The sequence below is a fragment of the Amphiura filiformis genome, chromosome 11, assembly GCF_039555335.1.
Source record: "Amphiura filiformis chromosome 11, Afil_fr2py, whole genome shotgun sequence".
Taxonomy (NCBI): Eukaryota; Metazoa; Echinodermata; class Ophiuroidea; order Amphilepidida; family Amphiuridae; genus Amphiura; species Amphiura filiformis.
Genome location: NC_092638.1, coordinates 41,332,286 through 41,455,253, shown reverse-complemented (window position 1 = coordinate 41,455,253; position 122,968 = coordinate 41,332,286). Strand labels below are relative to the sequence as shown.

At 37.7% G+C, this 122,968-nt stretch overlaps 1 protein-coding gene across 1 annotated transcript; it reads right to left on the bottom strand.

Annotated features, from left to right (window-relative positions):
- Positions 1-3,052: 3,052 nt before the first annotated feature.
- On the bottom strand, positions 3,053-122,041 carry LOC140164851 (regulator of G-protein signaling 7-like). Its single transcript, XM_072188227.1, has 14 exons — positions 121,834-122,041; positions 31,366-31,462; positions 30,532-30,750; positions 15,993-16,057; positions 14,748-14,824; positions 12,267-12,348; positions 11,651-11,743; positions 10,647-10,708; positions 9,811-9,924; positions 7,757-7,960; positions 6,692-6,910; positions 5,646-5,825; positions 4,139-4,231; positions 3,053-3,659 (listed from the first exon to the last, which is right to left on the bottom strand). The coding sequence occupies exons 1-14, from the start codon at positions 121,885-121,887 to the stop codon at positions 3,518-3,520; spliced, it is 1,701 nt and encodes a 566-aa protein (XP_072044328.1). The 5' UTR covers positions 121,888-122,041; the 3' UTR covers positions 3,053-3,517.
- Positions 122,042-122,968: the final 927 nt, after the last annotated feature.

Sequence of the window (122,968 nt, the reverse complement as noted above, 5' to 3'; positions counted from 1 at the left end):
AATGGCTCCTAGCTTTATAAATTTAGGCGCCCAAATTTTGCTCCCAAGTAAAAAAACTGAGGCGCCAACTCCAACTTTTCTCGAAGTCATTCTGCCACTTATGTTTATATAACGTTCAATTTTAAGGGGGTTTCCCTGTCACAGCCACATGTTGAATGAATCATAGCTGCTGTACTCAATCTACATACTCCATACACAGCATGTACAGTGTAGGCCTATAGATATGTTTTCCAGAAAGTCCCCATTGAGATGTCATGCTATTCATAGCCGTACATTTGTACTATTGAACACTACATTATTTACACGTTTTGCATTTGCTGGCGAATAAAAGCTTCAACAGTTGGTCGCCATTGGCGCCAAGGATTGAAGGCTTAGTCGCATCAGAAAAAATCTAGTCGCCAATGCGCCTAAATTGGTCGCACCGTACAGCACTGTATTATACCATCACTTTTTTCTTTTGTTCTTAACAATAATTTGTGTATCTAGAAGCCGGTAGCTAATGTTAGTTTTGCTTCAAGTCTAGCTTTCAGACGCAGACCAATAAAATATACTTGCAGATATGCATAATTATTATTATTTACAATGATAAGATACATTAAAAAAAACCAAAAATAAATACACACAACCAAACTGTGATCATGTTTGACAAAGTAAAAGTATTGCACATTTAAATGTGAAGAGTATATGAAGAGAAGGGCCTGTTTGTGTACGACAGACAGATATGTGAAATGCTCTTACAACATCACTCTACTTGGAACCCCCTGATTATGCCAATATAGCCATGGAAAGAGCAATTAGCATTGATCAAGATTAAATCATTTTTTTCCATCTGAACTGAAATGTGGCTCACTTCAAAACTTTTGTACTGTATGACAATTATTTTTTGTTTGTTATTTATTTTAGAACTCCTATTGTTATGTTGCAGACTTGAACGCATCAAACATCTCCATTGTGAAAAAATTTAATTTGATGAGGCAAATTACCAAAAACTTGAAGTGAATATACAAAGTGTACCATATAATGTATATACAATTAATTCATACAACTTCAATGTTTATATACGGGTGGGCTATTATAATCTTGATATTTCTGATTCTTAGTGCTCCAGCTCAATTAAAGCACAATGATCTCCTGAGCATTTTTTTTTATTGAAATTGACCAAAAACATTATTCTGGGCCTTATTCTATTGATATTGGTGTTGCTCAATATGGTATTGGTGTCAAAGTTGCATAAGATTTGGAGCAATCACATTCTTGGAATAAGCCATTTTAAGTCAAAATTTGGGGACAGAGGCACTTTGCTCTAGCACCTACACACTGCATAGTGTAGTATCTATGAAGATAATCATAGGTGGCACCTGCTCAAGATATTTAAACTTTTTACATGACACGGTTTGACTTTGACACCCATGTGAACATTTCATGGAACGCTGTCATTAAAATATTCAGGGGTCAATGTACTTTCATACCTTGAACACATTTCAATAAAAGGCTTCCTAAAATTACAAAAAGGTGCCACAGTCATATGAAAAAAGAGTTAGATGCAAAAATTTTGTTTCCAGCAGTGACTACCTTCATAGTTAAAATTTTCAATTGGAAATTCAAAGTCCCTCGTGCTCTAATTTTGATATAAAAAGGCCGTTTCCAAGAATGTGAATACTACAAATATTTCGCAACTTTTTCTTTGACACCAATGACGTAAAACAACAAAACATAACAATATCAATAGAATATTTTTAATGCAAAATGACAATTTTCAGACTCACCCGCAGATTCAAAGTTAATCCTGATCATGAAAGCTTGACAGTTGTATCCTATTCACGCAATGCATACCTTAAAACTTGAGTTTAAAGCCCATAAAACCTTGTGTTTATCATATCAAACAATGTACAATTCATATTATTAGTACAATTAAGAACACTATTTTGTTCATTGCATATTACAAAAATAAAATATTCTCTTCCATCTTGCTACCAGAAACACAAATAATACATCAGTCAATAAATTGCATTAGTAAACTAGGCAGACATGTGCCTTAAGCAGACAATTAACAAAATAAGATATTGGAGACTGTAGATCCATATCACTGTGTACTTGTAAGATGCAGATCTGCAATGTAGACTTGTGTAACATGTTCTACACAATGCAATTTTCAGTCATTACGACATTTGAAAACAGCAGAAGCGCATAAGTGCGTGTCACGCAGCACATAAGAAATACAATAAAAGACATGATGGAATAGTGTTGCTTGTATGCACTCATCACACCATGTAGTTCCGTAGTACATTACATTGTACGTAACAAAGGCCAAATTTGCATCTGTAAAGTACACATGCCAGTGTTATACCCATGCAGGGCACGTACCCCTGCTGTGCCTATTTGTTGTGCTTAGTCTCCTCTGCAGCTGGTTTGATTTGGCTCTCTCCACACAAACTATCTGCCAATTTTAACTCAATATGTGATTGGATAACACTCCATGTGACTAGGTCACAACCTGTTTCAAATTGTGCTTGGGGGTGCTTTCAGCCAACCAAAAAGACTCATGATGTAATCATTGTCAGATGGTTTGTGTGTAGAGTGGAATCAAAATGGCAGCAGAGAAGACTAGTATGTTGTGCTGAGTCATTATACCAAAATTTATGCTATTAGGTAAAGGCACCTACCTCTTGTAAGAGACATGGCCAATACCTCAATATCGGTGCTCTGCGTTAGGCAGGTATCGTGATCCGAGGGAACGGAGCAAGTTCTACCATGAAACACAAACTACACCAAAAACATTGTGGAATATTGCAATGTATATATCATCAGATCCTACATGCTACTGAATCAATAGTTAAATGTCTTACACTAGCTTCAAAATATGCACTTTACTTTGGTCCATCACTTACTGCTCAGTTATATTTCATTTAGAAAAATACATAAACTTTTAATAAAGATCTGTTTTGAAATCGAGCAGTATTTTTTGTTCATCTATGTTCAACTTTGTACGGTTTAGAGAATTAATTTTACCACACACACATTTGTACTTTGCCTTTAAAAAAAAAAAAAAAAATATTTGTAACATAATCAAGAAAATGAATCACATGCCATATTGAATTTCCATTTATCATTTAGCAATCTGCGCAGAAATTACAGCAAAACAATAAGACAAGTTGAAATCAAGGTGATTCATTTTACATGATTATGTTAACCCCCTGAGCACCACCTGCCGATCTAACATTGCCTCTGATTGGTCAATTACATGATATCTTCATTTTAATCACCAATCAGAATGGAGTTTTTCAAATAATTCACCCCAATTTTTTTGTGTGGTGAAATTATTCTAACAATATTGCTGATTGGTCCAATTGATAATGAAAACTCCTTTTTGACCAATAGGAAGGTAGTTCTCATGGGGTTAAACCTGCTGGTAAGTAAACACTAACTCTAAGTGCCATCATAACAGCTTCCCTAAAATTGCACATTAAAAACAAGACAGTAGTTGTCAATTTTGGATGTCAGTACACATGGATGGATGTCAACTACCAGCACCACTTGTCTCATTTTCCCATGGTGTGATGCAGCTTTTCTTGGCTTGCAGGTCTTTTGTGGTAATGAAGATGGTGTCATTGGGTGATGACCCATTAGAGATCAATGAGTCATTCGTTAATGACCGGAACCTGCAATAGAAACAGGCAAGTCATAATATGTCATTATTATGCATCAAAATAAAAAATAATGGCTATTCCTTGGTCCACCTCAAGGTCGGTAGTGATGTACGTACATATTTCGCTGGTCGCAGTATTGAATTGCATGCATAAAGTTAATTGTGCAGAGTATGCGCATTCAAGTGTGGTTTGTTGGCACACACAGCACATCTGCAAAAGAGCACTTTTACTTGACTTATTTTTGACCTATTGATCTAATCGAGGACTTCACAAACCGTGGACCCACTTGAAGTTTTACAATGCAACCAATGCCTGACCCTATATAAGGCAAACAAAACATGGTTATATATGCATGTTTAAGTTGCTTGCAAAAGCTTGGTAGACAAAAGGGACTGAGGATGTACACAGTCAATGTGTGTGTCCACAGTTATGAGAGTGTATATCCAGGTGTGTGTCCTCGTATGATGGCATTTACAAATGCTTCTACTCACCTTGAAGATTCTGGTTGTTTGCTGCCATTTGTTAGGTATATTGCATTGGGGTGATCAGCTTGGATCATGTCTCCATTTTCATCGGGTAAATACCTGAAATATGTGAACATTATTACTGAACTTTTGATTTAAGATTCACAATAGTGAAGTAAAAACAAAATTAACAATACAAGTAAAATGTTAATACAGACCCTTTACAGTATGGCAGTAGGCATTCAACAACTGCAACTAGGGGGGCTCTCAAGGATTTTCTGGGAACCTTTGCCAGACCAGGGGCTTCTGGAGGTAACCCCTATATATATATAAACATACAAGCAATGTGGTGCAGGTTTCATGAGGGTCAGAGTAACTTTTATTTATGACCCCTGTACAACTTGAAAATTGACCTTCGACCCTTTTTGGCGCATAACTTTGCAACCACTTTTCGTGCACACACAAAATATATACTTTTGTGATCATTGCAGCCAGACGGATGGTTTGATATGCTAGTGAGGGAGGTCGGAGCATGTTTAGTTTTTTACTCTTGTGTAGCCCTGTGGGGTCATTTTGTTCTATTTTTTATCAAAAATTCCTAAAAAATAAGATACTTTGGGCATGGAATTAGAAAATTTGATACCCCTTTGGAGACTACAAGAGGTGAATTTGATATCCCTGGAGAGACTAGAAGAAACTTTGGGAATATGATATCCCTAGCTAGAGAGTCACTTTTTGGATTTGATACCCCTAGTGGGAGTCTCAAGATTAGTGCTAGTCTCGCTTTTTGAGCATGGGTACTGCGACCAGAATCCAAGTACCTCCCCCAGATGTGTTAAGGTTACCAGAATCCAAGTACCCCCCCCCCTGATGTGTTAAGGTGTGATCCACCAAAAGCTCCACTTTTTGTGTGCAGGGTTATAAATGCTAAAATGTTCTCAAGATGATTCACATTTGTAAGACAATTTCCAATATTGTAGTGTCTGCAATAGATGCCCATGCCCCCTATAAACACCCCCATAATTTTTTTGAATGAAAAAGTGACCAAAATGCAGAAATTTCCATCATAGTAAGTAAGCTTAAAACTGGCAATTGCTCAACAAACTGTCTGAATTTAGGCTTATTCCACTGTGTTTTAATTTGAATCATTCAACTCAAATATTGCAAGTGTTCGAAATCAGGCAGACCCTTTGGCCAAAGTCCATGAAAAACACTGCAGGCCTGCTAACTAGAGCTTATGAAATTTTGTCACAAAGTTAGAGACTCGATGCTGATTTCAACATCAATCCAATGCATTACCTGTTGTTGATTTTCGAGTCTTACAAAATGTCACAATATATGGACTATAGTGTAACATAACAATCGTGCAATAATTGAGTTTGGGCCTGTAAAAATTGATGAAGGCCCCTAGATTTCAAACCTAGCAGTACTATCAGAACTATCAGATCAAAACACAAAATTTCATTTGAAAATCATTTGTGAATGCAATTACCCCCTTAAGCCCTCCTTGGATTACAGCAGCTAGAAAACTTACATTTTTTGTAGTTCTAATTCATGGAGATTACTAGCACTTAGTGAGTGTAGAAGCTTGCCCTCTTCTTTCTGGTCATCTGTCAGGTCAGTTGTACTACCATGCCTCTGTAGTGCTCTGGGTGAATGTGGCATCACCTTAGCACCTCGCATGAAATTCCTTCCAAAAGGAAAGAACCGTGGACTGGTAAAAAAAAAGAGTTAATGTTAACTTAAACTTCATTTTCATTGCTGTTCTGAGGTAAAAACATTGGTATCTAAATGTTTATATTCATATGTCAGTATTGATGAAATAAAAAGTCACTAAAAACACTCGTTTAGATTCTTTATTGTCTTTATCAATGCAGCCACTCTAAACTTAAGAAATAGATACACCTGTTTGGAAATTTACAATCCATAAGAATTAAATATACAAAATTATATTCTGAATAGAATAATTCTGCTCCAACAAACCCCCCCCCCATGATTGCCTAACAAGAGTAACCGAAATGGTAACCTGAGCTTTATTTCTTTTATTTGAAAGTCTGATCTTCTTGCATCCCATGCTGTACCATTTTACACCTGTCCTACTGCAATATATAGGCCTATGCCTTGCATTTCATAATCTTGCTTTGTTTACTTACTATGCTAATGTTACAATTGTTTTAAAGAAGTAAATGTTATCCAAACGATTACATTTCAAGCTATTTCAGCACATTATTTAGCCATTTTTATTTGGTACATTGTAACAAAAAGACACTCTTTCCAAAAAAATGGTTATGCTTTTTTCTTAATTTTGAGACTCCATTCCAGATTTTTTTTTTGATATTGATGTGTGACATAGTTAGGGTTACATTTGCAAAGGCCTTTGGGAATCAGCACCAAAATAGTATAATATCCCATGGCGGATTTTTAATTCAGTTGTACCTAATAATGTGGAGTCAATCTTCTATACAGTTTGCAGGGTAAATGTTTTGACATCAAGGTACTATAGAGATTAGAGAAGGAGAGTCCACACTCTGCATGTTTGTGCATCACTCATGGAAAGGAAAATAGCAATCAACCACTCACTTTCTTTTGTTAGCATACGTCATTGCTGTGTCTAGTAACATTTTGTAACTGTCAGAGATTAAGAAGCGTCTGTAGCTATCCTTTTTCATCAGTAAGAAGATATGAAGCTGTGCCGCCTCAAAGGCAAATCGGTTTGGTTTGCGTAAAGCTTGCTGTGTGATCTCAACTGTCTTACAATCAATGTTGATTTCACATGGCGCATCTGGTGCAAGAAACTCTCTGTGTGTAGGATTTGAAAGAAACTATTATAATCGCAGACTGAATTAAGATATGTGATGTCCCATATCAAAACCAGATACTTTTGGGCAGGATCGTAAATGGAGAAATAGCCAGTGATTTTTTTCACAAATTGGGTTTGTTGCAAATTTGTGATGTTATTAATGTTTGAAATATTGTTTCATAGTTTCAGATCTGAATATAACTGCATGGCATCTTGTATTTTTTGAGACATTTTTCAAGGAAATTCCTACTCTCAACATTGTCAATAATATTTGTTAAGGCCGATATCTCAATTTCCAATTTTATAATACCATATAACTTACGAACTCAATATCTTCGCTTAGGAATGTCCGATTTCATTGGAGAAAACGGCGTTGTGGAGCAAAGTATCTCTATATTTAAGATATGTAAAAACCTCAAAATTGATAACCTGCCCAAAGTGTCTGGTTTTCTTGAGAGAGATTTCTTGGTGGTAAATCTTTTGTGTTAAGCTTTGTGTTTGTTAATACGATACTTGTTCAGACTGGCGCTAACACTAAGTTACCTTAGTGTTGGCGTAACACAAACTCTTTTAACAGGTTTAAAAGCCTGTCTGAACAAGGCTTAAGCCTATATGGGGTAAATCAAGTACCTTTATACTCTCAGCATGCTCAAAGGCAAATCAGCTTTTGTTTGAGTGAAGCTTCCTGTGTTAATTATCTCAATGGTCTTGTAATCAAATTGTATCTTTTGGATAAAATTGGGTCATCTGAGTTCATTAGTAACAATCATTAAACTTCATTTAGTTTTTTACAAGTTTTACACTTTTTCTTATTTTTAGAGTGTATGAGTAACAAAATATCTTACCCATAAATTTCATGAACTTTTTCAGGCACTACGGATCTTGACACATACTTCAGTTGTTCACATGCCTTCCAAAATCGTATATTTTCCTGACTATATTCTTTCTTCAAGAATTGTTCAAACTGGTAAATTCCAGTTGGATCCGATAAAAGGTCACGAAAGCTAATTGCCCACTTTCGTATTCTTCTTTCTGACGGTGTGTCAAGTCTGAAGAGAAAAAAAGCAAAGAAACTGACATGTCTACTGTTGATAACATTAATTGCTATCTACTACTGATAGCATTTATTGCTATCTACTGCTGATAGCATTTATTGCTGTCTACTGCTGATAACATTAATTGCTATCTACTACTGATAGCATTTATTGCTGTCTACTGCTGATAGCATTTATTGCTGTCTACTGCTGATAACATTTAACATTTATTGCTATCTACTGCTGATAGCATTTATTGCTGTCCACTGCTGATAACATTAATTGCTATCTACTACTGATAGCATTTATTGCTGTCTACTGCTGATAGCATTTATTGCTGTCTACTGCTGATAACATTAATTGCTATCTACTACTGATAGCATTTATTGCTGTCTACTGCTGATAGCATTTATTGCTGTCTACTGCTGATAACATTTATTGCTATCTACTGCTGATAGCATTTATTGCTATCTACTGCTGATATTATTCATTACTGTCTACTGCTGATAGCATTTATTACTGTCTACTGCTGATAGCATTTATTGCTGTCTACTGCTGATAACATTTATTGCTATCTACTGCTGATATTATTCATTACTGTCTACTGCTGATAGCATTTATTGCTATCTACTGCTGATAACATTTATTGCTATCTACTGCTGATATCATTTATTGCTATCTACTGCTGATAGCATTTATTGCTATCTACTGCTGATAGCATTTATTGCTATCTACTGCTGATAGCATTCATTGGTGTCTACCCCTGATCGCATTGATTGTTGTCTACTGCTGCTAGCCTTTATTGCTATCTATTCTTGATATTATTCATTGCTTTCTACTGCTGATAGCATTTATTGCTTTCTACTGCTGATAGCATTTATTGCTTTCTACTGATGATAGCATTTATTGCTGTCTACTGCTGCTAGAAAACAGCAGTATTGACAAAGTTGAAACCCCATTTAAATACCGTATTCATTCTAACAAACACCCAGGATGCTTAACAAAGTCATTTTGGGTGGGCGCTTATTTTTTACCTGGTTTTCCTAATTTTTTCGTAAGGGATGTTTATTAGCGACAAATTTACGTATGTTAAAGGGCATTTCGTGATCCACAGCCTCATCCCCCACTTTTCCCAAAAAAGTTGAGATTTTTACACCACTGGATACCTCTGGCTACATAATGTTTATGTACCAAATATTTCTTGCAGATTAATTCGTTTAGCAAAAATATCGCCAAATTCGTTCTGGTGCACCAGGACGAAATTACAACACATTGTCTATGGAGCAGTGTAATACACATAATCATGCATAACTCGCTAACGCATAAAATCGGAATCAACTGAAATTTTGGAAATAAGCTTTTTCGTGGATATCTACTGAAAATGTCATAAAAAAGATGCTAGGATCACGAAATCCTCCTTTAAGATGTTCTAGTAGCTTTTCTGATGCAGAAAATGTATTGCAAGTTTACTCAGGACTTGTAGTCCTCCAGCTATTTCACTGTATCAACGTCTGTCACTTCAACATTAATGGTACCCTTTAGCAAATTGAAGATACCCTGGGTGGGTGCTTATTGGAGCATGGGTGCTTATGGGAATGAATATGGTACATGTAGCTAAAAAAACTGTCAGTATATAAATTACAGATTCATGTAAATGCCTTATTTTGTCTTAAATAAACAGCTTTCGGTTAATAGCAGGCTATGTTAGCACATATATGATAATGACAAAGGTACCAAAATCCGTATTTTGATGATTTTTTTATGCTCATCCGGATGAGCACATCAGTGAATGGGCCTTTAACTGGTTTAAATGAACAAAAATAAATGTCTCCTTGATCACATCATTAAAAATATTAATAACTTACAATATAGTATTTAGTGTCCACATGGTGGTATCATCTGAGATCCATGGATTACTAGGCTGTGGGGGGTTTAGGAATGGGTCATGTTCAGCATACTTCTCACACCGTTTGGTTAATCTGTAGTGGAAATGTACAAAATATTTAATTTACAAAAAATAAACAAATTTACTATTATAAAAGGACACATTTTTACATGATTATTTGTTTGCACTTTGCCAATTTCAAATTGTTTCACTTGTTTTAAATTCTAGATTATTATCGCAATAAACGGCTGTGTGGAATACTTGATTGCACTGGGATGTGTGGCTACGATTCTGAAAACATACCCCCAAAATATATGACGAGAATAAGACCTAACCCAAAAAATATATCAAATTTGATGAAAATAAGATCCAAAAATATACAAGTTTTTGATAATTTTGGTTCAAAATTACAGTAAATTTGCCAAAGTCTGGAAATGTTTTCTCAGATTATGCCCCAAACCAATCAAGAATATGCACTTTTTCCAGATTTTTGGAAAAAATACCCCATCTCTAAATTTTTGTCCAAAAATCACGTTTTTGTTTTTGACCAAAATCACATTTTTGACCTAAAATCATGTTTTTGACCAAAAATCATGTTTTCATGTTTTTGACCAAAAATGTTTTTGTCCAAAAATCATGTTTTTGACCAAAAATCATGTTTTTGTCCAAAAATCATGTTTTTGACCAAGAAAAGATTCTGAAAACATGAGTTTTAAAATATTGGACTTGACTACGTCTCGTCCAATATTTTAAAACTCATAGCTCGACCAATAAATTTGTGTATTGTGTTGAATCCACCTTTGCAATCTTACTTACCCTTCAATTACTTTGGAGGTTTTTATCATCCCAGATTGTAACCTGTTATTCAGTAAATCAATCTAAAGAGAATGTGACAACATAACAGATTATTAAATTACATCATGATCATAATGCTCATACTGCTGCTACTCATTTTGATGGTGATGATGATGATAGCAAATTGTGTGGAAAAATTGCAAAATGCATGGAATTCCACTGACAAAAATAGCCAATTGCTTGAGGAATTTTTGCAGGGAATCATTGCGCGGAAAATGGCTAATTTTGCCTGAGATTTGCACCGAGTTTTGACAACATCACAGATTTGAAGATGTTGTGCAAGGTTTACATCAAGGTTGTCAGACCATTTGTCATGAGTAAAATGGCAGACCAAAAGTAGAAACCCATATATTTTGCTATAATTTGGCATAACATTTGTGGATGGTGGGGAAAAGTCATTGTGTGGACCAAATCTTTTTGCGTGGAGGACAAATTGCAAGTAGCGTTGCGGACTTTAGTACCATGAAAATGAAATAAGAAACACCCAAAAATTCTAATCTGAACCAGTAACCCGTAATTTAATCACCAAAATATCCATCTGCTTACACTAGCTTGCATGCTTGCATGCTATCAATGAAAGAATTGAAAAATTAACATTTTTACAAATTGCTTAAAAGTGAAATCTAAACCAATGAAATTGTCATTAGGTATTTTTGCATGAAAAATGTGGTAAAAATTAAGATGGCAGTGTTGATACAAATGAAATGTAATCTCTCCCATCATTCACCCAAATGTGTTGACCTGTATTTATAGGTGATTTTTGGTCTTATCATTTAGCACACCCATTCTCTTCATAAAATGCAAAAATCTGATTTTTTTAATCATATTTTAGATTTTCTGATTTAGAAAATCACGGATAATGCCTTTTACCCTAATGCCAACTGTAGCATAACCCTACAGTTTTTTTTTTATAGATGTGTGTACACTTAATGAAGAATCTTGCTGAGTACTAGTATTAGACTCACCTCTTTTTTCAACTCTTCTGCTGTAGGTTTCTTGGGTGGGGAGCCTTTGTAGGTTCTTCTGATATCCATTTCTAATGAGTTTGGTGTTCCAGGCTGAATATTAAAATAAAATTAATCAAAAAACATCGAAGTAAGGCAACAAAATAATTCTGCCCCCCCCCCTTTTTTCATGTGATTTCATAACATAACACCATCTCATTAGGCTGCATTCATGTCTTCACACTCCACTCACATTACAACTGCCCTAGCGATGATTGTCTTTTTAAAGACTATTCTGGTTATTTATTTATTTATTTTTGTTGCTGTTGCAAATGACCCATAAAATCCTTTAAAATCACCCAATACACAAAATGTTTTGAGATTTGTCAGGAAATTTTGTGAATTTTGAGCCAAATTTCTCAAAAGATACAAAACAATACAAAATCTTTGGTGGCACATCGCTACCCAAAACAGACTAGTACCCTGCTGTAGGCCTGTGTGTAGTTACGCTCACATATATTGTACTTTTCCAGTATTGGTCTGCCTTTGACTGTCAAACAACAATTCTTTGGCTTTATGTCTGTTTGTTTTTTCTTCTGTTTTAGATCTTTAATTTAACATTTCCTTTTGAACTCACTGGAGGTCTGTGTGTTCTCCAGAAGGCCCGCTCCTGGCTGTCTAAAACTATTCTGTCGGCTTTCTTTCTGTGTTTTGCTAATCTGTAAAAAGAGAAATTTAGAGATTGTTATTGATACAAAAATGTTACCGACACATTTGGTCAAATATTTATTGTAAACAGATCTATTTAAAACTTGCCCTACAAGCAACATTACAGGATAGGGTGAACACAACTACAGGAATCCCCAGCAGGTTACGTTGCCCCGGGCAGCGATTCCGTGAGCATATAGCACTTAGGGTGATTGCGTCATCGCAGACCCTGGGATTCACGCATGCGCAGTGGTTTTCATCGTGGTATTTTGTGGTACTTATGGGTGTTAGGGTTAATATTCCCAAGACCTATATTTTTAGGGTAAGTTATGTTATAATGCTTTTGGTTTGCTTTGTGTTTAATTCCAAAATAGCTTTTCTCTCTCTTTTTCTCTTTACCCCTCTCCTTTTTTTTGGGGGGGGGGGGTGACTCCCTATGGGAAAGTACTCCACTTGGCATCCTTATTAATAATATGCATTTCAGTGTATTTACACTTCTTTCTGCTGTTGGCTTGTGTAAAGTTTTCCTCTGCTGGGACTGTCAGCATCAATGGATTCTGCAATTCATTGAATTAATTATCTACACTTTACATCAGTGTAAGTAAAAAAGAAAACACTTAAAATGAGGTCAAATTATCCAGTGCTGCAGTAATTTATTCAAGGTATAATTGAATTTGTTAATGACAGTCTCAGTATCCCAAGGAAGGTAAAATGAAGATTTCACATACAACATTTGATATATCCCCAAGGTGCACTAGCTAGTCGGTAAAAAGAAAATGTGCTACTCTCCCAAATTTTAGGATTGATAGTCAATCCAAAAATCTCTTGCCAATTGCAGTTAGGGACAAATTGGGATCAGAATATTCAGTCTAATTATTTGAATTTTCAATCAATCAAAAGGTGTGATTTTTAATCTTTTAGCAACTGAAGTTAGGAACAAACCATTTCCAATTTAATATTTAGTTGAAATGATGGATTTTCATTGCTTCTCAATCTTTTGCCAACTGAAGTTTGTGACAAAATCCTTGCCAATTGAAAAAAAGATTGAAAATATTCACTCTATAATAGTTCAAAATCTTGTTGCAACCGTATGCAATGCATGCCATTTGGCAATGCAGTTATGGAGTAAAATAAATAAATAAATGTAGATATTTATATAGCGCTTTATGCCGTAAACAGCCTCAAAGCGCTTTACATTTATTCGCCGTCATTAGAATATGTCGGAACCACGTTTGCAGCCTACAAGTGGCGAGGGTCCATCAGTACAACGACTGTGACTACCCCTGACAGCTTCCCATTGCACCTGGGTGGGGTGAGGCAAGCGAGGCAAAGCGCCTTGCCCAAGGGCGCAACACGGTGGTGGGATGGGGAATCGAACCCACGCACGTCGAGCAAGCTCTCAGATTATGAGTCCAAGGCCGTGACCACTGAGCCACCGTGCCCTCGAGTAACATGGTGAAAACAAAAAGAGTAATAAGAGTCAATACAAATTTTTTGTCACAAACCACCCAGCCATCAGACATAAATTCATCAAAGTATCCTGTGATCCTGCACTATCTTTGTGTCACTTGGTCCTGCTGAGCCTCAAACCCACAATTCTGTAGTGAAAAGGCAAGCGTACTAGTGCATAGACCAAAAGAGGATTTTCCTGTCTGCTCTATGACACTATCAACTTTATACTTTGCTGACAAAGCTCCCGCTCCTCGTAAAGCACATCCACGTGTCTTAAGTCTTCTTCTTCCTATACGTGCATACCTCAAATTGAGTATTGTCGCACGGGCTTAACGTGCACAGTTTCTTTTTTTTACCTGTGCACGATCCTTGAACCTAGGATTGATTGCAGATATCAAAACCGAGAATGATCCCCCTTCTCTTTCGATTAGCTCTGACACTTAACGTGCACAGGGTTTGACTCTTCCTGTACACGGGACCAACGGCTTTACGTGACTTCCGAATCACGGACGAAGCACATACACTACCTATATCTGCACGTGCTAAGCAGTGTATGACGCGAGAAGAAATTCTTCAATTAAATTCTGAAATTAAATAACTGAACCTAATTGAAGGATTCCTGACCATATAGGAACTTTTTTTTTTTTTTTTTAATTTTCACCTAAGGCAAGCTCAAGGCTCGAACCCTCGTCGATCGTATCTCCCGGCCGGCAGCGCAACGCCTTAACCACTCGGCCATCTCGTCTTGGTTGTCTTTGATACAAGGTATATCCGCGGTCAGAAATTTTTTTGTCTCGCCGAAGGTGTTCGCAAACTGTGACGTCACTTGAGTATCGCGAGCATAGATATTGTTGGGATATATCTTGGATCATCATATTAAGTATCAGCATGCCAGTATAGAGTTACACTGGATAAACAGTGCTTCATTCAGGTACATTGTAGGAGGTGTTATTCCTACCTTAATTGTTCTTGTGCTTGAAGTATTACAAAATCCCATTTATGAGTTAACATCCTTTGTAATTTGTTGAATGCACCCTGGAACAAAACAAAACAATTATCATAAATACCATTAGATGAAGTAGATGTTGGATTTTGCAGCTTTAGTTAATTGCAGTATGAAGAAGTCCGATACCTATTCTACCTAAGGCAACAAAATGAAACCCTGTTTTACGGGCCCGACTGGCCCAGATTTTGTGTTTTAGGCAGATGTATAGATATTAAAAATACTTCACAATAACCACCTGCAAATGCCTTTAAAAGGCCAGGTTTGAGGTGATTCTGACTTCAAAATCGTATTTATTTGCCGGCGGTCACTATAAACTGGCCATATATGGACACCATTTTTTGAAGATGCACTAACTATGAGTACAACTAAATACTATCAGACAGTGATTGATGACAATAACAATGTAAAAAATAAGCGCCCACCCAAAATGACTTTGTTAAGCGTCCTGGGCGCTTATTGGAATGAATACAGTATACGATTACCAGAAAGAAGGAAAGAAAGAAAGCAAGCAATAGCCCTACTACAGGGCCTTTTTTTACACACTATATACTCCCAAGACATCATCCTGAGAAATGAAAAACCCAGTGACAGCTCACAACCCAGTGACTGCTCACAACCCAGTGACAGCTCACAACCCAGTGACAGCTCACAACCCAGTGACAGCTCACAACCCAGTGACTGCTCACAACCTAGTGACAGCTCACAACCCAGTGACAGCTCACAACCCAGTGACAGCTCACAACCCAGTGACAGCTCACAACCCAGTGACAGCTCACAACCCAGTGACAGCTCACAACCCAGTGACAGCTCACAACCCAGTGACAGCTCACAACCCAGTGACAGCTCACAACCCAGTGACAGCTCACAACCCAGTGACTGCTCACAACCTAGTGACAGCTCACAACCCAGTGACTGCTCACCGCTTTTTCTCGGGTGAGCGGTCACTGGGTTTAGCAGTTCTCATGATTTTGCATGGTGTCTTGGAGTTTGTTATTTTAGTTTGTTTAAAAAAAGGGCCCTGTGGTAGGGCTAGCAAGCAAGCAAAAAAGAAAGAATGCAGTACATCAGTATGGAGAATGCCCAGCACCCGAAGATGGCCGTGCAAAAGTACGATTTTGTATGAATTTTTAGATTTAGTGAATCACAAATTAAGTGCCTTTATTTAGCCACAATAAATTTTGTATAGATGTGCCTTACCATTTCGTACTCCTCTAATCCTTGGTATTGCTTATTGCGTAGTGAACGTTTGGCTAGGTAAATGGCTGTGAACAGAAATTATGACAAAAATATATAATGTGAGAAACTAGTATTTTTTGGCTAGTGGTAATTAAATAACATAGATAGACTTAAAGGCCCATTCAGTGATTTGCTCATCCGGACGATCGTAAAAATCATCAAAATTCAGATTTTGGTACCTTTGTAATTGGCATAGATGTGCTAACATAGCCTGCTAGTGGTTCGGTCGAGAGCCGTGTATTTTAGACAAAATAAAGCATTTGCATGATTCTGGACTTTTGATACTGACAGTACAAAAAGTCCGACTCGAGATCGAAAGAAGCTCACTCTCCACGCCAACACGCTATGTATTGTTTCTACTACTTATTACATCAGTAGCTACTATTTTAAACAAAATACACAATTTTAACTGTTTTTCATATTTGAATTGACCGTTAGTTTGCCTCGGTGACCTTTAATTGCTTATTTTGTTTTCTACTACAAAAATTAAGCGTCTGTTTTAAATCAATTTAGACTCTACTTCCCCGTGTTAGAAACACTGGACTAGGAAGTTTTTCCAGTCGATTGGTGGCGACTGTACGAAAATCTCGATTTTCTCGAGTCGATCTGAGTTGAAGTAGAAAACCTTTCTAAAACTTCTGTTTTTTGACTAATTTGTCGATGTATTCAGGGGAAAAGTGGTTTAATGAAATTCTGTAGACTTATTCTTTATTTCTAAGCAACTCTGACAAATTTCCATTTTTTTTTTTTTTTCTGTGAAATCACTGAAAGGGCCTTTAAACAAGTGGTAGATTCAGCATTTGAGAGAGAGCAGCCAGGAAAGGAGGGGGGGGGGCTACTTAAGATTGAGCTAGCTTGACTGCTATTAACTATTTATAGTCTAACTGGACTACTAACTTAGACTAAATGGTTTTAGTAAAACTATTTAGTCTAATAATCATTTGGTCTAATAACCATTTGGTCTGATAACCATTTGGTCTAATACCCATTTGGTCCACAAACCATTTGGTCTCCTAACAGATTAGTCTACTAACCAATTTGTCTAATAGCACATGGCTGTATAGGCGCAATAACAATAGTATACACACATACTGTGAGCTCATAGTCCGGGTCACTGTGGTCTTAAAGGAAGACTCTTCTGAGTCTGGGTGTCATGTCTAAACCCCCAGATGTGCAAATGACAAAAACAGGAAAACCTATTTTGTTGAAATGGTAGATAAATCCTAGCCCCTATTATCACACCTGTGCCACCACCGGTGAAACATGATGATTCAACCTAAATGTTGGCTATACATTTAGGCCTATTAATAAGATAGAAAAGAAGGTCAAATAGCCCAGCAAAATATCACTTTCACTTTTATTATACCTGGTACTTCTTCTTCAATATTTGGATACATTATAAACAATAATTACACTGAGAATTTGTGGAAATAATGCATTAGATTTGATACAAAGTATGTTTATTTGTTTTATACATTATACATGCTTGTCTCATTACATGTTTTTAATCGCTTAAGAAAAGCTCAAGAAACCTCAAGTTTGGTAGTTATGGCATTGATTTTTAGAGGTTGCACTGTAAGCTTGCCCACAAACCGCCCTTGTACGTGTGGTTGTACGGTCTGCAGGATTAACATTATGTGCGCAATTTGAAACTGCGACCAGTGAAATACACATCTACGTTACTACCAAACTTGAGTTGAACCAATGTATAGCACTCTTCTAAATCTAATTGTTTTCATAATACTGTTGTATTTTCCTCTAATTGTGCATTCTTTGACATATTGTAAGAAACACTCTGTGATAATAATAGGAATCTAAACATCCTTGTTTAATTGAAAAACAATCTTGATTACCCACTGCATGTGTGCGTGCCAGAGCCAGGTATTTATTTATACAATAATTAAATGCCCTGAGTTAGAGTGCGTAATTATGTTTGGGTAATAAGTACTGTGACTCAATAGTTTATTATTATTCTATAGCGGAATTGGTAAGCTTCAATTATTTTTGTGAACATTTTGCTATCAACATGAATTAGTGTAAAAGAGCTGTAAATAAATGCGGCAGGCATTGAAACTCAATATCAGTATGGGTATTCTACGTTGCATGGGATTTAGTAAATTATTTTGTACCACATTTTGAAAGTATACGCAAAAAGATGGTACTTGAAATGCGTGGAAGTTAGAAAAATGCAAAGGGGCACTAATTAGGTTAAATACAATGATAGTAATATGACTTAATATTATGGCATGCGTCAAATTTTGTATTTGTAATTTAAATGTATGGTGTATATTCATACGTAACGGTAAGCGTAAATAGAAAGCAAAATTATACTTCTAGGCTACTCAAATTTGCTACACTCACCGGAGCGCTTTCACCGCTAGTAACAATATTAAACAACAAATCTTCAGAGCAATAACACTTGCTGAAGAGGTCGGTTGACCCGGTGAAAGCACTCCAAATTTGAGTAGCGTAGAAGTATAATTTTGCTTTTAATGTAATTTTCATTGCATGAACATTTTCTTTTTTGAGATCTAATTTTCTACCAAAACTTGCTTTGCCTAATTATCAGAAACTTCTAGATCTCAGTTGAACAGTTGAAATTATGATGAAACATGTAGGGGCTATACATTATTTAAAACATGTTATAAAATCACCCTTATTATTTATTCATGCAATGACATTTATAAAAGCACTAACATTTGATTTGCAGCATAATGTCAATGCTATCAAGATCAAGTATAGAACTGTATCAATGTATACAATGTATCATTTAATGTCATATGTCACAATATCATACAGTTCATACTTATGAAATGATTTTCACCTCAAATGGTCCTTTAAAAACTTTTAAGTATTAAAATCTATCATCTATTAAAATAGATGATATGTCATTATATATCACAGTGGGGTTAATTCTACTGGAATGCACCAATATTGTTTTATAACATATTACACATCTCAACGTCTTTGTCCAATTTTTTTTGATCATGTACTAAACCAATGACAACATCAAAATTTAGGCAAAAATGGTCTCCCCTCCACTGTATTATGGCACAGAAGTTACCCTGTCCCAACAGTAGCAGTGTTTGCCAAAAAAAGAAAGTCTGTCTCAGCCACCCACGCACATTGCTATGTGGACTCCAATTTATCGCATGGCGCTACACGTTGGCCATAAAAAAAAAAATTTCATTATTTCCCACCACTGTGGCTCGCTAACTCGCCCTACACTCACCCTTTTAATTAAGAGAATTTTTTTCATATCAAATACAGCTTGTCGCCGCCGTAATTGTAGTCTTCACACTGTCAATCGCAACAGGGTGACAAGCTTTTTTGAGAGCGAAGGCATGTTTTGAATTTTCAGTATCATATCATGATCCAAAGAAAGTGTCTTTCTTTTTTTGCAGTTTGGTTGTTCTTTTTTGTACACATTTGGCCATGATTGTAAGAGTTAGAATTCTTAAAAGGAGCAGTTTTACTCTGAATGCGGGGGAGGGGGTAATTTTATTATGCCATCTAGTTTTACTATGTTTCTGTTTTTGAATATTACAAAGTACATAAACAATGTGCCTTGACTGTAAAAAAAAATGCATATCGCATAGCTCACTTTAGAAAAAAGGCATAGCACTTAGCTTTTTTACCAAATGTGTCTGAGACATTTTTGGGGGGCCTAAACACAGCAGCATACTGTCAAAGCCATGCTAAATGTTCATACCCCACCCCTTAAGGGAAGGGGTATGAATGTTTGGACAGTATTTATTGTGGGACATTAGAGCACATCAGACATATCGAATTGCATTCTGAATACGAAGAATGGCCTTCTGATACCAAATAATTTTGATTTTTTGAAATTCGCAATGTTTTATGGCAAATCATTAAAAATTGATATTTTTGATATTTAACAGTACTCGAAGTAAACTTTATAAATCTGATGATTTCTACCTAAAGTGTATGTAGGTGGGATGAAAAGCCAAAACACAAAAAAATTAGGTCTTTTTGGGAAAAAATCCATATCTTCAATATGAAAGGTCAAAATTTTCAATTGATCGTCGGCTTTTCCTCCCAGCTACATACACTTTAAGACTATATCATTAAATTTATAAAATTTACTTGAGGACTGTTATATCTCCAAAATGTGAAAAATATCACATTTTAATAATTTGTCATAAAATTTGTATTATATCCTGAATTTCATAAAATGAAAATTATTTGATATCAGAAAGACATTCTTCGTATTCAGGTCCCACAAAAAATGCTGTTGAAACGCTCAAAACGCTCATTCCAGTTCCCTTAAAGGTTTATAATAAAAAAAATTGTCATATCAGTATAAAGAAAACAGGAGTTTTACAGTAATACACAAATAATAAAAAGAAATTAATATACATTAAGGGGTACTACACCCTGCCCAATTTTGTGCCTATTTTTGCATTTTCTCAAAAATTATAGTACCCCTTAAAGCATATCAAAATCATGAATGGCAATTTACCTAGTTAAAACATCCGCACATGCATTTTAACCACCTCTGCACCCCCACAGCCATGCATAAACCCACCATGCATCCCACAAGATCACCCCACTAACCTACTACACTGGCTCCCTGCCCATACCTCACACCCCACCACACACCCTCATACACCACTCACCCAATCTCCTTCCCTACCCATGCACCAGTGACCACATACTCAGTCTCCTTCTGGGAACACACATACATACTTTCTTAAATAAATTACATTAAGATCATATAAGACAACCATAATATATTGCACATTAAATGTTTATACAATTTGGGTAAATGTTAATAGCCTTATAAAATATTTAAAAAGCTAAAAACTATGAGTCTTTCGTATATGCCAGTAATGCCACACAATAATTTTCTTAGAGATAAATGTTCAGTTACATAGAATATACATATTACCCTGGCATGGATCACGGTGCTGTTTGAGTATGCAATAACTGAATGTGTTCTCTTGAAACACTAAACCCATATCAAGCATTTCTTAACAAATGATTCAATCACTAATTTATGGGAACTTAGAATGCACAGATCATGCTATAGCGATGTTGATTAAATTGCTTTAAAATTATAATTAATAATTAAAAACACTTCATGCTGTATGCTTATCATTTGCTCGAGGTCTTCTTTAATGTATCTGCATCTAAAAGAATCAAGTAGGTATGTTGGTAACATTAATTGCTATCAATAATAATTAAACTAAAATATATTACTATACTGCTGCTATTATTCATTGCTATATATTGCTGCTGAAAGTTATTCTTATCTGTACCTGACAGCAATCATTTCTAGACTACCGATATCATTCATTGCTATATATAGACTGGTTCTATTTTGGGAAAATCGTGTCCCAACCGGCAAGTTTGCGTAAAAGTTGGCAACCAGCTTATTTTTGTTAATTTGGATATGCTGAACTCTAATCTGTTGTCTGCCAAGTAGTATTTTGAGACCGAGACCCTCAAAAAGACCCTCAAATGACCCCATAGGATCGTATAGGGGCAAAAATGTATTTGATTCCAATAACACTTAAAAAAAACGTCAAATTATACGTCTGACCCATACCTGCCAACTACTCCGATTTTCGCGGAGTTACTCCGATTTCGAGTTTTAAACCCCGAATATCGGAGTACTCGATTTTCTGAAAAAAATTTAAAAAAATAAATAAAATTTTTTTTTTTTTTTTTTTTTTTAAATTTTTTTTAAATTTCTTTTCCAAAGTTTTCAGCGACTTTGGAGAACCACTGGACCTATTCTGAAGTGCTAGGATCATTCACAGTTAATTTGAAAACAATTGGAAAAAATTACAAAAAAATTACAGTTTGTTATCCTTAATATGCAAACCACTAACTAATGTTTACCTCTTCATCTAGCACATATTATAAAATGCATGGAAAACCAATGCATGTATAATATTGTGATAGATGAAGAGGTAAACATTAGTTAGTGGTTTCCATATTAAAGATAACAAACTGTAATTTTTTTGTAATGTTTTCCAATTTTTTTTTTCAAATCATCTGTGAATGATCCTAGCACTTCAGAATACGTCTAGTGTTTCTCCAAAGACAACAAAAACTTTGACATGTTAAATGTGGTTTTTTTTCTGAATTTTTAACTTTGTATTGTGCATCATATCAGTGTCCTATCAGTCACGTAGGCCCTGTTATAAAGCCAAAAAATCGCTTCAACGAATGATCGTTATGTACAAAAGTATAGGAAACTGCATTTTTAAAAGCACATTTTCTATGTGAAGGAAGCATATTTTTCAAACTTGTAAAAACAAGTCCCAGAATGTTTTTTCACATTTTTTCAAAGGTTGCAGTCATCAAATATGTGTTGAAATTGTTGCCAGATATGGAGTATAAATCCCTCCTCAAATGCAACCTTCAGAATAGGTCTAGAGGTTCTCAAGTTGCCAAAACCTTTGAAAAAATTAAGAAAAAATTGATTTTTTTTTTAATTTTCACCTTTGTATTGTGCATCATATCAATGTCCTATCAGTCATGTAGGCCTTGTTATAAAGCCAAAAAATCGCTTCAACAAATGATCGTTATGTACAAAAGTATAGGAAACTGCATTTTAAAAGCACATTTTCTGTGTGAAGGAAGCATATTTTTCAAACTTATAAAAACAGGTCCCAGAATGTTTTTTTCACATTTTTTCAATGGTTGTAGTCATCAAATATGTGTTGAAATTGTTGCTAGATATGGAGTATAAATCCCTCCTCAAAGTGTATAAAAGCCTAGGGCTTCATTTTCACCTTGTTGTTTTTCTATAAAATGTGTCTAATGTGAAGGGGCTTATAAGGGTTTTTACAGTGTAGAAACCCTCTAGCTTTAGGGGCTTCACTTCCCCCCACCGGCCTTTGCCCCTGGATCCCACCAAGGGCCCTTAAGCGGGCCCCTGGACCCCCCGCCGTCAGAGGCGATACTACTGGCGCTTCGCGCCCTACGTTCGCCATGTACTCTGTTTTCTAGGTTTTCAATGTTGGCAGGTATGCTGACCCCACAGATCCCACAAATGTAATATTTGTGCATGTACGACCTTTAGTTAAAGCCATATTATAACATTTCCATAAGAAATAGAATTGTATTTTTTTGGTATAAAATGTTAATTTCATGTCCTCTTTTAATTTGGGCCCAAACAGACGAGGCAATACAGAAAATCACTATTTAATACCAGCGCATATGTCGCCAATGCGAGCCACTCATTCAAACGCGAGTTGTGTCGGCTCTTTTGATATGTCACGACTGCCTGCCCACACGCCATGTACGTACTGTGTTGTGCACATAGTGTACGCGTTCGACTAATATTTCCATCGTAATAATAAAACGACGGTTCCTGCGGTTTATTCAACAAAACTACAGCACCTAAAGTCTTGATTTTTACAGGGAATGTTAGTTTACTAACATACATAAAAATCGTGCAAAAAACAGAATATTGAAAAATATTGAGTACTTATCAGCAAATGTTATAATATGGCTTTAAGAAGTTATGGGACACAAAAGATCTATTGTCGATTTGCTTGTTGTATAACGGTCAAAAGTCAAAATTGGTCCAATTTTTGTTGCTATCTACTGCGGATACATGTAGCATTTATTGCTATCTACTGCTGATAGCATTTATTGCTATCTGCTGCTGATAGCATTTATTGCTATCTACTGCTGATAGCATTTATTGCTATCTACTGCTGATAGCATTTATTGCTATCTACTGCTGATAGCATTTATTGCTATCTATTCCTGATATTATTCATTGCTGTCTACTGCTGATAACATTTATTGATATCTATTGCTGATAGCATATATTGTTAGCTACTGCTGAATGCATTTTTGCTATCTATTGCTGATAGCATTCATTGCTATCTACTGCTGATAGCATTCATTGCTATCTATTCCTGATATTATCCATTGTTGTCTACTGCTGATAGCATTTATTGATATCTTTCTACTGCTGATAGCATTTATTGCTATATACTGCTTATAGCATATATCAGCAGTAGTATTATCTACTGCTGATACAAAAAAATGCTATTTACTGCTGATAGCATATATTGCTGCCTACTGGTGCTAGCATTTTTGCTATCTACTACTGATAGTAAATATTGTTACCTATTCCTGATATTATTCATTGCTTTCTACTGCTGATAGCATTTATTGCTATATTTCTACTGCTGGTAGCATTTTTTGCTATCTACTGCTGATAGTATTTTTTGCTATCTACTGCTGATAGCATTTTTTTGCTATCTACTGCTGATAGCACTTTTTGCTATCTATTGCTGATAGCATTTATTGCTGTCTACTGCTGATAGCATTCATTCCTATCCACTGCCGATAGTATATATTGTTACCTGATATTATTCATTGATTTCTACTGCTGATAGCAATTATTGCTATCTCTGTACTGCTGATATCATTTTTTGCTATCTACTGGTAGTAGCATTTATTGCGGTCTATTCCTGATATCATTTATTGCTGTCTACTGCTGATAGCATTTATTGCTGTCTACTGCTGATAACTTTAATTGCTATCTACTACTGATAGCATTTATTGCTGTCTACTGCTGATAGCATTTATTGCTATCTATTGCTGATAGCATTCTTTCGCTACCTATTCCTGATATTATTCATTACTGTTTACTGCTGATAGCATTTATTGCTGTCTACTGCTGATAACATTTATTGCTATCTACTACTGATAGCATTTATTGCTGTCTACTGCTGATAGCATTTATTGCTATCTATTGCTGATAGCATTCTTTCGCTACCTATTCCTGATACTATTCATTACTGTTTACTGCTGATAGCATTTATTGCTGTCTACTGCTGATAGCATTTATTGTTGTCTACTGCTGATAGCATTTATTGCTGTCTACTGCTGATAGCATTTATTGCTGTCTACTGCTGATAGCATTCATTGCTGTCTACTGCTGATAGCATTCATTGCTGTCTACTGCTGATAGCATTTATTGTTGTCATGCATCACTCTCTTGTAGAATAGGCTTAAGCCCATCTGTCATAATATTGGCTATCGAAGTCATTCAGCAAAAGCACAGTGCTTTGGCAGATAATAATATGTCTATAAATTATCGGGTTAACCATATGAAAAACAGACATTTTCTGTAAAAATCACACATACCTTACTCACTGGATTGCCCCCTATCACAAACAATGCTGGATCCATGCTGTGTTCTAACTACATGAGCTTGGAGATTGAGGGCAGGATATAAAGAAGTTAATGGTGGTGTCTCATTTTTCCCCATGGTCCACTTTACCCCGGTCTCCCTATGCCCAGAATTCTGAACATGATTTAGCTTTGGAGCCATTTAATTAGATAAGACTTATTCTGTCGGTCGGACATCCGGGCTATCTCTAGTCTCGGGCCCAAACTGCATGTGGCTCACGGTTTGTTGTGAACAACAGAAACCGGCTGTGAAGGAGGCTACATAGCGATGTTGCTGGAGTGACCCTCAATTTCGGAAAAAACAACACTCGACCATTGAATTTAATTTTAAGTTTGTCAGTATATAAACGGTAAATCAAGTAAGTTTCTTCCACTCTGAAGACTTAGAAACGGTTGTTTGATTCCACTGACTATTTGCGATCGAAATTTACATAACACCAATGACAGAAATCATCAACAAAAATCGAATGTTTTCACTCGACCGTGAGTCGCATCATCAACCGGAAGTGACGTGGCACGGACCGACAGAATACAATTTAACACTGACCTTGCCAATACACCAATCCGAGAAGCGTTTACTGTATTTGGCCCTCTATTGACGGCAACACAGATGTACCAGAGCGGGAGATTTAATTCGTAATTCAATACTCATGATTGTGTATTGAATATCACTGTTGTGTACAATTCCGGGTACAATTCTGTATAGCACACAATAAATAATGGATGGAACCCCGACCTCGGGACACCGCAGTTTTACATCGGGGACACCGCAGTAATGGCGAAGTCGGATAGGTGTATAATATACTTGTTTACTAAAGTAAAATAGTCCAGTATACAATGCAATAAGAGACTACATATCAGATAACAGATACGGAGAGTGTGAAAAGGAAATCAAGTTCTATTTTAAATCATTCATGGATTGCTTGATGGCAGAAAATAACCATCCTATTTCAGTCTTGAATAGCTAGCTTGAAAGATTTTTGGCCTTGCATTGCTCAATGTACGCGAATAAGCTCACTCCAATGATTTTTGTGGTACAAAACCTTTTTGTGGCACAAATAGTTCTTCCACACATGTAGCAAAGGTCATTTCCAAAACATTACTCAAATGACTGGTAGTGTCTTTAATTATGTTCATTTAAACAAAAATGTTTGGTATACTTTAGAAAAATAAATGGCGCATTGCAATATGAGTTCAATGGGTTTATAGATTTTAGGTTATGGGTGGTGAATCGCAATTGCTTTTTACTAATATTTTGATCGTAACCTGAGGAACCACTTAAGCTGAGCATAAAATATATGAATTTTTACTTATTTTTTACATGGAATACTCGTCATACTGCAAGTGAGTTTTTTGTTGGGGGGGGGGGGTGGAGGGGGATACAACTTCAAATTTGCTGATCCTACCAGTATCGCCTTAATAGAAGAGCTTGAAAACAATGGAAATGGATCTATTTGATTTAAGGAGTAATGCTAAATGACATGATGGGAGTCTTTTCAAAGAAAGATAGTAAATATTGACATACAGTAATGAGCAAATATTGCTGGTAAATATTAAGTAATATCAGCGGCAGAAAAAAATATTTTCAGTACTACAGCCAAACTTGTTGGTTCTTGGGATTGGCCGTCTATGCTCCTTCAATACTTGTTATTATTAATTTATTTATGACCCATCAACTAAGTAATCAGAATTAATGTTAAATCTGTACTGGACACAATACTTTATATACAAATATTAAATTTGAATACAATCAAAAGTAGTCAATTAACTGATATTTAATAAATAATAGGGATTAACCAAGCATTGATGGTCGATGGTCAAAACCTCATTGAACTTCCATATAGTTCATTGCCTAATTATAGGCCTAGTACTAGTAGAATGTTGATTTAAAGAACTATGTTAATCACATTCTTCACAAAAATGCATTTACATAGGTAATATTGCAGTATTTACTGACAAGCTGATCATTGGGGACATAGCCATCTTGGATTTTGTTAGCTTTTTTTCATTCAAAATTTGCCACTAATAAATGCCCTCCTTTTGAAAAATTTCACATCCACAGGGTGTTAATTAGACACAATGCGGTAGTGTACTTTAACTCATCAAAATAATTCCTAGTTGCTCCAAGCATTACTGTGAAAATTCACAACTCTGTAATTCCATTCAGCTAATAATGAAAGTGGTGTTTGATCAACTTTAATTTATGAAAAGTCCTTCCCATTAGACACAACTGTGAAATGCATCATAATGGATTCCCACCTATCTAGTTGCTATTGATTGCTATCTGAAACAACCTTTTAAAGTTATCAAATAAATGGCTTTTTTACAGATGCAGTGTGATGTCTCACATGCATGACCATATGACGCACACAAGAAAATTAACAATATAAATGTTGATATACGTAGTAGGTAATGTGACGCCACTGTGTGAAATTAGATCATGAGTACATCAAACAAATATTCTCAAACATAATATTAAATTAATTCTCATTATGTCTCAGCTCCTACTATTATGACATGACAATTCTGTCAACAAAAAAGAAATGAATTACAAAGGAAACTAGATGCTATTCTTTGGCCATAGGCCTATGTCAAAATAGAATTTGCCTCAGATACAGTTTATTGAACATAATTGATATATTTAACTTGGATGTCATTTACTATGTTTACATGTGCATTCAATTCATTATTGAATCAGGGAGCAAACAGTACTCATTCTGATAGGGTAGAGCAACAAGGTCATTACATTTATAAACCGAATCCTACGAGCCTTAATGATGGTCAGAATTTAGTCTGCCATGACTGGGTCCCTCTGGCGCACCAAACTGGTGTTGTGACTGCCCAATTGAGTGGATTAAAGCTGCTTAAAAATCGATGTTATTGTGTTGTAAACTTTCATCATTCTATTGTCTACGTGTAACACGGGTGATGAAATGCAGTTTAAAATCTCCGCCAAGGATGCATCATTTCATATTTTAGTGGGACCCAGCTATGGCTGCCATTGAGGTGTAGAAATGTGTGAAATTGGATTCATCTATAGTGCTACTTCAATCCAGTTCTATGATATCTTAAATGCAATCAGGTCCCAAATTCTAATCTAGATATATAATCTCAAACCCAGCCAAGTCCCAAGATCTAATCCAGTTCTATGATATCTTAAACCGAATCAGGTCCCAATTAAATTCTAATCCAGTTATATGACATCTTAAACCCAATTAGGTCCCAATTTTTAGTCCAGTTCTATGACATCTTAAACCCAATCAGGTCCCAAGCTCTAATTCTGTTCAATAATATCTTTTGAGGTGACGATCCTCAGCAATGATCATTTGTTCTTGCCCAGCAGTAGGCCTATCTATGCATGTTATGTTGAAGATACATACTTTAAAATCTTGCATCAAATTAGATATACACTGAGTGCAATAATGCTATGAACAGTCAAGGGGTCATATGCTGTTACCTTAAGCATGTCATCCTAAACACATGCCCAGCATACACAAAAATGTTTTGAAAATGTTATAAATGTGTTATAAAGACGTTTTGGTTTTGGTCATAACATTTTAATTAGCGAATAACTGATAGGATTTTGTCTTTTGCCTATCAATATCGTGTCATAATGGATGGGCTGGCCAATATTTTGAGTAGTGGATGCGGCACTACGATAAAAATATTGGCCAGCCCATCCATTATGACAGGATATTGGATAGGCAAAAGACAAAATCCTATCTTTTATTCTCATTCTTATTCAGTTTTAATGTAATTTTTGCGAGAAAAACTGCATTTTTTTCAGAAAAAAATAAAGTTACTTTTGTGAGGACATCCCTGTTGTTTTAAATGAACGAAACCATCACGAACATCTAAGCCGCGAATCGCGTTCTTAGTTCTCATACGTGTATTACGCTAACGCATTATCGCGCGATCATTGAGGAGCAACAAGCGTGCGCGGGCGCGCGTCCTGACTAATATCACTATCAACTATTGTGATATATTATACACCAGAAAACCAATCAATTTATGTGAATTCTTTACAAGACGAACCCATTGAATAAGAATAACATTTAAATGTTGGGTTATATAAAGGTCATGAACAATTTTTAAAACATTTTATTTGAAAAACACTACAACATTTTTTAAATGTTGTCAAAATGTCTTTGCAAAATATTTTTGGCAAACGTTTTTGCAAAATATTTGATCAACACTTTATAACATTTTGTATCAGGTTTTCAAAAATGTTTTCTGAATGTTATTAAAATGTTTTCTACCCTTTTATATAACCTGACATTGAGATGTTTTCTGTCAAACATTTTGTATTTTCTTGATGGCCACCTCTTCTGTAATTTGAGTTGGTAACTTACTCATTATGCTGAGCTATTGAACAATTAACAGTAAAGATGGAGAACAGGCTGTTATCTTCTCTCTCTCTCTCTCTCTCTCTCTCTGTGTCAGGTGGCGCTGTGTAGCACTGCTGTGGTCTTCACAAGAGTACGCCATCTCACTCGATCTGATGCCAAGTGCATTGCACCTTGCATTCCTTGGTTAGAAACCAGCTTCACATCATTTGTCCAAGATGTTGGTGGACGTCCTCTTCCTTGTCGGCCTTTCATAGCCTCTTGCAAAATTTGTTTTTCTACACCTCCATGTTTCCTGACAATATGGCCAAAGTACTTCAGCTTTCTCTCCATTATGCCATTTCTGATAGTGTACCAATCTTGATGAGGATCCAGGAATTTGTTCTCCTGTCCTTCCATGTCACTTGTAGAAGCCTCCCGTAACACCATATCTCAAAAGCATCTACTCTTTTCCTATCATTCTTGGTCATAGCCCAAGACTCGCATCCGTAAGTAGCAATGGAAAACACAGTTGCACGAAGTAGGCGTACCTTGAGGTTAATGGATAGGCCTCTGCTTATCCATGTGCTTGACATGCCCTGCACAGTTGTCCTTGCAATAGCCAGTCTTCTCTTAATTTCAGTTGTGCTGTCACCGATGTTGTTAATCATTGAACCCAGATATTCAAATTGCTTCACCTCCGCAATCTGCTGTCCATCTATCACAAACTCATCACTTTTCTGCTCTCTGTCTACATTATTTTTGTCTTCTTTGTGTTCAGGAGAAGGTGTTTTTCTTTGCTGGCCTCTTTGATGCGCTTCAAAACATCAATCAGTTCTACTCTGCTACTACAAATAAGAGTGGTATCATCGGCGTACCTCAGGTTAGGAATTCTTGTACCGCCAAACAAAGGCTGTTATCTTAAGCATGTAAATAAGTTGCTTACCTGTGTTCATAGTAATTAATGCATGCTATTGTTTACTCACCATAATCAGTGTTGTCTGGATCCCAGCTATACTGTGATGGCCAGAAATATGGGCTCTGAAATCTGTACAATGTCCCGTCTTCTTTTATTGTCCATGATTTAGTACCATCAGTTACTGGGAATATATATCCATATTGGCATACAAGTGTTCCTAAATGTGACGCCTCGTCAGGGTTTTCAATGCTTAGTTTTTCTCGTATCCATATAACAAGATCACTACCTGTGAGGAGAAAGGAGAAATTAAGACACTTGAGTGATTTGCATCCGGCATATTTTTGAAGTTAATACTCAAAGATAAGGACATATTGCTGGTTCTGTTTTGGTTTTGCCTTTCTATTATTGTATGTTTTCAAATATGTTTTTTATGTAAAACATTGGTATATTGTACACAAAAATAATCCTATTTCTTGCCAGAGGGTAAGAGGCTCACACATCTTACACTAGAGCTGTGTTCACATTTTCAGATGTACGCCCAGCGCGCCGGCGGAACTTGGTTGACGCAAGTTGCTAGGAGTAGCATTAGGTGCTGCCAAGAGTAGTGGCAGTGTGAACAATGGTCAGCGTAAGCAAAGATGTTCAGCGTAAGTTCCACCAGGCATATGTCCATTTTTTTTTCTGTGATGAATAATGGATATTCTGGGGAATTTCCCTGGATAATGGATATTAATAATGGATATTCTGGGGAATTTCCCTGCAAGATTTCAAGAATTGATGTAGAAATGTTTTTGGAATGGAGCAATAATTATATGGTGAGCAAAATCATTTGATCTTGTGTAGGCCTATTTATTTTCAACATTTTCAATCAGCACAAAGTAACAAGGGTATGCAGGCTTACCTGTGAAAGCACTTGGCACTGATGTGAGGAAGACCTTCTGGGGTCTCATCTGTATACCTGTGTTTGGGTGTTGCATGTCTTTGATTATTTTTTCCATCTGAAAATGTAACAAAAACAAGACAATATAATTAATAAAACATAAACATGTGAATTATGCGTATTATTAAACAGGTAACTGTTAAAAGCTTTAGAAAACATATTTCATAAAGAAAAATGTTACTGCAACTCATACTCTACCTTGGTTTTTTTTTAAAGTGCAGTGATTTATAGTGTGCTACGCACAGGCATAATGCCTGGACATTGATCCACAAGCCTCAGCACACTTTACAGCCCCACATCATTTTCTTTTCATAAACCATTTAACAACATCTCATTGGTTTTGCATCTTCAAGAGCACACACCCTAGACACTCCCCAAGTTCTGTACAGGTTACAACGAAACAATAGCTGTAAGTTCCTTGTCCAGGGGAATTTCAAGCTAACTCAATTTTACTCCGAGTACAATTTTAAAAGAAAGAAATGTACCACACTTGTCGTCAGCATGTTCTTTAACCCTAACCCTACCACAGGCTGGGTGCCACCCATTCAGTGGGTGGGTAACACACAGACCACTTCTAACCAAACCTCCCTGAGAGTGTTGGGGTTATTAAGACAAACATTTTTTGGTCTCATGAAATTGGCAATTTGAACCAGTTTTATGTGACACTTTAAAGGACATTGCCTGAAGTTGATTCAATGTCTTCCCAGCATTCACTATATAATTATTGTGCACCATGATAAAGGAGTCCATTTTAACACCTGTTTTACACAATGAAAAAGGAAATATTCATCAAGATTTGGAGTAATAAATGGATGTGGATACTGTGAATATAGTGATACCAAAAACATAAAAAATTCATGCCATTTTAAAACATTTTCAAATTTATAAATTTTGGAAAATAGATGAGTCCACCTTAACTTCTAGCACATGTATGTAAATGTATATACACATAGCTTGATCTTCTTGCATAACAACCATGACCTAGCCCTACTAGATAGGGCCTTTTGACCATAGCAAAAAAACACTATAAAAATGCTATCACCTAAGAACTGCCAAAACCCAGTGATTGCTCCCCCTTGAAAGATTTGAGGATGCTTTGCTTTTTTTTTTTTTATATATTCACATTTCACATTTTTATTTTAACACAAATCATCTGCAGGAATTTATTAATTTATCTTCATGAATTCATTAATATGCATAAAAGGTTTGATCATATCTCATGGTTTCTCAGACAACTCAAGCATTTTTTCTAAACAAAAGTAGTTTTGAAACTTTCAACTGAAACTAATGATGGAAAGTCTGTAAAGATCTGTTACCATCCTCAGGCAGTAGTGACTGGCTGATTATCTTCTTCACACCTGGATGGTTTACGTGTTTCTAGAAGACTTTTGTAAATTTTCAGAAGATCTCAGCCCCGTCTGTGTTTAATTTGACTCATTGTTCTTTCTTTATTGCTATGGACTCCTTGATCTTTCTGTTGAGAGTCTTGTTCTCCTTTGTGATGATCTTACTGTTCGGGGGTCTATGCGCCTACAGTGCCCAGTGGAATGGCGCTCTTGCTTTGAGATTTTTTCTGTAAATTTTTTCTGTAATTTACATGGCCCATATATAATCCTATCTCCCAACACCAACAAGATGCCGGTCTGCTTGTAAAATCAAAGCAGTGGAAGATTTAATATTAGCAAATTGACCAACTTCTTCATATGTCCAATTTACATGTTGCAGCGAATTTCAGGATATTTATTCATGCTGCTGTGCTCAATGCAAAGATGGAAATATTATAAGGTGAAGTAGGTCAACTAACCAGTTGTAGTGCTAGCTGCATTGTGTGGTTCTAGTTAATTTTTTGAAGGTTCAGGATTGCCTTAGTGTCAGAGGTGTTGCCAGATTGTTTTCATAAATAAATTGCAAGACAAAGAGAAGCATTCAAAAAAGAAAAAGAAAACAGAAGAGAGAAAATTAGTCATTTTAAACATCTGATGACTGATGCTATGTGTAGAGATCCATATCCTTTTGGTTACCCACATTTGGATCTGATGTTCTTTGTATGCCAATCCACTATTGATTGATTATGTGCTACTATCTGCAGATTAAACACCGCCTGTTTCTATTCAGATTAATGCCATCTGTCTAACACAAATCTGTCCAGTTCAGCTGAACCACTGGCATTTGCATTGTCAAATCTGTCATGGCATTGCCATTTCAGATTTCTCTTTGCAATGAGCAGGAATTAAGCATGTGCTAACAAAAACTGACAATGTCTCTTATCTGGGAGAAAAAATATAGAAATTCATGGTTCTTCAAGGTAAGTACACTGCAGGGAAGATGTTTATTTATTTTTGACAAAAAGAAACAAACCCTACATTAACCAAGATGCTGCAAAACATTGAACCCTAACCTTACAAATTGATGAGAATTGAGTGATGAAGCTAACCACTCAATAAGGACACAGGTCTTCAGTACACTTGTACACTCACAGAATGACCCTTGAGTGTGAAAAACTCACTCCCCACAACTCAAGGTCAGCTTTGAAGCTATGGCAGTTACTGAACTGTGCCAATGGAAATGAGACTGACCATTTTGGCTCCATCATATTTTTAATCATTCAGTAATTTCCAGCAAAGTAACCTATAAAGTCTAAGCACTGTCTCAGTACAAACAGCCATATGGGGATGTGCCACTGAACATGCTGAAACTGGTGTCACATTCAGCTTGCTGGTACAAGGATTATCCTTTTTTGTGTGAAAATGGTATATAGATGGTCATTTCTCAATTGGTCCCACTTTTTGGTGAACATTATTTTGTATAAATATATTGGTGCCTTTGCACAGACTCTAGGCACATCCCCACCCCAAACCAACTGAATAGCTCCTTGGTTCCAATCAAATCTGGTACTCTCATCCAGTGGCAGCACCAGAAAGGGTTTTTGGGGAGTAGGTATTGGGAGGGGAGCAGGGGCAAAGTAAATTTCTGGGGGAAAAAATCAACAAATGTTGTGCAAAATTGCAGCAAAAAGTGGACATTTGTGTAATTTTGGGTTTTTACTCAGGGGAAAGGCCATCTGACTGCGGGCATTAACCCCGTGCCCCACCCCGTGGCTCCGCCACTGCTCTCATCTCTTTGTAAGCTTTAAAAAATGTGCCAAGAAAAGCTTTTGTTGGGAATTAAACGCCCTGCGAGGCACCCTGTCAATCCCTCAGACCAAACCAATATGGACCAAAAGCAGAATCAGAGCATAATTATATCAATGGGTTAGGCCAGATCAGGGCGTGTTCTCGCTGATGTTTCCCCACCCCAAGACCACTCTCCGCAATCTCAATAGCCTCTCTCTTGATACACCTTTCCGAAGGCTCACACTCTGCCAAAGGTCTTTTTACCCATATGTTCCCACCTTGTGGAACTACCTGCCCGAGGATGTTGTCAAAAGCACCTCCCTACCAGCCTTTAAATCTGCTGTTTGTCTCCACCTCGTGTAGCCATTTAGTTTGGTCTCCTTTTATTTCTCCATTCCACCTGTCCTTGTCGTAATTATGGTTTTTTCTATTTTGTTTTTGTTTTTGATGTAATGGGCATCCCTTTAATTTAGTGGTTTCACTATTGGGTTTGTCCAGGCTTTCTAGCCTATTGTTATATATATATAAATAAAAGTAAGAACTGAGCAAAAGTACTACAATGAATGTCAAGAGTACTTGCACTGTCACACACCCCCACACATCCAATGTGTGATTACGCTCTCTAGAGTGACAACCAGGAAGTTGAGTGGTGTGATGTCATACATCAATCATTGCATAGTGTTTGTTACCTACAATTTATATTACCCGGCCACGTTGATATCCATGTGCCTTTAGACACAACAATATTTGAAGGCTTCCCAGAATATAACAAAATACTTCTAAACATAGCAATGTGTATTCATAACCTTATGAATATCTTTGATGCACAAAACCTAATCAAACTTATTTATTTGCCAAAATGCAAATGTGATGCACAGTTACTAATAAACAACAGTGGACCACTGCATAACATCAGTAACCTCAGTGTGCGTATTTACACGAATGAACAATATTACCGTATTGTACATCGCTGTTGGCTATTTGATATCTTGAAGGAAAAATGAAAGGTAAAGTTTTATTTTTTTAATTACAAATTGAAAAGTGTTGGCTATGAATGAGGTTAATGACTTTGCATCTGTCATTTTTCGGATATTGTGAAAAATCTAAACATTTTGCTTGGACATCAGTATAGCCTTCTCAAACAAAATATTTTTTTCGCAATGCCCTCAAAACAACTGATGCACAGTCATTAAACTCTAAATAATGGCCTTGATTCTGTTTGCATATTCACACAACTAAAAGTGATTATTTTTGAGTTCTTCACACTGAAAACTTATTCAAATATTTTCATGCATTTTAATTGCATTAAAAGAATGCAACAAGTGCAGAAATTTATGCAGCATGAACAATTTCAACTACAGTAAACAACTAGAAGGCTATATATTTGTACACAAATACGGCTATACCCGCATGTTATCGGTGTACCCAAACTTAGTCCTTATTTGCTGAGGACTTAAAATAAAGAAATTGTAAAAAGTCGCCCAATCGGGCAGAAAATGTGTAAAAAGTGAAAGTCCAAGTCACACGCTTTAATTTAAAGTAGGTTGCACTCTCGTAGCACTTAAAATAAAGACATTGTAAAAAGTCCCCTCCCAGGGGAGTCGTCTCTCTTACTCTCCATAGGTTGCTGTTGTCAGTCTCTCTTACTCACAGTGAGGCTATGCAATATGATTAGGGGGAAACTATTCCAGAGGGAGTATGTAAATTAAATGGAACAGCCATTTCAGAGGGAGTATGTAAATTATACGGAACAGCCTTTTGGGGCCATTTCAGAGGAGTATGTAAATTAAATGGAACAGCCACTGGGTATGTAATTTAACTGGAACAGCTTTAACGTTTCACGCTGGTTTTTTCAATTATGATAATACGATCTGTGTGTTTAGTCCTACGTGTGTGGGGTGGATGGATGTGTGGGTGTTAGTAACAATATAATTCTCAGGTGCTATCTGTGTACATATTCTGAGCCTGGAAGCTGCTTTCTTTGATGAGAAACGGCCCGCCCTTTGTTTTAACATTTGGGGCTCTGGGGCCCATAATATTTGACTTATGAGGCCCATGTACATAATTATGTTGAAGTATAATTCTCTAGTGCTATCAGTAGACTCAAGCTGGCCACTGTAGCTACTTTATTTACTGAGTAACGGCCGGCCCTATGTTTTAGCGTTTGGGGCCATGGGGCCAATATTATGTGATATATGGGGCTCATATGTACATATAACAATGTAATTCTCAGGTGCAATCTGAACCATAAAGCTGCTTTATATGATGAGAAACGGCCGGCCCTTTGTTTTAACATTTGGGGCCCTGGGGCCCAATATATATGACTTATGGGGCTCATGTACATATGTTAAAGTATGATTCTCAAGTGCTATCAGTAGACTCAAGCTGGGCATTGTAGCTGCTTTATTTACTGAGTAATGGCCGGCCCTATGTTTTAGCGTTTGGGGCCCTGGGCCCATATTATGTGACATATGGGGGTTATATATACATATGACAATGTAATACTAAAGACCTATCTGTGTACCAAATCTGAACCCTGTAGCTACTTTATTTGCTGAGAAACGGCCGGCCCTTTGTTTTAACATTTTGGCCCCTGGGGCCCCTAGCCTTGTACATCTGGGGTCAAAATGGGCAAAAGGCACATCTACAACTTAGGGCCCATACATATGCAACTTATGAGCCCTAGTGATCTTGTACTTTTAGAGCTAGGCTTGTCAATCTGTTGCACCATATTTTAACATTTGGGCCCCTGAGGCCCATAATATATAACATATGGGGCTCTTGTATATTTGTAAATATAAAGTACCCCTAGGGCTATCAGTGTACCAACTCAGGGCCCTGAGGCTGCTTCAATTGATGAGAAATGGCGTGCTTTGTATTTTCACATTTGGGCCCCTGGGGCCCGTGACCTTTGACCTCTGGGGCCAAGATGGGCAAAAGGCACTTCTACGGGTATGGCCCATAAGTGTACCATTATATATATGGGCCCTGGGGCCCTTGTGGTTTTAGCGCTAGCCTTGACAGAATGATGTGTTTGATGGAAGGAAAAGGAGGAGGAGGAGGAGAAGAAACCACAGGATGGCAATATACCCGTCCATGCTTCGCATGCGGGTATAAGGATACATACATGGTCAGAACTGTAGCAATATCACAATGTAAATATTTGTAAGATTTATGATTGCCCAGGACAGTGTGCGTGGTACGGGATTGCTGTAAGCAGCACTGGATAAATCTCATGGTGTTTACTAATAGCCACAGGGAGCTCATTATAAAGTGACTGATCTGGCCATCACTATTGTAAACACATCATTTCTCGTATCAGCTACCCAGTACACATTTCATATAGAACTTGTATTGAAAAGTGTCATTCTCTTTTGTTAAATTTACAAAATATTGAAAAAATCCACAGGTGCATGTTTGAGTGTATGTTTTATATTTATAGGACAGCCAAGAATGTAAAGCCCATTCAGTGATCCCATCTACGCAGTAACAAAATGACAATCATAAATTACTTAAAAGTGAAAGGTAAGTCATTAAAATTGTCACTATGTATTTTTGAAATGATAAATTTCATCATTTTACTTTCAGCAGTAGATATCAATTAATGTTATTAGCAGTAGACAACAATAAATGTTATCAGCAGTAGATAGCAATAAATACTATCAGCAGTAACAGCAATAAATGTTATCAGCAGTAGATAGCAATGCTATCGGCAGTGTATAGCAATGAACACTATCAGAAATAGATAGCAATGAATGCTATCAGCAGTATAAATGCTATCAGCAGTATAAATGCTATCAGCAGTATAAATGCTATCAGCAGTAGATAGCAATGAATGCTATCAGCAGTAGATAGCAATGAATGCTATCAGCAGTATAAATGCTATCAGCAATAGATAGCAATGAATACTATCAGCAGTAGATAGCAATGAATGCTATCAGCAGTAGATAGCAATGAATGCTATCAGCAGTAGATAGCAATGAATGCTATCAGCAGTAGATAGCAATGAATGCTATCAGCAGTAGATAGCAATGAATGCTATCAGCAGTAGATAGCAATGAATGCTATCAGCAGTAGATAGCAATGAATGCTATCAGCAGTAGATAGCAATGAATGCTATCAGCAGTAGATAGCAATGAATGCTATCAACAGTAGATAGCAATGAATGCTATCAGCAGTAGATAGCAATAAATGCTATCAGCAGTAGATAGCAATGAATGCTATCAGCTGTAGATAGCAATGAATGCTATCAGTAGTAGATAGCAATGAATGCTATCAGCAGTAGATAGCAATGAATGCTATCAGCAATAGATAGCAATGAATACTATCAGCAGTAGATAGCAATGAATGCTATCAGCAGTAGATAGCAATTAATGCTATCAGCAGTAGATAGCAATGAATGCTATCAGCAGTAGATAGCAATAAATGCTATCAGCAGTAGATAGCAATAAATGCTATCAGCAGTAGATAGCAATAAATGCTATCAGCAGTAGATAGCAATGAATGCTATCAGCAGTAGATAGCAATGAATGCTATCAGCAATAGATAGCAATGAATACTATCAGCAGTAGATAGCAATGAATGCTATCAGCAGTAGATAGCAATAAATGCTATCAGCAGTAGATAGCAATAAATTCTATCAGCAATAGATAGCAATGAATGCTATCAGCAGTAGATAGCAATGAATGCTATCAGCAGTAGATAGCAATGAATGCTATCAGCAGTAGATAGCAATGAATGCTATCATCAGTAGATAGCAATGAATGCTATCAGCAGTAGATAGCAATAAATGCTATCAGCAGCAGATAGCAATAAATGCTATCAGCAATAGATAGCAATGAATACTATCAGCAGTAGATAGCAATGAATGCTATCAGCAGTAGATAGCAATGAATGCTATCAGCAGTAGATAGCAATGAATGCTATCAGCAGTAGATAGCAATGAATGCTATCAGCAGTAGATAGCAATGAATGCTATCAGCAGTAGATAGCAATGAATGCTATCAGCAGTAGATAGCAATGAATGCTATCAGCAGTAGATAGCAATAAATGCTATCAGCAGTAGATAGCAATGAATGCTATCAGCAGTAGATAGCAATAAATGCTATCAGCAGTAGATAGCAATGAATGCTATCAGCAGTAGATAGCAATAAATGCTATCAGCAATAGATAGCAATGAATACTATCAGCAGTAGATAGCAATAAATGATATCAGCAGTAGATAGCAATGAATGCTATCAGCAGTAGATAGCAATGAATGCTATCAGCAGTAGATAGCAATGAATGCTATCAACAGTAGATAGCAATGAATGCTATCAGCAGTAGATAGCAATAAATGCTATCAGCAGTAGATAGCAATGAATGCTATCAGCAGTAGATAGCAATGAATGCTATCAGCAGTAGATAGCAATGAATGCTATCAGCAGTAGATAGCAATGCTATCAGTAGACTTCTCCATGATCCACTAGCCCATTGTACATACTCTGGCTATTACATTTAAGCATAAAACTCTAATTTGTATTAATTTGTGCTTATATGCTTTGTGCTTGGAGTTAAATTGGATTGATAAACAAGTATGATTGACTGTGTGTGTTAGGGACAAAGTCCCCGATCAAAGCATGTTGCGTTCAATAATGTAGGCCTACTTATACTAGATTTTTACTGTCACTAATTATATGAACTTTTTATAACCATTTACTAGTATATTTTGATGTAATAAACATAAGTATAATTTCAAGTTAAAGCCATATTATAACATTTTCATACAAAATAGATTAGCATTTTTTTGCCATAGTCTATGCTCTCTCTCAGTAGATAGCAATATATGCTATCAGCAGTAGATAGCAATGAATGCTATCAGCAGTAGATAGCAATGAATGCTATCAGCAGTAGATAGCAATGAATGCTATCAGCAGTAGATAGCAATGAATGCTATCAGCAGTAGATAGCAATGAATGCTATCAACAGTAGATAGCAATAAATGCTATCAGTAGAAGATAGCAATGAATGCTATCAGCAGTAGATAGCAATGAATGCTATCAGCAGTAGACAGCAATGAATGTTATCAGCAGTAGATAGCAATGAATGCTATCAGCAGTAGACAGCAATGAATGCTATCAGCAGTAGACAGCATAACTACGGCATGTATCAACATTAGATAACTGTAAATGATATCAGCAGTAGATAATATAGCAGTGAGTGCTATCAGCAGTAAATACAACTAAATGGTATCAGTCATAGAAAGCATTATACACATTACTATGTATGATCTTTTTGTGGCATTAATATAATTGTGATTTAATCTGTTCATAGTAGTTTTGCGGCTTTCTTACAAGCAGTTATGCATTAAAGGTACAAAGTATTTTTGTGGGCTTAAAAATGTGCAGTTCTGAGATTAACCACAAAAAGTGCAACAATAAAATCCTGAAAAAAATTGGCACTCCAGTATATAGTATTATAAAAGAACTGTGCCTCCTAAAGACAACCCATAGAAACCTAGGAATTACATTGAATAGTCTTGATTATGATGTTGGCAACCAATACTGCTAAACAACATAATGGAAGCTACACATATCAATATTCCATTAATAGAACTGTTAATATATATCCTTGGTTGACAGTCATGGCAACAATTCGTTATGTTTAATAGATCACAGGCCATTAATGTCAGGCTTTGGAACATTTGCTGGGTATGTATTTGTTTTGTCTTCTTTTTTGTGAATGACATGCTCAAAGGAATTTGAATGCATAAAAACAAAACTGATGATCAGATATTTTTGGTTGCAAAAAATATTAAATTGGCTTAGCTGAGGGATTCCTATATTACAGTTTTAAGTGTTCAATTGCACAGTTTTGTTAGTAATTTTGGGCAAATAATTATGAAAACTCCTCTCTATTTATGACTTATAGGTTAATAAATGCGTATCACTTGTTGAGAGTGAAATTGTACAAAATAATGCATGTGTACTGAGATGTTGATGCGTCTAATGCACGAGCCCCAAAGGGGGGAGTTATTATCCTATTTATTAGCTTATTTCATACACGAGAAAAAAAAAAAGATTTTTGCTATTTTTATAACAAAATTATCACTAAAAATGTTGGAAAATATGAGCAAATATATATGCATCAACCCGCAAGAAAAGTGTATCAATCGTACGTGATGTAAACCTGTGCAAAAGCACTGCACATAGTACGCGGAGTGTGCACCTGTGCAATTACCCAATATTAATGCACTCCACATATTTTTCTAACAGCTTTTCTGATTGGTTATGTGGTTCTAAGAGTGTATGAATTAGAGAATAAAGGTATTGGTTTAAGCCATTGAGTGCATCTATCGTCTCATATAACACGGGCGACATCATTATTTTAAGTAAAACAACGAAGGCGAAGCCGAGTTGTTTTACGCCAAAAATAATGATGTCGCCCGTGTTATATGAGACGATAGATGCACGAAAGCGGCTAAAAACAATACATTTATTCTCATTCTTAAACACTTCATATAAAGATAAAAATATCATCAATATTACAAATTTTAATCAAATTAAATCCTACATTTTACAAGGAACTACCTAGGGCTTAAAATCGATCAGTCCCGTTGTTGCTATGCGTCTCCGATTGGTTCAAACAGCGAGTACGTGTATCGCGTTGATGCATACGCGCTAACCCGTGTGATATCGTGTCATATCACACGGGTAAGAACCAATAAGATTGCAGGAACGTTCTCAAGTGTTTAAGAAATACATTTATTACACAACCTCATATTCACTACAAAAGAGAGAGAGAGAGAGATATCCAGCAAAAAAAACACCACCAAACAAACAAACAAAAAACCCAAAAACATGCAATTCCAGCCAATAAATGGCAATTTTTTTCCATTATAGCAGCATTATGTTGTTGTGTTGCCATGACAATACCAACATGGCTACTGAAGTTGAACAAAATGACAAATAAAATATGAGATAAACCGCCATTTGATCTCCACTGTGCAGATTATACATGCACCATGACATGCAGGCAATATATTAATAAGAGGTTTCTATCAAAAAATAATATCAAGGTAATGGAAATAATGAGGCTGTTGTAATTATTTTTTAAACAGGTGGATTTTTATTGGGTTGAGCAATTAATTCTTGAAATTATTTTCAACAAGTTGATTAATGAGTTATGATACCATGGTAATGGTTTGTTCAATGGCAAAAGGCCACATGAACAATAATGTGCTCAAATACCAAGGGTAATGTAGTTTTTGTATGGTGCTGTAAATATTGTAACACAGTTTGATCATTTTAGCTTGTGTTTATTTCATAAAACACAGTTTGATCAATTTAATTTGTGTTTATTTCATAAAAAACAGTTTGATCATTTTAGTTTGTGTTTATTTCATAAAACACAGTTTGATCATTTAACTTGTGTTTATTTCATAAAACAGTTTGATCATTTTAACAATTGTGTTTATTTCATAAAACACAGTTTGATAATTTTAACTTATGTTTATTTCATAAAACACAGTTTGATCATTAACTTTACTTGTGTTTATTTCATAAAACGCTGTTTGATCATTTTAACTTGTGTTTATTTCATAAAGCACAGTTTGATCATTTTAACAATTGTGTTTATTTCATAAAACACAGTTTGATAATTTTGCAATAAATGATATCAGCAGTAGATAGCAATAAATGCTATGAGCAGGAAATAGCAATGACAGCTATCAGCAGTAGATATCAATTATTACTGGCCATGAATATTTATGAGGTAATCATGCCAATTTATTGGTCAATTACAAATGACAATGTGATTTGAATTTCCTAAAATCTCATCCCCATAGTCAACGTCCAGTGAGGTGTTATTAAACAAATATTACTTGGTTAGAATAAGAAATATATGGAATTACTATTTCTGTTGGCCTACCACCCATTGCCCTATGGGTTCAGACAGTATTCCTGTCAGTAGCTAATACCAAGAGAAGACTGTCCTATTCCCCTATAAATCAAGCCTACACAAACAGTTTATATTGCCCCTAAAGCTCCAAAGTTAGTCAGGTCAGTCTGTATTTTTTTCTTTAAGTTCTTTTTTGAATATTTTGTCACATACAATATTAAAATATGCAAGTTCACCATCAAATATGATGGTGAATAATGCATGATATGGGGCTGTTGTCAAGTAGAATTCAATTTACATTGTCCACAATCATCAAATTTCAAGATCTGACATCAGTAAGTTGAGACAGCAATAAGCCCAATCGGCATTGGAAGTTTGCAATGCATTGTAGGACAGTTTTTGCAGTTTTAGGACACTTTGTCCTTTGACCTTTCAGGAAATTCAGAAATATTGGGTTTTGTATGCGTACAAAATATAATCTAAAAATGTTTTGCAATATTTAAAACAAATATAAAAAATATTAGTGTTTTATAAATTAATTATTCGGTATTTTTAATGATCAAAATTGTGACAATAATAAGAAAATTAATAATAATTACGTAAATTTTCCCGATATGTCAGAGGTCAAAGTGTCCTAAAACTGCTCTCAAAAACCGGAAGTTAGAATGGCGATTGGGCTTATTGATGTAATACAATTTCAAGTAGCTATCTTCAGTAGACAGCAATTAATGTAATACCACCTCAAGTAGTTATAAGCGTTAGAACAAAATTGAATTCACAATAATGAATAGTTCTGATTATACATTAATTTGATTGAGCTAAACGGAATCGATTGCTCATACTGCGAAAAAGAAAGCAGGATTCGTTGCGATCATTCAATCTGGGGCGAAAAAGAACGATCTTTTTATTAAACTGAATACACAAGTTGCGAAATTGACCGAGAAAACCTATATTTACTATATCAAATTAAATGGGTTAACAAAACATACTCAAACTCGATAAGTGCATGTTATTTTCAAATAAAATATTTTACCATACTTAACCATTTTACCATACTGTGAAATTTTCATGGTTTTTACCATGTTTAAATTTTCAATAGCAATGTTTAGAAACCTGTTACTAACTGGTTCGAGTGTTCATTTATATTTACTTTAAAACTTGACATATATCTGAAGTTTCAAATAAAGTAGGCATATGTGTATGTAATTTACAATTCAGCACTATAGGCTAATTGTTTTGGATTAAAAGACATATCATGTGTTACCAAATGAGACACATCCCATCCTAATCTTTAGTTGGACCTATAACTATCAATAAAGCAAAATTTTTGGCAACTTTTTGGGAAAGATGGGCAAAACCTGCAATATTGCATGTTTTCATACAATCACAGTCACAACATTAGGGATAAGTCTATTTATCAGTGCAGTGGCATACCAGGACTTTTTGTCAGCGGGCAAAAAAATTGGCCCTATTTTATTGGGATATATTTGCGCAAGCAACATGTGGAAAAAATTCCCAATGAAAGTGAACATTATTAAAAACACATGTGCCAATTTTCAAAAAGAATAGCCAAAGATCACCTTCCGCCACTATGGATTGAGGCCAACGAATTGCAAAATTTGTGCACACTTTGGACGCATTTGACCTTTACATTTGATTTGGGTAGCATGTTGGAGGATTTATCAACATGTAGGGTATTGTCACACCCAGCGTCACACAATGACAGTGTATCAAATTGACATTTAAATATTCACCAATTATCCAAACATACACTTCTAGTGCCCGTTTCTATTCATCGTTATGTATTCTTCTCCCGTGCATTATTTTCGCGAACTACCCTTCACAGCCCAAATTATATAAACCTGCACGCTAAACAATGCATTATCTAAAACCTGCACGCTAAACAATAGATTCTAGATAATACGCACGCCAAATACTAGAAATACTACTTTCACATAACCATATAGTAGAATTAGGTGGCGATTTCGACACAGAGTACACATAACTATATAATTGTCTGTTCGATATATATGCCATCGAGAGAGTACGAATAGACATTCTGTGGTGTTAAAATGGTATAGTTACAAACGGTGTTCTATAATAGGGTACAATTACGAATAGGGTGCAACTCGCTAGACTTGAGTCCAGTCCTCGTTTACGGAGTTTAGGGTTAGGGTTTAGGGTTGGGGTAGGGCAGTCTTGTAATAAGACTAGTAGAGTTGCACCCTATTTGGCAATATCATTGTCATAAATTATGATTAATGACCTCAAATAAATCAAACATCAAATGAGAATAATCGAGCTTCTATTCATTAAAAAGGGCCAAAAACAGGTGGATCATAATTATACAAGATGACACCATTGCAAAATATTCAGCATTTTACAAATGAAATACATGTAGGCCTATATCTAAAATAACATAGCCGGGCCCGGAAACACACACTAGCGCATAATATCATGATCATGCTTTATAATACCATAGGCCTTCAAACACATGTGTTGAAGGCCTATGATAATACTGAACAAATTGTTAAATCCCAATGTCGTGTGTTTTAATATAAGTAGATTTTAAAGTTCAAATTATAGAGCTATAAAGTCCAGTTGATATTCACCGTAGTACTAGTCGGACATCTAAATCGATCGTTTGAACTGGTTCAGTGCTCTAAATGATCACAACATAAAGTCAATTGGTTACAAACCATGCGTGAATAAGTTACTAAAGTATGACGATGGCATAATCGATACCATTGATAGCTAACATACAGGGATTGATTTTCTTTACCAGTTAAATGCTATGTAGCTGGTCAATGTCCTGACGGTGTTTTTAAAATGTAAGATATTTTCCTAATATTAAAACTAATATAATGAATGCAGCAATTAATATTGCCTATTGTTTTAATAGGCCTACACTCAAAGTGTATGACGGATAATGTACTCGTTCAAATGCATTCGTCAAGATATATGCACTTGCCATGGAGTTATTGCATTTAGCTCTTGAGCCTATCGGCTCTCGAGCTAAATGCAATAACTCCACGGCGCGTGCGATTATCTTGACGAATGCATTGCACTCAGTTCATTATCCTTATCAAACATCTCAATTTCATATTGTAATTGTCATCAATGGTACAAACAAGGTATACATTATTTAATTCACACTGAATTCTTGAGATAGGTATTAAATTTCTTAAAGGATTATTTTGTGATCCTAACATCCACTTTATGACATTTTCCAGTAGATATCCACAAATAAAGGTTATTCCCAAAATTTCAGTTGATTTCGTTTTTCTGTTTGCGAGTTATGTGTGATTATGTGTAACACTGCTCCATAGACAATGTATTGTAATATCGTTTTGGTGTACCAGATCGTAATTCAAATTTGAAGATATTTTTGCTATTAAAACGAATTAATCTGCAAGAAATTTTTTGTAAATAAACATTATGTAGCCAGAGGTTTTCAGTGATATAAAAATCTCAACTTTTTAATGAAAAGTGGGGGGATGATGCTGTGTATCACAAAATGCCCTTTAAGATATTGTAAAGCATGAGATGTTCCATACATGAAAAAGTAACACACATTCCAAAAATTCCAATGCTTGCAAATATTGCTTTTTCCTACAGGTCTTAAAGAAAATGCATACATTTTGCAAAAATTTCATACTGCAAAATTGATGGTTGTTTCCAAAACACATTTTGTGGTGCAGAAATCTTGTGCTTCAAAGTATATTGTTCATGTTTAGTTTTGTTGTAAGTGTACTATTTCATCCATATTGCTTGGCTAATTTGATGACTGTGCATTAACATTGAATGGTGTTGTGTTTACATAGAATGTTGCAGAATAAACCCAGGGCAGCGGAGGCACTTACATCTCAAAGATATATACACAAGCTGTTAACATAAATATTGTGCAATTTAGAAAATAGCATTAGGCAAACATGTCACTTATTGATTGTATTGAGTTGTACTTGGTCGTCAGGGTAATTTCTTAAGCTAAGTTACTACAATACATTCAAATTGAGGGGACCTCAATAATATTGATGGTTACAAGTAAAGATATGGCCAATTGTATAAAGTAGCCCTAAAACAGCTTGGGCCACTCTCATGTCTTTGTGTAACAAAACTGAATTGAGTTTGGACAGTACTTTTTGTGGGACATGAGAGCACATCAGGCATGTCGAATTGCATTCTGAATACGAAGAATGTCCTTCTGATATCAATTAATTTTGATTTTTTGAAATTCGAGATATAATACACATTTTATGGCAAATGATTAAAAATTAATATTTTTGATATTTAACAGCCCTCAAAGTATGTGGTTCCCTCCCAAACTTGATGAATCAGGGGCCACTTTTTTGCCAAGGTGGCCCCTGGTTCAAGCCCTTTTATTTTCACCCTTGTGCCCACCCATAGTGCAAGGACCCAGGTAGCTAAGGTTCAAATTGGTGGCACATTAATTATGTGCTTGTTCCAAAAATTCATAATTTAATTTGATTAAATTTAGAATACTCTGGTTTAGCAAATCATTGATTGCTCCTTTAAATGAAAACAAACTCATTAGGCTCCTCTTCACATAACAATTGTTTTGACATGTTTGATAACTACTTCAGGCTTAGGCTTTACTATTTACATTATGATGTTGAAAATGAATTTTAATTATAAACCTGAAGTTTCTGCTTTTTCCATATATAATTAAAAGTAGCTACTTGTAAAAGATGTTTGCTTTTTGTGGTCAAAGACCTGCCATGTTATTGATTTTCAAAAATATGAAAACAAAAGTAAACATGGTACAAAGAAATAAAATAAATTTTGGATTTATAAAGCACCTTTCTCCAGATCTTAGAGGACTCAAAGCGCTGTAATTTCGCTGCAATGGTGAACCATCACAATCAGATCGCATCAACTAGGTTGCTGCCGAACGGCGCACACCTATCCGCATTTAGATTGTAACATCCACCAATTATCTGTGCAGCTCCCCAAATTCCATTGGGTGAAGGAAGTTTTGATAACCAAACAACTAATCACCCGATTTTTGCGATACAGGAGGAAACCGGAGATCCCGGAGAAAACCTGCGAGAGCGAGCATGGAATTGATATAAACCAAGTGCACATGAGTCCTTGGGCCGCGCCGAGGCTTGAACCCGGGACCTCAGTGGTGCAAAGCGAGGGAACTACCGCTGCGCTGACTCGCCCTCCTGCGCTAACTCGCCCTCCCACATACACTAAGCCATTTCAAATAAAAAGTTTTGGTTTTGGTTTTGATCAGGTGGTTTCCAATTATCCTGCCTAAGCTCTTCACTGACATAACTACCAATACCTTTGTCTGTACCCTTTGTTAGAAACTTGAAACTTGTAGAAAGCCATTTCGGTTTTCATTTTAGTTTGTTACATAATTGTGTGACCACAGGAAATCAGGTTTGAAGTTACCGCGATCAAAGTATAAAAAAGAAGTTTATAAATTTAGCAGTGCAATATTCACAAGCAGAGAAGTCAAACAAGTCAATCCACATTTGAAAGCGTGTAGTTTTCAAAATAAGCCTAGGCTTATTTCTCTGTGAAAAAATATAGACCATCGAAATATTTCCACCAAGATAACAAAAGAATAGACACTAAAGTGATATATACACTATTATATAATACTCTATTTATGTACATATTGCATGCAGGAGGATCGATAGAAAGCTATATAACTTCCAATAATAGGCTGGTTGAAATGGACTTTTATTCAAATTACCGTATTCGAAAGAAATGAGAAGAGAGAGAGAGGGGGGTGTGTGTGTGTATGTATTTTAGCCATAACCACCCTGCATAACTCTGAAAGGCCCTCTGAGCGGTTCACAAGTTTGCATCAATTATTTTTCGGGTTTTGTGAAAAATCTAAACATGTTTAGATTTTTCCCGATACCCTCAAATTAAATGATCGTAGTCATTAACCTCTCTATATTATATACCGTAGTTATTACTCCATGGATAATTCCCATTATTTTTTACCATCACTGATATTTATTGTGTTAATATTGATGATCTGTGTGGTTGCATCAAAGGACTAGACAAGGAGAATCATTCCTACGTATCAATTCCCTATATGCCATCATGCAATATTGTAGAGGGCATGATGTAGTACATCGACCTCATAGGTTGTTTCATACTGATGATGGTTACTGTGGGGACTTTGTAATTATTATGTCTAAATAAGGGCATATCAAGTACATTATGTGTATCAACATCTATTGTGATTGGCTGTGATTGGGGTTCTCGCAAAATCCACACAGGGGAAAAAGATGCATTATGGAAAATCCATACACACCAAGACATGGCCTTAATCTCCCATACAGGCCATGTGAATTTCGAATAGAATTACTTGAATGTGTGACTCCATTATTTTGAAATCTACATCCCCTGTGTGGGAGTTTAAGATCATGTCTTTTATAGTTGCTATCTACTGATGATAGTTGCTATCTACTGATAGTTGCTATCTACTGAAGATAGTTGCTATCTCCTGAAGATAATTGCTATCTACTGACGATATTTGCTATCTACTGATGATAGTTGCTATCTACTGAAGATAGTTGCTATCTACTGAAGATAATTGCTATCTACTGATGATATTTGCTATCTACTGATGATAGTTGCTATCTACTGAAGATAGTTGCTATCTACTGAAGATAGTTGCTATCTACTGAAGATAGTTGCTATCTACTGAAGATAGTTGCTATCTACTGATGATAGTTGCTATCTACTGATGATAGTTTTTTATCAACTGAAGATAGTTGCAGACTACTGAAGATAGTTGCAGACTACTGAAGATAGTTGCTTATCTACTGAAGATAGTTGTTATCTACTGAAGATAGCAATTACATGCCTGTTTCTTACAGTTGATTTTGAGTCATTAAAATTACTTTTGTATTCCTAGAACCATAAAAAGGTTGTTAAATTATCAATATAAAAAGTTAACATTGTTCATTAATAATTCAAGTTCATATTTCATTGCGACGTTCAATGTTAACCACTCAACATGAAAGTATTTTGATAAAGAGCTTATTATTACTTGAAAGTTTTAATGTAGAAAATATGAATATGAAAGTTGCATTTTTCATTATAATTCAAGATCATATTTCCTTGCGATGCTCAATGTTAACAATGTCAGCATAATGAAGGCATTTTAATTAAGAGCTTTTTATGTTCCATTGAGAGTCATTTTATTATTATCAGACCAAGGAACTTTAAACTATGCATAGTACGCAGAGTGCGCGCCCGTGCATATACAATCAATGCATGGGTTGCCTCTTTCTAACACTTGCTCTGATTGGTCCTCTATTTCTAGGAGTACATGAAAAAGCAAGATTGAATACGAAAATATGATTAATTTTCTGATGTGGAAAAATACAGCCAATTTAGGAAAATAATTGTGTTTATCATACAGGGCTTACACACCGACTTTTTTTGACACTTATCTAATTTTTAAAATTTTGTATATATTATATGGAATTGTTGCGATTTAAAAATATGTTGATTGAATAAAGATGATTTAATTTCATTAATAGAACTATTATATTATTACCTCATAAGTGTCTATTCATTTCAATAATGTCCACCTGCATCTCGCTCGATAAACTTTGGACCATTTTTATATGCATGCCGTTTGTCTCAATTCTTACACGGACCATATACATGTGGATATTGTGAAACCATATCTAACAATCTAAGGGTCAGCATAGACTAAATATTTATTGAATAAAATTGAATCACATGCACATCTATTCAAAGCTACACTTTTTTTAGAATACTGGATAGCTGTGATGTCAAATTATTGTAGCATGAAACAAAATACCCCAAGCTTGTGTAATACTCCCACACCTCCTGTTATATACCAAACACAAGCAGATTAAATATACCTCATTAAGAGAAGTATGTGTCAATGGGACCACAATACTTAATTAATAATAAGGAGTTTATAAGATGCACGAAATGATGCTGCAGGTAAAGAAATGACCTTCAAATCTTCAAATATATGAGTGGCTATTCATAGTAGATAAAATGCTTTTAAAGCATGAAAATAACTGGTTATATGGTTAAAAATATGCTTTCATTGTTCCACAATCCCGGAAAAAATGTGTTCGAACACCCACTGTAATTCCCATGTTCATCTTAGTATAGTGCACATGCTATATGAGTCACTGGTAAACTAAGAATTATAATAGAGTTCTCTCAATGTTCATCTTAAGCATATCCCCTCCCCTTTCCCCACCAATCAATGTTGGGAGAAGATATGGTGAAGATGAGCATATTGGGTATGCCAACATTGTACGGGGTAGAAGGGGGCAACAAGGCCTTTAAAGTGTTCAAACAATTTTTTCTAAGATTGCAGTCAAATAACTTATGTATTGTTTTATACTTTGATCAGCTCGTAATTGGTGGGCCTTATAACATCGCAGATTAATATCAAAATATTTTATTTTGAGAATTGTCTTGTGACATCTCGCCTTAAGCATTACAAATTATTAATTAAGTCCTATACTTTACCTACTTTCTAACACAAATTATAGACCAGACAAGTCAACTAAGTCTCTACTTTTCAGCGTAGTGGTAAAAGCCTAACATTTCCCGTCTATTACGAGCTGATCAAACTATAATATGTGACACTGCTGCGTCATATATTTAATTCAAAACTATAGCTGATTGTTGGGATAATAATGCTTGTGTGTAAGGAGAAAAATGTTAACCACCCACCTTTAATACAATGTCATTTCCTTATCACCCACCTTTAATTCAATGTCATTTACAGCACACATTACATTAATTGCTAATGAAAATATCATATATTGACTAATGAAAAGTAACCACAGCTGATTTCTTAAAACCTTTCACAGATATAAATTTGATATACATTTCTATCAGCCTAATGCACTTTTAACTTGATGTAGACTACTTACATTTTAATTATGAAAAATGTTTAACCTTGAATACACTTTGAAAAAATGTGGTTATTTTATAGAATTTATGTCAATGACAATGCAAATACCCATCCAACACACATATCTTTAATTTAATCGTAACTGCTCACATTTATAATTTCATAAAATATTGCAAGTGGCTTATTCTCTGTGTTAATGCCTATCCCCATGCAGTGTTCATTCACTCCCATTTATTTGCTAACCGTTTTTGAATAAATATATTTTATGACACTCTAACCTAGCAAACTATGAGGCAGTAATAATAGATATTGTTATACCCGCATGCGAAGCATGGACGGGTATATTGCCATCCTTGGGTTTCATCTCCTTATACCCGCATGCGAAGCATGGACGGGTATATTGCCATCCAGTGGTTTCCTTTCCTTCTCCTCCTCCTTCTCCTTCCATCAAACACATCATTCTGTCAAGGCTAGCGCTAAAACTACAAGGGCCCCAGGACCCATATGTGGTACACTTATGGGCCCTACCCGTAGAAGTGCCTTTTGCCCATCTTGGCCCCAGAGGTCAAAGGTCACGGGCCCCAGGGGCCCAAATGTGAAAATACAAAGCACACCATTTCTCATCAAATGAAGCAGCCTCAGGGCCCTGAGTTGGTACACTGATAGCCCTAGGGGTACTCTATATATTTACAAATATATAAGAGCCCCATATGTTATATATTATGGGCCCCAGGGGCCCAAATGTTAAAATATGGTGCAACAGATTGACAAGCCTAGCTCTAAAAGTACAAGATCACTAGGGCTCATATGTGGCATATGTATGGGCCCTAAGTTGTAGATGTGCCTTTTGCCCATTTTGGCCCCAGATGTACAAGGCTGGGGCCCCAGGGGCCCAAATGTTAAAACAAAGGGCCGGCCGTTTCTCAGCAAATAAAGTAGCTACAGGGTTCAGATTTGGTACACAGATAGGTCTTTAGTATTATATTGTCATATGTATATATAGCCCCCATATGTCACATAATATGGGCCCCAGGGCCCCAAATGCTAAAACATGGGGCCGGCCGTTACTCAGTAAATAAAGCAGCTACAATGCCCAGCTTGAGTCTACTGATAGCACTTGAGAATCATACTTCAACATATGTACATGAGCCCCATAAGTCATATATATTGGGCCCCAGGGCCCCAAATGTTAAAACATCTCATCATATAAAGCAGCTTTATGGCTCAGAGTTTGTACACAGATTGCACCTGAGAAATACATTGTTATATGTACATATGAGCCCCATATATCACATAATATTGGCCCCAGGGCCTCAAACGCTAAAACATAGGGCCGGCCGTTACTCAGTAAATAAAGTAGCTACAGTGGCCAGCTTGAGTCTACTGATAGCACTAGAGAATTATACTTCAACATAATTATATACATGGGCCTCATAAGTCAAATCTTATGGGCCCCAGGGCCCCAAATGTTAAAACAAAGGGCGGGCTGCGTTTCTCATCAAAGAAAGCAGCTTCCGGGCTCAGAATTTGTACACAGATCGCACCTGAGAATTATATTGTTACTAACACCCACACACCCATCCACCCCACACACGTAGGACTAAACAGACAGATCGTATTATATCGTTATGAATTGCAGACGGCCGAATCCGGATTCGACTTTTGGTAAATTCATTTTACGCATTCATTACTTTTGAATTTGAGAATAAGGGATTAATGCTATACATGATAGAGGGCAGCATGTCATTTTTTTAACAGATATCAGATGATAAGTATTCAAAAGAGGGCGGCATACAGGGTTAGCTAACGGTGACTCACAGTACGGTCAAAGACGATAACCGTTAAAAAATCGATATACCGCCCTCTATAGGTAAAGCATTGATCCCTTGTTCTCTAATTCAAAAGTAATGCATGTCAAAAATGAATTTACCAAAAGTCGAATCCGGATTCGCCGCTCTGTCAATTCATAACGATATCATATCATAATTGGAAATACCAGCGTGAAACGTTAAGGCTGTTCCAGTTAAATTACATACCCATTGGCTGTTCCATTTAAATTACATACTCCCTCTGAAATAGGCTAAAAAGGCTGTTCCGTTTAATTTACATACTCCCTCTGAAATGGCTGTTCCATTTAATTTACATACTCCCTCTGGAATAGTTTCCCCCTAATAATATTGCATAGCCTCACTGTGAGTAAGAGAGACTGACAACAGCAACCTATGGGGAGTATTGAGAGACGACTCCCCTGGGAGGGGACTTTTTACAATTTCTTTATTTTAAGTGCTGCGACAGTGCAACCTGCATTCAATTAAAGCGTGTGACTTGGACTTTCACTTTTTACACATTTTCTGCCCAATTGGGCGACTTTTTACAATTTCTTTATTTTAAGTCCTCAGCAAATAAGGACTGTAAGTTTGGGTACACCGATAACATGCGGGTATAGCCGTATTTGTGTACAAATATATAGCCTTCTAGTTATACCCGTATGCAGAGCATGCAGGGTATCTTCCCATCCTTGGGTTTCATCTTCTCCTCCTTCTCCTCCTCCTCCTCCATCAAACACATTATTCTGTCAAGGCTAGCGCTAAAACTACAAGGGCCCCAGGGCCCATATGTGGTACACTTATGGGCCCTACCCCGTAGAAGTGCCTTTTGCCCATCTCGGCCCCAGAGGTCAAAGGTCACGGGCCCCAGGGGCCCAAATGTAAAAATACAAACCATGCCGTTTCTCATCAGATGAAGCAGCCTCAGGGCCCTGAGTTGGTACACTGATAGCCCCAGGGGTACTCTATAAATACAAGTATACATGAGCCCCATATGTTATATATTATGGGCCCCAGGGCCCCAAATGTTCAAAATATGGGGCAACAGATTGACAAGCCTAGCTCTAAAGCTACAAGGGCACTAGGACTCATATGTTGCACATGTATAAGCCCTAAATTGTAGATGTGCCTTTTGCCCATTTTGGCCCCAGATGTACAAGGCTAGAGGCCCCAGGGACCCAAATTTTAAAACAAATGGCCGGCCGTTTCTCAGCAAATAAAGTAGCTACAGGGCTCAGATTTGGTACACAGATAGGTTTTTAGTATTATATTGTCATATGTACATATGTATCCCATATGTCACATAATATGGGCCCCTGGGCCCCAAACGCTAAAACATAAGGCCGGTCGTTACTCTGTAAATAAAGCAGCTTTAGGGCTCAGAGTTAGTACACAGATTGCATTTGAAAATCACATTGTTATAGGTACATGTGAGCCCCATATATTACATTATATGGGCCCTAGGGCCCCAAACGCTACAACATAGGGCCGGCCGTTACTCTGTAAATAAAGCAGCTTTAGGGCTCAGATTTAGTACACAGATTGCACCTGAGAATCACATTGTTATATGTACATGTGAGCCCCATATATTACATTATATGGGCCCCAGGGCCCCAAACGGGTAAAACATAGGGCCGGCCGTTACTCAGTAAATAAAGCAGCTACAGTGCCCAGCTTGAGTCTACTGATAGCACTAGAGAATTAAACTTCAACATATGTCCATGGGCCTCATAAGTCAAATATTATGGGCCCCATGGCCCCAAATGTTAAAACAAAGGGCCGGCCGTTTCTCATCAAATAAAGCAGCTTCCGGGCTCAGAATTTGTACACACTAGCACCTGAGAATTATATTGTTATTAACACCCACATAACCCCCCCCCCCCACCCTACACACGTAGGACTAAACAGACATATCCGTATTATAATTATTAATATAATAATTGGAAATACCAGCATGAAGCGTTAAGGCTGTTCCAGTTGAATTACATACCCATTGGCTGTTCTATTTAATTTACATACTCCCTCTGAAATGGTCCCAAAATAGGCTGTTCCGTTTAATTCACATACTCCCTCTAAAATGGCTGTTCCATTTAATTTACATACTCCTTCTCCATCAAACACATCATTCTGTCAAGGCTAGCGTTAAAACTACAAAGTCCCTGGGGCCCATATGTGGTACACTTATGGGCCTTACCCTGTAGAAGTGCTTTTTGCCCATCTTGGCCCCAGAGGTCAAAGGTCAGGGGCCCAAATGTTAAAATACAAAGCAGGCCGTTTCTCATCAAATGAAGCAGCCTCAGGGCCCTGAGTTGGAACACTAATAGCCCTAGGGGTACTCTATATTTACAAATATACAAGAGCCCAATATGTTATATATTGTGGGCCCCAAGGGCCCAAATGTTAAAATATGGTGCAACAGATTGACAAGCCTAGCTCAAAAAGTACAAGATCACTAGGGCTCATAAGTGGCATATGTATGGGCCCTAAGTTGTAGATGTGCCTTTTGCCCATTTTGGCCCCAGATGTACAAGGCTAGGGGCCCCAGGGGCTCAAATGTTAAAACAAAGGGCCGGCCGTTTCTCAGCAAATAAAGTAGCTACAGGGTTCAGATTTAGTACACAGATAGGTCTTTAGTATTATATTGTCATATGTATATATAAGTCCTATATGTCACATAATATGGGCCCCAGGGCCCCAAAAACTAAAACATAGGGCCGGCCGTTACTCAGTAAATAAAGCAGCTACAATGCCCAGCTTGAGTGTACTGATAACACTTGAGAATTATACTTCATCATATGTAAATGAGCCCCATAAGTCAAATATTATGGGCCCCAGGGCCCCAAATCTTAAAACAAAGGGCCGGCCGCTTCTCATCAAATAAAGCAGCTTCAGGGCTTGTACACAGATTGTACCTGAAAATTACATTGTTCTATGTACATATGGGTCCCATATGTCACATAATATGGGCCCCAGGGCCCCAAAACGCTAAAACATAGGGCCGGCCGTTACTCAGTAAATAAAGCAGCTACAGTGCCCAGCTTGAGTCTACTGAGAGCACCAGAGAATTATACTTTAATATATGTTCATGAGCCTCATAAGTCAAATACAATGGGCCCCAGGGCCCCAAATGTTAAAACAAAGGGCCGGTCGTTTCTCATCAAATTAAGTAGCTTCAGGGCTCAGAGTTTGTACACAGATTGCACCTGAGAATTATATTGTTACTAACACCCACCCCATACACGTAGGACTAAACAGATCCACAGAGAATCAACGTTAAGGCTATTCCAGTTAAATTACATACCCATTGGCTGTTCCATTTAATTTACACACTCCCTCTGAAATGGCCCCAAAATAGGCTGTTCCGTTTAATTTACATACTCCCTCTGAAATGGCTGTTCCATTTAATTTACATACTCCTTCTGGAATAGTTTTCCCCTGATCATATTGCATAGCCTCACTGTGAATAAGAGACTGACAACAGCAACCTATGGAGAGTAAGAGAGACGCCTCCCCTGGGAGGGGACATTTTACAATTCCTTTATTTTAAGTGCTACGAGAGTGCAACCTACATTAAATCAAAGCTTATGACTTGGACTTTCACTTTTTACACATTTTCCGTCCAATTGGGCGACTTTTTACAATTTCTTAATTTTAAGTCCTCAGCAATAAAGGACTGTAAGTTTTGGTACACCGATAACATGCGGGTATAGCCGTATTTGTGTACAAATATATAGCCTTCTAGTTTGGTTTCTTATACCCGCATGCGAAGCATGGACGGGTATATTGCCATCCTTGGGTTTCATCTCCTTCTCCTTCTCCTTCTTCTATCAAACACATCATTCTGTCAAGGCTAGCGCTAAAACTACAAGGGCCCCAGGGCCCATATGTAGTACACTTATGGGCCCTACCCCGCAGATGTGCCTTTTGCCCATCTCGGCCCCAGAGGTCAAAGGTCACGGGCCCCAGGGGCCCAAATGTAAAAACACAAACCATGCCATTTCTCATCAGATGAAGCAGCCTCAGGGCCCTGAGTTGGTACACCGATAGCCCCAGGGGTACTCTATATATACAAGTTTACATGAGCCCCATATGTCATATATTATGGGCCCCAGGGCCCCAAATGTTAAAATAAGGGGCAACAGATTGACAAGGCTAGCTCTAAAACTATAAGGGCAACTAGGGCTCATATGTGGTACATGTATGAGCCCTAAGTTTTCAATGTGCCTTTTGCCCATTTTGGGCCCAGATGTTAAAGGCTAGGGGCCCCAGAGGCCCAAATGTTAAAACAAAGGGCCGGCCATTTCTCAGCAAATAAAATAGTTACATGGTTCAGATTTGGTACACTAATAGGTCTTAAGCATTATACTACTATATGTATATATGAGCCACATGTGTCACATAATATGGGCCCCAGGGCCCCAAACGCTAAAACATAGGGCCGGCCGTTACTCTGTAAATAAAGCAGCTACAATGCCCAGCTTGAGTTTACTGATAGAACTAGAGAATCATACTTCAACATATGTACATGAGTCTCATAAGTCAAATATTATGGGCCCCAGGGCCCCAAATGTTAAAACAAAGGGCCGGCCGTTTCTCATCAAATAAAGCAGCTTCCGGGCTCACAATTTGTACACAGATAGCACCTGAGAATTATATTGTTACTAACATACACCCACCCACCCCACACACGTAAGACAGATCCGTATTATAATATTATATGATGGTAATTGGAAATACCAGCGTGAAGCGTTAAGGCTGTTCCAGTTAAATTACATACCCATTGGCTGTTCCATTTAATTTACATACTCCCTCTGAAATGGCCCCAGAATAGGCTGTTCCGTTTAATTTACATACTCCCTCTGAAATGGCTGTTCCATTTAATTTACATACTCCTTCCGGAACAGTTTTCCCCTAATCATATTGCATAGCTTCATTGTGAATAAGAGAGACTGACAACAGCCACCTATGGAGAGTAAGAGAGACGACTCCCCTGCGAGGGGACTTTTTACAATTTCTTTATTGTGCGTGCTACGACAGTGCAACCTACATTCAATTAAAGCTTGTGACTTGGGCTTTCACTTTTTACACATTTTCTGCCCAATTGGGCGAGTTTTACAATTTCTTTATTTTAAGTCCTCAGCAAATAAGGACTGTAAGTTTGGGTACCCCGATAACATGCGGGTGTAGGCGTATTTGTGTACAAATATATAGCCTTCTAGTTCTTCTCCTCCTTCTCCTTCTCCATCAAACACCTCATTCTGTCAAGGCTAGCGCTAAAACTACAAAGGCCCTGGGGCCCATATGTAGTACACTTATGGGCCCTACCCCTGTAGAAGTGCCTTTTGCCCATCTTGGCCCCAGAGGTCAAGGTCACGGGCCCCAGGGGCCCAAATATGAAAATACAAAGCACGCCGTTTCTCATCAAATGAAGCAGCCTCAGGGCCCTCAGTTGGTACACTGATAGCCCTAGGAGCACTCTATATTTACAAATATACAAGAGCCCCATATGTTATATATTATGGGCCCCAGGGGCCCAAATGTTACAATATGGTGCAACAGATTGACAAGCCTAGCTCTAAAAGAGCAAGATCACTAGGGCTCATACATGGCATATGTATGGGCCCTAAGTTGTAGATGTGCCTTTTGCCCGTTTTGGCCCCAGATTTACAAGGCTAGGGGCCCCAGGGGCCAAAATGTTAAAACAAAGGGCCGGCCGTTTCTAAGCAAATAAAGTAGCTACAGGGTTCAGATTTGGTACACAGGTAGGTCTTTAGTATTATATTGTCAAATGTATGTATAACCCCATACGTCACATAATATGGGCCCCAAGGCCCCAAACGCTAAAACATAGGGCCGGCCGTTACTCAGTAAATAAAGCAGCTACAATGCCCAGCTTGAGTTTACTGATAGCACTTGAGAATTATACTTCAACATATGTACATGAGCCTCATAAGTAAAAAAATATGGGCCCCAGGGCCCCACATGTTAAAACAAAGGGCCGGCCGTTTATCATCAATTAAAGCAGCTTTAGGGCTCAGAGTTTGTACACAGATTGCACCTGAGAATTACATTGTTATATGTACATATGAGCCCCATATAGCACATAATATGGGCCCCAGGGCCCCAAATGCTAAAACATAGGGCCAGCCATTACTCAGTAAATAAAGCAGCTACAGGGTTCAGATTTGGTACACAGATAGGTCTTTAGTATTATATTGTCGTATGTATATATAATCCCCATATGTCACATAATATGGGCCCCAGGGCCCCAAACGCTAAAACATAGGGCCGGCCGTTACTCAGTAAATAAAGCAGCTACAATGCCCAGCTTGAGTCTACTGATAGCACTTGAGAATCATACTTTAACATATGTACATGAGCCCCATAAGTCATATATATTGGGCCCCAGGGCCCCAAATGTTAAAACAAAGGGACGGCCGTTTCTCATCAAAGAAAGCAGCATCCGGGTTCAGAATATGTACACAGATAGCACCTGAGAAGTATATTGTTACTAACACCCACACACCCATCCACCCCACACACGTAGGACTAAACAGACAGATCGTATTATCATAATTGGAAATACCAGCGTGAAGCGTTAAGGCTGTTCCAGTTAAATTACATACCCATTGGCTGTTCCATTTAATTTACATACTCCCTCTGAAATGGCCCCCAAAAGGCTGTTCCGTATAATTTACATACTCCCTCTGAAATGGCTGTTCCATTTAATTTACATACTCCCTCTGGAATAGTTTCCCCTGAATCATATTGCATAGCCTCACTGTGAGTAAGAGAGACTGACAACAGCACCCTATGGAGAATAAGAGAGACGACTCCCCTGTGAGGGGACTTTTTACAATTTCTCAAGTACAAGATCACTGGGACTCATATATGGCATATGTATGGGCCCTAAGTTGTAGATGTGCCTTTTGCCCATTTTGGTCCCAGATTTACAAGGCCAGGGGCCCCAGGGGCCCAAATGTTAAAACAAAGGGCCGGCCGTTTGGGGCCCATATTATGTGACACTTTCACTTTTTACACATTTTCTGCCCAATTGGGCGACTTTTTACAATTTCTTTATTTTAAGTCCTCAGCAAATAAGGACTGTAAGTTTGGGTACACCGATAACATGCGGGTATAGCCGTATTTGTGCACAAATATATAGCCTTCTAGTTATCTATGCCTGTGCAACAGGGCATAGATATTCTGCTTATGCTCTTTAGTCTTCTCCTTTTATCTATGCCTGTGCAACAGGGCATAGATATTCTGCTTATGCTCTTTAGTCTTCTCCTTTTCCTTCTCCTCCTTCTTCTCACGCTTCATATTAACAGGACTATCTCCAAAACTACAATGGCCCCATGGCTCATATTTGGCACACTTAATGGCCCTACCCCATAGATGTGCCTTTTGCCCATTTTGGCCCCCATAGGTCAAGGTCACGGGCCCCAGGGGCCCAAATGTAAAAATACAAAGCATGCCGTTTCTCATCAAATAAAGCAGCCTCAGGGCCCTGAGTTGGTGCACTGATAGCCCCAGGAGTACTCTATATTTACCTTATACATGAGCCCCATATGTCATATATTATGGGCCCCAGGGCCCCAAATGTTAAAAAAAGGGGCAACAGTTTGAAAAGGTTAGCTGTGAAACTACAAGGGCACTAGGGCTCATATGTGGCACACGTATGGGCCCGAACTTGTAGATATGCATTTTACCAATTATGGCCCCAGATTTTTTAAGGCTAGGGGCCCAGAGGCCCAAATGTTAAAACAAAGGGCCGGCCGTTTCTCAGCAAATAAAGTAGCTACAGGGCTCAGATTTGGTACACAGATAGGTTTTCAGTATAGGGTGATGGAACAGCCATTAAAGGGACACTCCATTTTGGGATTAAAGGGGTATTCAGATTTTTTTTGATTTTTTTTTTTGATTTTTTTTTGTATGGAACATGTTTGTTGCATTATTTAAGGAGGAGCGCCCTCAAGCTTTTACACAGCAAATGCAATTAAAGGGCTATTATTTGATTTTTAATTAATTAATTAATTTTAATTTTTTTGTTGGTATACTGATAGCCCTTTTAGAATATGGGGTGTCAGTGGGTGTTAGGGTGATGGAACAGCCATTAAAGGGACACTCCGTTTTGGGATTAAAGGGGTATTCAGATTTTTTGATTTTTTTTTTTTTGTATGGAACGTGTTTGTTGCATTATTTAAGGAGGAGCGCCCTCAAGCGTTTACACAGCAAATGCAATTAAAGGGCTATTATTTGATTTTTAATTAATTAATTAATTTAATTTTTTTTGTTGGTATACTGATAGCCCTTTTATAATATGGGGTGTCAGTGGGTGTTAGGGTGATGGAACAGCCATTAAAGGGACACTCCGTTTTGGGATTAAAGGGGTATTCAGATTTTTTTATTTTTTTTATTTTTTATTTTTTTTTGTATGGAACATGTTTGTTGCATTATTTAAGGAGGAGCGCCCTCGAGCGTTTACACAGCAAATGCAATTAAAGGGGTTATTATTTGATTTTTAATTATTTATTTATTTCAATTTTTTTTGTTGGTATACTGATAGCCCTTTTAGAATATGGGGTGTCAGTGGGTGTTAGGGTGATGGAACAGCCATTAAAGGGACACTCCGTTTTGGGATTAAAGGGTATTCAGATTTTTGATTTTTTTTTTTTTTGTATGGAACGTGTTTGTTGCATTATTTAAGGAGGAGCGCCCTCAAGCGTTTACACAGCAAATGCAATTAAAGGGCTATTATTTGATTTTTAATTAATTAATTAATTCTAATTTTTTTGTTGGTATACTGATAGCCCTTTTATAATATGGGGTGTCAGTGGGTGTTAGGGTGATGGAACAGCCATTAAAGGACACTCCGTTTTGGGATTAAAGGGTATTCAGATTTTTTATTTTTTTATTTTTTATTTTTTTTTGTATGGAACATGTTTGTTGCATTATTTAAGGAGGAGCGCCCTCGAGCGTTTACACAGCAAATGCAATTAAAGGGGTATTATTTGATTTTTAATTATTTATTTATTTCAATTTTTTTTGTTGGTATACTGATAGCCCTTTTAGAATATGGGGTGTCAGTGGGTGTTAGGGTGATGGAACAGCCATTAAAGGGACACTCCGTTTTGGGATTATCGGGGTATTCAGATTTTTTTTTTTGTATGGAACATGTTTGTTGCATTATTTAAGGAGGAGCGCCCTCGAGCGTTTACACAGCAAATGCAATTAAAGGGGTATTATTTGATTTTTAATTATTTATTTATTTCAATTTTTTTCGTTGGTATACTGATAGCCCTTTTAGAATATGGGGTGTCATGATGGATTAAGAGTGTCATGGTGGGTTAAGGGGGTTAGGGTGAGAAACACAGGCATAGATATTCGTGTTTGGTCAAACACAACTGTGCCATCTAGTTATATATGCCTGTGTAGCAGGGCATATATATTCTCCTTATGCTCTTTAGTCTTCTCCTTCTTATATATGCCTGTGTAGCCGGGCATATATATTCTCCTTATGCTCTTTAGTCTTCTCCTTCTTCTCCTTCTTCTTCTCCTCCTTCTCACGCTTCATATTGACAGGGCTAGCTCCAAAACTACAAGGGCCCCAGGGCTCATACTTGGCACACTTAATGGCCCCACCCCAAAGATGTGCCATTTAGGGGTCAAGGTCATGTCAAGGTCGTCTAAGTATATATTGTTGGATTGTCATCATATTTGGTGGATGTGATCACAATCGAATGCCGAAAAGGGTCAAGGTCATGTCAAGGTCATCCGAGTATAGTTTGTTGGATTATCATCAAACTTGGTGGATGAGCTTACCATCAGTGGCAATTATTGTCAAGGTCATGTCAAGGTCATCAGAGCAAAATTGTTGGGTTGTCATCAAACTTGGTTGATGAGATCACCATCGAGTGCCGAAAATGGTCAAGGTCATATCAAGGTCATCCGAGTATAGATTATTGAATTGCCACCAGACTTGGTGCATGGGATCACCATCGAATGACAAAAATGGTCAAGGTCATGTCAAGGTCATCAGAGTAAAGATTATTGGATTGCCACCAAACTTGGTGCATGGGATCATAATCGAATGCCAAAAATGGTCAAGGTCAAGTCAAGGTCATCAGAGTAAAGATTGTTAGATTGTAACCAAACTTGGTGAATGAGATCACCATCGAGCGCCAGTAATGGCCAAGGTCATGTCAAGGTCATCCGAGTATATATTGTTGGATTGTCACCAGACTTGGTGCATGGGATCACCATCGAATGCCAAAAATAGATAAGGTCATGTCAAGGTCATCAGAGTAAAGACTGTTGGATTGTAACCAAACTTGGTGGATGGTATAACCATCGAGTGCCAATAATGGTCAAGGTCATGTCAAGGTCATTGGGGGTTAGGGTGGGAATCACAGGCATATATATTCGTGTTTGCTCAAACACAACAGTGCCATCTAGTTCTTCTTCTTCTCCTTCTTCTTCTCCTTCTCACTCTTTATATTAACAGGGCTAGCTCCAAAACTACAAGGGCCCCTGGGCTCATACTTGGTACACTTAATGGCCCCACCCCAAAGATGTGCCTTTTAGGGGTCAAGGTCATGTCAAGGTCGTCTAAGTATATATTGTTGGATTGTCATCATATTTGGTGGACGTGATCACAATCGAATGCCGAAAAGGGTCAAGGTCATGTCAAGGTCATCCGAGTATAGTTTGTTAGATTATCATCAAACTTAGTGGATGAGATCTCCATCGAGTGCCAAATATGGTAAAGGTCATGTCAAGGTCATCAGAGCAAAAATTGTTGGATTGTCATCAAACTTGGTTGATGAGATCACCATCGAGTGCCGAAAATGGTCAAGGTCATATCAAGGTCATCCGGGTATAGATTATTGGATTGCCACCAAACTTGGTACATGGGATCACCATCGAATGCCAAAAATGGTCAAGGTCATGTCAAGGTCATCAGATCAAAGATTATTGGATTGCCACCAAACTTGGTACATGGGATCATAATCGAATGCGAAAAATGGTCAAGGTCATGCCAAGGTCATCAGAGTAAAGATTGTTAGATTGTAACCAAACTTGGTGAATGAGATCACAATCGAGCGCCAATATTGGTCGAGGTCATGTCAAGGTCATCCGAGTTAGATTGTTGGATTGTCACCAAACTTGGTGCATGGGATCACCATCGAATGCCAAAAATGGATAAGGTCATGTCAAGGTCATCAGAGTTAAGATTGTTGGATTGTAACCAAACTTGGTGGATGATATCACCATTGAGTGCTAATAATGGTCAAGGTCATGTCAAGGTCATTGGGGGTAGGGTGGGAATCACAGGCATATATATTCGTGTTTGCTCAAACACAACAGTGCCATCTAGTTATCTATGCCTGTGCAACAGGGCATAGATATTCTGCTTATGCTCTTTAGTCTTCTCCTTTTCCTTCTTCTTCTCCTTCTCCTTTTCCTTCTTACGCTTCATATTAACAGGGCTATCTCCAAAACTACAAGGGCCCCAGGGCTCATATTTGGCACACTTAATGACCCTACCCCATAGATGTGCCTTTTGCCCATTTTGGGCCCATAGGTCAAAGGTCACAGGCCCCAGGGGCCCAAATGTAAAAATACAAAGCATGCCGTTTCTCATCAAATAAAGCAGCCTCGGTGCCCTGAGTTGGTGCACTGATAGCCCCAGGGGTACTCTATATTTACAGATATACATGAGCCCCGTATGTCATATATTATGGGCCCCAGGGCCCCAAATGTTAAAAGAAGGGGCAACAGATTGACAAGGTTAGCTGTGAAACTACAAGGGCACTAGGGCTCATATGTGGCACACGTATGGGCCCGAACTTGTAGATATGCATTTTACCAATTATGGCCCCAGATTTTTTTTTAAGGCTAGGGGCCCAGAGGCCTAAATGTTAAAACAAAGGGCCGGCCGTTTCTCAACAAATAAAGTAGCTACAGGGCTCAGATTTGGTACACAGATAGATTTTCAGAATAGGGTGATGGAACAGCCATTAAAGGGACACTCCGTTTTGGGATTAAAGGGGTATTCAGATTTTTTTTTTTTATTTTTTATTTTTTGTATGGAACATGTTTGTTGCATTATTTAAGGAGGAGCGCCCTCAAGCATTTACACAGCAAATGCAATTAAAGGGCTATTATTTGATTTTTAATTAATTAATTAATTTTAATTTTGTTGTTGGTATACTGATAGCCCTTTTAGAATATGGGGTGTCAGTGGGTGTTAGGGTGATGGAACAGCCATTAAAGGGACACTCTCGTTTTGGGATTAAAGGGTATTCAGATTTTTTGATTTTTTTTTTTTTGATTTTTTTGTATGGAACGTGTTTGTTGCATTATTTAAGGAGGAGCGCCCTCAAGCGTTTACACAGCAAATGCAATTAAAGGGCTATTATTTGATTTTTAATGAATTAATTAATTTTAATTTTTTTTGTTGGTATACTGATAGCCCTTTTAGAATATGGGGTGTCAATGGGTGTTAGGGTGATGGAACAGCCATTAAAGGGACACTCTCGTTTTGGGATTAAAGGGGTATTCAGATTTTTTGATTTTTTTTTTTTTGATTTTTTTTGTATGGAACATGTTTGTTGCATTATTTAAGGAGGAGCGCCCTCAAGCGTTTACACAGCAAATGCAATTAAAGGGGTATTATTTGATTTTTAATTAATTTATTTATTTCAATTTTTTCGTTGGTATACTTATAGCCCTTTTAGAATATGGGGTGTCATGATGGATTAAGAGTGTCATGGTGGGTTAAGGGGTTAGGGTGGGAAACACAGGCATAGATATTCGTGTTTGGTCAAACACAACTGTGTTATCTAGTTATCTATGCCTGTGCAACAGGGCATAGATATTCTGCTTATGCTCTTTAGTCTTCTCCGTTTCCTTCTTCTCCTTTTCCTCCTTCTCACTCTTCACATTGACAGGGCTATCTCCAAAACTACAAGGACCCCAGGGCTCATATTTGGCACACTTATTGGCCCTACCCTGTAGATGTGCCTTTTGCCCATTTTGGCCCCATAGGCCAAAGGCCACGGGCCCCAGGGGCCCAAATGTAAAAATACAAAGCATGCCATTTCTCATCAAATAAAGCAGCCTCAGGGCCCTGAGTTGGTGCACTGATAGCCCCAGGGGTACTCTATATTTACAGGTATACATGAGCCCCATATGTCATATATTTTGGGCCCCCGGGCCCCAAATGTTTAAATAAGGGGCAACAGTTTGACAAGGTTAGCTGTAAAACTACAAGGGCACTAGGGCTCACATGTGGCACACGTATGGGCCCGAACTTGTAGATATGCATTTTGCCAATTTTGGCCCCAAATTGTTAAGGCTAGGGGCCCCAGAGGCCCAAATGTTAAAACAAAGGGCCGGCCGTTTCTCAGCAAATAAAGTAGCTACAGCGCTCAGATTTGGTACACTAATTGATCTTTAGCATTATATTTTTATATGAATATAATGTTAAAACAAAGGGCCGGCCGTTTCTCAGCAAATAAAGTAGCTACAGCGCTCAGATTTGGTACACTAATTGATCTTTAGCATTATATTTTTATATGAATATAATAGCCCCATATGTCACATAATATGGGCCCAGGGCCCCAATTGTTAAAACATAGGGCAGATGCAATTAAAGGGGTATTCCTTGATTTTCAATTTAATATTTTAATCAGTATACTGATAGCCCTTTTAGAATCAAACACATTCCAGATTAAAGGTGTCATGGTAGGTTAAGGACCGAGGGGGGGGGGGGTGTTAGGGTGATGGAACAGCCATTAAAGGGACACTCCGCTTTGGGATTAAAGGGGTATTCAGATTTTTTGATTTTTTTTTTTTTTTTTGTATGGAATATGTTTGTTGCATTATTTAAGGAGGAGCATCCTCAAGCGTTTACACAGCAAATGCAATTAAAGGGGTATTATTTGATTTTTAATTAATTAATTTATTTTAATTTTTTTCGTTGGTATACTGATAGCCCTTTTAGAATATGGGGTGTCATGATGGATTAAGAGTGTCATGGTGGGTTAAGGGGGTTAGGGTGGGAAACACATGCATAGATATTCGTGTTTGGTCAAACACAACTGTGCCATCTAGTTATCTATGCCTGTGGAACAGGGCATAGATATTCTGCTTATGCTCTTTAGTCTTCTCCTTTTCCTTCTTCTCCTTCTCCTCCTTCTCACCCTTCATATTAACAGGGCTATCTCCAAAAGTACAAGGGCCCCAGGGTTCATATTTGGCACACTTAATGGCCCTACCCCATAGATGTGCCTTTTGCCCATTTTGGCCCCATAGGTCAAAGGTCACGGGCCCCAGGGGCCCAAATGTAAAAATACAAAGCATGCCGTTTCTCATCAAATAAAGCAGCCTCAGGGCCCTGAGTTGGTGCACTGATAGCCCCAGGAGTACTCTATATTTACATGTATACATGAGCCCCATATGTCATATATTATGGGCCCCAGGGCCCCAAATGTTAAAAAAAAGGGGCAACAGTTTGACAAGGTTAGCTGTGAAACTACAAGGGCACAAGGGCTCATATGTGGCACACGTATGGGCCCGAACTTGTAGATATGCATTTTACCAATTATGGCCCCAGATTTTTTTAAGGCTAGGGGCCCAGAGGCCCAAATGTTAAAACAAAGGGCCGGCCGTTTCTCGGCAAATAAAGTAGCTACAGGGCTCAGATTTGGTACACAGATAGGTTTTCAGTATAGGGTGATGGAACTGCCATTAAAGGGACACTCCGTTTTGGGATTAAAGGGGTATTCAGATTTTTGATTTTTTTTTTTTGTTGATTTTTTTGTATGGAACATGTTTGTTGCATTATTTAAGGAGGAGCGCCCTCAAGCGTTTACACAGCAAATGCAATTAAAGGGCTATTATTTGATTTTTAATTAATTAATTAATTTTTTTGTTTTGTTGGTATACTGATAGCCCTTTTAGAATATGGGGTGTCAGTGGGTGTTAGGGTGATGGAACAGCCATTAAAGGGACACTCCGTTTTGGGATTAAAGGGGTATTCAGGTTGTTTGATTTTTTTTTTTTGATTTTTTTTTTGTATGGAACATGTTTGATGCATTATTTAAGGAGGAGCGCCCTCAAGCGTTTACACAGCAAATGCAATTAAAGGGGTATTATTTGTTTTTTAATTAATTTATTTATTTCAATTTTTTTCGTTGGTATACTGCATGATAGCCCTTTTAGAATATGGGGTGTCATGATGGATTAAGAGTGTCATGGTGGGTTAAGGGGGTTATGGTGGGAAACACAGGCATAGATATTCGTGTTTGGTCAAACACAACTGTGCCATCTAGTCTTCTCCTTCTCCTTCTTCTCCTTCTCACGCTTCATATTGACAGTGCTATCTCCAAAACTACAAGGGCCCCAGGGCTCATATTTGGCACACATAGTGGCCCTACCCCATAGATGTGCCTTTTGCCCATTTCGGCCCCATAGGTCAAAGGTCACGGGCCCCAGGGGCCCAAATGTAAAAATACAAAGCATGCCGTTTCTCATCAAATAAAGCAGCCTCAGGGCCCTGAGTTGGTGCACTGATAGCCCCAGGAGTACTCTATATTTACATATATACATGAGCCCCATATGTCATATATTAAGGGCCCCAGAAACCCAAAAAAGAATAAAAAAAGGGGCAACAGTTTGACAAGGTTAGCTGTGAAACTACAAGGGCACTAGGGCTCATATGTGGCACACGTATGGGCCCGAACTTGTAGATATGCATTTTACCAATTATGGCCCCAGATTTTTTTTTTTAAGGCTAGGGGCCCAGAGGCCCAAATGTTAAAACAAAGGGCCGGCCGTTTCTCAGCAAATAAAGTAGCTACAGGGCTCAGATTTGGTACACAGATAGGTTTTCAGTATAGGGTGATGGAACAGCCATTAAAGGGACACTCCGTTTTGGGATTAAAGGGGTATTCAGATTTTTGATTTTTTTTGATTTTTTTGTATGGAACATGTTTGTTGCATTATTTAAGGAGGAGCGCCCTCAAGCGTTTACACAGCAAAATGCAATTAAAGGGCTATTTTTTGATTTTTAATTAATTAATTTTAATTTTTTTGTTGGTATACTGATAGCCCTTTTAGAATATGGGGTGTCAGTGGGTGTTAGGGTGATGGAACAGCCATTAAAGGGACACTCCGTTTTGGGATTAAAGGGGTATTCAGATTTTTGATTTTTTTTTTTTTTGATTTTTTTTGTATGGAACGTGTTTGTTGCATTATTTAAGGAGGAGCGCCCTCAAGCGTTTACACAGCAAATGCAATTAAAGGGCTATTATTTGATTTTTAATTAATTAATTAATTTTTTTTTTTTTTTTGGTATACTGATAGCCCTTTTAGAATATGGGGTGTCAGTGGGTGTTAGGGTGATGGAACAGCCATTAAAGGGACACTCCGTTTTGGGATTAAAGAGGTATTCAGATTTTTTTTTTTTTTTTTTTTGATTTTTTTTTATGGAACATGTTTGTTGCATTATTTAAGGAGGAGCGCCCTCAAGCGTTTACACAAGCAAATGCAATTAAAGGGGTATTATTTGATTTTTAATTAATTTATTTATGTTAATTTTTTTCGTTGGTATACTGATAGCCCTTTTAGAACATGGGGTGTCATAATGGATTAAGAGTGTCATGGTGGGTTAAGGGGGTTAGGGTGGGAAACACAGGCATAGATATTCGTGTTTGGTCAAACACAACTGTGCCATCTAGTTATCTATGCCTGTGCAACAGGGCATAGATATTCTGCTTATGCTCTTTATCTATGCCTGTGGAACAGGGCATAGATATTCTGCTTATGCTCTTTAGTCTTCTCCTTCTTCTTCTTCTTCTTCTTCTCCTTCTTCTTCTCCTTTTCCTGACCCTTCACATTGACAGGACTATCTCCAAAACTACAAGGGCCCTAGGGCTCATATTTGGCACATATAATGACCATACCCCGTAGATTTGCCTTTTGCCCATCTTGGCCCCAGAGGTCAAAGGTCACGGGCCCCAGGGGCCCAAATGAAAAAATACCAATCATGCCATTTCTCATCAAATAAAACAGCCTCAGGGCCCTGAGTTGGTACACTGATAGCCCTAGGGGTACTCTATATTTACAAATATAAATGAGCCCCATATATCTTAAGTTATGGGCCCCAGGGCCCCAAATGTTAAAATAAGGGGCAACAGATTGACATGGCTAGCTCGAAAACTACAGGGGCACTAGGGCTCATATGTGGTACATTTACGGGCCCTAACTTGTAGATGTGACTTTTGCCCATTTTAGCTCCACATGTTCAAGGCTAGGGGCCCCAGAGGCCCAAATGTTAAAACAAAGGGCCGGCCGTTTCTCAGCAAATAAAGTAGCTACAAGGATCAGATTTGAAACACTAATAGGTCTTTAGCATTATATTGTTAAATGAATATAAAAGCCCCATGTCACATAATATGGGCCCCAGGGCCCCAAATGCTAAAACAAAGGGCCTGCCGTTACACGGTAAATAAAGCAGCTACAATGCCCTGCGTTGGTACACTGATAGCACTTTGATGCATGTAGTCCTACAGGGGGCCCATTTTCCTTATTATTATTTACTGAGTATTCCTACGTGTATGGGGTGGGGTAGGTTGGTGGGTGTTAAATGAAAGTAGTCCTACAGGGGACCTTTTTTATACTTTGTTTTATGTAGTCCTACGGGGGCCCATTTTCCTTATTACTATTTACTGAGTATTCCTATGTGTATGTGATGAGGTGGGTTGGTGGGTGTTAGATGAAAGTAGTCCTACAGGGGGACCTTTTTTATACTTTGATGCATGTAGTCCTACAGGGGCCCATTTTCCTTATTATTATTTACTGAGTATTCCTACGTGTATGGGGTGGGTAGGTTGATGGGTGTTAGATAAAAGTAGTCCCACTGGGGACCTTTTCTATACTTTGTTGCATGTAGTCCTACAGGGGCCATTTTCCTTACTATTATTTACCGAGTATTCCTACGTGTATGGGGTGGGGTAGGTTGGTGGGTGTTAAATGAAAGTAGTCCTACGGGGGACCTTTTCTATACTTTGTTGCATGTAGTCCTACAGGGGGCCATTTTCCTTACTATTATTTACCGAGTATTCCTACATGTATGGGGTGGGGTAGGTTGGTGGGTGTTAAATGAAAGTAGTCCTACAGGGGACTTTTTTATACTTTGTTTTATGTAGTCCTAAGGGGGGGCATTTTCTTTATTACTATTTACTGAGAATTCCTATGTGTATGGGGTGAGGTGGGTTGGTGGGTGTTAGATGAAAGTAGTCCTACAGGGGGACCTTTTTTATACTTTGTTGCATGTAGTCCTTCAGGGGGCCCATTTTCCTTATTATTATTTACTGAGTATTCATACGTGTATGGGGTGGGGTGGGTTAATGGGTGTCAGATGAAAGTAGTCCTATGGGGGACCTTTTTTATACTTTGTTGCATGTAGTCCTACGGGGGGCCATTTTCATTATTTTATTTACTGAGTATTCCTACGTGTATGAGGAGAGGTGGGTTGGTAGGTGTTAGATGAAAGTAGTCCTACAGGGGGACCTTTTTATACTTTGATGCATGTAGTCCTACAGGGGGCCCATTTTCTTTATTATTATTTACTGAGTATTCCTACGTGTATAAGGTGGGGTGGGTTGGTGGGTGTTAGATGAAAGAAGTCCTATGGGGGACTTTTGTATACTTTGTTGCATGTAGTCCTACAGGAGGCCCATTTTCCTTATTATTATTATTTGCTGAATATTACTACGTGTATGGGGTGGGGTGGGTTGGTGGGTGTTAGATGGAAGTAGTCCTACAGGGGGACCTTTTTATACTTTGTTGCATGTAGTCCTACAGGGGTGTATATAGGTAAGGGGTTAGGGTGGGAATCACAGGCATAGATATTCGTGTTTGGTCAAACACAACTGTGCCATCTAGTTAGTCTTCTCCTTCTTCTCCTTCTTCCTCTCCTTTTCCTGACCATTCATATTGACAGGTCTATCTCCAAAACTACAAGGGCCCTGAGGCTCATATTTGGCACAAAGATTGACCATACCCCGTAGGTGTGCCTTTGGCCCATCTTGGCCCTATAGGTCAAAGGTCACGGGCCCCAGGGGCCCAAATGTAAAAATACCAATCATGCCATTTCTCATCAAATAAAACAGCCTCAGGGCCCTGAGTAGGTACACTGATAGCACTAGAGGTACTCTATATTTACAAGTATAAATGAGCCCAATATATCTTAAGTTATGGGCCCCAGGGCCCCAAATGTTAAAATAAGGAGCAACAGATTGACATGGCTAGCTCAAAAACTACAGGGGCACTGGGGCTCATATGTGGTACACCTATGGGCCCTAACTTGTCGATGTGAGTTTTGCCCATTTTAGCTCCAGATGTTTAGGGCTAGGGGCCCAATAGGGCCAAATGTTAAAACAAAGGGCCGACCGTTTCTCAGCAAATAAAGTAGCTGCAATGCTCAGATTTGAAACACTAATAGGTCTTTAGCATTATATTGTTATATGAATATAAAAGTCCCATATGTCACATAATATGGGCCCCAGGGCCCCAAACGCTAAAACAAAGGGCCTGCTGTTACTCGGTAAATAAAGCAGCTACAATGCCTTGTGTTGGTATACTGATAGCCCTTTTAGCATTAAACATATTATGGGGTGTCAGGATGGGTTAAGGGCGTCATGGTGTGTTAAGGGGGGGGGGGGGGGTTAGGGGGGAATCACAGACATAGATATTCGTGTTTGGTCAAACACAACTGTGCCATCTAGTTTTCCTTCTTATATATGCCTGTGTAACAGGGCATATATATTCTCCTTATGCTCTTTAGTCTTCTCCTTCTTCTTCTCCTTCTCCTCCTCACGCTTCATATTAACAGGGCTAGCTCCAAAACTACAAGGGCCCCAGGGCTCATACTTGGCACACTTAATGCCCCCACCCCAAAGATGTGCCTTTTAGGGGTCAAGGTCATGTCAAGGTCATCTAAGTAAATATTGTTGGATTGTCATTATATTTGGTGGATGTGATCACAATCGAATGCCGAAAAGGGTCAAGGTCATGTCAAGGTCATCCGAGTATAGTTTGTTGGATTATCATCAAACTTGGTGGATGAGATCACCATCGAGTGCCAATTATTGTCAAGGTCATGTCAAGGTCATCAGAGCAAAAATTGTTGGATTGTCATCAAACTTGGTTGATGAGATCACCATCGAGTGCCGAAAATGGTCAAGGTCATATCAAGGTCATACGAGTATAGATTATTGGATTGCCACCAAACTTGGTGCATGGGATCATCATCGAATGCTGAAAATGGTCAAGGTCATGTCAAGGTCATCAGAGTAAAGATTATTAGATTGTAACCAAACTTGGTGAATGAGATCACCATCGAGCGCCAATATTGTCAAGGTCATATCAAGGTCATCCTAGTATAGATTGTTGGATTGTCACCAAGTTTGGTGCCTGGGATCACCATCGAATGCCAAAATGGTCAAGGTCATGTCAAGGTCATCAGAGTAAAGATGGTTGGATTGTAACTAAACTTGGTGGATGATATCACCATCGAGTGCCAATAATGGTCAAGGTCATGTCAAGGTCATAGGTGGTTAGGGTGGGAATCACAGGCATATATATTCGTGTTTGCTCAAACACAACAGTGCCATCTAGTTCTTCTTCTCCTTCTCCTTCTGACCCTTCACATTAACAGGGCTATCTCCAAAACTACAAGGACCCCAGGGCTCATATTTGGCACACTTAATGGCCCTACCCCATAGATGTGCCTTTTGCCTATTTTGGCCCCATAGGTAAAGGTCACGGGCCCCAGGGGCCCAAATGTAAAAATACAAAGCATGCCGTTTCTCATCAAATAAAAGCAGCCTCAGGGCCCTGAGTTGGTGCACTGATAGCCCCAGGAGTACTCTATATTAACATGTATACATGAGCCCCATATGTCATATATTATGGGCCCCAGGGCCCCAAATGTTAAAAAGGGGCAACAGTTTGACAAGGTTAGCTGTGAAACTACAAGGGCCCAGAGGCCCAAATGTTAAAACAAAGGGCCGGCCGTTTCTCAGCAAATAAAGTAGCTACAGGGCTCAGATTTGGTACACAGATAGGTTTTCAGTATAGGGTGATGGAATAGCCATTAAAGGGACACTCCGTTTTGGGATTAAAGGGGTATTCAGATTTTTGATTTTTTTTTGTTGATTTTTTTTGTATGGAACATGTTTGTTGCATTATTTAAGGAGGAGCGCCCTCAAGCGTTTACACAGCAAATGCAATTAAAGGGCTATTATTTGATTTTTAATTAATTAATTAATTTTAATTTTTGTTGTTGGTATACTGATAGCCCTTTTAGAATATGGGGTGTCAGTGGGTGTTAGGGTGATGGAACAGCCATTAAAGGGACACTCCGTTTTGGGATTAAAGGGGTATTCAGATTTTTTGATTTTTGATTTTTTTTGATTTTTTTTGTATGGAACGTGTTTGTTGCATTATTTAAGGAGGAGCGCCCTCAAGCGTTTACACAGCAAATGCAATTAAAGGGCTATTATTTGATTTTTAATTAATTAATTAATTTTAATTTTTTTTTTTTTTTTACTGATAGCCCTTTTAGAATATGGGGTGTCAGTGGGTGTTAGGGTGATGGTATTAGGATTTATAGGACACTCCGTTTTGGGATTAAAGGGGTATTCAGATTTTTTGATTTTTTTTTTTGATTTTTTTTTGTATGGAACGTGTTTGTTGCATTATTTAAGGAGGAGCGCCCTCGAGCGTTTACACAGCAAATGCAATTAAAGGGGTATTATTTGATTTTTAATTATTTATTTATTTCATTTTTTTCGTTGGTATACTGATAGCCCTTTTAGAATATGGGGTGTCATGATGGATTAAGAGTGTCATGGTGGGTTAAGGGGGTTAGGGTGGGAAACACAGGCATAGATATTCGTGTTTGGTCAAACACAACTGTGCCATCTAGTTATCTATGCCTGTGCAACAGGGCATAGATATTCTGCTTATGCTCTTTATACCCGCATGCGAAGCATGGACGGGTATATTGCCATTCTGTGGTTTCATCTCCTTCTCCTCCTTCTCCTTCTTCTATCAAACACATCATTCTGTCAAGGCTAGCGCTAAAACTACAAGGGCCCCAGGGCCCATATGTAGTACACTTATGGGCCCTCCCCCGCAGATGTGCCTTTTGGCCATCTCGGCCCCAGAGGACAAAGGGCACGGGCCCCAGGGGCCCAAATGTAAAAACACAAACTATGCCGTTTCTCATCAGATGAAGCAGCCTCAGGGCCCTAAGTTGGTACACTGATAGCCCCAGGGGTACTCTATATATACAAGTTTACATGAGCCCCATATGTCATATAATATGGGCCCCAGGGCCCCAAATGTTAAAATAAGGTGCAACAGATTGACAAGGCTAGCTCTAAAACTATAAGGGCACTAGGGCTCATATGTGGTACATGTATGAGCCCTAAGTTTTCAATGTGCCTTTTGCCCATTTTGAGCCCAGATGTTAAAGGCTAGGGGCCCCAGAGGCCCAAATGTTAAAACAAAGGGCCGGCCATTTCTCAGCAAATAAAATAGTTACAGGGTTCAGATTTGGTACACTAATAGGTCTTAAGCATTATACTACTATATGTATATATGAGCCCCATGTGTCACATAATATGGGCCCCAGGGCCCCAAACGCTAAAACATAGAGCCGGCCGTTACTCTGTAAATAAAGCACCTACAATGCCCAGCTTGAGTCTACTGATAGAACTAGAGAATCATACTTCAACATATGTACATGAGTCTCATAAATCAAATATTATGGGGCCCCAGGGCCCCAAATGTTAAAACAAATGGCCGGCCGTTTCTCATCAAATAAAGCAGCTTTAGGGCTCACAGTTTGTACACAGATTGCACCTGAAAATTATATTGTTATATGTACATGTGAGCCCCATATAGCACATTATATGGGCCCCAGGGCCCCAAACGCTAAATCATAGGGCCGGCCGTTACTCAGTAAATAAAGCAGCTACAGGGTTCAGATTTGATACACTAAACGGTCTTCAGCATTATATTGTTATATGTGTATATGAGCCCCATGTGTCACACAATATGGGCCTCAGGGCCCCAAACCCTAAAACATAGGGCCGGCCGTTACTTAGTAAATAAAGAAGCTACAATGCCCAGCTTTAGCCTACTGATAGAATTACAGAATTATACTTCAACATATGTACATGAGCCTCATAAGTCAAATACAATGGGCCCCAGGGCCCCAAATGTTAAAACAAAGGGCCAGCCGTTTCTCATCATATAAAGCAGCTTTAGGGCTCAGAGTTTGTACACAGATTGCACCTGAAAATTACATTGTTATATGTACATATGAGCCCCATATATCACGTAATATGGGCCCCAAGCGCTAAAACATAGGGCCGGCCATTACTCAGTAAATAAAGCAGCTACAGTGCCCAGCTTGAGTCGCTTGATAGCACTAGAGAATTATACTTCAAGATATGTACATGGACCTCATAACTCAAATATAATGGGCCCCATGGCCCCAAATGTTAAAACAAAGGGCCGGCCGTTTCTCATCAAATAAAGCAGCTTCGGGCTCAGAATTTGTACACAGATAGCACCTGAGAATTATATATATTGTTACTAACACCCCCACCCCCACCCCACACACATAGGACTAAACAGACAGATCCGTATTATAATATAATAATTGTAAATACCAGCGTGAAGCGTTAAGGCTGTTCAGTTAAATTACATATCCATTGGCTGTTCCATTTAATTTACATACTCCCTCTGAAATGGCCCCAAAATAGGCTGTTCCGTTTAATTTACATACTCCCTCTGGAATGGCGGTTCCATTTAATTTACATACTCCCTCTGGAATAGTTTTCCCCTAATCATATTGCATAGCCTCACTGTGAATAAGAGAGACTGACAACAGCAACCTATGGAGAGTAAGAGAGACGCCTCCCCTGGGAGGGGCCTTTGTACAATTTCTTTATTTTAAGTGCTACGACAGTGCAACCGACATTCAATTAAAGCTTGTGACTTGAACTTTCACTGTTTACACATTTTCTGCCCAATTGGGCGCCTTTTTACAATTTCTTTATTTTAAGTCCTCAGCAAATAAGGACTGTAAGTTTGGGTACACCGATAACATGCAGGTATAGCCGTATTTGTGTACAAATATATAGCCTTCTAGTTAGTCTTCTCCTTCTTCTCCTTCTTCTTCTCCTTTTCCTGACCATTCATATTGACAGGTCTATCTCCAAAACTACAAGGGCCCTGGGGCTCATATTTGGCACAAAGATTGACCATACCCCGTAGGTGTGCCTTTGGCCCATCTTGGCCCTATAGGTCAAAGGTCACGGGCCCCAGGGGCCCAAATGTAAAAATACCAATCATGCCATTTCTCATCAAATAAAACAGCCTCAGGGCCCTGAGTAGGTACACTGATAGCACTAGAGGTACTCTATATTTACAAGTATAAATGAGCCCAATATATCTTAAGTTATGGGCCCCAGGGCCCCAAATGTTAAAAATAAGGAGCAACAGATTGACATGGCTAGCTCAAAAACTACAGGGGCACTGGGGCTCATATGTGGTACACCTATGGGCCCTAACTTGTCGATGTGAGTTTTGCCCATTTTAGCTCCAGATGTTTAGGGCTAGGGGCCCAATAGGGCCAAATGTTAAAACAAAGGGCCGACCGTTTCTCAGCAAATAAAGTAGCTGCAATGCTCAGATTTGAAACACTAATAGGTCTTTAGCATTATATTGTTATATGAATATAAAAGCCCCATATATCACATAATATGGGCCCCAGGGCCCCAAACGCTAAAACAAAGGGCCTGCTGTTACTCGGTAAATAAAGCAGCTACAATGCCTTGTGTTGGTATACTGATAACCCTTTTAGCATTAAACATATTATGGGGTGTCAGGATGGGTTAAGGGCGTCATGGTGTGTTAGGGGGGGGGGGTTGGGGGGGAATCACAGGCATAGATATTCGTGTTTGGTCAAACACAACTGTGCCATCTAGTTATACCCGCATGCAATAGCATGCAGGGTATCTTCCCATCCTGTGGTTTCTTCTCCTTCTTCTTTTCCTCCTTCTCCATCAAACACATCATTCTGTCAAGGCTAGCGCTAAAACTACAAAGGCCCTGGGGCCCATATGTGGTACACTTATGGGCCTTACCCCGTAGAAGTGCCTTTTGCCCATCTTGGCCCCAGAGGTCAAAGGTCACGGGCCCCAGGGGCCCAAATGTGAAAATACAAAGCACGTCATTTCTCATCAAATGAAGCAGCCTCAGGGCCCTGAGTTGGTACACTGATAGCCCTAGGGGTACTCTATATTTACAAATATAAAAGAGCCCCATGTGTTATATATTATGGGCCCCAGGGGCCCAAATGTTAAATTATGGTGCAACAGATTGACAAGCCTAGCTCTAAATGTACAAGATCACTAGGGCTCATATGTGGCATATGTATGGGCCCTAAGTTGTAGATGTGCCTTTTGCCCATTTTGGCCCCAGATGTACAAGGCTGCGGGCCACAGGGGCCCAAATGTTAAAACAAAGGGCCGGCCGTTTCTCAGCAAATAAAGTAGCTACAGGGTTCAGATTTAGTACACAGATAGGTCTTTAGTATTATATTGTCATAGGTATATATAATCCCCAAATGTCACATAATATGGGCCCCAGGGCCCCAAACGCTAAAACATAGGGCCGGCCGTTACTCAGTAAATAAAGTAGCTACAGTGGCCAGCTTGAGTCTACTGATAGCACTTGAGAATCATACTTCAACATATGTACATGAGCCCCATAAGTCATATATATTGGGCCCCAGGGCCCCAAATGTTAAAACAAAGGGCCGGTCGTTTCTCAGCAAATAAAGTAGCTACAGGGTTCAGATTTGGTACACAGATAGGTCTTTAGTATTATATTGTCATAGGTATATATAATCCCCGTATGTCACATTATATGGGCCCCAGGGCCCCAAACGCTAAAACATAGGGCCGGCCGTTACTCAGTAAATAAAGTAGCTACAGTGGCCAGCTTGAGTTTACTGATAGCACTTGAGAATCATACTTCAGCATATGTACATGAGCCCCATAAGTCATATATATTGGGCCCCAGGACCCCAAATGTTAAAACAAAGGGCCGGTCGTTTCTCAGCAAATAAAGTAGCTACAGGGTTCAGATTTGGTACACAGATAGGTCTTTAGTATTATATTGTCAAAGGTATATATAATCCCCATATGTCACATAATATGGGCCCCAGGGCCCCAAACGCTAATACATAGGGCCGGCCGTTACTCAGTAAATAAAGTAGCTACAGTGGCCAGCTTGAGCCTACTGATAGCACTAGAAAATTATACATCAACATAATTATGTGCATAGGTCTCATAAGTCAAATATTATGGGCCCCAGGGCCCCAATTGTTAAAACAAAGGGCGGGCCGTTTCTCATCAAAGAAAGCAGCTTCCGGGCTCAGAATTTGTACACAGATAGCGCCTGAGAATAATATTGTTACTAACACCCACACACCCATCCACCCCACACATGTAGGACTAAACAAACAGATCGTATTATATCATAATTGAAAATACCAGCGTGAAGCGTTAAGGCTGTTCCAGTTAAATTACATACCCATTGGCTGTTCCATTTAATTTACATACTCCCTCTGAAATGCCCCCAAAAAGGCTGTTCCATTTAATTTACATACTCCCTCTGAAATGGCTGTTCTATTTAATTTACATACTCCCTCTGGAATAGTTTCCCCTGAATCATATTGCATAGCCTCACTGTGAGTAAGAGAGACTGACAACAGCAACCTATGGAGAGTAAGAGAGACGACTCCCTGGGAGGGACTTTTACAATTTCTTTATTTTAAGTGCTACGACAGTGCAACCTACATTCAATTAAAGCTTGTGACTTGGACTTTCACTTTTTACACATGCAATTTCTTTATTTTAAGTCCTCTGCAAATAAGGACTATAAGTTTGGGTACACCGATAACATGCGGGTATAGCCGTATTTGTGTACAAATATATAGCCTTCTAGTTCTCCTTCTCCTCCTTCTCCTTCTCCTTCTCCATCAAACACATCATTCTGTCAAGGCTAGCGCTAAAACTACAAAGGCCCTGGGGCCCATATGTGGTACACTTATGGGCCCTACCCTGTAGAAGTGCCTTTTGCCCATCTTGGCCCCAGAGGTCAAGGTCACGGCCCCAGGGGCCCAAATGTGAAAATACAAAGCACGCCGTTTCTCATCAAATGAAGCAGCCTCGGGGCCCTCAGTTGGTACACTGATAGCCCTAGGGGCATTCTATATTTACAAATATACAAGAGCCCCATATGTTATATATTATGGGCCCCAGGGGCCCAAATGTTACAATATGGTGCAACAGATTGACAAGCCTAGCTCTAAAAGTACAAGATCACTAGGGCTCATACATGGCATATGTATGGGCCCTAAGTTGTAGATGTGCCTTTTGCCCATTTTGGCCCCAGATTAACAAGGCTAGGGGCCCCAGGGGCCAAAATGTTAAAACAAAGGGCCGGCCGTTTCTCAGCAAATAAAGTAGCTACAGGGTTCAGATTTGGTACACAGGTAGGTCTTTAGTATTGTATTGTCAAATGTATGTATAACCCCATATGTCACATAATATGGGCCCCAAGGCCCCAAACGCTAAAACATAGGGCCGGCCGTTACTCAGTAAATAAAGCAGCTACAATGCCCAGCTTGAGTTTACTGATAGCACTTGAGAATTATACTTCAACATATGTACATGAGCCTCATAAGTAAAAAAATATGGGCCCCAGGGCCCCACATGTTAAAACAAAGGGCCGGCCGTTTCTCATCAGTTAAAGCAGCTTTAGGGCTCAGAGTTTGTACACAGATTGCACCTGAGAATTTCATTGTTATATGTACATATGAGCCCCATATACCACATAATATGGGCCCCAGGGCCCCAAATGCTAAAACATAGGGCCAGCCATTACTCAGTAAATAAAGCAGCTACAGGGTTCAGATTTGGTACACAGATAGGTCTTTAGTATTATATTGTCATATGTATATATAATCCCCATATGTCACATAATATGGGCCCCAGGGCCCCAAACGCTAAAACATAGGGCCGGTCGTTACTCAGTATATAAAGCAGCTACAATGCCCAGCTTGAGTCTACTGATAGCACTTGAGAATCATACTTTAACATATGTACATGAGCCCCATAAGTCATATATATTGGGCCCCAGGGCCCCAAATGTTCAAACAAAGGGCCGGCCGTTTCTCATCAAAGAAAGCAGCTTCCGGGCTCAGAATATGTACACAGATAGCACCTGAGAAGTATATTGTTACTAACACCCACACGCCCATCCACCCCACACACGTAGGACTAAACAGACAGATCGTATTATCATAATTGGAAATACCAGCGTGAAGCGTTGAGGCTGTTCCAGTTAAATTACATACCCATTGGCTGTTCCATTTAATTTACATACTCCCTCTGAAATGGCCCCCAAAAGGCTGTTCCGTATAATTTACATACTCCCTCTGAAATGGCTGTTCCATTTAATTTACATACTCCCTCTGGAATAGTTTGCCCTGAATCATATTGCATAGCCTCACTGTAAGTAAGAGAGACTGACAACAGCACCCTATGGAGAATAAGAGAGACGACTCCCCTGTGAGGGGACTTTTTACAATTTCTTTATTTTAAGTGCTACGACAGTGCAACCTACATTCAATTAAAGCTTGTGACTTGGACTTTCACTTTTTACACATTTTCTGCCCAATTGGGCGACTTTTTACAATTTCTTTATTTTAAGTCCTCAGCAAATAAGGACTGTAAGTTTGGGTACATGCGGGTATAGCCGTATTTGTGTACAAATATATAGCCTTCTAGTTATACCCGTATGCAGAGCATGCAGGGTATCTTCCCATCCTTGGGTTTCATCTTCTCCTCCTTCTCCTCCTCCTCCTCCATCAAACACATTATTCTGTCAAGGCTAGCGCTAAAACTACAAGGGCCCCAGGGCCCATATGTGGTACACTTATGGGCCCTACCCCGTAGAAGTGCCTTTTGCCCATCTCGGCCCCAGTGGTCAAAGGTCACGGGCCCCAGGGGCCCAAATGTAAAAATACAAACCATGCCGTTTCTCATCAGATGAAGCAGCCTCAGGGCCCTGAGTTGGTACACTGATAGCCCCAGGGGTACTCTATAAATACAAGTATACATGAGCCCCATATGTTATATATTATGGGCCCCAGGGCCCCAAATGTTCAAAATATGGGGCAACAGATTGACAAGCCTAGCTCTAAAGCTACAAGGGCACTAGGACTCATATGTTGCACATGTATAAGCCCTAAATTGTAGATGTGCCTTTTGCCCATTTTGGCCCCAGATGTACAAGGCTAGAGGCCCCAGGGACCCAAATTTTAAAACAAATGGCCGGCCGTTTCTCAGCAAATAAAGTAGCTACAGGGCTCAGATTTGGTACACAGATAGGTTTTTAGTATTATATTGTCATATGTACATATGTATCCCATATGTCACATAATATGGGCCCCTGGGCCCCAAACGCTAAAACATAAGGCCGGTCGTTACTCTGTAAATAAAGCAGCTTTAGGGCTCAGAGTTAGTACACAGATTGCATTTGAAAATCACATTGTTATAGGTACATGTGAGCCCCATATATTACATTATATGGGCCCTAGGGCCCCAAACGCTACAACATAGGGCCGGCCGTTACTCTGTAAATAAAGCAGCTTTAGGGCTCAGATTTAGTACACAGATTGCACCTGAGAATCACATTGTTATATGTACATGTGAGCCCCATATATTACATTATATGGGCCCCAGGGCCCCAAACGGTAAAACATAGGGCCGGCCGTTACTCAGTAAATAAAGCAGCTACAGTGCCCAGCTTGAGTCTACTGATAGCACTAGAGAATTAAACTTCAACATATGTCCATGGGCCTCATAAGTCAAATATTATGGGCCCCATGGCCCCAAATGTTAAAACAAAGGGCCGGCCGTTTCTCATCAAATAAAGCAGCTTCCGGGCTCAGAATTTGTACACACTAGCACCTGAGAATTATATTGTTATTAACACCCACATAACCCCCCGCACCCACACACGTAGGACTAAACAGACATATCCGTATTATAATTATTAATATAATAATTGGAAATACCAGCATGAAGCGTTAAGGCTGTTCCAGTTGAATTACATACCCATTGGCTGTTCTATTTAATTTACATACTCCCTCTGAAATGGTCCCAAAATAGGCTGTTCCGTTTAATTCACATACTCCCTCTAAAATGGCTGTTCCATTTAATTTACATACTCCCTTCTCCATCAAACACATCATTCTGTCAAGGCTAGCGTTAAAACTACAAAGTCCCTGGGGCCCATATGTGGTACACTTATGGGCCTTACCCTGTAGAAGTGCTTTTTGCCCATCTTGGCCCCAGAGGTCAAAGGTCACGGGCCCCAGGGGCCCAAATGTTAAAATACAAAGCAGGCCGTTTCTCATCAAATGAAGCAGCCTCAGGGCCCTGAGTTGGAACACTAATAGCCCTAGGGGTACTCTATATTTACAAATATACAAGAGCCCAATATATGTTATATATTGTGGGCCCCAAGGGCCCAAATGTTAAAATATGGTGCAACAGATTGACAAGCCTAGCTCAAAAAGTACAAGATCACTAGGGCTCATAAGTGGCATATGTATGGGCCCTAAGTTGTAGATGTGCCTTTTGCCCATTTTGGCCCCAGATGTACAAGGCTGGGGGCCCCAGGGCCCAAATGTTAAAACAAAGGGCCGGCCGTTTCTCAGCAAATAAAGTAGCTACAGGGTTCAGATTTGGTACACAGATAGGTCTTTAGTATTATATTGTCATATGTATATATAGCCCCCATATGTCACATAATATGGGCCCCAGGGCCCCAAATGCTAAAACATGGGGCCGGCTGTTACTCAGTAAATAAAGCAGCTACAATGCCCAGCTTGAGTCTACTGATAGCACTTGAGAATCATACTTCAACATATGTACATGAGCCCCATAAGTCATATATATTGGGCCCCAGGGCCCCAAATGTTAAAACATCTCATCATATAAAGCAGCTTTATGGCTCAGAGTTTGTACACAGATTGCACCTGAGAAATACATTGTTATATGTACATATGAGCCCCATATATCACATAATATTGGCCCCAGGGCCTCAAACGCTAAAACATAGGGCCGGCCGTTACTCAGTAAATAAAGTAGCTACAGTGGCCAGCTTGAGTCTACTGATAGCACTAGAGAATTATACTTCAACATAATTATATACATGGGCCTCATAAGTCAAATATTATGGGCCCCAGGGCCCCAAATGTTAAAACAAAGGGCGGGCCGTTTCTCATCAAAGAAAGCAGCTTCCGGGCTCAGAATTTGTACACAGATCGCACCTGAGAATTATATTGTTACTAACACCCACACACCCATCCACCCCACACACGTAGGACTAAACAGACAGATCGTATTATATCGTTATGAATTCGGCAGACGGCCGAATCCGGATTCGGCTTTTGGTAAATTCATTTTACGCATTCATTACTTTTGAATTTGAGAATAAGGGATTAATGCTATACATGATAGAGGGCAGCATGTCATTTTTTTAACGGATATCAGATGATAAGTATTCAAAAGAGGGCGGCATACAGGGTTAGCTAACGGTGACTCACAGTACGGTCAAAGACGATAACCGTTAAAAAATCGATATACCGCCCTCTATAGGTAAAGCATTGATCCCTTGTTCTCTAATTCAAAAGTAATGCATGTCAAAAATGAATTTACCAAAAGCCGAATCCGGATTCGGCCGTCTGCCGAATTCATAACGATATCATATCATAATTGGAAATACCAGCGTGAAACGTTAAGGCTGTTCCAGTTAAATTACATACCCATTGGCTGTTCCATTTAATTTACATACTCCCTCTGAAATAGGCTAAAAAGGCTGTTCCGTTTAATTTACATACTCCCTCTGAAATGGCTGTTCCATTTAATTTACATACTCCCTCTGGAATAGTTTCCCCCTAATAATATTGCATAGCCTCACTGTGAGTAAGAGAGACTGACAACAGCAACCTATGGGGAGTATTGAGAGACGACTCCCTGGGAGGGGACTTTTACAATTTCTTTATTTTAAGTGCTGCGACAGTGCAACCTGCATTCAATTAAAGCGTGTGACTTGGACTTTCACTTTTTACACATTTTCTGCCCAATTGGGCGACTTTTTACAATTTCTTTATTTTAAGTCCTCAGCAAATAAGGACTGTAAGTTTGGGTACACCGATAACATGCGGGTATAGCCGTATTTGTGTACAAATATATAGCCTTCTAGTTCTCCTTATCTATGCCTGTGCAACAGGGCATAGATATTCTGCTTATGCTCTTTAGTCATCTCCTTCTCCTTCTCCTCCTTCTTCTCACGCTTCATATTGACAGGGCTATCTCCAAAACTACAAGGGCCACAGGGCTCATATTTGGCACACATAGTGGCCCTACCCCGTAGATGTGCCTTTTGCCCATTTCGGCCCCATAGGTCAAAGGTCACGGGCCCCAGGGGCCCAAATGTAAAAATACAAAGCATGCCGTTTCTCATCAAATAAAGCAGCCTCAGGGCCCTGAGTTGGTGCACTGATAGCCCCAGGAGTACTCTATATTTACATGTATACATGAGCCCCATATGTCATATATTATGGGCCCCAGGGCCCCAAATGTTAAAAAAGGGGTAACAGTTTGACAAGGTTAGCTGTGAAACTACAAGGGCACTAGGGCTCATATGTGGCACACGTATGGGCCCGAACTTGTAGATATGCATTTTACCAATTATGGCCCCAGATTTTTTAAGTCTAGGGGCCCAGAGGCCCAAATGTTAAAACAAAGGGCCGGCCGTTTCTCAGCAAATAAAGTAGCTACAGGGCTCAGATTTGGTACACAGATAGGTTTTCAGTATAGGGTGATGGAACAGCCATTAAAGGGACACTCCGTTTTGGGATTAAAGGGGTATTCAGATTTTTTGATTTTTTATTTTTTTATTTTTTTGTATGGAACGTGTTTGTTGCATTATTTAAGGAGGAGCGCCCTCAATCGTTTACACAGCAAATGCAATTAAAGGGCTATTATTTGATTTTTAATTAATTAATTTTAATTTTTTGTTGGTATACTGATAGCCCTTTTAGAATATGGGGTGTCAGTGGGTGTTACGTTGATGGAACAGCCATTAAAGGGACACTCCGTTTTGGGATTAAAGGGGTATTCAGATTTTTTATTTTTTGTATGGAACATGTTTGTTGCATTATTTAAGGAGGAGCGCCCTCAAGCGTTTACACAGCAAATGCAATTAAAGGGGTATTATTTGATTTTTAATTAATTAATTTATTTCAATTTTTTTCGTTGGTATACTGATAGCCCTTTTAGAATATGAGGTGTCATGATGGATTAAGAGTGTCATGGTGGGTTAAGGGGGTTAGGGTGGGAAACACAGGCATAGATATTCGTGTTTGGTCAAACACAACTGTGCCATCTAGTTCTCCTTCTCCTTCTTCTATCAAACACATCATTCTGTCAAGGCTAGCGCTAAAACTACAAGGGCCCCAGGGCCCATATGCAGTACACTTATGTGCCCTACCCCGCAGATGTGCCTTTTGCCCATCTCGGCCCCAGAGGTCAAAGGTCACGGGCCCCAGGGGCCCAAATGTAAAAACACAAACCATGCCGTTTCTCATCAGATGAAGCAGCCTCAGGGCCCTGAGTTGGTACACTGATAGCCCCAGGGTACTCTATATATACAAGTTTACATGAGCCCCATATGTCATATATTATGGGCCCCAGGGCCCCAAATGTTAAAATAAGGGCAACAGATTGACAAGGCTAGCTCTAAAACTATAAGGGCACTAGGGCTCATATGTGGTACATGTATGAGCCCTAAGTTTTCAATGTGCCTTTTGCCCATTTTGGGCCCAGATGTTAAAGGCCAGGGGCCCCAGAGGCCCAAATGTTAAAACAAAGGGCCGGCCATTTCTCAGCAAATAAAATAGTTACAGGGTTCTGATTTGGTACACTAATAGGTCTTAAGCATTATACTACTATATGTATATATGAGCCCCATGTGTCACATAATATGGGCCCCAGGGCCCCAAACGCTAAAACATAGGGCCGGCCGTTACTCTGTAAATAAAGCAGCTACAATGCCCAGCTTGAGTCTAGTGATAGAACTAGAGAATCATACTTCAACATATGTACATGAGTCTCATTAAGTCAAATATTATGGGCCCCAGGGCCCCAAATGTTAAAACAAAGGGCCGACCGTTTCTCATCAAATATAGCAGCTTTAGGGCTCAGAGTTTGTACACAGATTGCACCTGAAAATTATATTGTTATATGTACATGTGAGCCCCATATATCACATTATATGGGCCCCAGGGCCCCAAACGCTAAATCATAGGGCCGGCCGTTACTCAGTAAATAAAGCAGCTACAGGGTTCATATTTGATACACTAAACGGTCTTCAGCATTATATTGTTATATGTGTATATGAGCCCCATGTGTCACGTAATATGGGCCTCAGGGCCCCAAACCCTAAAACATAGGGCCGGCCGTTACTCAGTAAATAAAGAAGCTACAATGCCCAGCTTTAGCCTACTGATAGAACTATAGAATTATACTTCAACATATGTACATGAGCCTCATAAGTCAAATACAATGGGCCCCAGGGCCCAAATGTTAAAACAAAGGGCCAGCCGTTTCTCATCATATAAAGCAGCTTTAGGGCTCAGAGTTTGTACACAGATTGCACCTGAAAATTACATTGTTATATGTACATAAGAGCCCCATATATCACATAATATGGGCCCCAGGGCCCCAAGCGCTAAAACATAGGGCCGGCCATTACTCGGTAAATAAAGCAGTTACAGTGCCCAGCTTGAGTCGCTTGATAGCACTAGGGAATTATACTTCAACATATGTACATGGACCTCATAACTCAAATATAATGGGCCCTAGGGCCCCAAATGTTAAAACAAAGGACCGGCCGTTTCTCATCAAATAAAGTAGCTTCCGGGCTCAGAATTTGTACACAGATAGCACCTGAGAATTATATATATTGTTATTAACACCCACACCCCCACCCCACACACATATGACTAAACAGACAGATCCGTATTATAATTGGAAATACCAGCGTGAAGCGTTAAGGCTGTTCCAGTTAAATTACATATCCATTGGCTGTTCCATTTAATTTACATACTCCCTCTGAAATGGCCCCAAAATAGGCTGTTCCGTTTAATTTACATACTCCCTCTGGAATGGCTGTTCCATTTAATTTACATACTCCCTCTGGAATAGTTTTCCCTAATCATATTGCATAGCCTCACTGTGAATAAGAGAGACTGACAACAGCAACCTATGGAGTGTAAGAGAGACGCCTCCCCTGGGAGGGAACTTTTTACAATTTCTTTATTTTAAGTGCTACGACAGTGCAACCTACATTCAATTAAAGCTTGTGACTTGGACTTTCACTGTTTACACATTTTCTGCCCAATTGGGCGACTTTTTTTACAATTTCTTTATTTTAAGTCCTCAGCAAATAAGGACTGTAAGTTTGGGTACACCGATAACATGCGGGTATAGCCGTATTTGTGTACAAATATATAGCCTTCTAGTTTTTATTGTACCTCTAAACGTAATGATGGTAAATATATAAAAAGTATACATGTACATTTTCAGAAAGCAGAAAGGGAATGATGGAAGAAATCCAACTAGCATACAGATTCCTGCTAAAACGAGCAGTTTTTGAGAAAATCAGAAAATTAGATTTTTACTTTACTGCCTCGGGAAGGCATACCGTACAGACTATTAATCGTAAATTATTTGTGTGAAAGAAGTGGTTTTCAACAACTCTTCCTATACTTTTGTACAGGAGCCAACCGTTGTTAATCCATGATGAATCCACACTTTTACTGTAGCATATACGCGAACGCAAGCTTGCCTACGCGTCACGCGAGAGCGCGTAAAATTCGTCATGCCTGAAACCTTTGTGCGTATGCAAGCTTACAATTTGAATTCAGTATTTTTCAGGTAGCGGCTAAACATTGCTGTTTTATTCTGTAGTTTTATTGCTGATATCAACAGAGAAATCATCGACGTTTTTGTAAAGCTGAGTGGCAATGATTGACTGACATTCCTCATAAAATAATCGTGCATTATACGATCTTTAGCTTCTTTTCGTTGTTGAAAGGATTCAATCATGTTTCACGTTGTTCATCACCATTTAACAACTCGCGTCCGGTAGCGTCTGCGTAGTTTACTTCGCTCGGGCAGCTAAAGCTGCCCTCGCGAAGTAAACCACGCAGACGACGCGGACGCATCGTTGTTAATCGGTGATGAACAACGGTAAAACATGATTGAATCCCTAAATGAGTGTCTGGCATAATTGGAAAAAAACATAATGAGCGGCCATACAGTACTTGCCCTATTTATGATTAGGAACACAATTCAGCGCTCCTTATGCAATGAATCATTGGCACTACATAATATGCATTTCTATAGGTAGATTTAAAGCAAATTAAATAAAATAGCATGTCCCTTGAAATCTGCAAAAAAAAGTCCAAGTGGGTCAATTTCATCTGTATTAAAGATGATATTATCTGTGAAAAACTTTTAAGTTTTTCACAGATAATATCATCTTAAAAGTGTCAATTCTCTTCTTCTTCATAAATACTGCTCAACATCCCTTCACAAGATAACACAAGTAGGATTATGACAAATGACAAAATGCAAACTAATAATGTCACTGTTTGCCAGGCAAACTGGTGGATCATCACATTACTGAAGAAGCCACCCAATCCTGGGTGACGATTATAGGTTAAAGAATGCATATCACTTGTTGGGAGTGAAATTGTACAAAATAATGCACGCATACTGAGATGTTGATGCGTCTAATGCACGAGTCCTGAAGGGGGGAGTGCATTAGGCTCATCAACATCTCGGTACAAGTGCATTAATTTGTACAATTTCTCGAGCCACAAGTGATACGCATTTATTAACCTATTTCATACGCGACTAAAAAATCCTGTGATTTTTGCATTTTTATAACAAAATTGTCACTAAAAATTTGGAAAATGCAGGCAAATATAAATGCAACAAACAACCCGCAAGTAAATTGAACGCGTCCAAAAGCACTGCGTGTACTACGCGGAGTGCGCACCCGTGCATTTATAAAGCATTTATGCATGGCTAGTAATTTACTAACGGAGGCTCTGATTGGTTCTCACTATCTAGGAGTGTATGAAAACTGTCTAACAGGGAGTAGAATTTTGCATTTGTCAACATAAGATTAGTGTGCCAGCATAAAATGGCATGAACTAATAAATGACACATATTCTTTACAAATAAATTCCAGCATGCAGAGTAAATTAATTTTATTATTGATTCAATGCATTTGGAAAGTTCATCTAGAAAATGTCATCTATGAGATAAACTAAACATTTAACAGTATCAAATTACTGGTGAAATGAAGTCAAGTCAATTCAATGACTATAGTTTGATCAGCTCGTAATCGGCGGGCCTTATAACATCGGGGAATAATATCAATGTATTTTGAATTGTCTTGTGACATCTCACCATAAGTATTACAAAGTTAGACCAGACAGATCAATAATATCCTTCTTAACATGGATCTACTTTTCGGCATAGTGGTAAAAGCCTAATAATTCCAGCTAATTACGAGCTGATCAAGGTATAAGCAGGGGCGTAGCCAGCTTTCTTTGTCAGGGGTTGTGGCAAAATAAAATTTCGAGGGCACAGACGAAAATAAATATTGTAGTTGCATCATACATACATAAGCGGTTTTGTTTTTTAGAGAGACTATACATGACTTGGAGCTTTCAAAAAGGCTTTAATGGAACGTGCAACATTTTTGTATTTTTGCCCATGATTTGGGATGAAAGGGGCTTTATTGTGACAATATGCGCGTGCAGCGTGCAAAAGTTTGTATTTGACACTGATTTTGACCCATGATCTGGTTGAGTTTTGGTGGAAAGGGGGCTCCTTGCCCTTTTTCTTTTCCTTTGCCCTCCAGATTTTTTCTTTCATTTTTTTGACAGGGGTGGCACTCTGCCCCCCCCACCCCCCTGCTGGCTATGCTACTGAGTATAAGGACCTAACTCAGCCTATATCACACATGACTCTATTGAGAATAATAGAGATGCAATATAAATTGGCTCCACACACCCAATTTAGAATTTATCGCTGCCTAAAAATTTCCCCAAGGTGCATTTTTGGCTCTTACTCACACCAATATACATGGAAAATTGGCACAAAATACATTTCCCAGTTATATATCATGATATGTACACTTTCACATAAAAATGAACAGTTTTGGGTTCAAAATTGGAAGCAAGAAAGAGGTGCTACTGCCGGGATTTGAACCTGGGTCATGGGATTAGGAATCCCACAATCAACCACTACACTTATGCATACTATTTATTATGTAATACACAAAATAATAAAGTCGAATTCGAAAAAGAGTAAAAAGTAGACTTACTATACATGTAGTAACATATTGACTTCGAGGACTGTTAAATATAAAAAAATATCAATTTCTAATCATTTGCCAGCAAATGTGGAAAACAAATGCAACCCTGTTTTTCAGATTTTGGACCAACAATCAGAATCATAATATAATGTTCATTAATAAGATCATTACATGTACTAACCAGTATGTCCAGGATTTGTGTGGTACAAATTACAGGCAAAACATTTTGGCAATTTTATGCCAAACATAATTATGAAAATTCAAACATGGAAAACAAATGCAACCCTGTCATTTTTCAGATGTTTGGACCAACAGTCAGAATCATAATATAATGTTCATTAATAAGATCATTACATGTACTAACCACTATGTCCAGGATTTTTAGTAGCTGCATTTTTTTTTAAATTAGTATTTACAATTTGATATAAGGAAATATTATAATAAAATATTTTCCAAATAAAAAGATAAACAGTTTATTCATTAAAGCCATAATGTATGATCTTTTTAAATGAATTTGGTAAATTTTTTTTCATATCTGATTTATTGGCATATTTGTAATGTTTACACAAGTCCCAATGTACACTTAATTACCTCATCATTTTGGCTTTTAAAAAATGTTCCGGCAGTTGTTACTAATATTACTTCATATTTCAAAATTAATTGAAATTTTTATTAAAACACAAGACAGCCCTTGTGTTTTTGCATGGGTACTCTTCACCTAGGAAAAAAGTGCCATTGTATCATCATCCAATTTTGATCAGTCATACATCCAGTGTCTCGTCAATACCTGTGTGAGTGATTTAATAGTGAACATGATAGGTCAATTTGAACCATTAGGCATTTGAGTGCCACAATAACTTCAAAGCAGATAATTAAAATGGTTATAGCGCATCCATCAATTACAATAAAACAAGGTTATAGGGCAGTGGAATGGGCAGGTGAGATATGATCAAGTAATAACTGATGGTATCTAATAGCTATATTGTATCAAATTAAGTTTGGGATTTTTAATTTTATATTTTAATGAAGTCAAGGCAAAAATTGACAGTAAATGGGAGTACATTTATAGTTAACAGCAAATAAAAGATGCATGAACATAAAATATTGCATTGTAACATGCTTACTCAATATTTCTAACATTTTCAAATCAAGGCTAATATAATCTAATGTAGGCCTATGCCAAATTTCTTAAATATATTTAGTTGCAAAGGTGCAGTGTGCAGTTGCACTCATTTTGAGTGATTGTTCAAAAATTCAAACCTTCAGCTATCTACTGAAGATAGCAAATGATGATTCATTTCTTTGAGTTATCTACTGTAGATAGCAAATGATGATTCATTTCTTTAAGTTATCTACAGTAGATAGCAAATGATGATTCATTTCTTTGAGTTATCTACTGTAGATAGCAAATGATGATTCATTTCTTTGAGTTTTCTACAGTAGATAGCAAATGAGATTAGTTTCTTTAAGTTATTTACTGCAGATAGCAAAAAAGATTCACTTCTTTTGAGTTATCTACTGTAGATAGCAAATGATGATTCATTTCTTTGAGTTATCTACTGTAGATAGCAAATTACGATTCATTTCTTTGAGTTATCTACAGTAGATAGCAAATGATGATTCATTTCTTTGAGTTACCTACAGTAGATAGCAAATGATGATTCATTTCTTTGAGTTACCTACAGTAGATAACAAATGATGATTCATTTCTTTGAGTTATCTACAGTAGATAGCAAATGAGATTAGTTTCTTTAAGTTATTTACTGCAGATAGCAAAAAAGATTCACTTCTTTTGAGTTATCTACTGTAGATAGCAAATTACGATTCATTTCTTTGAGTTATCTACAGTAGATAGCAAATGATGATTCATTTCTTTGAGTTACCTACAGTAGATAGCAAATGATGATTCATTTCTTTGAGTTACCTACAGTAGATAACAAATGATGATTCATTTCTTTGAGTTATCTACAGTAGATAACAAATGATGACTCATTTCTTTGAGTTATCTACTGTAGCGTAGATAGCAAATGATGATTCATTTCTTTGAGTTTTCTACAGTAGATAGCAAATGAGATTAGTTTCTTTAAGTTATTTACTGCAGATAGCAAAAAAGATTCACTTCTTTTGAGTTATCTACTGTAGATAGCAAATGATGATTCATTTCTTTGAGTTATCTACTGTAGATAGCAAATTACGATTCATTTCTTTGAGTTATCTACAGTAGATAGCAAATGATGATTCATATCTTTGAGTTACCTACAGTAGATAGCAAATGATGATTCATTTCTTTGAGTTATCTACTGTAGATAGCAAATGATGATTCATTTCTTTGAGTTATCTACAGTAGATAGCAAATGATGATTCATTTCTTTGAGTTACCTACAGTAGATAGCAAATGATTCATTTCTTTGAGTTACCTACAGTAGATAGCAAATGATGATTCATTTCTTTGAGTTATCTACAGTAGATAACAAATGATGACTCATTTCTTTGAGTTACCTACAGTAGATAGCAAATGATGATTCATTTCTTTGAGTTACCTGCAGTAGATAACAAATGATGAGTCATTTCTTTGAGTTACCTACAGTAGATAGCAAATGATGAGTCATTTCTTTGAGTTATCTACAGTAGATAGCAAATGATGATTCATTTCTTTGAGTTATTATTTTCATTCAAGCATTTACTGAAGCTATGATAAACCAAGCAAGCCATGATATATTTACTTCGGCTACTTATTTGCTGGAGATAGCAACCCTGACTTATTTCCATAAGCTATCTACTGAAGAAAGCAATTGGTATCTACTGAAGATAGCAAAATCCTTCTACTGAATATAGCAGCCTTGATTTAATTCCTTCAGCTATCTACTAAGTAAGAAATCAGTACATCTGCTGAAGATAGCAAACCCTTATTTTATTTCCTTACAATATCTAGTATCTAACAGAAGGTAATCATTATCTACTGAAGATAACCAATGTTAATTCATTTTGTTCAGCTATCTACTGAAGATAGCTAACTTTGATTTTATTTCCCAACTGAAGATAGCAAACCTAGGATTATTTAAGTGTTCAAATAGAAAAATAAGGGTCTTAGGGTGACAGATCAAAAGTGTACATATCCACCTTAAATATCACATTTTCTAATGTAAAGTGTGTTAAACATCTTTGTAAACCATGTCTCAACAGCTCTCCACCTTTATATAAAAAAAAAACCAATTGACAAAATGTCTTTCCAAATACTGCTATAAATTTTTGATGCAGTTATACATCCCTGCCAAATTAAGGGCTGGGGTATGAGCGACCTTGAAGTTCCGGTATCTGGAGAGGGGAAGCAATGAGTTACCCCAAATCACAGCGGCAGGTAGTGACTGGGCCGCCGAAAGTGCTAATATATATTTATTTTGGAAGGTTCGTGTTTGTTTTAAATTTTGGGGCGTTTTTCCAAAATTTGATATTTTTGGTCATATTTCAAAAGCGACATGCCAAAGACAACTCTTTGGGCACATAGTTTGTTATTGTTATTGCAGTTCTTTTCCACATACCACGTTAACATTCGATTGGGTGATTTACTAATATTATATGTTTTATGACTGCAATTTTGCGTTTTCAATGCGTTTTACACGTATCATGAAATTAACGTAAATATCTAGTCACGCTGCTTTTAGAATTTTTACCTGATCGTCGGCTTTTGCAGGCAACAGAATGCAGATTGGCTCACAATAGATGTCGTATTCCTCTATGTGGTTCACTCATTGATTGCATTCCTTGTAACAACACACACATTGCCGCCTGGAAACCGGGTCTGGTACTGATTTTGGGACAGCCAATAGACTTCAGCGCCGATCAAATCTCATAAAAACCACACGACTGACGACTATGTGTTTATGTTTCCGCATCGAAAGCTTGTGTCTACATCTATTACTATACTTCTTTGGAAACGTTGACCTATGACCATTCTTTGTATAACGCCCTGATATGACCTTGATATGTTCGCTTGATTGGGTACGTTATAGCATCCATTTCATTCATTGTTAGGACTGGGCCATATGGAAGAACAGGGGAATACTTAAATTTTCCCCTGAATATGGACCCAGTATAAAGAAGAAATAAACAAACAAAACAAACTTGGTCAGTAGATAATACTTGCAGGGATACAATAGTTTAACATGGTGTGTGAGCATGGTGAAAGACTCATTATTGATTAGGCGCGACATATTAAAGGCACAGGTCCTTTGCGTGTATAGCAGAAAATTATAATAGAATGTGTGAATAGAATGTTTGGAATTTTGCAACTAAAATACTAACTGCATTCTGCATTATGTATCTATTTATTTATTTAGGCCTATGCCTATTTATTTATTTACTGACTTATTTATTTATTTTATTTATTTGGTATATTAGTTAGTAGGCCTAGTTAGTAATATTCCATGATAGGCCTACGTCGGTTTATTATTGATTGTTGATAACTTGACAACTTGATTGATTGATCGATTGATAGTCATTTCACATTATATTCCGAGTTTATAGGCCAATTTGAATAACATGGTACATTAGATAAATAGACCTATCAGTATTGATTTATTCTATTCAGCAATATCAAGGATTACTATCAAACTTCTCATAGCTGATTGTCAGTTGGCTCAGTGGTAACGTAGTAGGTTTTACAACACCAAGGTCCCGGTTCGATTCCCACCTCTGCCTATTTTTTGCAAGGCTGAGAAAAAAATGAAATTTCTGGACTGCAAACTTATTTGGCGCGCGATCTGAGCTGGTCCTTTTCTGGTGGCTGTGTCTGTTACAGGCACACTCCCTCTGCATCCAAACCAGGTTCACGCTCATTACACCTCCCTTAAAGACATTATAATGTGATCCTGATCCAAAACAAACAACATCTCCAAAGTACTGGCTCGAATTTCTAATGCCATATTTCATCTGTAATTCAATTGCCCTAATCTTGTAATGCAGTCTTTCATTTTTGTGATGCAAGTGTCAAATTCCTTTCTATCGCAATGTGTCTTTGAAGCCACTTGTTTCCTTTACGCCTCAATTAGCAATGCATCTGCTGCTAGCTGCTACAGACAGCTTTTCAAATCTAGCATGTACTGAAAGTATATATTGTCATGGAAACGGGACTACCAACGACATTGGAGTCAACGAGGCGCAAACACGGCGAAAGATTTGATGGGTGTACCACTGGCTGCATACATCAAATTGACATGCATTAAGTAGGAATATTAATTTGTCTTGTTGTCTACTTATCAAATGTTTTAAAATAAAATCTGCCCTATAGTCAGTCTACTCTGAAGTACAAAGTACCGACGCGGACACAAACATTGTGCCGACTTTGAAGGCACGCATACCTGCAGCAGAGATGCAGCACTAACGAACTGTTAACGCGCTGTATACGCGTGTGTGTTGTCACTTTGTACTTCAGAGTGGACAAACTGTAAGTATCTAAGTAATGTCTTTATTTGGCATCATTGCATTACATCATACATGTTAGTAATAGGGGCTTGATTTTTGTATAAAGGTTGTCCTTTACCAAGTGAGAGTTGTGAACACCTCGGTCAAGTTGTAACATAGCTGTTACTTGCCCACATGTCTACTTGTAAATTTAAGTCTAATGTTATTATAAAGGCACTCTGTAAACAAAACGTGAATAATCATCCACCAGGCCCGTAACCAGGATTTATTTGGGGGCTGATTTTGAAAAAGTGGACTTTTTTTTCAAAATTTTGACCCTTTTGGACTAGGGGGGGATTTTTGAAAAAGTGGATTTTTTCCCCAAAATACTGAATATTCATGATCATATTTGCTTACCTATAGATGCTGTATTTATTGAGTTATCGTGTACCTAAATCGTCATTTTACCGAGAAAATGAACATTGAAATAATGGCCGTAGAAGTTTAAAGTGGTCACATTTTGCACTTTAATCGAATCTCGCAGGAGAATGAGGCAGTTTTTATTTTTCTACCTTACATTTCATAAACATCGGGTAAATCCACGGCCCCTTGAGAAGTTTGAGCGAAATCCATTCATAACTTGATATTCAAATCGGGGGGAAGAACTTGAAAAAACCCACATTTTTATCAGCTAAAAACGGAGCCATTTGACCACTAGGTTTTTGTGCTTCCGTGGTGTTTCCATAAGATGCGCCAAGATGCAGATAAGTGTCGGCGATGCGTAAGCGTATTTGTGCATTAACAAATTGCGCGATGCGTTGTTAAAGCGTGTACCCTGCTGGTACAACAAAGATTTTCTTTCCTTTTCAATTTCAAACACGAGTGGAATAGTGAAATAAAATCCTTAAAATATTGCAGTTGGAGTTTACAAATCTGGATTTTCATTCCTTGTATTTATAAAAAACATAACAAAGTACAAACATATCAAAAAACTCAATTTTGCGAAAGAAACAATGTCTAGAGTACACAGCTGCCTTAACAAGTCATAAATCTAAACCTGCTCATGTTATGACAATTTGATTGACACAATTATGTGCAATATTGATACCTCATTTGCTACCAAAAGTTCCAACTCTGAATGATCACACAGTCAAATTGCTAGGCATTACTCCCATGTCAACTAAAATTGTACACAATAATAGTGCCAAAATGGTCCAACAAAGGGCTTCAATTGGGCCTTCATTTTGCAAAAGTTTCTCACTGTTCAGGGGGGTACATCCCCTGTTTCCGTGGCCATGGCTATTTTGTTGCCACTGATCCTAAGTTTATTCAATTGTTAATTTGAAACACATGGATTGTTACAATGTTTTAGTGTGGGCATGGTGCGATCAATATTACCTAGCAGTCATGTCCTGGTCATGCTCTACAGCGCTGTGTGCTTCTTGCAACTTGAAAAATGCACCAAATTCACGGTATCAATCTTTGTCAATTTAGAGCTTTTTGTAGCAAATGTAGTAGGAAATTTGAGCTGCACACGTTTGTGTCAATCAAATTGTCCTAACATGAGAGGGATGCATAGATTCCTGCATTTTAATATGTGTCACAGGATTGCATCACAGATAGATTGTGACATGGTTTAAACATGTGAGATAGTTTGCTGTCAAGCTAAATTAATTTTGTATTAGGGAAAATTGATTATGTGATGTGGTTAAACAATGGTACTAATGATGACGGTTGCTTGAAAGACCATCTTAATTGAGTTTGCCCAAGTTGGACTGACCATAAATAGCTGAATACGCCTGCTCTGATTTCATGCTTCAAAATAATTGATTGATAGGCAAGCATAAACAGTTCAATTGCAAATGTACCATTGTAACTTTGTGGAATTTCTTAGTGCTACTTTATATTAAAAACTGCAAAGGCCCCCAAAACATAATACAAATATAGAGGAATTTGAAATGGAAGAAATTGGGGTCCAGAGCCGATGTGTCCAAAGAGTTTTGCTCACATAAATTATTCACATTTTCTATGTATAGAAAACAATTAAGCTTTAGGGAGCGATCATTATTTACGACAGGGGAATGGGCATTTTGAGGGGGGAACCCAAATTTTTTTTGGTCTTGAGGGGGGAATGCGAAATTTTTCGTTGAACCAGGAGGGGGATTGTTAAATTTTAAATGGAGAAAACAAGGGGGAATCCGAAAATTTTGAGCGGACGCGAGGGGGGAACACAAATTTTTTTGACGATATTTTTTCCAAAATGCCCATTCCCCTGCCGTAAATAATGATCGGTCCCTTAACTTCCAACTTGGTGGGTTGATAGCGTATAATCACCTCTTGTGCTATTATAGTTTGTGTCATGTTCATTTTCATACATGACTTCATTTGCATATTCTTTGTATTTACAAAGCTTTGTTATTTGCAAACGTTACGAACTGTGTAACTCTAGTTTTGTAGGGGTGTGCCCGTAAACCTTCTGCCTAGGCTGGGGGAGCTAGGGCTGAGCTAGGAGCACACTCAGGGCCTGAGTGGCCAATCCGAATGTGTCCACAATAGGGTTTGTAGCATGATTTTGCAGTCCCCAAGACAACCCTTTTCTTTTTTGTTGTTGTGAGATATCTGATTTATTTATGTCTGTGAGCATTTGTCATGAATGATATAGCCAAATGGTCCATCACTTGAATTCAAATTAAAGTAGCAGCAATCAATAATGTTGACTTGGAATCATTAAAAGAGCAAACAAAAAAGACCAGGAATAAAATAGATTTGGTTTGTAAACCTACTCCGCTCTCCATGTAATCAAACAAGACTGCCACAACATCTCATTTGCTCAGCCATATTGCATACGTGAAGTAACATCTAATTTAGTTTCAAACTCAGATTATGTTTCATCCTTAATATTTATGGTAACAATATTTATCACAATTTGTGATTTGAGAATTTTCAGTACTTGATACAAAGGTGGCTATTTGATATGTTGTTTTAGCGTTTGGTTCGTGGCAAGAATTGTTTTTTTAAATTCATTTAATTTATTTTGCACACCTAAAGAAACAGAAATAATCATATATTGATTATGGTGAATTTTGGATGTGGTAACTGGAATGCCGTGAGTAACGGAAACAACCAACTCAACTGTCATTGCAATCTATATTTCCATATCCACTTTTTTTTTAGCACATAACCTCTGCTGATCCTCTTTCCAAGTAAATGGTTTTCTTATTTAAATAAGACTTTCAAATCCTTATTAATTGATCATAACGTTACTGCAACATTTTATCGCAATGAATTACTGGCAGTATTATTCCATTTGTGTAACCTTTTGTAAGGCAGCTTATGGCTGGTACCATCACACATTGATACATTACATCATTGCATAAATCTTTAGGGTGAGATACGATGCACAGCCTACCTTACACCTGATTACAATGTAATACATTCAAGTTCTTCATGGATTGAAAATATAATTTAAGGGTTGACTAAGTATTGTTGGTCGAGACAACCAAAAAGATTGATTTTCATTGTTTAAATCAATATATTATTGAAAAATAACACCTTGATGTTTTGCAGAAATTCATTCTACAAATCATATACTTTGAAAACTTGTGTGATTTATTCTTGTTAATGAGTTATGTACGTTTGACAAAGGTGATGTTTTTCAGCCCTCTTTACAACATAAGTCAAGAACCACAGGACCCGGGCACAGGACCTACAAAAGTATATCTGTGATATCTGAATATTTTACAAGCTCACTATGAAATGATCAATGCAAATTATTTTTGCCAAAGCTCATTACCATTCGCAGTATGCTGCGAACGACCAAATCGCAACAATTGAAAATAGTAACCTTAAAGGAACATTAGTTGTGTTTGGACCAAAATTATTTTGAATTTAGCAACCTCAATATAAAAAGAAAGAGAGCAAGGTATACCAACTTGATGTGGGGAAACAAAATACAGACTAGACGGTATGCAGAGGGGGACAAAAAACAACAAATGTAGACATAGAAGTTGGTAAAGTTCGATAGCCAAAAATGACCAATTCCAACGCCCAGTTGCCCACAGAAGTGTTAAACCTGCAAAAACAACTGGGATCAATAGGAATACAAAAGTGCACTGGAACAAGTGATGAAAATCACTGTGCACTAAGCAGACATGAAGAACCAAACAACCAATGTAGGTATACAGACAAAGTTTGATGGCCAAAAATTGAAGAAGAGCAGTTTATCTGCTCGAAACGTCAGTTTTTTTGTTGTTGTCTGTTTGGTCTGCTTATATGTGCACAGTGATTTTCATCACTTGTACACTTTTGTATTTTCTCCTCACTTTTTGCCTTTTATCTCAGTTTTTCATTGTTGCAGATTTCAGCCTGATTGGACCAGATCTGATTATAATTAATAATAACGATAACAATTAATGATTCCTACTTCTTATAAAGAATAAATAAATCTGGATTCAACATCAGCAAGTGTAGAAAGAAAGATAGAAAGAAAGATAGAAAGAAAGAAAGAAGGAAAGAAAGAAAGAAAATAGGAAAGAAGGAAAGAAAGAAGGAAATTTAGAAAGAAGGAAAGAAAGAAAGAAAGAAAGAAGGAAAGAAAGAAGGAAAGAAAGAAGGAAAGAAAGAAGGAAAGAAAGAAAGAACTAGACTTAGCTGTGGTCTAAGACCACGAACACAGCCGTGCTGTGACCCCTTAATGACCTTTGACCCCAAAATATATGAAAACGCCCATAGATATTGGCTAATGTCAACGCATGTGTGCACGTGGCATCACTTTGCCATGTTACTTGTGGCTGAAGGGGCATTTTGAAGGTTTTTCGTCTCAGACCCCTTAATGACATTTGACCCCAAATAAAAAAATACCACATATGAATTAAGTAACCACAATTCATGTGTGAACATACCGTTACTGTTTTTCTTAGCAAATAAAATTTTTGAAGGTTTTTCGTTTTATACCGGAAGTGACCCCTTAATGACCTTTGACCCAAAATCTGTGTACACCCCATAGACACTGGGTAATAACAATGCATGTGTGCAAGTGGCGTCACTGTCCTACAGAATCTGGAAGAAGATGCATTTTAAAGGTATTTCGTTTTATACCGGAAATTAAGTGACCCCTTAATGAGATTTGACCCCAAATAAAAAAATACCACATATACATTGGGTGACTGCAGATCATGTGTGAACATACCGTTAATGTCCCATGTTTTACTTAGCTAATAAAATTTTTGAAGGTATTTCGTTTTATACCGGAAGTGACCCCTTAATGACCTTTGACCCCAAATCTGTGTACACCCCATAGACACTGGGTAATAACAATGCATGTGTGTAAGTGGCGTCTCTGTCCCACATAATTTATGGAAGAAGATGCATTTTAAAGGTATTTCTTTTTATACCGGAAGTGACCTCTTAATGAGCTTTGACCTCAAATAAAAAAAATACCACATATACATTGGGTGACTGCGGATCATATGTGAACATACCATTACTGTGCTATGTTTTACTTAGATAATACAAATTTTTGAAGGTTTTTCGTTTTATACCGGAAGTGACCCCTTAATGACCGTTGACCCCAAATCTGTGTACACCACATAGACACTGGGTAATGACAATGCATGTGTGCAAGTGGGGTCGCTGTCCTACGTAAGTTGTGGGAGAAGATGCATTTTTAGTTGAAATCACGTTTTTGACTCATATGACCCCTGCGTGACCTTTGACCCCACGAGTTTCATGTGACATGTAGGGGCACGGTCAATGATCATTGTGACCAAGTTAGGTCAAAATCGATGTAAGCATGCGAGTGCTAGAGTAAATGTAATGGTTGACAGAAAGAAGAACGAGATCTGATTATGCTCGTTAGCCTGCACCCATGAGCATGCACAGCCAGCAGTGACAAATGAATCTGTGAGAACGGAAGTGATCCCTTAATTACCTTTGACCCGCAAAAATATTACATAGTGCTTAGGATGTCATAAGGAATATTCCTGGTGAATTTCAGCTTAATCGGAACTTATACATGGATTTTGATTTTTTAAATTTATGATTGACCTTTTGACCCCTTAATGACCTTTAACCTCAATGAAAAAAAACCTTTATGTACACCGACAAAATGCATTGTTTTAATTTTAATTAAAAAATTCTACTATGTTTAGTTGTCGAGATAAAAATTCTTGAAGTTATTTAGATAAAAACAGGAAGTGACCCCTTAATGACCTTTGACCCCAAAAATAAAAATACCATGCATACATCAGGTAATACTGATTCACGTATGATGATTATATTACTCTGGTCTGTTTACATTTTGAGATAAAATTTTTTAAAACATTTTTGATAATTTTGGTTTTTGACCGGAAGTAACCCCTTAATGACCATTGACCCCAAAACTGTAGGCATCCTAAAGAACCTATATAGTAGCGATGCATGTGTGCTAATGGCGACTCTCTGCTATGTAATTTGTAAAGACAGTGATTTTTTGAATATTTTTTACAAATTTTTCAGACATTTACCGGAAGTGATCCCTTATTGACCTTTGATCCCAATTCTGTGAACAACTTTTAGACACTGGCCATAGGTGATGCATGTGTGCAAGTGACGTCATGGTGCTATGTAACAGTGTTGGAGGACTCGGGACTCGGACTCGGACTCGAGTCCGGACTCGAGTCCTTTTTTCAAGGACTCGGACTTGGACTCGGAAGCTAAGGACTTTGGACTGGGACTCGGACCCCAAGGACTCGGGGACTCGGCTTCGAGTCCTCCTCGAGTCCGGCAAAATAGGGTCTTTTTAGGTCTTTTATTTTCGTTCATTGTTCATTTTGTTCATTGATTAATTTAAGCAATTTTACATGCAAATAAATTCAGTTTATAAATAAAAGTACAACCAAAAAGCAAGATTGCTTTCAGTTATATCTTTAATTGGTTAAATGGATTTTAATCATAATCATTTGTTTTGTACGGAAAGTCCAATCTACGGAAAGCCCAATCGGACATTGTAACAGCATGACTGCTTGGTTAGGCGCAAGTCTAGAATATACATGAATAATAATTTGTGGGCAAAATAGGGGCTTGATGAACTGAAATTTCAACATTTTTGTGGAAGTCTGTGAACTAAAATTGGGCCATATTATAGGCTTTAAAGCTAACAAATTCAAAATGTTTCCAAATTTGAGCTAAAGAGCTACAATTTTCAGAGTGTTAGGCTCAATGAACTGGAGCATGATGCAAATGTGGGTCTGAAGGAACTGCCAGAGAGCATGAAAAAGGGACCCTTGACCGCCGCACATAGCCTACCCATACCACCTTTACATGTGAGTGATACCCCTCCCCCACTCCCGGAATAATACTGCATAGGCCTACAGCCAGATCCGACACCCTTTCGTTTGGCACCTGAAGTTTGGTAGTGACATCATATTTTGATTGTCACATTGCATCTTTTGCCTCTTTAAAACACAAGCCTAATAAGTTAGGGTGGGGGGGGAGTCTGTGATTATACTCTGTTATGAGCATTGGGGAAGGTAAAATTAGGGGCAAGATTTTTTGGCCGATCGAAAGGGAGGGTGGAAGCAATTTTTGGCAAGCCGAGAGGGGGAACAAGCAATTTTGACACATGGGGCACCTTTCAATAAAACGCTCTAAAATTGCTTAGAAAACACTTACATATTATGCAAATTTGCCTGCTCACTGCACTCGCAACATATATCCAAGGTTTGTAAATTGGGATCCCCAAAAATAGCATGGGCTGCAAATTTTTTTGGCAGGCCGGGAGTGGGGGGCAAGCGATTTTTGGCAGGCGAGAGGGGATATAGTATAGGGTCCAGAATGGAAGTCCTGTTCTCGGTTTGAGTACAAGAAGTTTTGAAGGTGTTTTTTTAATAGATTTGAGGACGCTGAATAAAATGAGAGGGGTCTGACCCATCGAAAAATGTGAGGAACTCATCGTAGAGGGCGATTTTCAAAACTGCCGCCAAAATCCCTTAAACAGCATCTCTTGCAATTTCACACCTCCCGGGCTCCGATAATTATTGCACAGCCCCAAAACTATACTAGGCATGCAAGGTGGGACTAACAAATTATGTATTTACAAGAAAATAATATAGAACTAAAATTCTGGTTAAATATAGGCCACGTTGATAAAGTATTGGTCAAAACCCCAGGGCTTGAATTTGATACATAAGGACTCGGACTCGGACTCGGACTCGAACATTGAGGACTCGGACTCGGACTCGGACTCGGACATCAGAAATTGGCAAGGACTCGGACTCGGACTTGGACTCGGACACCAAGGACTCGGACTCGGACTCGGACTCGGATGACGAGGACTCGACTACAACACTGCTATGTAATATGTGGAAGGAGAAGCATTTTTAGTGAAAATCCAAGTTTTGCCCATTGACCGGAAGTGGATGACATTTGACCGGAAGTTGATCATGTGACATCTGTGGCACCACCAAACGGTTATAATACTGACCAAGTATGGTAAACATGCCTGAAAGCATGTGGCTACGATGGCTGATCATGATGTTGACAGAAGAAGAAGAAGAAGAAGAAAGAAAGAAGAACGCGGTAAAAACAAAGCACAGCGCCGATGGCGGCTGTGCAAGAAGAAACTAGACCACCAGCCATGCCGCGACATGGCACACAAGACGGCCCGAAAATGGATTTTCAACTTTTTGACCTTAAACTTTGACCATTTGGGCCGAGGCTATTATAGACTTCCCCCACCATTAATGGTGCATCACTGTAGCATATAAGGGCTTAATCCGTCTTCCATAGGCTGAGATATAGCCACTTTTCCGTAATTAAAAAAAAAATTGACAAATTTGACGTTTTGACCCCCTTAATGACCTTTGACCCCAATATTAAAAAAACCATATCTACACCGAGAAAATGCATTGTTACAGTTTAAATTTAAAAATCTACTATGCTTATTTATGGAGATAAAATTCTTGAAGTTATTTAGCTTAAAACCGAAATGACGTCTAAATGACCTTTGACCAAAAAATAAAAATACCGTGCATACATCGGGTAACACTAATGCATATATGAAGTTTATGTCACTCTCACGTTTTGAGATAAAAAAATAAAAATATTTGATGATTTTTGGTTTTTGACCGAAGCGACCCTTAATGACCTTTGACCTCAAAACTGTAGACACCTTAAAGACCCTGGTTGGTAGCAATGCATGTGTGCTAATGGCAACACTCTGCTATGTAATTTGTAAAAACAGTGATTTTTTGAATATTTTTAGCTTTCAGACCGGAAATGACCCCCTTAATGACCTTTGACCCCTTATCTGTGAACACCCTATAGACACCGACCGCATTTTGACCCCTGTGACCAGGTCAAAGGTCAGATGCAAGTCAAAGTCATATGACCTGTGCGGGCAAGGTAAGTGATGGTTATCCTTACCAAGTTTAGTCACAATCCATCAACCAACGACTGAGCTATAGGCACGAACGTGGTTGACAGAAAGAAGAAGAAGAAAGAAGAAGATCCCAAGCAAGACAGGACAAGACGGCGCAGCTGCGCGCCGTCTTGTAAGAAGAACCTGTAAGAAAAAAGACACAGCCGTGACTAACGTCACGGCTGTGTAAAGAAAGAAAGAGAAAGAAAGAAAGAAATGGGGAATTTGAATGCATTAAAGTTGTTTGTCAATGTAGGAAATTGACGCACAACAGCACTGATTTGCCGGCATCAGAGATCCTATGTGGATTGGCATGAGAATATTTAATGGATCTAATGTAATTAAAATCAGTCATTCTGACCACAGGGAAGATTTTCATGAAAACCCTATGGACAAGTTGTGCTATGGTTAGAACTCATTGACAATTCCAGCAATATCAGACTGTTGAGCTGGGATTTAATATGCCATAAAAACATGTTAATTATAAGGTACAGATGAGCTACTAATTTTCTTTACTTCATAGTTGGTGCATGGCCCAATAGGATGACTCGATCGTGCTATACCACTGAGTGAGTCCACTATAGCATCATTGGTTACCATGTAGCACAATTTACTTCATAAGTGTAATAATTTATACTTCATAAGCAAAGTCCAATGATTTTTGTAGCGTAAAATTGCACGCCGCAAAATTTTTGTTTGCCCGCGCAATTACACATACACCGCAATTTTCGCACAATTCACTATGAAATGTAAATGAAAACGGCCATTTTGTAGAAATGTCAGCCTTTTTTGAAGCGTCACAGTAATGTCAATTATTTGATAATCTGTCTCGTACCAGTGTTGCTTAGTTTCGCGTATCATCACACTGAATATTGGTCTTTACTATAGTGCTGTCACTGAAATGTTTTTTTCTTGTTTATAGTACAAGTTTACAGAAATGCAGATGAAATAATATGGGTCTTTAAAAACTGAAATGTTGAATTTCAACCATAATAATAACAAAACATGTTCTCATGACCATGACAAAATTGTAAACCCCACACATGAACATTTTGATGACACCAGTAACATAGTGCACAAAATGCATAACCAACATTTTTTATGGCACCCCTGAACAAGTTTTACCTAATAGCTGTTAATCCAACACACACACCCCCACCCCAGCACACATCTCCACTCTCCCCACATACATGTTACACAATATGTTGCACAAACATGACTGTTTTGGTCAAAAATGTACCTTTTCGAGGCTTCACTGCAAAAATGTTAAAAGCTTTTCTTAACAAGTTAGCCATGATAAGAAAAACTATCAGTTTTCATGAAGATAAGTGTTTTTTTTAAAGATATTTGTTTACATTGATAAAGCATTATATAGGTGCTTGCCTATGGTTGCATAAAACACCCCTCTTCATTCATTTTGGTCAAGCGTATACAAAATGTATTTACAGTGTATTTCCCGATTTCCCAATCATCAAAACTATAAAAATGTAATAGATAAATATTGCCCAAATGCACTTGCTGAAGGGTTGAATCTAGCAGCATGCTAATTTTTTGTTCTGATCAAGTGATCATCAATATGCTAATCTATAATTTGATCAAACTTGGCACTGGTATACTAAGAACCTGAGGAACGGGGAGGAGCATGGCTTAGTTCTTGTTTTGGAATAACACAGCAGATGTACAGCTGCTACACAAATTGTAGCTCATGTGGAATTTCAGCTGAAAATTTAACATGTTTTGTTACACTCTGTGCTTAGGGCAATATGTCTGATGCAGAAGAGGAGAGAAATTGAAGACAAAATGGCTACCCCGTGATACATGTATTATTTTGATTGCCAGAATGCACTGATTTATAATGCATAAAACGGGCAAAAATTATGTATCCTTTTATTTTCTTTCGCTGTTACAGTATTTAATACAAACAAAAAGCAGAAACACAGACAATGAATGAAAGAAAAGAAAGAAAAATCCACAGAAAATCTGAAACTAAAATACCTCGATATTGTTAGTGGCAGGAAAAATAATGGAAAGAAAGAAAACAAGAAAGAATGTAATAAAAGGATGAATATGTTTATAAAAACAAACTGATGGATCCTTGATATAGTAACATGATTGTGTCAAAATTCAAAGTAATTTAATTTATAATTTTAAACTGAGATAAACAAACTTGAAACAAATTTTTAATGCACATAGAATTTTGATGATTTTAATTTGTCCAAATATTTGGTGACAAGTAATATACTCCTGATTAAAAAGCGGAACTTAAATTGATGATATTTAATATATTAATATTTTCACAATTTTCCTATCCATTCAATTATAATACAAGTACCAATACCAAATAATGAGATTTCATTACTATATTCCTGTACTTTCACATTAATGAATAGTATATAAAAAAAAGTAGGAAAATGTATTATTTTACATTTGCTCTTTTCACCACGTTCACAATCAACAAATCAAGTACATGATCAGATAAGCATGATAAGGTACACCGGCAAAGTCAAGATGGCCGACTTTACCATTGGGTTGCCTAGCGATGGATTATTAGTATAAAACTACTAACCCTGATATGAGATGGCAGATAATGAAATGGACTACAGTGCATTCATTGCATGCAACAAACTCTTGAATATCAAGGTATGTTGGTTGTAATGCAGTGGTCTTTTAGGAATGGCGCTTTATAAATGCCCATTGTAATATGTCATGTATAATACCAGGATATAATATCTCCCAAAAATGTGCATAATATTTTGTTTTTGTATAGAAGAAACCTTTCCATATGGAAATAATGAAACTGCCAGTGTTGCTGAGTAGGGGATCAGCTTCTTCTGTTATTGATGTTAATACCTATTTTTGGTAATTTCACTATCAAAATCATCTTGACCATTTCACTTTAATTGAACCAATTTCTTTAGAATTGATTATCTCAACCACTTCAATTTTATAGGCCAGTCATGCTGTTGCTTGAGAAATGTGTGAACAATATTTTTAGACAATATTCTTAACCCAAAAAGAAAGAACTGGTGTAAAAAACATTCTTTGGGAGATTAATTCATTTATTTGTAAACTTCAGTGTGTTTCATCTACTATTTTATGACAATAATTGTTTCATTGACAAGGGTCAATGTCTAATCATGAACAATATTAAATGTGTACATTTACCTGAGGCCGGTCGAATGCAGATCCATCGGAACACGCTTTTCAATACGGAATAAATGCTAACCTCATCTCATATCGGATCTGCAGTCGACCATTCTGCCTATATTTTAATAATCCACTAATAACTCATTTCACCAAAAATGGCGCATATTGCATTGGACCAAATGGGAATAAAGTGTGTTTAAACAAGGAACAGACAGGCTAGTAAAGTACACAGTGATGTTATTAATATCCACACACACAAAGATAACTCATTCATCATGTATATTATTAAAACAGCAAATAAAGCATAGGAAATTGATGCATTAGTAAAGTCATGTTGGATTTGATCAATTCTACCTTCAATCACTATTCCAGACAAATGACAGACATTTAAAGGCATTTATTGCTGTAATAAGTGATTTTTTAAAGGACACAGCTAGTGGTGGGCATAGCGTGAGTCCTTCAATGGGTGTTTGGGGCACTGAGTCTGATTGAGGGGCACTGAGTCTGATTGAGGGGCACTGAGTCATTAGGGACCATTCATAAACACTTGTTAGGGGGGCCTGATGCAAACAAATTTCAGTGCCCCTAACAAGTGTTTGTGAATGGTCCTTTATTCTGCAATTTTCAATGTGATTTTCAAAGTTGTGTTCCCCTATGATGCTATGATAGTGATACAGCTTTTATTTGACATGAGCAGTAATTTTCATTGAAAAACCTTAAGGGCTCTGTAACCCACGTTTGCACAGTATTTTTTGTTGAATCTGAGAGCACATCAGACACACCAAATTGCATTCTGAATACAAGGAATGTCCTGATACCAAATAATTTAGAAATTTTAGGTCTTTTGGGAAACTAAATGTATTATCTTATACGAAAGATCAACATTTTCATATGATGGTCTTTCATAAAATCTGGCATAAAATTTGTATTATATAGCGAAAAATTATTTGATATGAGAAAGACACTCCTCGTATTCAGAATGCAATTTAGTGTGTCTGATGTTCTGTCAGGTCCCACATAAATACTGTGCAAAGGTGGGTGACTGAGTGATGACAAAACCTGTACAAGCATGTAAAACTGACTGTGCAAAAACATCCATTGAAATAAAAACCCATACATTTTGGTGACACAAAATCTGAATGGTTTTAAACCTAAAAATGTTCATTATGTTATAATACCTTAATAGAGAAGGGAGACTAATCTTTAATAATAAATTAGTATTTTACTAAAAAGTAAATCCACTTGTAACCCGGGCTTGTAACATACTGTAAAAACTTGATAGTTAGCATATGAGGTTACTATCGAGCGCTTTTAAAACATGCAAACATGAAGAGCCCCATCCACAAAAGTGTAAAAGGTTTTGAGCAAATCATCAATACACATAGTTATATACGAACAAGCAAACCTGCAAATGTGTGTCTCAACCACATTAGCTCAGTTGGTAAAGCGCAGGACTTTGGTACAATTGCATGTTTTCAATAGCACTCGATAGTAAGCACATATGCTAACTATCAGTGTTTTTATGGTAGGCCTATCCATCAAAATGCACAAACATCCCTGCACCCCTACCCCCCCCCACACACACACACAAATTACAGCCTCAGTGGCAGTTGAGATTGGATTAAGCACTTCCTTTCTCTTGACCCAAAGGCTGACAGTAAAATTGTTAACTTGATTGTTGGGAGTGGCCTTCTTTTCCTTGTTCTTCAAATCTGTTTCTCACTTCTCTTTCCATACAGGCCAGCATGCTTATATAGGCTTTTTAGCCTGGCCTGAGCATTTTGTTTGAGCCTGGTCCCATCAGGACCCAAGCGTGTCTCCACACGGAGCGACCATTTAAACAAACAAACAAACAAACAAACAAATTGCCTATCATTGGGACATTAAACTTGAAGCTTTCAATAGTTGTTCAGAATTTTACCTTCTCAATATTACAAGAAGTACTATGAGGTAAAAACTAGGTTCATATAATATTATAGTGCTGTGTAATAACCCCCTGCGCACTACCTGCTGATCTAACATTCCCTCTAATTGGTCAATTATGTGATATCTTCACTTTAATCACCAATTGAAATGGAGCTTTGCAAATAATTCACTCCAATTTTTTTGTGTGGTGAAATTATTCTAACAATGTTGCTGATTGGTCTAACTGATAATGAAAACTTCTTTTTGGCCAATCGGCAGGTAGTTCTCATGGGGTTAAATTTAAATTTAACAGTGCAAGATAAACATACGCACAGAATTGTAGCCTACAGACTTTTATTCCTCTACATTATTTTCAATGTCAGATTTGGTATAAGATGGCTTCCACATTAGTCTTTGTAGGCATATGTATGCTTTTCAACAAATTTGAGTGTTCAAGTCAATTAATGCAAAGTACTTTTTATAGGAAAAATCTGATATTTTTATGTACAAAATATTGTGTATCTATACTGTACGCCCCAACGATCAACAATTATAATATAGGCTAGTTTTTAATACACTCCTCAAAGTAATTAAAGGATCAAAAAATTTCATTCAATATTTTTCAAAAACAAAATTATCTTTCAAGATGTTTTAAGTGCCAGATGAAACAGTCATGACCAGACTTTTTACAGTGTTCAGTAAAGCATGGACAAGGCCACAACATATATGAAAAAATATTTTGATTAGGTACAAGTATGGTCAAGATAATCTGGATGAAATTTTTTGATCCTTTACACTGACGTGTTCAGGATCTGTTCCTGCGGGAGGCTCAGAGGGGCTTTCAGAGTTATGCGGGGAAGCTTAATGGCTACAATCGCCAAAAAACGGCTGATTTTACATGATTTTTAACAAAGTGCAGGGGCTTCAGCCCCGACTGCTTTAATTACTTTGAGGAGTGTATATAGTATACCTCATGTCTATGACATAAAACTAAATAACTTACTCTGTGATTGTAAATTGATATCAGCAGCATTAGTGTATGTTTCAAAATTTGATAATAAATTATGGTCAAACTTTTATCCTATACCTTCATTCTGATGTCAGATTTGGTCTTTATTGTGTTTAGCAGATTGCTTTTTACATTTGTCACTTTGTTAGCCTCATGGAATAGTCTGATTTTGAGCAATTTTAGGGTATTTAAGGCAGTACTGTAATATAATTCCTTATTGTTAAACAACTCTCCAAGAAAACCTTATTAGACTATGAGGAAACTCAGGAAAGTGCATTTATTTTAGATTACCCAAATGGGCTGCATGTGTATTGACTGTACAGTAAGCTCATCCTGTCTGTGGCAGGCACTTTCTCATACATGTCAGAAATAAACCAAATCTTATAATATAATTGTATGGAATTATTTGTAGATGATTATGAAGTGAGACCTGATCACAAAGGGGACATGAACATGTTACTCATAAGGCTCACTGTTTTGGAAAACCTGCTATAGAGGGAAGGCCTGTTACTCAAAATTTTGATTGGTTGGATGTTTTGATTTTAAAATGACCCATTTTAACTTAGAGGGCCCACTAGTCAGAAAGCATGTACCTTGGAAAGCCTGTCAGTCAGAACATTTTGCATATTGCAGAATTTAGTACACCCCCCCCCCCAAGATAGGGTAAGTGTAATGGTTACAATAGGGGTTATGGTTAAGGGTAGACTACTTTGCTGAATGCATGATGCCATTATTATTACTTTGCTGAATGCACGATGCCATTATTACATGTATATTATGATATGGCTAGAACCAATGTTACTCTGAAATAGCTGCCCAGTGGCGTAGCTGGGAGAGGGGTGCAAGTGCACTGGGCGCCGCTTTTTAGGAGGTGCCAAATCGCCCCTGGTTAAAAAATGTTTGGGTCAACAAGTCAAAATTTGTATGTACTGATATAATAGAGACATTGCGATTTCCAAACGTAGACATCGGACGTACGTTGATCTATTCAAAACATTCTCCTGTATCGAAGCGAGGTCACGTATTTAGCTATTTTTGAAGATATTCCACGTGCAAAATCGACGTAGATACATCGTTGAAAATGCACAAAATTTGTCCATTTCACAATATGTTAAAGACAGTCAAAGATAATGAACGTACGAAGGAAAGTCTAATTATTATTATGATCCTTTTGTTTGTAACAAATCATTATAATAAAGGTACAGCGATGTGTTAAAAATGGACTAAATTGGGTGGGGGGGGGGGGGGTAATAAGAGCTAAAAAAATTTTCAACAATTTTTTTTCAAGTTATATTTTACAGGTGTTTACACCCCCACTAATACCAACATACCTTAGAGCTGTCTCCCTGTTGACAGTAAAAAAAGGTATAGTTTCTTTAATTTTCAACAATTTTTTTTCAAGTTATATTTTACAGGTGTTTACACCCCCACTAATACCAACATACCTTAGAGCTGTCTCCCTGTTGACAGTAAAAAAAGGTATAGTTTCTTTAATTTTCAATAATTTTTGCCCTTTCTTCGTCATAATTATTCTTGCCGCCCCTTAAGGACCTCCCTTTTTTCTTTTGTTACTCTTTTTGCCGCCCCTTTATCTTTCGCCGCCCCCTCTTTTTTGCCGCCCCCTACTTTTACCCCGGGGGGCTGGCGCCCCCAAAGCCCCCCCAAAAATATGCGCATGATTTGCTTCTTCACTTTTGTCTGTTTGCGTAAAAATGAACCAAATTTGGACTGTCAAAAGTGGTGATATTGCAACCTCCCACCCCTCAGGCAATTGCGCAAACCACATACAAATGATAAATACAAGATGGCAAATGTCATATTTCTGCAAATCTGTTTCTATGTATTGGTGAAATGTTTTATAATATGAACTATGGGGTGACTTCATTCATTATCCTTTAACCACATACAAATACATAACTTTATGGCCATCAAAGAAATTCAATGCCAATCATCTTGTAAATATGATGTCCTGAATAATAAACTAAATCTGCAAATATTCTATCATAGACTACATGTACATGCACTAGGTGTTTCTCCCTTCCTCCCCATCACTACTGTTATTTGTACAAGTGGAAATTTTCACATTTTTTTTCCTGCTTTTTCATGCTTTGCCAATTTTGCACACTCCCTAACATTAACCATGGATGTATTAGCTTATACAAAAAGATTCTATTGATGCATTGCAGTAACTGCTGTGGAACATGAAAAGTGCACAAATAAATGTAGCATGAAAATTTGCATTGTAAGAGAACATGGAAATGATTAGACTGTTTCCTATTGATATGATCTATTGCAATCACCTGCTAAAGCACACCAGATAGCAGACAAATGATGATGTAAACACTGCAGGAAGACTGCTGACTGGCTCGCTGGGGGAAAAGATGGGAGAGAGAGGGACAGGGAGAGATAGAGAAAAGGGAGAGGAAGAGAGAGGAGTACTATATTGTATGCATAATGTCCCGGGCATAATGTGCATGGCCGCTTAGCTGTAAAGCGTTATGTGAAATATACCACTGTATGTATTGCTACTGAAAAGATAGCTCTGTGGAAAAGTTAGACATCTTGCCCCCCCTTTCCCATATAAAAACCAAATCCAGTTTTTACTGCAATTTTACATAAATTTCATAATTTTACCCCCTGAAATTCACTTGCCCCACTCTGGAAAAACATTTTGTTGCCGCCATATAGTCTGTTGGCTAGTACTTGAGCAGCTAATCATACAGTGATATACATCACTGTACTTGAAAATGTCATGTCAAGAGTTCTTATTGCAGTATGTTTGCTTTAATGTTTTTACTAGAACAGAAAATTCAACTAATTTGATGCACAACTTAGAATTGAGGTGTTTAAATTCAAATCCAAATCAAATATATGGCATTAAATTTGAATTCAATTTATGGCATTAAATGGAACTACAACCTTTATTATCAAAGACTGAGCATTCTTATTCAATGGGTGCGTCTTGTAAAGAATTCACGTAATTTGATTGGTTTTCTGGTGTATAGTATCTCACAATAGTTGATAGTGATATTAGTCAGGCTGGCCGCCACGCAACGGCGGCACGCTTGTTGCTCCTCAATGATCGCGCGATAATGCGTTCCCGTAATACACGTGCGAGAACTAAGAACACGATTCGGCATCTTAGATGTTCGTGATGGTTTCGTTCATTTAAAACAGCGGGGATGTCCTCACAAAAGTAACTTTATTTTTTCTGAAAAAGTACAGTTCTTCTCGCAAAAATTACATTAAAAACTGAATAAGAATGAGAATAAAAGATAGGATTTTGTCTTTTGCCTATCCAATATGGTGTCATAATGGATGGGCTGGCCAGCATCCACTACTCAAAATATTGGCCAGCCCATCCATTATGACACGATATTGATAGGCAAAAGACAAAATCCTATCATTTATTCTCTAATTCTTATTCAATGGGTGCTTGATCTTGTAAAGAATTCACGTAATTTGATTGGTTTTCTGGTGTATAATATCTCACAATAGTTGATCAGTGATATTAGTCAGGCATCGCGCCGCCACGCAACGGCGGCACGCTTGTTGCTCCTCAATGATCACGCTAATGCGTTCGCGTAATACACGTGCGAGAACTAAGAACGCGATTTGGCGGCTTAGATGTTTGTGATGGTTTCGTTCATTTAAAACAACGGGGATGTCCTCACAAAAGTAACTTTACTTTTTTCTGAAAAAAGGCAGTTTTTGTCGCAAAAATTACATTAAAACTGAATAAGGTTTATATCGTAGTGGATACCGGCTGCGCTGGCATCCACTACGATCAAAATATTGGCCAGCCCATCCATTATGACACGATATTGGATAGGCAAAAGACAAAATCCTATCATTTATTCTCTAAATGTCTCAAATCTGAAAGCCCAATATCTTAAGCGATGTTTTACATTATTATTGCCCAAGCAGTACTACATGTTCTGTTTATATTCTATTAATTGTCTGGTTTTTCTTTGGAGGCTGTATTTATTTAATGATTTAAACAAATTTAAGCCAAAATAGTGTGTTATATGGATGATTTTGTAGGACATTTGACATTAATTTGAAAGCAAAGTTGTTGCAGTGTCATGGTTTAAAGGATACTGTGAATAATTCAGATGAACACCGACAAGATCTCTGAATAAATCCTTTGAAGTGCTTTCTGGCACTGGCAGCAATAATTAACATGATCATTATTATAATTACTTGACTTTAATTTGAAGCTCTTTAATTAACATTTTTCATTAGGTTTGTTCACTGTATTATTCACCTCAGAATTGATGTAGAACATACTTGCTAATTATACTCTACATGTATTGTATTAACAATGATAAATCCAGCAGTGAGAACTGTGTCAATTTAGTGAAATAGGAAATGAGTTGTGATTCGCTAAACCATTGACAAACAATGTTATGTAAAAGGGAGACTTATGGAGGAACAAGAAATGATTAGATATGATGTCTTGTAATGTTCTGTTGATATTACATTATAATGGTATAATAATTATATATTACAATATATCATATTATGTTGATGTCTTTACACATGGCATTTTCTTTTGTCATACAGGGTGTCTCTGCAAGACTACCAGAGTGGGTTCCTGTGCTTACTTGCAAGAAAAAACATCCACATTGAGACTCAGAAACACTAAGTATGAGGTTTTACCAACAGGATCATCAAATCATCAAAGGTTATTTGGGGGTCATTTCCTCAGTCATTTACCACATACTTTAGTAGTAAGTTGCCCAGCACCTCTAAATAAAGAAATGTAGTATGGTTTATATGTTGATTAAAAAATATCATCCTGTTTTGTCAAATAATACATAGCCCAATCCTAATCCTTCACTGAACTGGCAATAAAAAAGTACAATTTTCATATTAGTTCAATTTTTGGTAACAAAGGCTAAAAAAAGGCATTTTTAGGAAATAAGTATGTTTTTATATATGCTGTGACAATCAATCTTAAAGACTTGTATAAAACCTAATATCGGTCTGTGCATGCACTCTAATTTTTAGCAAGCATATTTCATATTTTGTAGTTATAACCATACAATTATTAACAAACATGAAATAGTAAGATATCTAGTGCTGTATTTTCTGGAATCTGGAGTAGTTATTAATGAAGTATTGCCAGTGCATAAATTCCCGCATAATATATGCACTGGACAAGCAACTTGAATCCAACTTAGAAGTCCAACTGAAAAAAAAGGAATGGACACATACCTGTGGCGTGGGTTAATGGATTAACATGTAATTGACTTGTATCTAGTTGACTGTACTTTATATAAATCTGCCATCCCAATTAGAAATGCAGTATCTACAATTAAAGGATGACTCCAGCAATCACAACATTATGCCTTAAACTGTATGTTAGAAAAAGAATTATCAAGCACAAATCACATGGTTTTATTTGAAACAAACTCATATTGACCATAAAAACGAATAAAAACAGCTGGCTCTCAACACGGGATATTCAAAATTTATACAAGAACAGGGATTGAATTTTAAGGCACACAAGTGCAATTTAAATGGCAGCCTGCTTTAACATTTCCAGAAGTGTGATTTGTAGTGGGACTGTTATTCTCAAAACTTCTCTTCTAGAAAATCTAAATTATTCCCTCACCCTACCGCGGTGTGTCACATCTTTCATCAAATTCTTCCCCGACTGGAATCCTACAAAAATGTTCCCAAAAGTTCATTTCATTTTAAGCTTCCTTAAATCCTGTTGATTTCTTTTTTCCTCTTTTTTTTTTTTTCAAAACACAAAAAAAAAAACTTCCCCAAAGGGGTAAAATTATTCCATACCCTTTGGGGCCAAATACCATAAGAATATACACCCCTGGAATATATTGTATACTATATAATATACAACATAATGTTGGAAACAAAAAATGTCACCTACTTCTAAGCATGCCAGGAAGGACTGACCTATAGATGATGTGACTTCTGACGTCAATGCCTGACAGTATGCTTACGCATCATCACAATTTCCATTGTTTTTGCCTGGCAGTATGCGCAAGCATCATATTTTGTTCAGGGCTCGTGTTTTTAAAACTCCCGCCACATCACAATAAGACTATTAAACAGTGTAGTGGTTGCATGGGGTTCATTCAAGCATAAAGATGATACCAGTCCCTTGCCTTTGTTGATAAACATTGAGGTCACCTCATCTATATCAAGTCATAGCGATGGTATACCACTTCTCATGACTTTGCCCTTCCCAAAATAGTAATAGTAAGTCCCATCCCTTATCATTTCTATTGAACAGTTTTGATGATTTTAAACCATCACTGGTATATCTGCCTACACATGTTATGTTTCCATTTGTAAATTCATGTTTAAATGTGCTAGTGTGCGATGCGTAATTCTTCTTTCCCCTGTACATCAAACCTGTTCAGTAGAAAAGTGTCTTTTTTGATAGAACAGTGATAGTATCACTTCTCTATCAAAAAGACACTTTTTTGATGGCATACTACTAATTACTCATATATAAATAGTTTTGATGGCTGGAAACTGGCATTTTCAAGCATTTTTATGCCATATTTTACATGTTTTACACTCAATTAGGTAAAGCAATCCTATTTGCAGGAACACAGTAGTGCCGGATTGAAAACAACATAAAGGTGCAAATATCATACACAAAATGTCAGTTAAGTATGAGTTAATTAATTATTCACAAGCTAATTTACGCATGATTTACGTAAAGAATTAAAAAACATGTTTTTCTGTAAGCTGTAAGTGCAAGCTTTCCAATGATGTCCCACTTATTGGCCCATTCTCCATGACCTGTATACACATACCTTGACTTGATCTAAATTGGAAGTGCAATCAAATTGTTTTTAAATGCATAAAGCACTCACACACTAGGGTCTATGGTCCTTTGAAATTCAACTATACTTTGATCAGCTCGTAATCGACGGGCCTTATAACATCGCGGATTAATATCAAAATATTTTATTTTGAGAATTGTCTTGTGACATATCGCTGCACAAGCATCACAAATATTTATCAATTCAAGTCGTATACTTTGTCTACTTTCTTTAACATACAGAATATAACTCTTAACGCGGGTCTACTTTTAGGTGTAGTGGTAAAAGCCTACATTTCTTAGCCTATTAAAAGCTGATCAAACTATAGAATTTAAAATTTTTCATTATATTAAAGGACTGTTATAATATATAGCTATTCAAGGTTATTTATTTTAATACCCTTGTTTCATATTGATAGCATATATTTTGTTGTGCAATGTGTTCAATTAGCCTATAATTTAACATGCTCAAGTAGTGTAAAATGCTTGTGGGGTGGTTATCACACCCAGGGGGCCACTCACATAAATGGTCCGATGCATGCGTGACCAAAAACAAGTAAAAAGGGGTTTTTTTTTAGGCAAGGCAAGTTATGCGCATGATGCATTTAAGGTCTAAAAACACTGATTTTCAAGAATAAGGGTATAGTTTTCTGAATCTGAACAACTTGTTTAGGGTACCTTTTCAAATTTTTAGTAAATTACAAGTCCAAAAAGGGTACATTTTGTTTGCATTTTTACTAGCCAAAAACTCATTAGGGGGTAAATTCTATATTAAATTACCTTATTAAGGGGCTAAATTTGTTGGTAGGGTAAAACTCGTTTAGGGGGTGTTTGAAAAATACTTGGTCATGCATGCGTACACTGTGATATTTGAGTGCTCCCGGTTACCACAAAAACAAAAATAGAAGATTAGTGAAATATTGATATCATGCAAACCAGAATAATAACATTGTGGAATTAGTAAACAAAATAACACTCTGTATATTTATGTGTCTGTAATTTCAAACTTTTTACACTGTGTGGAGAATGAGAAATAAAGCAATTTAAAACATATTTAAACTTGTTATCAAACGGTCGGTATTCTATTATTATTGGTGTCAGTTTAAATACTCCTCATTATAACTTGAGCTATTTCTTATCTATCTTGGAAATATATTATCTGATCGCTAAGTGTTTTATCAATACACATCGCACATGCACGCTATCCACTACTTCATCAATTACCACTATCAGCGCAAGCTGATAACACTAAAGCCGGATTGCAGCACAGTAATGCGAGCCGTAATATCGTGTTGCTATCCACGCTGGCTGCCAAGCACACTAAATCAACCAGTCAGATGAAAGATTTCATTATCATATATTTCGAGTAACAATCAGCAATATAGTTTAACATAATTAAGCAACATACCGTTGTAAAAGCAAGCTGTTTCGGGTGTCTTGTCTGCCGCTCTATATATTCCATCTTTGTTTCGACATATCCGAAGCATTTTTTGGTCAGCCAAAAATGAAATAATATTCTCTTTTATGTAGTCCTGTATTTTGACCGTTTCTTACGGATATAAATTCACAGTCTGTAAGATAACAGTTTCTAGGTCAGCACTGAAGTCTCCGTCTAATCTATGTGCGATGCGGTACCGAGCTCGGCAGCAGGTTGTCATACCATGGTGATTGCATCGGGAATATAACGTAGAGGTCGTACAACCTATTTCGATTCGAAGAAAATATAATCTCGCGCAGGGGACAATGAAAACATAGGCCTGCATTTTATTTCAGCCATAAACTAACATTCAGTATATATCGCTATAAAATATCGCTTTAGGGTTCATATACCACAAAATCCCCCTGTGAAGCGGTTATCTTCAGAAGATAGCAAGCAAAAAATAATAATAATGATATTTAAAAAAACATTAAAAAAACCATTGCCTAGCACGCGTTGTAGATCATGATTCAGTACGGCGCGAAGCGGCAAAACTGCATTGAAAGGGGTTGCGCGCTAAGAGAAAAATCGGCATTAGGCCGACTGCAGAGCTATAAAGAAATGTAAAAATGACGAAGCTGACCAAAATAAACGGCACTTATCAAGCAGAGATTATCATCTGCCTGTTTCTCTTTTTTTCTCTAAGTATTTCGTGATCCTAGCATCCTCTTTTTATGACATTTTTCAGTACATATCCACGAAAAAAGCATATTCCCAAAATTTCAGTTGATTCTGATATTGCGTTTGCGAGTTATGCATGATTAGGTGTATTACACTGCTCCATAGACAATACGTTGTAATTTCACGATATCTTTGCTAAACGAATTAATCTGCAAGGAATATTTTGTACATAAACATTATGTAGCCAGAGGTTTCCAGTGATATAAAAATCTCAACTTTTTTGAGAAAAGTGCATGGGGGATGAGGCTGTGGATCACGAAATGCCCTTTTAATAGCGCGGCATATAGGCCGAATGTCGATTTTTTAAATTCGGGCAGAGTAACCGTGCGCGTTTTAGGATTTTTTCGCTATATCTACTGAAGATAGCATTTAGAATCTCATCCCT

Coding starts and splice junctions, on each gene's coding strand:
- LOC140164851 (XM_072188227.1), bottom strand. CDS start 121,887: ATGGAATATATAGAGCGGCAGACAAGACACCCGAAACAGCTTGCTTTT. Junction 9,925..10,646: donor ACCTCCAAAGTAATTGAAGG/GTAAGTAAGATT, acceptor TTTCCACTACAG/ATTAACCAAACGGTGTGAGA. Junction 5,826..6,691: donor ACGTATGCTAACAAAAGAAA/GTGAGTGGTTGA, acceptor TTTTTTTACCAG/TCCACGGTTCTTTCCTTTTG.